Here is a 144,179-nt window from a genome sequence, read left to right on the forward strand (position 1 = left end):
TGCTCTTGATAGTCTTCTCCATTTGAATTCAATTGGTTAATCACATTGGAGGTCCTTGAACTAAAGTCTGTAACTGATTCATTTTCCTTCATCTAAAGGTTCTCAAACTCCCTCCTTATATTCTATAGCTTTATAGTGTGGACTTTATCAGTCCCCTTGAAGTTCATTTCAAGGATATCCCACGCTTCCTTTGCATAATTTGTTGCTGCAATCTTTGGGAATACTCTCTCTGTCATTGCTGCTTCAATCAAACTTAATGCCTTAGTAGCCTTCCTCTTTGACTCTTTCAAATGAGTCTTCTGTGCATCTGTGAGGGTAGCATACTAAGTTGGATCAGTCACATCATTGAATCCATTGACCACAAACTCCCACATTTATAAGCATTATAGTCTTCATCTTCTTTGCCCATGTATCATAATTTTGCCCATTAAAGGATGGTGGCTGCTACCATATCTTTCCTGCATCTCTTGCTATGTCAAATATCCCAAGAAAACAAATGCCCTAACTCACTATGGATGTGGGGCCTCAAAGCTCTGATACCATGTGAGAAATATATTAAATTAAATTTAACACTCACAACTCTAAACCTAAAATTTTTCTCGGCACTTAAAAACTGCTCAGCACATGAAGGTGTTGAGTCACAGATTGCTCGACACTTGATGGTGTCGAGTGACAGGCAACAGGTGCCAAGTTGGCTCGGCACAAGAAGAGCTCAGCACACAAAAAAAATGCTCAGCACCAATGGATGTCGAGTGAGCTCAGCTCACAAAGGAAATGCTCGGCACTTACAACAAAGTGAAGAGGATGCCAAGAGTTTTGGTCCAAACCTAAAAATTATAACTTAGAGGAATTCAATGTGAATGCTTTCACCATTAAAACTAGAAAGTCAAAGCTTTAACCTTTCAATCAAGTTTCTCAAATACAATGAATAGAAGAGGAAGAACAATAGATTCAAGTATGCTTGCTTGCTTTTCTATTCAACTAAGATTTAAACTATTACAAAATCTAGGAGCATTCGGCTTCAACCAGAAAAACCCTAAAATAACTCTAAACTAGTAAAACTTCAAACAACTTTAAAACTTTAAAAACTTTAAGCCTACAACTCTAATGGCTACATACAAAGGTGCCTGGAGCAATCACTACTTCAATAGGACAAAACCGAACAACAATAAACTCACAGAGTGAACAGGGGAAGTACGTGCAACTGCAGGCACAAACTTGTTTCCTTCTTCCTTCACTTCTTTGCTCTACAACTATTGATTTGCTTCATTTGCTAGAACTCTGAATGAATGAATAAAATATTCCTTTTGTCACTTTCCATTTTCCCCCTCTTTTCAAAATTTGAAAACCTCTTTTCAAAATTTGAAAACCTCACCTACCCGTATTAATTTTTTTTCTCTGTTCTAGATGTCAGGGGGGTAGGTGAGTGTTTGGCTCTAGGGGCAAACGTCAACTGCTACATTAAATATTCCAAAAAGTACTACCTTCATGAGGAAGATATAGATATATATATATATATATATATATATAGAGAGAGAGAGAGAGAGAGAGAGAGAGAGAGAGAGAGAGAGAGAGAGATTGTTTCAATGTTCTTATATATATATGCCAATGTCTATATGATGTCATCAAAATGGCACGCCAATTTACTTTTCTCGATAATTAAATTAAAAATCATTTTAAAACTGTATGTTAATTTTAAATTTAATAAAAAAAAATTTGTTTTGATGCTGGCATAGACATCGCCTATATACATACACAGAGAGATTAGGATTTATGAAGTACAAAGTCTGATGGTCTACAAATTTTTTTTAAGCTATGAGAAGACAATGAAATTGAAGGTTTCAAGTCATCTCGAAGAAAATGACGAGGGAGGGCAGTGCACCTATGGATTTCCACCAGCAAATTTTGGTAGTAATATTTGCTATTATTCTATTTTCAAATATATGCTACTCAACGCAATATGGTAACAAGGTTCATGTAGGAGCTATCATAGACTTTGATTCTTTTGTGGGGAGAGTGGCCAAAACCCCCATTGATTTAGCCATGGAGGACATCAATAATGATCCACAACTTCTCAATGGCACAATATTCCACTTGCATATCCGAGACAGCCAGGGGGATTCACTCCGCAGTGCATCCGCCAGTATTTCACTTTTCTTTTTCCCTTTTTACTACAAATTTTTAGGATTTTTGTAATGGTTTGTAATTATGGATGGCTGAGTTTACATTTATGCTGTTAATTCTGATCATACAGCCGTTGACCTGCTCAAAAGTGAAGCTGAAACAATTTCCCTGTCCCCATATTTTCCCCAATTTATTAGTTTTACTAAATCCTATGTATGGATGGCTGACAAAATAAACTAATAATTCTACTTATGTAGCTATTGACCTCCTCAAGAATGAAGCAGTTGCGATAATCGGGCCACAAAAGTCTCAAGTTGCAGGATTTGTATCAGATATAGGAGATGTAGTGAATGTATCAATTGTGTCATTTTCTGCTACGAGTCCCCTGCTTTCCAACTCCAGATTTCCATACTTTGTTTGAATGGCACGGAGCGATGCGTCGCAGATGAAGGCTATTGTGGCCCTCGTCAGGTACTATGGCTGGAGAAAAATTGTGGTTGTTTATCTTGATGATGATTTCAATTTTGGCATCGTGAATTCGTTGAACGATGCACTGAGGAACGTGGGATCTGAAAAAGAATATAGATCCTCAATTTCCCCAAGCGTGACTAGGGAGGCCATAAGGGGAGAGCTCTTCAAATTGAATAATATGCAGTCCAGAGTGTTTGTTTCTCACATGGAAGCCAGTCTTGGGATGAAGCTCTTTGCAGAGGCACATGATGTAGAAATGACAAGTCTCGATTATGTCTGGATAATGACGGATGGCTTTACCAGTCTTTTGGATAGTCTACTAAATGCTTCCAATATGGTGTCCATGGAAGGCATTGTTGGAGTGAAGACTTATGTTCCCAATTCAGAAAAACTCATGAACTTTATCAAACGGTTGAAAAAAAAAATTTAGAGCTAAGAACTCGGACGAGGATTACACCCAAACAGAGCTCAACCAATATGGACTATTGGCTTATGACAGCTTACAAATGGTAGCCTGGGCCATTACTAAATTGGCTTCTAGTAATATAAGCTTTATCTTCTCGGAGCCTTCTAGCCCTCCTTTAACACTGGGAAATGCAATGGACTTGACAAGAATCAGGTTGTTTCAGCAGGGCAAATGACTATTGCAACGCATATTGGAAACTAATTTTACAGGGCTAAGTGGGGCTGTAAGTCCTAGCAATGGAGAACTCTCAAGGTCTAGTTATGAAATTGTAAATGCGTTAGGAAAAAGTTACTGTGTGTTCAGTTACTGGACGTCGATGGACGAAACTCAACATCTGTCCAGTGTGTTTCCCCTACCTCCTTACAATAGCATAGAAAGTCTTAAGATAGTGATTTGGCTAGGGGGAAACACGAAAATTCCATGAGGTTGGGTGACACCCACAATCGGCAAAAGGCTTCAAATTGCAGTGCCTGTAAAGTATGGATTCGAGGAGTTCTTAACGGTCAAATATGGTAAAATTTGTAATCAAAGCATTGTTAAGGGATTCTGTAAGGATGTATTTGACACAGCTCTCAGGCAGCTAGACTATGCCATTCAATATGATCTCATTCCTTATGAGTCTCATACCTATGACGATCTTGTCTATCAAGTCTACCTCAATGTCTTCGTCTAATTCTCATGCTACAGTTTTAGTTTCTAAGCATCATTTATGAGGAACTTTTAAATTTAATTTTGAATGTTATTGCTAATGAGGTTTTGTTTGGCAGAATGTCGACACGGTGGTGGGTGATACTACAATTTTAGAAAATCAAAGCAAGTTTGTGAATTGGACACTTCTATTTACAGAAAATGGCATGGCAATGGTGGTACCCCTTATTAATGGCGAGAATGGTCCATGGGCATTTCTACTCCCATTTCCTCACGGATTGTGGTGCGCAACCATTGCATCCGTCATCTTTATAGGAGCGGCGGTGTGCATTCTCGAGCATGGAATAAATGATGTTTTTGGAGGAGATCCCATCACCCATGTGATCACCACTCTATGGTATAAAATGATATTCTCTACTGCATTTTCTTCCCAAATAACTAGCTATATATCTATCTAAATCTTCTTCATTTGTCCCTTGTTCCAGGTTTTCATTCTCGACACTCTTTTTCTCTCACAGTAAGTTATCAAATGATAGAATTGAGATGTTCTCAAAATTCAACGTACCCACAGACATATATGTCTATAAATTTTTCTTTCTACCGTATGGAGTGTCTCGATAAGGAGATTTTTTTTTTTTTTGCAATGTTTGTAGGGGAGGTGATATTGAGAAACAAGAGTTGCATCACCATTATAATTTGGCTTTTTGTAGTTCTGATATTGACAGCGAGCTACACAACCAATCTTACTTCAATCCGCACAGCTCTACAAATGACACCAGCGATTACAAGTGTGGAGTCTGTGAGAAACAAGGGAGTTCAGATAGGATATCAAAGAGGGTCTTTTGTAGGTGAATATCTGCAAGAGCACTTCGGAATATCAAAAAAAAAAAAAAAAAATTCCTATTCAACATCATAAGAATATGGGGAAGCTCTGACAAGGGGTCCATATAATGGTGATGTTGCTGCTATATTTGATGAAATCCCCTACCTTCAACTTTTTCTGTCTAAGCACTGCGGATATAAAATCATCGGGCCTACCTACAGAACTAGTGGTCTAGGATTTGTGAGTTCCCTTCAATTCTATTTTATCTAATACTTGTGTTTTTCATTTGTAAGAACCAATTCTTAGCTATGGTTCTGGTGCAGATGTTTTTGAAAGGTTCTCCTTTACTCTCAAACATTTCAAGGGCCCTTTTGTCAATCTCTGAGAGTGAAGAAATGTAGAAAATTGAAGCCACGTATTTCAATTATACCTTGTGCGACAGTCCTAATGACACTAAAGATTTAAACAGGTTTAGGTTGAGCATGTATAGCTTTTGGGGTCTATTTTTAATCACCAGATCTGTATCACTAATAGCTCTTACAATATTCCTCTACCATCTCCTCTATGAAAAACTTCCTTTGATATCTTATCACTTGTTGACTAAATATTCAGTGTAATGAAAGACATAGCTAGACAGCTATTAGTGAATATTTGACATAGCTCTCAAGCGGCTAGACTATGCCATTCAATATGATCTCATTCCTTATGAGTCTCATACCTATGACGATCTTGTCTATCAAGTCTACCTCAATGTCTCTGTCTCATTCTCATGCTACAATTTTAGTTTCTAAGCATCATTTATGAGGAACTTTTAAATTTAATTTCGAATGTTATTGCTGATGAGGTTTTGTTTGGCAGAATGTTGACATGGTGGTTGGCGATACTACAATTTTAGAAAATTTAAGCAAGTTTGTGGATTGGACACTTCCATTTATAGAAAATGGCATGGCAATGGTGGTACCCCTTATTAATGGCGAGAATGGTCCATGGGCATTTCTACTCCCATTTACTCGCAGATTGTGGTGTGCAACCATTGCATTCGTCATCTTTATAGGAGCGGTGGTGTGCATTCTCGAGCATGGAATAAATGATGTTTTTGGAGGAGATCCCATCACCCAAGTGATCACCACTCTATGGTATAAAATGATATTCTCTACTGCATTTTCTTCTCAGATAACTAGCTATATATCTATCTAAATCTTCTTCATTTGTCCCTTGTTCTAGGTTTTCATTCTCGACACTCTTTTTCTCTCACATTAAGTTATCAAATGATAGAATTGAGATGTTCTCAAAATTCAACATACCCATAGACATATACGTTTATAAATTTTTCTTTCTACCGTATGGAGTGTCTCAGTAAGAAGATTTTTTTTTGCAATGTTTGTAGGGGAGGTGATATTGAGAAACAAGAGTCGAATCACCATTATAATTTGGCTTTTTTGTAGTTTTGATATTGACAGTGAGCTAGACAGCCAATCTTACTTCAATCCGCACAACTCTACAAATGACACCAGCGATTAAAAGTGTGGAGTCTGTGAGAAACAAGGGAGTTCAGGTAGGATATCAAAGAGGGTCTTTTGTAGGTGAATATCTACAAGAGCACTTCGAAACATCAAAAAAAAAAAATTCCTATTCAACATCGTAAGAATATGGGGAAGCTCTGACAAGGGGTCCGTATAATGGTGGTGTTGCTACTATATTTGATGAAATCCCCTACCTTCACCTTTTTCTGTCTAAGCACTGCGGATATAAAATCATCGGGCCTACCTACAGAACTGGTGGTCTAGGATTTGTGAGTTCCCTTCAATTCTATTTGATCTAATACCTGTGTTTTTCATTTGTAAGAACCAATTCTTAGCTATGGTTCTGGTGCAGATGTTTTCGAAAGGTTCTCCTTTACTCTTAGACATTTCAAGGGCCCTTTTGTCAGTCTCTGAGAGTGAAGAAATGCAGAAAATTGAAGCCACATATTTCAATGATACCTTGTGTGGTAGTCCTAATGACACTAAAGATTTAAACAAGTTCAGGTTGAGCATGTATAGCTTTTGGGGTCTTTTTTTAATCACCAGATCTATATCACTAATAGCTCTTACAATATTCCTCTACCATCTCCTCTATGAAAAACTTCCTTTGATATCTTATCACTTGTTGACTAAATATTCAGTGTAATGAAAGACATCAAAGTTGGAGTTACGGATCCGAACTGAAAAGACATCATTGATTAGTCAAATAACTACATAGTAGTTTGTTTTAAGACAAAAATTTGAGACAAAAATCTTATTTTGTTTTTTCCTTTGTTCCTTTTTTATTTAATTTTTAATTAATTAATTTTTATATTTACTTTCGTGTCCATATGACAAGATAAAAGAGTCATAAAATAAGCGGGAAGAAAAGTCCATTGCTTGATGAAAGTACTGATAGAAGGTTGACGTTTGATTCTTTAGCCATCCCTTAGGAATAATGATAGAAGTCTTAGGGTTTTTCTTCCTTGTACTACAAACATCTTTTACTCTCAATATTAGCCATACCCGATTTCGTCCTCAAATTGCAGAGGTTGGTGATGGTTGTATGTATGCAGATGCCATTTCTTTCAATGAAAGCCTCAATTCCATTTTCTCTTTTCTTTCCATAAACATTTTTCAATTTGGTTTGCTATGGATTCATCCAGAAAATAGCTACATGGGTTTTATTGATTCGCCTAATGCATAAAGAATTTATCAATGGATTGTAGTAGCACTTTACAGTGGCAAAAGTTTGAATTCTTAGATAGTAGGCCATCGGGAGTGGGGCTGCTTGAAGGAGATGATTTCTTTCAATTAAATCATTTTGAAGAATCATGCAATTGATGAAGTGGGCTGCAAATATGATATTTGGTGAATCAATTACCTGTGATACTAATGTTTAAGTTCTGAAAAATCTTGCAAAATTCAAAAGAGTTGTATGCAAATCAAACATCATCTTATTCATTGAGATTGGAAGAATATATACAATGATGGAATATCAACAGCCACCATAACCATGAACTCAAAATGTTTATGTGGCTAAAATAAAATAAACAACAAACTAAACTAATCTATTCAAAACTAGGTGTCTAATTACCCCAACTTGTTGGGGTCATAACTTTTCACCCATAGCTGGGAATTCAAAACCGCTTACACCCTTGGAAAGAAGAGCTAAAAATCTAGTTTAGTCCCTAAAACAGTGAGCCTATGGCTACCCAATTATTAAAAATAAATATGAAAAATACTATAAAAAAGATTAGATCTATATAATTTGGATCATGTAGGTGCCCATGTAAAATTGATTTGCATATTTAATAACTGAAACTAAATTGATTGTAGTACTTAGGTCTTAGAAATAATAGTTTTTCAACTAAATTGATTGTAGTAGTTTGATCTTAGAAATAAGCACTAATCAATTATAACTCTGATTCTATTTGGATCTATAGTTGTTTAATCAGTAAAAATAAATCATAACTAATAATCATGGATAGTTGACAACTCTATTAGGAGTTTGATTTGTAATTGATCTTTGATTTCTATGTGATGTATGAAAGGTATTGTAATCAGGTTTTACAATCAATCAATAAAATCCCCTTTCTCTGTAGCAACTTTTCTTATTGTGTTTATTCGTTATTTTTGTTCTTTCAAGGCATGCATGATTTTTAACAGATATTTTAAGCATTATGATCAAGAACAAAACTTTCTTCAATCAAGTTGTGGATGTTGGAAACTCTAATGTGTGCATTTCTAGCTATTACCACCTTCCTAAAAAATTTAATCAAATAATGCAGAATTTTCTCATAGACAATAAATTCATGGCCCTCAAAAATAGGGTCTTGCTAGCAATGCTAGTGCCAAGGGTTTAGTAATGACCATTTATGATCTGGTTATGTGCAAGGAGACACTAACAACTAAAAGATGCGACAAATGCCTTAAACATACTATGAAGCTTGTAGAATGGCACTTTTCACTAGAGAATGGAAAGTGTTTTGAGCCTTTTCTCGTTTTGTTACTCCATCTTCTTCTTGTAACTTAGGAAAAAAAATGTGTATTTATAAGTATTTTTGTGACATTCCAAATGATCTATTCAAAAATTCAATTGCTAGACGATTGGTTATTTCATTTTAGTACTAATTTGTAGCCCATTCTTCTTAAATTTAAGTTAATAATGCATTAACTTTCAAAAGTAGTTTGTTGTTCATATTCAAAACTACAACTGCAACTCGAGTTTAGGCAACGCAATTAATATTTTGTCAACTTAAAGCTCAAAATCACTTTTTGTTTAATATTTGTAAGGATTGGACTCTATTGTTTCTATAGCTAGCCATTCAAAGACTATGATCATCTTGGCTAGAACCCCACCAGGTGCAACTATCATTGCCTTACCCAAAAAAGTTAGGATGAAGAAATTTGTGAAGTAATGTTGTTTTCACTTGAATTGATAAAATTAAAAGGAATGTTATTTTCACTTGAATTGATAAAATTAAAAGAAATGTTGTGTTGGATACAATTGTTCAATTGTGTATTGTCTTTGATGTTACACAAATTTCATATTACTTATCAAATAGAGTCTACCAAGCTCAATTGGTTAGAAAAGAAAAATACAGAGTCTACCAAGTTCAAAAGGTTAGCAAAGTGAATTACAGAGTCTATCGAGCATTTCTGGAAGTTACACTATGAAGACAGTTTCTACCAAGCTCACTTGGGCGCTAAAAGATTCTATGGTAGAAATCAATTTCTACCAAGCTCACAAGGTCAGTGAAGGAAAGTTAGTGTTACAGAGTTCACTTAGTCTCCAAAGGATTTTGTAGAGTTCGTAGTGTTCACCAAGCTTCACTTGGTTAACACTAGAAATCATTTCTAGAGTAGTGTTTACTAAGCAGGGTTGGCCAATGAAGGATTTCATTGTTTTGAAAAATAATTTTTAATTGTTTCATGTAATTACTGTAGTTGAATGATGTATTATTTATTGGTAATATAACTTGTAAATGAGCCAACTTGACAATTTGTAAGGTATAAATAAAAGGTCAAGTTGTGAATTCTAAAGTATCAATGGATGTATGAATGAGCGAGCATGCAAGTGAGTTGATTATGTAAAGAGGAAATGTGAGAAAATTTTAAAGAAGGATTAGATATCCTTGAGGAGCAGAAAAGGTGTATTCAATCAGTAAGGATCTAGTGAAGCAGAACAAAGATTTGTATTAACAAAGATTAGTTGCATCTCATTTAGGTCACTCATTGTTACTTTCTCACAATTGTAGCATTGAATTTTAAATCTCTTAACAGATTTGGTTTAGCAACCATTTTTGTGAATCCTCTAACAAGGTGGATAGTTCTACTAAATTGTTCTAAAGTCCTCTAAAAAGGACACTCATAGCAAGGTGATTAAATCCTCTAATAAGGTCATACCTAACAGTGTGTTTTGTAACCTTTAATAGGGTTGCCTCCTACTAGGGCTCACTTCAGAAGAGTGAAAATTAGTAGCTAGTTACTTGGTGGTTTTTCCCATATTGTGTTTCCACATTAAATTAGGTGTCTCTTGTGTTCATGTTATTTCTTTTTGCATGCATGTTAATAATTGTGAATACTTAATTATCAATAATAAGTTAATACACAGTTCATCTACCGAGTTACAACATTTTTCTATGTGGCTACTAAGTGACAATAGTAACTAGTTATTTAAGACATCTAAGGGATCTGTGGATTTTTTTTTGTGGCAATTGATTCACCCCCCATTCTTAGTTACTCCATCTATATTTCCAACAATTGGTATAAGAGAAATTGGTGCTTGCAAGAAGAATTTCAAGGATCTAAGCTAAAGATCAGGATGTCCTACAAGAGGGAAATTCCAAGGCTTAAGAGGTATAACTTTTCAACATGGCAAGGTCTCATGAGACTCCATCTAGCTTCCATTGTAGATACAAGATTGAAATATCTAGATGAAGCATATGTAACTCCTTCTGGTACATTATCTACAAATGACATTGCTAAGAAAAAGACTCATAACACCATGATGATAAATATTGCATCTACCCTAAGCTATGAAGAATTTGATGATGTCAAGGACTACAAAATAGCCTTTGAAATGTAGAACAAGCTGAAAGAAATCTATGGAGGTGATGATAATGTGAGAAGAGCAAAAGCAAAAAATCTAAGAGGACAATTTGACCAGATGAGGATGAGAGAGGATAAAAACATTGTCAAATATGTTGAAAGAGTTAAAGTAGTTGTCAGTGCTATCAAGGCTTCTAGAGGAGATATTGAGGAGGAAACAGTTGTAAGTAAAGTTTTTAGAACATTACTTCCCATTTATGCAATTAGAGTTTCTACAATTCAAGAAAGAAGATGTGAAGCAAATCATAAGATAAATTTTGAAGCCAAAGTAGGAAGATTGATTGCATTTGAGCTAGATAACTATGATAAATATGTTCTAGCTTCCAAGAACATTGAGTTAGCATTTGAAGCCAAACTTTCACTCAAGGAAAAAGGTAAGAAGATAAATGATTCTCAGTTAGAAAGTGAAGAAGAATTAGAATAGAGTTTAGAAAATGATCTTGAGGTAGTTGAAGCTCTGCTTGCAAGAAAACGTTCTAGAGGCAGAGGGAAATACAAAGGTAAGGTTCCTCTAATATGTTTTTCATGTGAGGAAATTGGTCATATTGTTGCTAGGTGCTCAAACAAGAAAAACAAGGATAAGAAGAAAGGTCACAAGTGCATTGGCAAGAAAGATTTCAAATCATTCAAGGACAAAGGTAAGAAAACATTTTTCATGACTAAGGATTCTAATGATTCTGATGAAGAAGAAGAAGAAATTGTTTACATTGTTGTGAAAGATGAATCTGATAATGATGAGGAAATGACACTTATCTCTCATGTAAGAAAGAATGATACATGGATCATAGATAGTGGTTGCTCTCATCATATGACTGGTGATAAAACTAAGTTTGAACAATTTGAAGACTATGATAGTGGTAGTGTGAGGTTTGGTAATAATGAACCTTGTTGTATAAAATGAAGAGGAAGAATTTTACTAACCAAGGAGCTTGTATGTGATAATGCATATTGGGTAGAAGGTCTAAAACACAATCTGTTGAGTGTGGCACAACTACTCAATAATGGATTCAAAGTGGAATTCATGCATGGAAAAGCAAGACTACTAGATGACAAAGGAAAGCTAATTGTATTAGGCATACAGACAAAAGGTAACTTGTATAACTTGAACTTGGTGAATGTTCATGTTTTATTGCTCAAGTTGAAGAAAGTTGGTTATGGCATAGAAGGTTGTGTCATGTGAACTTTAATAACTTGGTGAAAATAAGCAAATTTAGAAAAGTAAGAGGCATTCCTAGTATAAAGAAACCTAATGTTGGTCTATGCAAGAATTGTTAGATTGGTAAGATGGGAAAAATTAGTTTTAAAGGTAAGAACTATCAGTCTAAATAAGTTTTCAAAATTGTGCATATTGATTTGTGTGGACCTATTGGAATTGAAAGCTATACTAGAGAAAAATTCTCCATTCTTTTTGTTGATGATTACTCTAGAATGATGATTGTTATGTACTTGAGAGAGAAATCAAAAGCTTTTGAAAAGTTCAAGTGGTATTTGGCTAAAGCAGAAAAGGAAATAGGCAAAAGACTAAAATGCTTGAGGTCAGACAAAAGTGGTGAATTCATCTCCCATGAGTTCAATAAATTTTGCATTGAAAGGGGAGTCAAAAGACAGGTATTAGCTCCTGGCACTCCTAAGAAAAATGGAATAGCTGAAAGGAGGAACAAATCTATCATGGACTATGCAAGAACTTTAATGATTGAAAAGAACATTGCTATCAAATGCTGGAAGGAAGCTATCAGCATTGCAGTTCATACCTTGAACCGAGTACAATTGAAGAAGGACTCATTCAAAAACCCCCTATAAGTTATGGTATGGCTATAAACGCAATGTAAGTTACCTAAAAGTATTTGGAAGTAAATGTTACATTTTGAAAGAATCTAGAAAAGGTAAATTTGATGTGAAAGGTGATGAAGGAATATTTTTGAGATATTCTTGCAAAAGCACAGCATATAGATGTTTGAATTTGTCTACTCACAAAGTCATAGAAAGTGCACATGTGAAAGTTGATGAGTTTACAAAAAGGACTGAAGAAAAAAGCAAAAAGGAACCAAAAGATTATAGGAGATTTTTTTTCATTGAACCTAATATGGTGCCAGATACATCTGCCAATCAAGAATCTTTTACTCCCAAGTCTTCGGTAACTGAGTTGTAGGAAGTTCAAACTGAGTTGAAAGAAACCAAGTTACAATCAGATGCTACCAAGCCAATACCTATCAAGTCTGAAGGACCTGAGTAGTAGACAGAATAGCCAGAACCTAAAGTTGAAGTGCAAGAGGATGACAGTGTAATTCGTTCAAAAGGAAAGGAACCTATTTTAGCTAAGTATGTAAGGAGACATCATGCACTAGATCAGATCATTGGAGACAAATCTAAAGGTACTATGACAAGAAGTTAGCTAAAAAGTACTTGTTTACTTGCTGATTTTGAACCTAGAAGTGTCAAAGACGCATTAGAAAATGAAAGTTGGATTGAGGCTATGAATGGAGAGATACAACAAATTGAGAAAAACAAAACATGGACTCTTGTATCTAGGCTAAAAGATAAAAATGTGATTGGAACTAAGTGGGTACTCATAAATAAGTTGAATAAAGATGGTAAGGTGTCAAGGAACAAAGTTAGACTAGAATGCAAAGGATACTCTCAAGAAGAAGGAATAGGCTATGGAGAGACTTTTTCTCCTATTGGAAGATTAGAAGGTGTTAGGACCCTACTTGCATATGTTGCATACAAAGGATTTAAGGTTTATCAAATGGATGTCAAGTCAACATTTCTCAATGGTATATTGGATGAAGAATTCTACATTGAATGGCCTAAAGGTTTTGTTGATCCAAACAAGAAGGACATGGTCTGCAAATTAAAAGAAATGTTGCTTTCACTTGAATTGATGAAATTAAAAGAACTTTACTATAGGAGTTGCTGAAGCTAATTGAAAATTTCTTGATTTTACTTCAAACTTATTTCTCCTTTAGATTCTTTTACAAATGAATGATGTTGTAGGAGATATTCTTCGTCACATTTTTCATAAACTAATAAAATCAAATCATTTTACTGCACTAGTTTTTTAACCCCTGAAATATTTGCAAATCATTTGTTTTTTTAGAATCATATTTGAAATTTACTTATTTTGGATCACATTTTAAAAATTTTCATGAAGAAGATAAGTGTTTAGATTACACTTATAATATATATGTTAAGAATTAAACAAAGAACTTCTCTAACTCTTTCATCTTTATGATAAAATTCAATTTAATTGTTGGAAAAGAAACTGTTGATTATTTGATTTGAAACATTGATTTTGAAAATAAATTTAGATAATTTAATCAATAAATGTTATACTTAGTTAGGCTTGTATTGTAAAATGGTTCAAATTAAACTATTGATGAAATGAACCTTTTTTTCCTAGAAATTGATGAAGTGTCAATAGTAAGATCTATAATTTTAAATACACTCCACATGTTATTTAAGTCTTCCCTAAATCTAGTTGTGGTATTGTTTTTCCTTTTAATGAATTGCAAAAGCCCTCTTCATGAGTATAGGGTTAAAGTTATTTTAATGTGCATAAAGGTCTACTTTGGTCTAAGAAAAGGTATAGTTTTTTATAGAGGAAGGTATTCGTTTAACTACAATTTCCTTCTGTTGCAGCTAATAACTTTGATCAAAGTACAAGACTCAGTGAAGGAGGGTTTTTACAGTTTATAAGGTATGATAGTTACCAATTTTTTCAAAATAAATTACATTGACTAATAGTTAACAATCTAATTTTGTGATCTCTTGTGGCAGGGAATATTTAGTAATGGCCAAAATGTTAGTTTTGTTTAGCTTGGATAGTTATTCATCCATATGTTATTTTTTAGTGCTCAATTAATTATTTTATTAACAAATTAATTAGAGTTGGGACAAATATTTATTAATTAATTGACTCCTTTTAGAAGAAATTGGAATCCAACTTGATTAGGGTTGTTAAGTTGTTTTAATTTTGACTGTCAATTGAGAATCAATCTTGGTCATTGGTTTTCCAACAGGAGTAATATATAAGGGGATCAAGGGGGCATTTGGAGAACACAAGTTGTAGAAGAATTTGCAGTGATAGAAAATAGTCTTGTAGTGTTAGCAAAAGGCACAGTAATAGTGTTGGAGATAGCAATGGAGGAATATCAACATGAGAAATTAGGAGGTTGTCAAAGCTCTACTAGTGAGAGGAAAGGAATTTTTTATCTCTTGATTTGTTGAACTATAAATATAATTTCTCATCTATAGAACTATTTTTCCCTTAGGTAGTTGGAATTACAATAGGAAAGGTAAACTTGTAGGTGGGGTGGGGGGGAGTGAATCAATAGTTTAAACTTTGACCCATGAAAACATTGACCACACATCCATCTCATACATTCACTAAGTAAACTGAAATATCATATAAAGCATGTACATCTAAATCCTATAAACAAGTAAATATTTACACATATATGACACTAGATATGATTACCCAAAAACCCTCCAATGAGAAGGTAAAACTATGGTAGGGATGACACCCACAAATCTTCACTACTATAGTACTAAAGTGTATCCAATGAAGGTTACAATGTTTTGATCATGAAACATGATCTACCCTATGAAAAGTTTTCCCTGTTAAAGGCTTACAAAGACTGTTAGGTCTCACCCTATTAAAAGATTTCAACACCCTATTAGAAGTGTGCCTTGTTAAAGGAATTCAACTTACAATTAAGTAAGCACCTTGTTAGAAGATTTTAATATAGAATGTTAGGACTACTCTATTAAGAGATTTAACTGATTCAACTATTAGAATGTCTCAACATTGATCCTGTGGTTAGCACTTTGTTGCTTGATTATAGATCACCTCTAAACTGATGTATTCTTGATCATATGTCTCTTTGTTGTGTACTATTTTCTTCCTTTGTTCTCCTTTAACTGATTTTGCATTGCAATTTTAATTCACAATTCCTTAGCCACCATGAATGCTCTATTTTTGCATGCAAACTTCTCTCTTCACTCCTTCCACATACCATAGAAATTTTAGGGTTTGTCCTCCTTAAGAAGATTTAGGTGACTTAGGGTTAGGTATGATTCAATGGTTGTGATTCATCCATTTTTTCGCTTAAACCTTCCCCTTATCTAATTCGATGAATGTACTTCATAGGGATTCCAACTTAAAATTCATCCTTATCTCCAAAATATCATAATTTAATCTATAAGTCAGCTCAAAAATGGTTTACATGGTAGTTTGTGTCAATACAAACAACTATGACAAAACTGTATTACTCGACTCTTGAAGTCTCTGATGCTTGACATATACTAATTTATACACTGTGACTCAAAATCTGAATGAATCGACATACATTGCTTACTCGACATCTAATCACTTAGCTTGCATTGTCTACTTGACACTTGACTGACTCAACACTCACTGTGGACTCGGCATGCTCTATCTTATACATGTGCTCGACATATACTACTTGTTCAGCATGAACTAAGTAAATGACTTAAGTGTATAGACACTCACTTGTCAAAACCAATCTAAGAAACATTTTTCTAGGGATAATTTGTCCAAAAATATTGTGTTTATTGTGTTGCTAATTTATTTCTTTATTTTTATAAGTGAATTTTTTGTTATTTTATATTTTGATATTACTTGTGAGTTCATTTTTTACAGTTTAATAATTATCTAAGATAGGAGATTAATAATCAGTGACTATAATAAGAATATTCACATGGTATTAGAGCATTGTTGAGGGTAGAGAAGTTTTTCCAAAAGAAACAAATTAAGGTTTTATAAAACTTAGGTTTATCTCTTTAGATTTATTATTACTTTTATCCCTTGAGACGGCTTCAGCTAGTTTGAGAGATTAGGACAAATTGGATGGTTCCTCGAATTTTGGTGTTTGAAAGGCCAAACTTTCTTTATTGTTGAAAGAAAATACTATTAAGGTTTGTGTTACCACTATTTTAGTTGTACATACAAATGTGACACATCTTTCAGCATACAAGAAGGATGATGGCAAGGTGAGGAGGACAATCCTTGATGGTGTCAAGGATCATATTGTTCTACATATCTCAGAGCTAGATACAATAAAGAAGATGTGGGATGCCATTCTAAATCTATACCAAAATGTGACCACCAATAGGAGGATGATACTTAGAGAGAAGTTGAAGAATACTCAGATGAACTAGAGAGAAGATGTCACAAGTTACCTCACCAGGTTTAGACTTGTCAAGGACAAGATAGAAGCTATTAGAGATAGCCCTAGAGATGAAAAGCTAGTGAGAATAGCCCTAAATGATTTTACTAAGAAATGGGGTGTCTTTATTCAAGTTGTCAGTGGATGAGATACCTTACCTAGTTGGGATTGAGTACAGACTAATTTCATTCAGGAGGAGTTTAGACTAAGTCTTGTCAATCAGGCCAACAAGAATCAAAATAGTGAAGTGGAACAAGAGAACATTTCCATAGTGGGAAAAGGGAAAGAAAAGAAGGGGTCTAGAAAATGATCAAATTAAAAAAGTGAGAAGAAGAAGAAGAAGAAGAAATTTTCTAAGGTCAAGTGATTTGGTTGTCACGAGTATGGTAACTAGGTCAGTGTTTTCCTAGAAAGAAAGAAGGTAAAGAAGCAGGTGGAAACTTCAACAAGTACAAAAGAAGTCTCCAGTAGAATGGAAGATGAGTTTTCACTCATAGATTGTATGGTTAGCTAAACCTCTCAATGTGTTTGGTATATAGATAATGGGGTGTCATTTCATATGACAAGAGTTAGAGAGTACTTCTCTAGTTATAAGTTAGAGAACACCAATATGCAAATTTCTATTGAAAACTTGTCTAGAAACTCAACCTAATTGGGAAAGGGGACTATTTAGTTTCAAAGGAAGAATGGAAAGATAATTCCACTTCATGATGTATTTCATGTGCTAGGATTAAGAATAAATTTTATTTCTATATTTGTTCTTCAAGATAGGTGGTATAATGTACTCTTTAGAGGGACACATGTGTTGGTTAAGCTTAAGGATTGGAAATTACCCATAACTATTGGAGTTAGGAATGGTCACCTTTATAGGTTACAGTTTGATACTTCTAAGGAACTCATGAAAAGTAGTAATCCTAAAGATCTTGCAGATATATGGCATAGGAGGATTGGTCATATTCATCATGGAGCACTTAAATTGCTTCGTGAGATGGTGACATGTGTTTCAAGGGTGAGCACTGAGCATGATGATGTATACAAGGGATGTGTGTTGAGGAAGTTTATGAAAGAATATTTTTCAAGGAATGACACCAGATCTAAAGGTGTTTTTGATCTAGGACATTTAGTTGTATGTGGAGTAATGTTGACAAAGTCTCTCAGAGGATATGAGTACTATGTTACTTTTATCAACGATTTCTCTAGGAAGACTTGGATATTCTTCTTGAAGACCAATGATGAGGTTTTCACTCAATTCTAAGAGTTCAAGGCTCTTGTAAAGAAATCATTATGAAGGAAGATCAAGATTCTTTAGCCAAACAATCAAGGATAGTACAAAGGAAATAATTTCTAGGAGTTTTATAAGTTACCAGGGAAGGAATCGAGAGAGAGTGGATTGTTCCTTACAATCTAAATAGGGTAAAAATGGATCTTTAACAATGCCTCTAACATTCACCAAGTGCTATTCATATACTATTTTAGAGTTGATATGGGATACATAATCGAAATGCTTGAAATTAGATATGATATATACCTCATGATGGAACATTTCTTGAAATACCTATTTTCTAATGCCTAGGCACAATTTTTGGAAATTCTACAACCTTCTCTCTTTTGGAAATTATGAGATGGAGAAAACATAGAAAACTTTAATCCTTCTGAGCATAGGTTGACCTTGACCTAGATAGTGGGGCACAATCTTACTCTAGGGCACAATTGTGCCCCAAAAATTCAACCTTAACTTGTACTACTCTGATGAACATTCTATTCACTAATCTCAGAAGGTTTTTGAAAAGGGAATCCAAATTTGTACTCCAATTCTCAAAACAACACCTGCATATATCTAAAAATAGGGTTTTGGGGTGGCTATATAGGGTTTTTCCTTAGTCAAACCCACATTTTGGTGATTTCCACCTCAAAAAATACCCAAATATAATAGAATATATGTGTGTATTGAATGTGTAATTCCAAGATCTAATCGACTAGATTGAAACCCTAGCAAGAATATATATTAGAAAATAATGCATAGACATGAATAAGGTAAGATAGCATACCAAGCCCCCAGGGCTAAAGTACTCCTACCAAACTCATAATCTGTAATTGTTATGCCATGACTATATCTTTGAATGCTTGAATATTGACAATGGTGGATCAAGGAAGATTGGATCTCTCTTGCTCCGAATAGATGTTCACAATGGTATATTCATAACAATGCATGATATCCACAATAGCTTGATCTTATATATTATGGCCTTGCAATCTTGCATGTTTATAGCATCATCTTATTCTCCTGTTATCTCTTGATTCTAGTTGTAAATGGATGAAAATGAGAATCTTTATATAGCGGTTTCAAGATGAGGCTTATAGAGTAATGTGAGGACCCATAATTCAAATTTCAGCTTGAATTATGGTATAATAATAATAACCACTTAAGGAGGGAAAATAATTAAATGAATATCAAATTAAAACCCTTCTGCATTCAGATCAAAAAGCTTGACATTGATTTCAGAGCCCTTTAGGACAAAATTTGAAAAGGTTGATCAAATCCTAAAAATTGTGAATGATGCCCTCGACCCTAACCTAGGTTAGGGATGACTTTGACCTTGCCCTAGGTTAGGGTCAACCTAGTCAAACTTTACATAGGTCAAGGTCAACCTAGGGGTCCATATCCAACTAGTGTAGAAAATAGGAGGTCCTGAGGATTCCCAGAAACCTAGAAATGATATTAGAATAGTACTAAGTGCCAAGAATAGGCACAAAATCCTATGATGAACATGATGAGGTCTAGAAGGACCTATTCTTAAGTCCTACCTAGATAATAGATCCATAAAGGAGGGAAATTAAGGATAATCTTCGAGATCCTAACCCTAATTTCACCTAGAACAAAGGAATCAAGTGCAAAATGTGTCCTAAATGCAAGTCTATCATAATAAATGTACTAAAAGAGGGTACTAAACATACTAAGATGGACGTCATTCCATTTTAAGATGATACATTTAGCCCACACTTTAGCTTAGATATGACACTACTTGAATATGTAAGCTAAATTAAGAAAACATCATAGTAAATAAAAAGGATATATCCAAGTCCTCAATATAGAGATCCTGCAAAAAAACTGATAGAACCTACAATACACAAGGTTAATGAAAATACATAAATCATCTAAAGCTTACTGAATGATACTTGAGAAGTGCATAAAGCCCCTTATGCCTATTGTTTCATCTTTCTATTTTTGAAGGGTGAAATAGGGTGATAAGGATAACTCTATATATTGGATATGCAATTTTTTGAAAATATCTTTCTTAAACTAATTAGAAGGATTCTTTCTCTTTCTAAACTAATTCAAGGAGTCAGGTATCGAAATCATGATTCCAATGCCATTGACAATACTAAAAATGGAGTTACCAAACTCAAGTTATAATGAAAAGAGAGGATGTCTATCTAAATCCATAAAAAGGAGAATCTGAGTTTACCATGGCTAAACCTTAAAAAAAACACTAAATTTAACTATAAATAATGAAAAGGAAGTCATACTTACTCATTCTTACCTTTTTTAGATTTGAACAAAGGAAGCACGATGTCGAGGAGAAAAAAACTTTGAGTGACACACATGGAACTTTTAAGTCAATGCTTAGCTAACAAACGATGATTTCTCGAGGTGAGTTTGTTGTTTATTTTTGCACTTTACAAATATTAGATTTTTGTAGGCAAGGTTGACCTTGACCCTTAAAGGTTGACCCTAACCCAGTAATGTCAACCTTGACCCAAGAAGGTCAATATAAATTGGAAGATCTCCACCTATTCTGAGATGAGGTCATCATTGACCCAAAAGGGTTGACCCTGACCCAGAAAGGTCAACCTTGACCCTGGCCTAAGTGAGATCAACCTTGACCTAGTCAAGTTGAATTTTCATATTTGATGACGTAGAAGACTAATATGTGTATACACTAATATGTTAGCAAGAAACACTAAACTTTTTTTAAAAACAAAGCATTAACTAACATGATCAATATAACATTAATGAGAGACTAAAGAGGAACCCCTAATTAGGAATGTGAGCCAAATAAATGGAATCTCCCAATACGAATTAGCTCTTTGCTTTGTAGATGAGTCTAAGTAAAAGATTAGTATGTATGTTGAAAGGGCTTCAATTTTGCTTCAATGGTGGGGATGGGTAATGGCAATTTGGTAGCTTTGTGAGCTCTCAATTTGACATTATAAGGGTATGGTTAAGGGCTTTAGCTTCTCAAACTAGCATTATAACTTTAACTCAAGGATTGTGATGAAATGGCTTGGGAGGGGATCCAATTTATAGGCAAGAGGCTTGAGGAATGGAGGGCTAAGATGGAAGGAAAGGAGAAAGCTTATGGAGGGCTTAGATTGAATGAGAGGAGAGCACATGGATTGTGCTTTCTTCTAGCCAATCAGGGAGTGACACATGTCACAGGGTGAGAGGATGGAGGAAAGGACAAGGATGAGTCAACAAAGGAGGCTCAAGGGATACTATCTTCATAAAGACCCTTCATAATGGTTTGGAAGAGCAATGAATGTGTTTGTAAGAGTCTTTATGGCTTTGTAAGAGCATTGAAGGCTTAGTGATTGGGATATTTTGGAGGGAGTTGAGATTGTTGACTTTTCTTGGCTTAGGAAAGTCTTAAGCTTTCTTAGGGAATGTGACAAGGTTAGGGGGGGGAGGGGGATTAGAGGTGATTTAGGATTAGACTAAGCTTGTTAGAGATATGCAAGTGGATGACATTTAATGAGGGTGGGTGAGTTAGTGGTTAAGCTTGGTTAGTATTGGTGGATGGGGTGGATTGAGCTAAATTGAGGATTAGAGATAGGCTTAGGATGAGGATGAAGACCTTCTAGAAGAGTCTAGAGCTTCCTAGGATGAGGATAAAAGGTTTTTTAGGAAATAAATAAAGTTTAATTTATTTCATGGGTTTGGGTTGAGGAGATATTCATTAAAACATTTTTAATAAACATGAGGATTAATATTTAGCCTTAATTAAATATTTTGAGTTGGGATTAAGGGTAGAAAATGATGGGATTAGCCTTTAATTGAAATTAAAGAAGGATTAGAAGATTTTGGAAGAGGTTAGTGATCTTAAGGAAATTGTCCAAGTTTTGGGCAAAAAATAAATTAAATATTTATTTTGGGATTTTTGGTCGATTTATTAATTAAATAATTAATAAATAAGGAAATAATGTTTAAATAAGATTTCAACATTTTGGGAGGGATTCCTTAATTATATATTTTTAATTAAGACAAGGGGATTTAATGGCATACAAATAAATTAATTAATTAAATAAATAATTAATTAATAAATGATGATGTCATCAGGGACTTTTTCAAAAAATAAAAATACTTTATTTTCTAAGGGATTTTAGGTGTCTACATTTTGCCCCTCTTTGATGTGATGCCGCAAGTGGCATGACATCAAAGATAAGAAAATAAGATGCCCAAGGCTAAAGCAAAAGAGGAGAGAATGGACTGCAAGATGCCCCCTCAAGAAGGTGGTGGGGAGAGAAAGCGAGGCGTGACAGCTTCTTAAAAAAATACAAGAATCTGAGATGAGCAAGGAGACTCAGATTAGCAAAGAGAAGGGGCTGAATTAGCTCAATCTCTCACTATGGGAGAATGATAAAGGGAGGTTAGAGGCACAAGAGGAAGCAAGCTTAAGACTTCAAAGAAAGTGGAGGATGAAGGAGCAGAGCGCTATAAAAAGGAATCCAAGATAGGGAGATGGATGAGGAGATTATAAAGCTGATGCAACAGGATTTCAAAGAGTCAGATTGGCAAAAGATGGGTTTCAGAGATCCCTAGGATTAGGATTGTGGATCTCGAAAGGTGAGGCTTGGTGGATTGATTGGATTGGTGGATCCCTAAGACTAGGATTGTGGATCCCTAAAGCTAAAAGTGAAGATTGATTCAAAGAGATACTGATGCATAAGTTGGGGTAGGAGAGATGGATGCTGGATATGGATGGGGGATAATGGAGATGAAGGGAATCTATTGAAGCTTTTTTAAGCAGGGGGATACTTCAAAGAGAAGTACCACCATGTAGTTGAGCACTAGATTTGCTATAGGACTATTGGTTAATTGCCAAGGTTACCAAGAACATCAAGGCCTTTTCACCAATTGTTTGGAGGACTGACAAACTAACTCAAAACAAGCACGCAAGGATTGCCCCAACATCACACATGATTCCCAAAGGAATCAGCATGGAATCAGCACTGGGTAACCCACAAGAAAAAAAGAAAAACAAACAAAAGACATGATCAATACCTTACGCTCAAATTTCTCCATTTGCAGTATAGCATGATATGGAAGATCATGTCAACCTTGAGGAGGGAACAAAAGGATTGCTTGGAAAAGATAATTCAAGACTCAAAAGGGAAGATTCCAAATCAAAAGAAAGAAAAAACAAGATTGGTGGGACGAGGTACTAACGAACCAAGATCAAACAGGAGGAAAGCTATATCCTACAAGGATCTATCGAAGAGCACCTAAGCTGATGGATCTGGATGACTGATGCATTTGGCAAGTTGAACTGAGAAGGAGAACACTTTGGTGATAGGATATTTAGCTAAAGGATGCATTGGAATAGCTAACCAAGGGTTGTGCAATGTGTGCAAGATGTTGATCAAGGAGGAATTGAAACGAAAGTTGGATAGATACAATGGTACTAAGCTAAAGAGGATATACAAGCTGACAGACCAAGATATGTTACAAATGTAAAAGGTTGTTCATGTTTTTTTTTTTTTGAGATGGAAATGTTCGTGAAGGGTGGGATGTCTATAATAGTTGATAGGCGAATAGGTAGATGGTTTGTGAAAAGCTTAAGGAAAATTGGATTCTTTGTGTGCATGTGATAGGATACAAGCTAAGATACAAGATTATTTACAAGCTGGAATATGGTACAAGCTTTGGACAAGATTTGTATATACAAGCTATGATACAAGGGATGATACAAGATTTACAAGTTGGGGTACAAGATTTACAAGCCGAGGTACAAGATTTAAAAGCTGTACAGGAGGTATTTACAAGCTTCATCAGATTTTGGATATTTGGTTGGAACACCAATGGAACAAGCAGGTGTGTTATGGGATGGTGGGTGAATGGATGAGGGATAGAATAGTGATAGATAATGGATTAGTCTTAGTACACAAGGCACCTAAATTACCAAGTTTTCACCAAGGTACCTATCCAAGGCACTTGAATTGCCAAGTTTTCACCATCGGACACTTATTTCTCTTTACTATTTTTTTGTATTTTTCAAAAGCTGGGTATACCAAAGATCTTCAAGCATAGAACTTCTTGAGATGAATGATGTTAGTAGGATCATTCAAGAGTTCTCCTTTTGGTGTAGATAGCTGATAGGCTCTGGAGCCAAAGGAGGCAATGACAACATAAGGACCAAGCTAGGTAGGTTCAAACTTGCCTTTTTTTTTGTGATCAGCTTGGACTTTCATATTTTCTTTGAGGACCATGTCGCCTGGCTGAAAGTGTCATGGGAGCACCTTCTTGTTGAAATTCCTTTTGAGACAAGTTTGATAGACTGTGAGATGATCATAGGCTTGTTGTCACTTCTCATCTAAGAGATCTAGCTGGGTGAGTTGAGCTACTCTGTATTCTTCATCTGATATTTGTCCCAGCAAAGATATGTGCAAGGAGGGAAGTTGAACCTCTATGGGTAGTACTACTTCGGCACCATAGACTAAGGAGTATCGAGTTGTGCTTGTGGATGTACGGAAGGAAGTTCAATAGGCCCATAGGGCTGGATTTATTTGTAGGTGCCAATCACAACCAGAATCATTGACAACTTTCTTTAGGATTTTGAGGAGGGTTTTGTTAATTTCCTCTACCTAGTAGTTACCTTATGGGAAATATGGGCTAGAAAAGTAGTGATGGATGCAGAGAGAAGTGCATAATTCTTCCATGTTGAGATTTTCAAAGTTACCTCCATGGTTGGTGAAGATGGTGGATGGGATACCAAAGTGGCAAACAATGTGGTACATGATGAACTTGGAGACCTGAACTCCTGTAGCTGAGACTAGGGGGACTGCTTCCACCCATTTAGTGAAATAGTCTGTAGCTATTATTATCTATTTATGTCCATAAAATGAGAGAAGTGTGATAGTTCCAACTATATCGAGGCCCCAACAAGCGAAAGACCAAGGTGGTGCAATAGGCTGTAGATCCTAAACTAGAGCGTGCACAAGATTTGTGTGCTGCTAACATGGGAGACACTTTTTGACAAAGTCATAGGAGTCTTCTTCAATGGTAGGCCAATAGTAGCCTTCTCTAAGGATTTGTCGCATGAGGACAATACCACTCATGTGGGCACCGCAAATTCTAGAGTGTACTTCTTTTTACTCCATCGTGGCCTCATTTTTATCTAAACATCGAGAGAGAGTATTGTGATAACCCCAACGATATAGGGTATTGGCTATGATAACATAGCGAGATGATTTTTAGATGAGGTTCTGGCATTGGGTATTCGTGAGGTGAGGGGATATGATACCATCGTTAAGGTAAGCATAAATCTCATGGTACCAAGGGGATTGGGGACCAACCAAGATACAAACACGATTTGAGTCATCATTTGCATAGGTAGGTGTGAGGAGCTGCTCGACTAAAAACTGATACTATGTAGCTACTTGGGGAATTTCCAAGAGTGAGCCGATAGTAGCCATAGCATCTACTGCTTTGTTCTGCATTCGAGGCACTTGTGTAAATTGAAGCTTTGTAAAATGCTGGGTTAGCTAATCAACTAGCTCTTCGTAGGGTAATAGCTTTTCATCTTTGGTTTGATATTCATTGAGGACTTGCTTGATGATGAGCTGAGAATTGCTAAAGATTTGTAACTCAGTAATGTTCCATTCTGCGGCTATCTTTAATCTTGCTATGAGAGCCTCATATTCAGCTATATTGTTGGTGCTAGGGAATTATAGCTTGAAAGATTTTGGAATGTAATCTCCTTGAGGTGTGACTAACAATATTCCTGCCCCTGATCCATGAGATGTGTATGAGCCATCAAAGTAAAGTTTCCATGGGGGTTGTTCTTCAATTAGACAGATATGCTCATCTGGAAACTCTGTGATCAAAGGATATGCATCTATTAGAGGTGCATCAGCTAGGTGATCTGCTATAGCTTACCTTTTGATTTCCTTTCTATCCACATATTGGATGTCAAATTTGCTAAGGACCATAACCCATTTGGCCAAATGACCTGTAAGTGTTTTTCTGGAGAGCATATACTTGAGAGGGTCGATCTTGGAGACTAGTTAGATGGTATGACTTAGCATGTAGTTGCAAAGCTTTTGAGTTGAGAAAAAAACTACCAAACAAGCTTTTTCCATAGGAGTATAATTGGTTTCATAACCAACTAGGGTTCTACTAATGTATTAGATGGCTCTTTCTCTATCGTAGTCATCAAGCTATGCTAGAAGTGCCCCTAGAGCAGTAGGCATTATTGAGATGTACAAGATCAAGGGACGACCAGGAACTGGTGGAACCAAGATAGGGGGATTGCTGAGAAACTTCTTGAGATGATCGAAGTTGCGGTGACATAAAGGATCCCACTTGAAGTTCTCATCCTTCTTTAGTAAATGTGCAAATGGTGTACACTTATCTACAAGCTAGGAGATGAAGCGCTGAATGGATTGAAGCTTTCCCTGAAGAGAGTGAAGTTATCACAGTGTCTGGGGAGGAGGCATGTCTAAGATAGCCTTGACCTTCTTGGGGTCGATCTCTATACCTCATTTAGAAACTATAAAGCCTAGAAGCTTACCAGATGTGACCCCAAAGACACACTTCTTGGGATTTAGCATGAGATGATATTTGGCTAACCTATCAAAGACTTTCTCTAGGTCAGCAAGATGATCCATGAAGGTGTGAGATTTAACCAAGATATCATCCACATAATCCTCCAAAATTCTATGGATGAGATCATGAAAAATGGCTATCATAGCTCTTTGATAGGTAGCCCCAGCATTCTTTAGGCCAAAAGGCATCATGTTGTAACACAAGGTTCCCCAAGGGGTAGTGAATGTTGTCTTATGCTGATCCTCTTCTACAATCTTGATTTGATTGTACCCAAAAAATCCATCCATGAGGGACAAAATTTCATGTCCAGCTATAAGATCTACAATCATATCTATGTTGGGCAAGGGAAAATCATCTTTTGGACAAGCTTTGTTAAGATCTTTGAAATCAGTGTAGATTCTGAAGTCTCTGAAAGGTTTAGTCACGAGGACCATGTTGGAGATCCACTCTAAGTAGTCGATAGGTCAGATAACCTTAGCAGCTAACATTCTTTCTAATTCAGCTTTGACCAGTAATGCCACCTTGGGGTGCATTTTTCTAAGCTTTTGTCTGACAGGCTTGATCTTTGGATCAACTACAAGATGATGAACTACAAGCTTTAGATCAAGTCCTAGCATGTCTTGATATGACCATGCAAATCGACCAATGTTCTCTCTTAAGACCTCAAAGAGGAGGTCGGCTTGGTCTTGTGATAGGGATGCAGCAATGTGAACAAGTCTAGGGATCTCTAAAGAACCGATGTTGACTTCTCTAGTATCCTCAATTAGAATAGAAGACACCTTTGGTCGATTATCTTGAGGAGGTAATGCTAAATCCTCATTTTCTACTTGTGACTTTGGATTTTCTTGCTGAGGGGTTCTCTTTGCTGCCTTAGCTAGTCTCGGATTCACTTTAGTTCCAATTTTGAGTGTATCAAAACTAGGTTGGGGATTTTCTCCAAAATAACCCTTGGGATCTAGTTTATAGATATAGGCAAAATTTGGCTTTTTTTTCTTGTGAGGTGTTTTAGCTCCCATGAATCTCAGAAGCGCTTCCTTTGATGTGAACTCATCAATGTGTATGACACTTGGTTGGTCCCAATCTATGAGTTGTCGATGGGTGAGTGGTAGGTCAATGAAATGGATGGATAGTTCTTAGAGAATAGAGTCTCTAAGGAAGATTTGGTCTAGGATATCATCATAGGCTCTCTTTTTAACTTCCTCAGGAATGTCTTCAATTTTGACAAGGTTGCGGTGAATGTTCAAAAAAGTGTGACCATTCATATTGGTGCCCCCAATTGTGGGTATGCCAAAGCCAAGACCTGACTTCGATTCCCACTTGTGTGCATTGATGGGGCACTACATGCCTCTTTCTTCTGGTCCTAGACCACCACCTTCATAGTTCCATTTGTCAGTGATGAGCTTATGTTCTTGGGGATACTTTTGGCTAAAGTGATCAAGGCATGCTTGATTTCTTTGAGGTGCATCCTTATGTAACCAATTGTTGATATCTGGAGTGAGCTCCTCATAAAGAGGGATTTTCAAGGATACAAAGATTGTTGGACCAAACTGTTTGTATCGAGGACGTGGAATCTCCTTAGCTTTGTGATATGTCAGTCGTCCATAGGCATGTGGGTCAAGTGGGAGTGCCCCGACAACAAGTGCATCTAATCGACTATACTCTCCACAACCTTTGTTATTGATCTTCACGATAGATAGGGTGGAGGCGAGGATGGTTTTTGGGTCATTACAAGTGTGAGATGAGCTGGCGATGGCTGTACCGATATCAATTCTAGGGCAATGGCTTGCATATGAATCTTCAACCGCATTACAATAAGCAAAGGGTTCTGGATCGGCATGGATGGTTACCTCAGTGCCTTGATGCAAAAATTTGATGCACTGATGGTAAGTGGATGGAATAGCTTTCATGGCATGAATCCATGGGTAACCGAGGAGGATGTTGAATGGTAGGTTTAGATCAATAACATGGCAAAGTGTTTCTTGGATGACTGGCCCAACCTTGATTGGCAGAAAAATAGTTCCTTCTGCGGTTCTTTCCAAATTGTCATAAGCTTTGATGGTGATAACCTCACTAATGATATCTGCCTCAGTATACCCAGCTTGTTTTATGAATTTTAGGGTGCAAATATTCAAGGCTGATCCATTATCTATCATTACTCTTTTTACGAAAAAATTGGATACCATGATGGCTATGCGAAGTGGAAGGGTGTGATCTGGCTCGACCATGAGTATGTCGATGGGTTTGAAAGATAGGGCACATGAGGAGGATAGGTGTCCAATGAGATTATGAAAATTAGTAGTGTTGATATTTAAAGGGACATGAGATTCTATGAGAGCACTATCAAAGATGTTTTTGTACACAGGACTAGTACGGAGAAGGTCTAAAATGGAGATTTGGGTTGGCATGTTCCTGAGGTGTTCCAAGATATTGTACTGGCTTTTTGATAGAGCTGATGGTGAAATGGTTTTGAGAAGGACCAACAATATTCACATGTCTGGTGTCAGTGACGCCATCTGTTGCAACGTGCTTATTTTTGTTCCAATACCTAGACTTGTCATTTGAATGTGTTTGATTTTGGTTGGCTTCTTTGTAAATGTTGACCACACCATCTTTAATGAGTCCTTTCTCAAGGATCATTCCTTTCTCTTTGATGTCTTTATAGGTCTGCAAATAGTTCATGGTCATGTGGTGAGCCAAGCTAGGATGGGAATTATCAATAAACATTTTCACCAAATGGTGCTCAGGCAAGGTGCAAGATATGTGGGTGGTAAGGATTTGCCATCTTTGTAGATATTTGGGAAGGCTTTCTCCACCTTTTTGCTTAGTGTGGACAAGATCAACTACTGATAGCTCTATTTCAACAAGATGGGCATATTCGGTTACAAATGCCTCAGATAATTTAGCAAAAATTTTAATTGTGCCATAGGGGATTCTATAAAACCATTCAAGAGCTGGTCTGGCCAAGCTTTTGGGAAAGAGACGCAAGAGAAAGATGTCATCATATGCCACTTTTTGGCAATGCATGTAAAATTCTTTGATATGTGTGACAGGGTCTCCTTTTCCTCTGAATTTGTCAAACTTGGGTGTCTCAAAGTGTTTGGAAAATGATGTCATGGTAATGGCTCTGTCAAACGGGTAAGGACACACATTCTCAAATTCAAAGGTTTTTGGATCATTTCCCTCCTGGATGTTCTTCAAAGCTGTCTTCATGGCTTCCCATTTTGAATTAATGGGTGATGGTTGGGGTGCCCCAATGTAGGAGCTCCCTAAGGTAGGTATGTGCTAGATGGGGCAATGGAATATGGATGGCTTTGAGGTATGGGCTTGTAGGGATTGTACATGGCTTGGGTAACTGAATGGTGGATGATGGGTTGTTGAGGTGGAGGGGGCACATATTGTTGCATGTGTTGTGAGGCTTGCTACTGATATTGGATTTGAGGTTGGGATCGAGGAACATAAGCTGGCTATCGAATAAATGGATTGCTTTGTGGAGGTAAGGTATAAGATGGGTGTGAAGCTTGGGGAAAGGATCGGGGAGCTTGTGGAACTTGTCTTTGGATTTGAGGAGTTTGACCAATATATCTGAGTTATGCCCCCATCTAGGAAGGTGTCTGCATGGCAAAAGAGGCCAAGTAATTGGTGGTTAGTGGTGGTGGATTTTCTCCTAGAATTGGCATAGAAAAATAGTTGGTAATAGGAGATAATGGATTAGTTGGTGGTGGAGGTGGTGGGAATTCAAAGCTTGGGAATGGAACTGATGGGGTTTGATAGCTTGGTGGCTAGATTTGAAAGCTTGGTAGAGTGGTGGCAGGTGCTTGGGTCACTTGAGAGCATGGCAGAACATTGGTAGTAGCTTGTGGGGTTTGATAGCTTTGTGGAGTGAGGGTAGTAGCTTGTGGATTTGTGGCTGATGGCACTGAGCTCCAAGGACCTAGTGGAAATGATGGAATTGTGTTCTGAGCTGAGGTAAACAAGCTGGGGGTGATGAAAGGTTGATTACTTGGCCCCATGGGTGGCATCTTGGTTGTATATTGTTGAGGTTGGCCAAAGATGCTAGCACTGATTTGGGAGATGGGTGGATTTGGAAGGCTGGGTTGGGGAGCAGTAGTAGCAATAGTGAAGGGAGTGAATGATGAGGTGTTTTGGGCAAGGGGGGTTTGGGATGGAGTGGTATGGACCAATGGTGGAGTGGTGGTGGCTGAATTGGCTTGTGGAAGGGAGATTTCAACTTGAGTGGAGGCTGGTATGTTTGGGTCTATTGGATCATATGGGGTGGGTTGAGGCTCTTCTTTTGGCACATATTGAGGATAATTCAAATTATAAGAGCCTATGGGTGGTGGGAGTTGTCTAAACAATGGGTGAGATAGCTCTGATAGGGGAGGAGGTCTTCCAGAGTTGAAGGCTCCTGTGTTGTCCCTTCGAAAATTAGCCATGATTATTTCTTTATTTTTGTCTATAATGGCATTCACCAATACTACATTTCCTGGTTGGTTCATCAAAGCTTCCATGTCAGTAGGTGATGGTATAGTGTTCTTTGGGCTGAAGGATGGTTGACTACTCAAGGGGAACGATGCTGTTTGATCCAAATGATAGGGTTCCATTGTTTCCTTCTTCTTTGCTAAGCGAGTGATAGGTGGCATGAAAATACAAAATATTTCCTAGGGATGAGATACAACAATGTTGATGGATGCAAAAGGGGAAGGCTTTTCTATTCAAATGATTTCCTAGGTTGAGGCAAAGCTATATGACAAAACCTAAGGAGGATTGGGTTGGGGATTCTAACTTCAAAGATATGTTGCCAAAGCATGAAAGGTCTTCTTTCCTATGTGCAAGCTTGGTGGTGACTATGTCAACTTAAGGATAGACTAATGATCCTTTAGGAAGAACACAAGATTGACCACTTGTGGATCCCAACCTTTAGCTCAAGCTAATGAGGGATAACAAGTGACAAAGCTAGATTAACCTATACAAAGCTCTGTCAAAGGGATAACCTTGGTGAGATTGGTGGATTTGGAAGATGTTAGGAATGGCAAACTTTTGGCAAGGTGACAACAATTTTGAAGGCTTGGATGTGAAATTTTTTTTTGATTGCTGGCTAGATGGTTTAGAACTAAATGAGATGAATGAGCTAAAATGCTGAAGGGGAGGACTAAAGATGGCTGGCTTTCCTACAAAGATGACTCTAAAGTGGAGCTTACACAAGAAGATGTGGAGAAACAAGGGGGTCTAATCATAGAAATCATGCCTAGTTGGTAAGACATAAGAAGGGTTAACTCTTGGATGTTGGTTAATTTGGATAGTGCGATCTAACCAGGCATCTTGAAGGGCTTCGTCGGCAGCTTTGTCCTCTACTTTATGGAGTTTTCCAATTTGAGAGCTTGGTGTTATTTCCTTTCTCTTGGCTGAAAGTTCTTGGTATGCCTGAGATGGCTTGAGTTTGGCTTTGTGAAACTTTTTTTTTGGTTTGGGTTGTTCTGACATGAATTCCTGAATCTTCTTGGCTTTGAGAGATCTCAGTTGTTTTGCTTCGACTTGTTCAACTCTTGAAATAGGTAGTGACTATGCTAAGTATGCCCTAAGCTAGGATTGACCAAGTTTGGCAAACATTCATTCAACAAATAAGAAATCAAGCAATAGATAGGAACAACCAAATAGAAAATTTTGATTCTCAGAATGTGATACTTGCACCAAGGAGTGTGTATGTTTTACAAATGTTTCGATCAGTCACTTCAAACACATTACCCTAGATGGTTGTCTGCGAGGCTGACAGTTGCTTTAGCTAAGGAGTCCTTGATATACCCAAGGTATGTGAGGCCCAAATCCGTAGATGAAACCAAAAAGATGTGACACACCCGAGAGGAGCAGTAACCCACTTCTCCTCTTTCACATCTCAAGGGTATAAAGTTCCTTAAGGCTTAGCCTGAGTGACAAAATCTTGATTCCAAGAGAGGTGTCTTTAGATTCACCTCCCGATCTTTATACTCCACCAAAATGCTAGAGTTGAGGTCGTCCAAGGGGTGATGAATTCTCCAAGCAGGCCTCCTAAAACTTAAAAAAGATTTTGGATCCTAAGCTTATGCACCCAAGATAGCCTCGAAAGATGACAAGGGGAGAGAAGACTTGGATGATCTTGGGCTAAAAAAACACGTTTGTTCTTTTACCAACTGACTCTTATGTGTGCTGATCTAGACTTTGCAAGCACTCATGTTTAAGATGCAAATGTTCAATTCCAACTTTGAAATGTGCCAACTTAGAAAAATTGATCGAAGAATGCAAACAAGAGGAAGAGTTAGGGTCAACAAAAAAGTAAACCCACATGCCTGGAGGCCCTCCACGTCAAGTATCAATTAATTTCCTTTAAGGCATTCAAGAGTTGGTGTGATTTTGTTTTAAGCTAAAAAAGAAAGATGTGTGAAACTAGATTGTCAAGCGCATGCCCGGAGGCCCTCCACGTCAAGAGTTATTTAATTTTTATGCCCAAATGAAGTGTTAGTGAGACTAATGTGTATTTAAAAAATTTTCTAACTTAGAAAAACTAATAAAAACCCAAGTAAGTGGAGTTTGATTTTTGTGGAGCACTTAACACCCTCTTAGATGGACTCATCCCCCTAGATAGCACTAAGATTGCAACCAATGGTTAAAATGATGGGTGATTAAAGAGGGTGAGTCTAACTACATACTTACTCCAAGAATTTTTATTAGTTTTTATAAATTAGAAGATTATAAAAATGTGGATTTAGGTTCTTTTTATGCACAAAAATTGAAGTGTGAAATATTGCAATGGTGAATTGATCCTTTGCATTCAAGATTGAGTTTGTTCGTTTTAAGCATGCATTCCAAAAAAGATTGATTTTAATCCATGGCATTCGAGATTATGTTTGAGCAACATTCATTCAAAAGAAAAATGTTTAAACATTCAAGTTCATTTTAGCAACATGCATTCAGAGACAAGTGTTTAAACATTCAAGTTCATTTTTCAAGAGCATTAAACCATGTAAGGAGAACCTGCAAGAAACATGGTTAGTGATTTCAGATATGCTCCAACCTGCAATAGTTACAAAAGTCAATTTGATTAGTAACCCAAAAATCTCAAAAATTTGAAGCTTAACTATGGGGAAAATAAAATCAACTTTTTTTGTTCTTTTTCCTAGGCGTAAAAATGCTTAGAAAAACCTCTACTCTATGGAACCACCAAAAGTTAAAATTTGATTTTTTTTTTTTTTTTAAAAGTGCAGGAACAGAGATGCTAAAACAAAAATACAACAAAAATAGGTGGAGATGACAGTTCATCAGGCGGAGATGCCAAACTGTAGAGACGTTGAACTGCAGAGATGCTGAGTTGTGGAGATGCTAATCTGCAAAGACGACAGAGAAAGAGGTGAAGATGATAGTTCAGTTCGACAGTGCAAAAAATAGGAAACAAGTGAAGACACTGAACTATGGAGATGACAGTTTATTTTGGCAGTGGCGAAGACAATAGAGTATCTGGTGGAGATGCTAAACTGTGGAGACGATAGTTTAGGTTGCAGAGATGACAATTCCCCAGGCACAGATGCCAATCTGCAAAGATGATGGTTGAGGTTGTGGAGATGACAATTTACCAGGTGCAGATGACAGTTCACCAGGCGCAGACGCCAATCTATGGAGACGCTGAACTATAGAGATGACACTATGCTAACAGAACTGAAATGAGCAAGTTTTTTCAAAAAAAATTATTTTTTAAAATTATTTTCGAGTTTTAGAGGGTATGTCTTCTTCCTAAGTGCACCCTTCAACCTACAAAAATAAGAAAAACACCCTACAAACTCACTCAAACAACAACAAACATTAGATGGTTAGTTTATAAGAATAAAACATAGGGTGAAATAGATGAATGAATGACCCATAGTGGGGTTCCACTAGGCGTGCCAAAATGTATACACTAATATGTTAACAAGAAACACTAATTTATTTTAAAAAATAAAGCATTAACTAACAAAATCAATATAATATATATGAGAGACTAAAGAGGAACCCCTAATTAGGAATGTGAGCCAAATGAATGGACTCTCCAAATAGGAATTAGCTCTTTGCTTTGTAGATAAGTCTAAGTAAAAGATTAGTATATATGCTCAAAAGGCTTCAATTTTTCTTCAATGGTGGGGATGGGTAATGGCAATTTGGTAGCTTTGTGAGCTCTCAATTTGGCATTATAAGGGTATGGTTAAGGACTTTGGCTTCTCAAACTAGCATTATAACTTTAACTCAAGAATTGTGATGAAATGGCTTGGGAGGGGATCCAATTTTTAGGCTAGAGGATTGAGGGATGGAGGGCTAAGATGGAAGGAAAGGAGAAAGCTTATGGAGGGCTCAGATTGAATGAGAGGATAGCACATAGATTGTACTTCTTTATAGCCAATCAAAGAGTGACACATGTCACAGGGTGAGAGGATGGAGGAAAGGGCAAGGATGAGTCAACAAATGAGGCTCAAGGGATAATATCTTCATAAAGACCATTCATAATGATTTGTAAGAGCAATGAATGTGTTTGTAAGAGTCTTTATGGCTTTGTAAGAGCATTTAAGGCTTAGTGGTTGGGATATTTTGGAGGGAGTTGAGATTGTTGACTTTGCTTGGCTTAGGAAAGTCTTAAGCTTGCTTAGGGAATGTGACAAGGTTAGGGGGGGGATTAGAGGTAATTTAGGATTAGACTAAGCTTGTTAGAGATATGCAAGTGGATGACATTTAATGAGGGTGGGTGATGGAGTGGTTATGCTTGGTTAGTATGGGTGGATGGGGTGGATTGAGGTAAATGGAGGATTAGAGATAGGCTTAGGATGACGATGAAGACTTTCTAGAAGAATCTAGAACTTCCTAGGATGAGGATGAAAGGTTTTTTAAGAAATAAATAAAGTTTTATTTATTTCATGGGTTTGGGTTGAGGAGATATTCATTAAAACATTTTTAATAAACATGAGGATTAATATTTAACCTTAATAAAATATTTTGAGTTGGGATTAAGGGTAGAAAATGATGAGATTAGCCTTTAATCGAAATTAAAGAAGGATTAGAAGATTTTGGAAGAGGTTAGTGATCTTAAAGAAATTGGCCAAGTTTTGGAAAAAAAATAAATTAAATATTTATTTTGAAATTTTTGGTCAATTTATTAATTAAATAATTAATAAATAAAGAAATAATGTTTAAATAAGATTTAAACATTTTTAGGAGGGATTCTTTAATTATATATTTTTAATTAAGACAAGGGGATTTAATGACATAAAAATAAATAAAATAATTAATTAATAAATGATGATGTCATCAGGAACTTTTTCAGAAAATAAAATACTTTATTTTCTAAGGGATTTTAGGTGTCTACAATATGATTTTTTTTTGTGCTTATAGGACATGGTCTATCTCCAAGAGCATCCCTTTGGAGAGTTGCTTGTGATCATCAGAGAGAGATTGTATGAGCTTGATGAGGAGGAGGTATAGCTACTAAGAGATGTATGACTATACTCGGTAGTATTCCTACCATAGATCAAGCTACACTGAGCCATGCTATCGACTTTGATAGAGAGGTGGGATGAGGATACATGCTCCTTCCATCTTCTCTCAAGAGAGATTACAGTGACATTAGAGGATGTCTACAAGATCTTACGGCTTCCAATCTGAGGCGAGACCATTAGACCTAGAACATAGTGGGTCTATGAGGAGATCCTTGTAGAGAATAAGTATTGATTGGGATGGGTTCCACCGATGCAAACCTAATTAGATCATGTCCTTCTATCATCTATACTATCATGTCCTACATGTTTGGTTTGAAGAGCGATGCTAGATATAGTATCCTTGGTTGTGTTACCCAATTCAAAGTATATAATCAACCCAAGATAATGTCTATTTCATGTTCTTCCTATCTTTTCAAATCTTCATACCAAGGATTTGTTTTGCTGCCCCCAAATCCTTCATAACAAATGCATGTGCTAACTGGCATTTCAGCCTCTTAATGTGATCCATGTTAGACCCAACTACAAGCATATCATCAACATATAAAGATAAAATAATGTAGTTTTCATCATCTAACCTCTTAAAATAAACACAATGATCTGAATGAAAACTACTATATGCATGCTCATGCATAAAACTGTCAAATTTGAGATACCATTATTGAGGTGCTTGCGTCAAGCCATATTAACTTTTTTTTAATCTGCACACTAAGTTCTCCTTACCTTTGACCTCAAATCCCTATGGCTAAGCCATATAGATCTCTTAATCCAAACTACCATAAAGAAAGATAGTTTTAACATCAAGCTGCTCCAAATGAAAATCTTCATTATCCATAATACTAAAAATAGTGCAAATAGAAGTCATTTTCACAACAGGAGAAAATATCTCATAAAAAAAAATGCCCTTTTTCTGTGCAAATCCTTTTACAACTAACCTTGCTTTAAATCTTTTCTTAACTCCATCCTCTTCTTTCAACCTGTAAACCCTTTTTTTTTGTAAAGCCTATTTACCTCCAGGCAACATGCATAAATCTCAAATCTTATTTGTCAAAAAAGAGTTCATTTCATCTTTCATTGCAGACTCTAACTAAATCTTAATATCCACCTACACAACATCATAACATTTAAGTTCACCAACATCAATATGTAAAATAGCATACAAAGAAGGAAAAAATATTTCTTGAGGTCTACTTAACCTTGTTGACCATCTAATAGTCACTGGGGTGTGTGTTATTTGTTGTTACAATTGTTGCACATCATGAGGAATTGCTTGAGCATCATCTTTTGGAGTATCATCAAACACTACATAATCATCTTCTTTCTTCTCATGTTGCTGCAATAGATCTTTGTACAACACTTTGTCATTGAATATGACATCCCTACTTTTTACAACTTTCTGATTTTCAAAATCCCAAAGCCTATAACCAAATTCATCAATATCATATCCAACAAATACACATTTCTTTGACTTAGCTTCCAACTTGGTTCTATTATTAGAATCTATATGAGAAAATGCTTCACAACCAAAGGTTTTGAGAAAAGAACAACTCACCTTCTTACCAATCCATGCTTCCTTTTGAATACCATAGCCCAAAGGGGTAGAGGGACCTCTATTAATCAAATATACAGTAGTATTGACAACCTCTGCCCAAATGTGTAAGTTCAACCCTGCATGCAACCTCATGCTCCTTGCACGCTCCATTATTGTCCTATTCATGTGTTCAGCCACGCCATTTTCCTATGGATTCCTTGGAACAATTTTCTATCTATAGATACAATTAGTGTTGAAATAATATTCAAATTCATGATTGCAATATTCACCACCATTATTAGATTTGAGACATTTTAATTTCTTACCAGTCTCATTTTCAACCAAGCATTTTCATTTCTTAAAAATTTGAAATACATTACATTTATGTGTAAGGAAATAAACCCATACTTTTCTAGTTGCATCATGAATAACTATAACATAATAATGAGAACGACCAAGGGCAGATACCTAAGCAGGTCCCCATACATCTGTATGCATGAGCTCTAATCTCTCACTTTTCTTTTCTTTCCCAGTCTTCACAAAACTTACTCTTTTTTCTTTTCGATATGCACAACTTTCACTGAAATCGATATTAACACATTTCAAACCTAGTTAAACTTTCTTTGAATGATGTACTTTCATAACCTTTTCACTTATCTACCCAATTCTATTGTGCCATAGCATTATATTAGAATCTACAACATTTGTTTCTTCTCCCTACTCAACAACAATTGTTCCTGGACATTCATTTTTCTCTAAAATAATCAAAGTAGAAGGAACAATATGACTTGTACAAAGATATAAAGTGCCTATTTTAAAACTTTTTCCTACTACAAGGGAACCTTTTGAAACCTTCCAACTTTTATCATTAAAAGTAACTACATAACCCTCATCACTGAGTTGCCCTGCTAAAATCAAATTCGTATTTAGCCTTGGAACATGCCTTACCTCATGTAGTAGTCAATGATTCTCATTTTGCAATTTAATCTTAACTTTTCCCCTTACAAAAATTTGATAGGGTTCATTATCCCTCAAATAAACAAGCATAAAATCCCCTTAGAAATAATCAATAAAATAACCTCTATGAGTTGTAGCATGAAATGAAGCACCAAAATTTAAAACCCATGAATCATCAATACTTTCTAAAAAAAGAAGCAAAGCATCCTCTTTGAATTTGTTACTTACCACATTTTCCTCCTTGTTCCCTTCTTGTTTATCTCTTTCATTGTTCTTTCAAGTCCAACAATCTTTCTTCTTATGCCCTAGTTTTCCATAGTACCAACAATCATTTGGTCCTCTTAGTTGAGATCGCTTCCCCTTTAGCTTTCCTCTTGTTTTCCCACAATTTCTAGAGTTATTTCCTCTCTCAAGTATTCTACCTCTACTTTGTGCTTTCGAAGAACTTCTTGATGTAGATCCACCTAAGGTTTTCCTATGAGTTTCCTCCCTCAAAATAACATTGATCACATCATCATATTTTAGGGTATTAGATCCAGAAATAAAATTACTCACAGCCATTACCAAGTTGTTCTAGCTTTCAGGCAAGGAACACAAAATTAAGAGAGCACTAATTTCTTCATCAAAATTAATACCCACATAAAATAACTAACTAGTAACAATATTTAACTCATTTAAATGACCAGCAATAGATCCACCTTCTATAATCTTCATATTAAATAAACGCTTCATGAGAAATACCTTGTTTGAAGTGGAGGGCTTTTCATATAATTTCACTAGGTTTTCCATCAACTCTTCCATTGTCTTCACTTTTGTAATGTTAAATGTCACCAATGGTTCTAGGCATAATCAAATGCTTCCAAGTGTCTTTCTATCTAAAATCTCTCAGTCCTCATTTTTCATAGTTCCCTGATTCTTGGCTTTTCCTTCCAACGACTTCCATAAATCATTATGATAAAGATAGTCATCCATTTGCATCTTCCATAACTAAATTTTTTTCCCATTAAATTTTTCAACTCTCATCTTACCCTCGTCTGCCATCACTCCCACTCAATCAAGAGACCATCCTACAAAGGATTGCCAAAAAAAACAAAAAAAAATGACAATGGTCTGGCTAAAAGAAAATTACAAAAGTCTTGGCCAAAAAAAATCACAACCATATGGCTCCAATACCACTTGTTGGGATTAATCTTAGACAAAAATAATAGTTACATGCAAATATAACCAATACCAAAAAATAGTAGATCGCACAAAAGAGAACACAAGGCACCAAGATTGAACATGGTTCACCCAATCCCTAGGCTATGTCCACCAAACAAAAAAGTCTAATATTATTACGATCTAGTGATTATAGCTTGATTATAATCTATAATCCCTTATAGCTCAATACTATCACAAGAAGCAATTTTTGTATCACCCACACTGAAACAATCTCTAACCATAAGCCATTTTATACAAGTATTTTTTCACTTTAGGGTTAAAATTAGTTACAACATATCAGCCATTAAATGCCAATATAGTAGCCCCAAAAACAATTCTTGGGGGCTCCGCCCCCAAACCTCTGGCAACCCTAGCTATATTAAGGGCTACTACCCCCAAACCCCTGCTTGGGGCTCGGCTCAGCCCTAAACCCCTTCGAGGTATTATGGAGTATGTATAGTAATTCCTTGATCAGTCACCACAATCTAACAAGGACCAAGCCTCAAGTAAAGCATTTACATTTCATTGATTCTTATATAGAACTAAATCATCAACCCAAAATTTTCGTTCAACTACCTTATGATTATATTGCTTCTATAGAGATTTATGATAAGATTTTATATGTTATAATGCACGTATTCATTGTTCATCCAACATTTTTAGCTCTTGCAATAATTGTTCCGAAAAAGTATCTTCGTCAATTATCCCATGAAATAAAATACACAAAGAAGGTAATTATCCCATCAATTATCCAAATCACTTATACTATCATTATAATTAGATAACCCACCTGACTTCTTCGAGGGGTAAAGTGGCAAGCTGAAGTCACCACCCAACAAAAAGCTATCTAAAGGGATTGTCAGCATGCAATTCTTAATTCCCTCCCAAAGGCTGTTTATGGTCACCCTTGAGTTAGAAGCATAGATATTAGACAAGTTCCAATAATTATGGTCCTTAACAAAAGAAACCACAAGGTAGTCATGAGAGAAGGAAAAAGGAGAACCCTTCACACATGTAGGGTTCCAGAGGGTGGAAATTACCTCTAGAGACCCCAATAGATTTAGAGTAGGAAAACAAATCCCTTGATCAGAGGGTGTTCACCAAAGTAGAAAAATTGTTACATAGACATTTTGACTTCTTTAAAGTAGTAGGATATCCACTTTATGTTTAAATATATAATGTCTAATAGAATATTGTTTGCTCCATCTATTGAGTGCCCATATATTCTATGGAAGAAACATAATTTCTTACCTCTCTAGTTAGTATCTAGGGTGAGTTGCCTTCTTGCATCAATCTCCCTAGCAATAACTTTCTGTCTTCAAACTCTCTTTGTCAGTCTGCCAACTATTGAACAAAGTCCCACGTTTTATGTCTTAGGTTTCTTTATTTAGTTATTTTTCTTTTGAGTTTGTCATTTCCCCCCATCAACCACAACCATAACATCAAATTTTGGTTTGGTCACACTAATTTTATTACCCTATCGCATTATTGGGTAACCCTTCTCTCTAGGGGTTGAGAGTAATATACCCCGAGATGTCTTCAAGACAAACTAGGTACTTTGTGTTGTTTACCATAACTTTTGGGCCTCCCATACTGCACTCAATAAAAGGAGGTTGTTGGGCTATATCTTCTTTAGTATTTGGGCTAGCCACCTCAAAAATTATAGCAAAGGGAAGTTATGGTATCTCTCCATCCTCTAGTGTCATGTCCTTAGCCACATTGAGATCAACCTCACTCAAGGTGAGAGTATTATCAACCCTAGGTTGAGATCTATTATTTGAGCATTCACTAATGGTGGCAATAGAAACCATGGGAAAGGTTATTTTCTCCTTGTCTTTTTGTTCCTTATCCATGTTAAGCTTGCAAGTATTACTTGTGTGGCCTTTGGTCCTGCACTATTGATAGTACATAGTAGCAATCTCATATGTTAGGACTTGAGTGTATTTATGAAATCTAAGTTTGAGAATGACAAAGTTGGGAATGGTTTTGTTAATGGCCACATTAACACAAAACCTTGCAAAAACTAGTCTAGTCTTGGAGAGGGTAACAAGGTCTTCGACTATGTAGTTACAAAATGAATCTAAAATCCATCAATAGATCTACTCATCTTGACATTAAATGTGGAGCCCCTATAGGTTGACCCAAATTGGCACCATGTGTGTTAGGTCATTAGCAAGTTCAAATCTAGCTTTCTCTTTGGCCAATGTGAAGAGTTGTTTTCCATACAACCAGGAGCTTGAAAAATCCATAGAGAGGTCTTTAGGTGTTTTTAGGAGGAATAAGAAGAGTCACCTAACATTGCCAATGCAAAAACATTACCCTTCAGCTTCCATTGGCCAGAGATCCATTTTCTCACCATATCCACTAAGGGTCTGAAGTACATAAATCTTCTAACAAGGGCAAGATTGAGGTCCACCATAATTCTATTAGCTATGGAGTTTGGAAGGCCAATCTTTGTTCCTTCTTTCATTTTGGTAATGTTCACCAGGATGGATTCAAGAATATTCTTAAAGGCCCACACAGGCCCTAACTTCTAGCCATTTTTTGTGGGAGATTGTTTGGATGCTCTATCCTTAGTCAATCCTTCAATGAATTATTCTTTCTAAATTATATCAAGTCTATATTTACTTTCTAAAATTATTATTTTTCTAATTATAAAAAAAAGGTTAAAATGTACTTTTTTTGTTTCTTCTTTTCCAAAAGTCACAACCTTTCATAATACAAATCATTTGAAAACTCACAACACTTAATGATTATAATCCTTTAGAAAAGTCACAACACTTTATAACTAAAATCATTTGGAAAAGTCCCAATACTTTATGATTACAATATTTTTGAAAAGTCACAACTATTCATAATTATGATCCTTTTGAAGGTTCACATCCTTTCAATATCATTGATACCTTTTTAGAAAGTCACTTGCCTATTTTCCTCACATTACTTTCCTCTTCCAATTTTCCTTTTTGAACTCCTACTTATCTTCTTTTTCCCATCTTTAAAATAAACTCTCCTCCCTTTTATTTATTAATTTTAAGGAGTCATGCCTATTTATTAAATATCTCTTGACTTTTCATTATATTTAGTTATTTTATATTATTCTATATTATATTATTTATTTACTTAGTTATTTTTGTTTATTATTATTTATTGTTAAATTCTATTTAGAAAGTTAACATACAAGTTCTACAATATTGTCTCTTATATTTAATTTTATTTGTTTATTCATTCATCGTAATATTATTATTATTTTATTTAAAATACTAAATATTATTTCATTGATAATATAGATTGAAAATTGATTTCTTATTTTTATATTTTAGCATTAGTTTTAATTTAACTTTATTATCATTATTTATTTAATAACATTGTATTATCTAATTATTATTAAAATTCTATCTTAAACGAGGATATGACAATTTAGTTAGTTATTTAGTTTAGATACTTAATATGTTCTACAATGAAAGGTTTACATTTTATTTAGTAAATAATTTATTATGGATTATCAAAATAATCATTTAGTCGACTACTTATTTTGAATAGAGTTTCATCTATTTGTGATTTTAATGTTAAATCTCAATTCTAGAGGGGGATATTGCATAAATACTTATATTTCAAGTAAGAAACTATAAATGTAATAAAATAATTAGATGAATCTATTAATTGATATATATATATATATATATATATATATATATATATGTATATATATATATATATATATATATATATGTATATATATATATATATATATATATATATATGTATATATATATATATATATATATATATATATATATATATATATATATATGTATATATATATATATACATATATATATATATATATATATATATATATATACATATATATGTATATATATATATATATATATATATATATATATATATATATATATATCATTAGTATATATAACACCAATGTTATAAATAACTAATCAAATATATCTCATGTCATCTTGACATGGACTGACACAACCCTTGATTGGTCGATTCATATATTTAATATGAGACTTCAAGGATAGGAAGGCATTATGGAGAAGAAAATAAATAAAATGCAAATAAATCAGACAAGTAGTAGGGTCCACCATGAGTTTAATAGATACCTCACCATTTAATAATTTATATAGGTCATGCCTTTCCATGGAGGATCAGCCATATATAAACCTTAGGCACCCGATTAGAAACTCACCAAAGAAAGGTCTATGAATATCCTCCTCCACCTTCCAAAACATAGTCCACATTGATTTTTGATTGATCAAACAAAAAATATGTATCAAAATGGTGAAGGAACGATCACCAAGAAAAGGGAAGGAATATGAAAGAATTTTAAAACTAGCAATCACACCTTAAGATGAAATAGGTATGCTGAGGATAATATTATAGGTGAATTAGAGGAAAGCATTGGTTTAATATTTTGCATATTTCTATACAAATTTAATTAAAACCTCTGCCTTTATTCTTATTAGAAACATTAAATCAAAATAATAATATGATCATAATCCTACAAGAGTTTCATAACTCAAATTGTAAACACAATCCTAACACTAATCAATACATAAACCTAAACTATTATCCGAACTCTAACAATAGTCAAGATCTCAACTCTAACTATAAACTAGCATAAACTTGTAAGCTTAATGCTTATCCTAACCATGGTAGTAACAATGACCTAACCTTGTACATTAACCATAATTTTTATGGTAAACCCCATTGAAAATCCTAACAATAATAGTAACTGCAACCCTAATGCCAACCAAAACACAAAACCCTAATTTTAAATAAGATCATAGACTGAGATTTAAACAAAATCATAACCCTACCAATAGTATAGAGTTTAAGCTACCTCAATATAAATCTTAACTAGATTCTAATTATAATGTAAAGCTTAATGCTAACCGTGTTTACAATTATAATTATAACAATAAATCCTAAGACATAATGGTAATCATATCCATGAACTCTCACCCTAGTGAAACCTAACTCTAATCATGAATAATCTTATGAAACTAATAAACAAAAAAAAATTATAATTTATATTCATTTTTATTAACTTTAATTATTATTTACATTTTAATATAAAGATATTAAAATTTACACCTAATTGAAGAAAAATACTTAAATTATGAAATAATGTTAATGGTTATATATTATCAATGTACCTCATCAATCTATTAGTTAATTAATATACTTCCTTTTCCTAGACGTGGATTTATCTGGTTTAAATTTTTTGTACTATAATTTAAATATTCAACTTTTACTTTCATGTTATTAATTGATTAAATATAATATAATATTTTAAATTTATTTATAAATAAAATAGTTGGTTTCACTTATATTAATTTAAATACAATATTTTTTTTTACCATAATTAAACAAACATATATTTAAATATAAATAAATAAATAGAATAATTACTTTAATATATTCAAAATTATAGCATGTCATAAAAAATATATTTAATTAAATATATTGTACTATCATAAAATTTTATTTTATTTTGTTTAGTTATCTATCTAAGTAATTGGTAATTGAATCGAAAATATACATCAAAAAGTCAAATAAAAGTGATAAATTTTATACATATCTAATTAGAATCCTTTCTAGATTACTCTATTTAATGATGGATTGGTTTAGCGGATGTTACAGAGTTGCTCTCTTCTATAATGAGACACTTATGTGTGTTATTGGACTTAAAGTTAGAGTGCCAAATTAATAAATTATTTCATTAGCCTCCATGATTGAAATTCAATAAAGGGAAAACGATGGGCTCTTGTGTGCATGTGTGGGCAGGCACACAGGTTGCCATATTCTAGTTATAACACTATAGAGAATGCCACAATAGAGGCGAGACATGCCCATTCACTGGGAGAGGCAGAGCTCAATGTACGATATTATATTTCCTCTAAAAACAAGTAATTGAAAGTTAGGATTGAATGGCTAGGCTCTATCTTTTCATTTATAGAAATTACATTAAAAACAAAAGGAAAGACAATGAGGCAACAAACAAAAATTGCCGATTCATGGAATTTCATCTTCAAGAATTGTCTTTTATAAATAAAAATGTATGTAAATTCTACATTCACTCTATCTTAGTTGGTGCCCTTCAAATGCACCATAAGCACACCCACACACACCCAAATAGGAATCCCCAAGGTAAGGTACATCCTTTTGTCAAAAAAAAATTTCCTACAACAAATGTGTAAATGATTGAAGTGAGAATTCTTAAACTTGAAGTTCACTAAAATATATTTTTTACTACTACAAGACATATTTCACATAAAAAGTTTTGTTTGATGGTAATGAAGAGCTTAAAAAAAAAAAAACTAAAATTTTGAAACTAATAACTTATGGGTGAAATCCTATAAATTAAATCAGAAAAACTAAAACATTTCCTACTCCAAATCTAAGAAATTGATGACAAAAATGTAATCTTGAAACAAAAAACTTACTGCTCGAACCCAAGAAATTGAAGGGATTTTCAAGGAATTAAATAACCAGAAAAATGGTTGAACATGCATTAAATATTAAATAAAATGATTGACAATGAAATTCTTAGAGTTTAGAAATCACTTTAGATTGATTCCCACAATGACCACTGGAGTTGACACTTTGAAACAGTGGGGAGATCCTAACAAATTTGAGTGGGAAACAATAAGAATGTACTAAATTTCTAAACCTGAGTTGATGGTGATGATTCGTCCACCTAGTATGCACCCTAATTTGGTGTCTACTTTGAAAATGTTGATAGACGTAGATGCATTTGAGACTGGGAAGTGTGATGGTAGGATGGAACAGGATTTGAACCAGGGACTTGAAGGAGAGGAGGATGTAGTGATTGTTTTGGTGGATCTAATTTAGAACCACTAGCCTTTTAAATGCTTGTATGGTAGGTGCAATAAGACTTTCAAGAACCTGCAGACACTCAAAATGCATCACAAGAGCCATCAGGGTGAGGATCCAGTAGATTGTAGAGGGTCTATTGTGGTGGTGGAGGTCAGGTGGGGCATAATTATAAAATACCATCATGATGTCCCATCTATAGATGTAATTTTTTAGGGCTTTATGAGCTAAGGAGACATTTTGGGTGAAAGCACTTAGAAGGTGAGAAAATGCATGTGTTTAGAAAATACAAAGAGTGGTTTTATATCAAAGTTGATCTTTGAGATCATCTTAAGCTCTGTGGCAAGCCTATTCAGTATTGCGGTGGTATGAATTTTTCTTTTAAGTGTAATCTTGTTGCTCATAGAAAGGCGCATCTGGAGTGTTTGGAACATTCTTCGTCCACCATTAATGATCATGAAAAGATCATTGTGCTTTGTAGTGGTTTTGTTAAGAGTATTGGCTAGCCTTTTGCTTTTGTTACTTTGTTGTCCCACTTGGTGAGGAATTCTCTCAGATGTCCTTTCATTCTGGCATGGTTAAGGTAGAAGATATTAACTATACTCATAGCTTTAATCTTGTTTGTTCCTAACTAATTGCTAAGTGTCACATATGCCATGACACAACATTAAATATAGAAAGAAAGTCTTCTCCAACTATGCCTTCACCAGTGACATAAGTAGCTAATTAAAATGTATGGAAATAAATGGTTCAAATTAATGCTATCATCTTGCATTGTCTATAATGAGATAGGAATCATTGATTGGAAAGTAAGCCGAAACATCTTAGTATAGTACACCTTCGAAATAATAAATAAAGGAAACTCCACTCATCAAGTAGGAATGATGGATCCAACCATTAACATAAATAAAGTATTAAAAGGATAGTAGTCATTATTACCCTTTTGCTAGACAGCTGGGGAAAGGCAAGTCTGGTATTACATGCGTAATAAATTGGGCCTTTTTTATCCCAATACCAACCGCCATTAGGATAGTGGGGTTTGGCACACTTGGTCCAACTTTTGAGCTAGCTTTGACCGCATATTAAAATGTCTTGATCATGCTATGATCATTACACAATCTTTTTTCTCTTTTCCTAAGGATCAAGATTTGCCTGTCATTCTCCTGCCAGATGTGACGTTATGTGACCACTCCCCCATATTTTTTGTCATTTCTTGGAAAAATGTTGTCCCCAAGGTGGCCCACTCTCAGTTCTTCCTCAACACATTTGTTTTGTTTTCCTACTTCCACCCTCTCACACATCCAACATGTTTAGAATTTGGAGCCACATCTGCATTCCCCAAGGGGAAGGATTCAATGGTGGAATGATGCCATTATCAGAACTACTCAGTTCTTACACATCTATGGGCATTAGCTGGCTATATTCAAAAAACATTCTTATGAGGCCAACACCCTTGCCCTCATAAAAACCTCTGAGGCTTTCACCGTCAACCCCTTTGATGTGGATCTGTAAATTCAACTTGCCAAGCTTCACCATGACAAGAAAATTGCTAACAACTATGCTACCCAAGGAACCCAAATCAAGGCCCATCTCTAGTAGTTGGAGGTTGGTGATAAGGCCTCTAAGGAGTTCTTTCAGGCTCTTTGAGCCTGTCATACCAATATTGGGATTAAAAAGATCAAACAGGGAGTGGTTGTTCTATCTAGTCTCCCTAACATCCTGCAAGCATTCATTCATCACTATGAGAACATCTTTGCTTCGCAGGGAACTTTGGTTGTTCAAGAGGAAGCTCTCAAAATGTCTATCTTTGTTACTCCAAACCACTTAGTAGTTGAGAAACATGCTTTCTATGAGCAACTTCTTTCCCTCAATGACCTTAAAGAGGTAGTTTACTCCATGGCGGATGACAAATCCCCTGGGTGTGATGGATTTCCTTATGAATTTTACAAACACCTCTAGGAGCAAATAGGTCCTGATTTGCACAAAGTCTATCTTGAAGCATGTCATTCTAAAAGCTTAGGAGTAATTATAAATAAAGAGAATATCAAATTCATACCTAAAGATGGTGATCCTGAGGACATATGCAATTAGAGGCCCATTACCCTTCTAAATGTGTCTTAGAAGATCATTGCAAAGGCACTCTCTCTCAAAGTCAAGCACATGTTTCCTTTAATTGTGCGGCCTGAGAAAACTAGCTTCATCAAGTCTAGATATATTCTTGACAACATCATTGTTGTCTGGGAAGGTATGGAATGGGCATGCAAGTCCAAGCAGTAGGCTATCTTTTTAAATATAGATTTTGCTAAAGCCTATGATTGCATTGAATGGCCCTTTATCTTGGCTATGCTTTAGGCTTTTGGTTTTGCTCCTAATTTCCTTCAATCTATGGAGATGCTCTTTGGTGATGCTAATTCTTGCATTACCATCAATAATTCACAATCTGAGGCTCTTGGACTTTTTTGTTCAATCAAGCAAGGTTTCCCTTTAGCTCCAATGCTTTATGTCCTTGTTGCTGAAGGTTTTGGCTATTTGCTAGCTAATTCTGTGTCTTCAGGGATGGTTCATGGCATCTCCTTGCCTGGATCTTCCTCCTAGTTAGTCAATGGTCATTTTTCTGATGATTCCTTTCTTACTCTTCTTGAGGATGAAGAAAATATCCAAAATGCTTTAAATTATCTGGACACCTTTTGTCAAGCCTTTGGCTCTACCATTCAATAACATAAGATGCTCTACTACCGGCAGTCATTCTTGCCAACACCACCTTGGCTCAACCAGTTTCAATGAAAATGGGTTTCTCGCGAGGAAATCTTCCACTTTCTTAGCATTCCCTTTGCCTTCTAGGCTTCTCTTGTGGAGCTTTGGAATGTTGTGCTTGCCAAGATTAGCAAAAAGATCAAATATTGGATCACCAAGCCACTTTCTCTTGCTAGTAAATTTAGATTTGTTCGAAGATTTTGGCAGCCACTCATGTCTACTATTCTTCCTATTGGGCTCCCTCCAAAGCTTCCTATCTTAAGCTGGAACATTTTCTCTAAGACTTTCTTTGGGCTTCTGGTTCTGATCATCACGGTTTTCACAGAGTTGCTTGGGATTTTTGTTGTCTCCCAAGAGAGTCTGGTGGTCTTGGCCTGCTCTCCACTTAAATATAGGGCCTTGCTCTCTATGCTAAATGGATTATCTAAGCTATTTCTAGAGATGAAGCCTGGAAGATTCTGGTTCGGCACTGCATTTCTTCCAGCTTCCCTATTGACAGGTCTACATGGAAGGGGATTGGTTTTCAAACCCTTCTCATCATGTGTGAAACCATGGTCATACAGGGCTCATTTGTTATTAAGAGCATCTAGAAAGCCTAGGAAGCTATTAAACCTTGGCTTTGTTGGGCTGGAGATGAGTTTCACAATGGACTTTCCTTGAATCAAAAGAACATTTGGTGGTCTCCCCTATTTTCCATTCAGGGTACTCCTCTCACCAAGACTCAAGGTGCTAGTGCTTTGCATTTTTTCAAATGTGGCATCTGAACTCCTAAGGATCTCTTCTCAAGAGTCACCATATTTTTAGGTCATGGGAAGATTTTCAAGTCCAATACCACCTTGTCCGTATAGATCGATTGACTTTTGACCTCCTATTTTCTTCCATCCCTATGCACTTAGTTCTTAAAGGGGGGATTCAGATCATTCATCCTTGGTGGCATGATTGGAAGTGGTATCTTGCCACTCCATTTTCCAATTACAAGCCCAATATGGGATACAGATGGCTTTTGCCCCATCTTCCAATGGTGGACATGCTTAACCAGTGCTAGCATTTGCAATCTTCACTTTCTCAATGGAGAAAATGTTTTGACACCATTGGGAGTGCTATTATAGTACCCAAGATTGCCCATTTTTCTTAGTGCCTTGCCTTCCAAGGTCTTCCCATGGGGCCTTGGCTCAAGCACATTGGGGTTCCTGATCCTAGATGCCCTTTCTGTGGTGAACTAAAGTCCTTTTTGCATATATTCTAGTTTTGTAAGCATGCTCAAAATTATTGGTATTGGATTCATGATTTTTTCAAGCCTTTTAGGCTCGAACAATTTTCATGGCACATGATCCTATTGGCTAATTCTCCCAGAATTTCGTGGAAGTTCACTTAGATTTGGCATACCTTCAAGATGGAAATTTTGTTTTCTCTGTGGAAAGATAGGAATGTTGTTCTATTCACTCACATTTTTTTAGATGTTAACATTTCTATGTACACTAAGGCATGCATTTGTAACAATGTTATTATGCAAATCCAGGTGCAAGCTAACAAGGTTTCCCTAGAAGTTGCTCACCTACAGGAGTTGTTCAATTACTGGGGCAATGCTCCCTACACTATTGCCAGAGTGCCTCTTGATGCTTCGACTAATGTCTCGATTCCTCATGGCTACCATTCTTGGCACAAGTCCTCAAGCCACCACTCACACATGCTGCACTCTTAGGCTTCTCACCACTGCTCTCCCAGTGGTGGTGATGGCGGATGGAGGCACTACTTTGCTTCCCCACCCCGTGGGGGTTTTTGTTGGTTCCTGGCTCCTCCTCCTTGTCCTCGATGGGCGCATTCTAGAAAGTATCCTCTCCTGGCTTTGGCAATTTCTCCTCTACAGCCCAAGGTTATAGATGTGGAGACTACCACTGATCCTATTGTTGCTAATGGCATCTGGTCTTTTCTCAACCCACCCCACAATCCAACTAATGCATGGGGTTTTCCTAATAAATATGACCCTCCTCCCTTGGCTGGCACTGCTTTGGCAGACTGAGGATGCTTATTATGTTTTTTTTTTCATGAATAGTTGTTGTTCTGACTGAGGCCATGTTTTTAAGTTTGACTTCAGCTGTGTGAACTCTTTCGCAGGGTGATCTTGTATCCCCCAGCCCCTTTTTTGTGAATTGTATTCTTAGTATATTTTTATTAATAGAAAATGACTATTCATCAAAAATTTATTACCCACTATGTAAAATTGGTAATATTTTATCAATGTACTATCTATTATAATTTTAGAAATAAATACATATTGGTATTGGCCACCCAAAACTCAAGGGTTAATAGAATGACTTTTTATGAATACAATATATATGTAGTATTGGGTAAAATATAAATAATGCTATTTAATGAAGATCAATGTTGTTCCTTAGAGGGCAAGAACCAATCCTTAGTAGTATTAGAATCTAACAATAATGTTATCTATATCTTTTGGTCCTAAATTCAAACAATAATAATACCATTATTTGGTAACTAAAATGACTATTATTAATATTACAATTCAATTAAATATAATCAATGATAGTGGACCCATAATGGGACATTACAAAACCCTAGTTTCAAAAAATGGCATCCACTACATTTGTATCTGGGAAGGAAATGTTGAAAGAAAGAAAGAAATGCACAGATTGTGAGGAATGATCAATGTCCTCCACCAAAATTTATAGTGCACCCTAACACTGTGATGACAAGAGATGCATCTGGTACCCTATCATCGATTCCACCAAGAGTGTTAATGGTTTATGATGTTCGATCATGCTATATGTGTAAAACTATAGAAATTGGAGATTATGAATTGTGAGCATCTTATTATAAGTTATGTGATAATGGAATTCTGAAGGATGAGAACAAGATAGTTGTCGAGAAAGGGCTTACTCATGCACTATATTTTCTAAAAGTATTCAAGGTAGAATGGAATGAGATTGTACTTAGCCAACTTCACAACATGAAAATATGGTTGGAAGGTGGACTAGTAAAGATTAATTAAGAAATCATTACTTATCCCACCTTGGATAGTCTGAAGACAATGAGATGTGTCATAAAAGATGTTGTTGAACAACAAATGAATGCCAAGTGGAACAATCGAGGAATACCAATTGATGGGATTGAAGATCCAGATATTGAGTTTGTAGTGTATGTAATTCCACACAAATTTTATCACTAAAGCTAACTAGATAGTGTTTCTTGTGTGGTAGTCAACCTAGGTTATAAGATAATGAAGAAAGATCATAGTTATGACCTGGCCAAGCTACAGCTACAACAACTATTAGAAAATATTGGAGCAATTAATAATGTGAAGAACACTTCTTGTAATTTTGGATCATTGTTAGATTTTCTAATTTTCTATGTACAAAATTCATTCCATACTATTTGCATAGATGCATGGGATAGTAATAGATGGGATACTAAACAAATAAATGATCTTATTGAACAATTGGGATAAAATTTTGAAGCTATTATGGATAAATATTTTGATGAGTTCAAGAAAAAAATGAAGAACATGATGAGAATACCAAAATCAATGGTAAATCATTATTTTGATGATATATACTTTATGGTAGACACAAATTATACATATGCCCAGCGAGTGTTACCAAGGGTTGCATGGCTAAGGCCAATGTCATATAAAGTCAATGAAGATGAAACCATAATAATACTTGACATCATTGTTATCTAAGGAGATAGAAAAGAGTGTTGAGCCCTTTGATAATTATGAGTCTACCAAGATAAAGATGCTCATGTAAACAAAAGTTCCCAAGATGGAGAAAAAACAAAAGAAAATGATAGGATATTTTGAGGGAAAGTCTGGCATAGGAAAACTTTTGATAACCAAAGGAAAAGGTGAGGATGAAGAATATTGTGAAGAAGTAGAAGACAAAGAATCAAAAGGAAAAGAACTAGGTGTTGACAAGCCCAAGGCAACTAAACAAAAGAAAGTAATCATTGTTGATCCTAAGGTAAATGAGGATCTAAAGAGAAATGTGAACAAGGTTGTCACACCTCCTGAACCTAAGAAAAAGAGGAGGATAATTACCAGAACCAAGGCAACTCAATCCATAGCTACTAAGATAGAGAATCCCAACAAAGAGGAAATAGGACAAAGAAGCCAAGAAATACCTACCTAAGAGGCGGAGAAGAAAATTGGTTGTGATACCTAATAAGGAGGAAGAAGATGAAGAAGAAATCAAGTTTGATGATCTCAAAAAACTTCATATTGTAACCAGACTACCTCCAATGACCATTGATCAGGTATGTGAGAAAATCAGAGACTTGGCTAGCATAGAAGGCTTTAAGAAGATTAATTATGATTCTTTAAATTAAGATGATCTAGAAAATATTAAGAAGGAAATATTGGATATGATGATAAAATTCAGATGCACACCTTTAGAGTTAGGTGAAGGTATTCCTAAAGATTTGTATAATAAATTAGATGCTAAATGAAAGTGGGCATTACCCACTCAGAGACAAATAAGAGAGACAACATTAACACAAAAAATCTCTGATTTAGGGAAGAAGCATATGTCTATAGCCCTAAAAAAAATTGTAAATAAATTTGTACCTAAAGAGGGCTTAAAAAATTTTGAAAAATAAAGTTCATGAAGTTGAGAAGGAGAGCATTGTGATATGGAAGAAAGCATTTGGATTGCTAGTTCCATCAGAAGAAGAAGAAGAAGAGAGAAGAGATGATGTAGAATTGGAAGGTCAAGATGATGAATATGAACTTGAAATAATTGAAGCAGAAGTGAAGAAGTTAGAAGAGAGTGAACAACATGATGTTATCACTATAGAGGATATTCTTGATTCATCACCACCGAATCATAATATATTAACTGAGGAAGATTTTAAAAATGTTGAATCAAACACCTCAAACACCTCTCTTCCATGCCCCAATCTAGTTTTATTATAGTTACAAGACTATCCACATATTGACAATGCACAAATTGATGGTTTTCAAGTTACTAGTTACAATTATTCTTGACATGAGTATCGAGCAGTAGGGGAAGGTAATTATTGTGCTTCCACAATTTACTCATGTCACAAATTGTAATGCCCTACCAAGCGATCCAGAATAATTAACCTAAAGTTTTATTAAGTTTTCCAAAAAAAAAATTAAAGAAAGAATAACATATACATTAATCATAAAGTAGCGAAAGCAATAATATACAATCATATATGTAACATAAGCAAACATAATATATTACATTCCTTAAGGATCCCAAGACATCGAGTCACATTTAAATTTAATAAATACTAAGTCTGACAAATACCACATCCACATTAAAGAATAATTAAAAGTCAAAAGTCCATTTAAATAATATACAATTGTTTCAAATGTCATTTGGAAATAAAATTTGGAATGCTCAATCATCCACTATACATGTCACAGGGTATGAAAGGCTAAAAGAATATAAATTTATAAAAGTAGGTTACATCATCCCTTTTGGATCCATGAAACAAAGTACAATATAATAAGTGAAACCATCCATCATAAAGACACAACCATCCATTATGATGCACAAAAATAGAATGAAAGGAAATGTCGACAAGGAATTTTAGCCACAACATCAATGGATGGATCTCAATGGTAAGAGTAAAAAAGAACTACCACTTGACCACGTGGAACCTAAATAGCCCACTCCCACCATGATGAGGAGATAATCTCAAGTCCCAAATAGGATATCAAACCAAATATCAAAAGTAATCTCTAAGTCGAGGAAACCCTAAAAGAAATCTAACTCAAAGGTTCCAAGATAAATTGACATATAGACCCAGAGGTACACAAAGACATGTACGAAATCTATATTTTTAGTGGGCAAGTGTCATTACACAAATCAATGCTAGGGTTACTTGGCTAGTCTTTTAATCCTCCGGCCCCCTAGTGACCCTATGTGGCACTAGTATCCTTTCCTACTGACAAGGCATACTAACAAGTCAACTCTAAGGTTACTTGGCTAGTCTTCTAATCCTTCAGCCCCTTAATGACTTTTTCTAGTACCAATATCTTATTAATTCATTTTAAACTCATTTAAGGAAATGTTATCACTTATTAAACTGCTTACAATGGGTTATCCTGGCAGCCACTTTGGGCCTCGGCCTCCATTGCAAGCCACTTCCCAACTTAACATAAAAATTACCTACCCTAGGCTCATAAAAGTATAAATAAAAGAATCACTAATTTCACTTTAGCCCTATACAAGTGACTAGAAAGCATCAAAAGATAATCACAATAACACATCAGTTCTCTACGAGCAACTGAAAAGCATCCTGAATAATACTGATCGAAGATTCAAAATGGTTAAGTCAAATATGTGATAACATTCACCTTAGTTTCACACAAGAATACTAGAAAGCAATAACAATCAATAGATCAACACACATTATACAGCATACCAGACACATTACCATGGTTGAGTATAAAAGATCAAAATCAATTCAGCATAACATCACAATCACAAAACTCCCAAGCCTCTGGTAACATCCTACAACTGGTCAACACTCTAGCCAACCCAAACCCAAAACATAAACAACATACAGATAACAAAGTGTAGGTCTCATAGTTTGGTTTGATTTTGAAGACACATGGTTGAGTTAAAAGTAGGGTTTCAATTTTTGTTCAATGTAAGTTTTAATTATATAAAATTCATAGTTACCTTTACAAATAAACCCGTTCTTATATTTAAATAATTTTACAATTACCCAAATTCAATTTTTAAATCCATTGATCCAAATGACCTAAGGTTAATTATTTATTTAGAATATTAAAATTAATCCCCATTGATTTTAAATAAAAATAATTAATCAATTTCATTAAAATCAAATTTAGTGATAATAATTAAATAAATCTAAGACCCCCTTGAACATCTTATTAATTATAAAATATTAATAATTAATAACGCTATACTAAATTCATTTAATAATTAAAACTTATTAATAAAAATGATTAAATGATAATAAAATTAATATTAAAACTTATTTAAAAAATTATTAATAAATATTATTAAATAATAATAAAATAATAATAAAAGTTATAATTTAAAATTTTTATTTAAAACAAAACACCCTACGAATTTATAATGTCATTGGCTTTTACTACCGTGTGGCCGTAGACCTGGCTGCTACCACCGGCAGTAGTAATAACTGTTGCCTAACGACAATGTAAAAAAGGGGGGTGTGTGGGGATTTCACATCCCCTTCCCAATTATTGTTTATTATATATATATTTTTTAAAATTGTTATATAATTATTTTTATAAAATCGTTTACCAAAAACAAGACCCCCCCACAGGTATAATTTTTAAATGTATTTTTTTATAAACATTTATAATTTTAGTCAGATAGAAAAAATATGATTAACCATTCAAATTTCAAATTTCAAATTTTCTTTTCTTTCAAAACCCCTCCCAAATTAATTTCCAAAATTTTAATTCCACGGAAGCAAGATTATTTTGAGATTTTAATCTTCTCATATACAGTCAAAAATAATATGCATACCAGAAATTCCAAATTACAATATTGAAAGATTTGTCATAGTTTAACACAGATAATCAATTCACAGTCACAGAGAAGATAGGGAAAGAAATAGCACAATCAACTACACGAATAAATCACAAGAATCTACCTAGATTCTGATGCTAATAACACAACACCCAAGAAGATTTGTGAGAGAAATTTCTCCTCTCAAAACCTTCTCTCTTCTGAAATTTCCTTCTTCCAAAATTCACGATCCTTCCTTAAAACTTTTGTCCCTTGAAAATGAACCCTCAATTGTGATAAGGAGTTCTCTCCTAAAATTGGGGCACTAATTGTGTGATCACCCGAGAGGACTTCTTGCTCGCCAAACTTTAACTCTTTACTATCTTTTCTTTATCTTTTTCATGTACATTTATGAATTATAAAATAACTTTTTTTAATTCACTTGACTCCTCTTTTTAATTAATTTATTAAATTTTAATTTCATGGACACTTTATGCAATCTTTAAACTTTTAATAAATTAATATTTTTTCCACTTTTTAATTTATTTGTTATATTTTAATCTCATGCATACTTTATGCAATTTTAAAACTCTTAATAAATTAATATATTTTCATGCTTTAATTTATTTGCAAAACATTAATTGATAAAATATTTATTAATTTAAATAATAATAGTATTTAGTATTTATTTAAAAATAAACTCTAAATATTATTATTATTAAATTAAATAAATATTATCACGTTCTTAAATTTAAACTTATTACTTTTATCTTTATATTTAATTCTTTATATTTAATTAATTTTCTAATTAATTAAATATAATTAAATATTAAAAATATCATAATAATTTTCCATTAAATTAAATGATTAATTTAATCATTTAATTTCACTTAATTAATGGAAAAATCACCAAGGACTAACAGGACAAAATACAAAAACCCATCATAGAAAAACACATACAAGATCAAACTAAAGGGTTATAATCACGAATTTATGTCATACAACACATTGAGAAGGTAGTCAACTCAGATACTTATCCTAATTTTCTAAGACAAATCGGTTTAGGGGTTAGGATTTGGACTTAGGAATTTATCTTCCCTCTCTTACCATGGAGATAATGTGATAGAGTACACTCATCCTAGCAATTTAGGGAATGTCATGTCCATTTTCAAATAATTAAAAATAATAAACTTTGCTAAGGCAGGCAGGCTCCAAAAAGGTGAAGTTTCGGCAAAAGGGGCTAATCTTTGGAAACCAATGGACTAATAAATAAAAATTATTATTAAATTATATTTTATTAACCCCTCTTGGACATGAATTAGGGTTATGCCCTCTTTTAAGGGGGTTTGGAGGCATTTTGGGCTCATTCCAGAACTTGATTTTTGCTCATTTCTTTGTTGTTCTTCAGATGCTGCCAAACCTGTGGAGAAGGAGACCCAAGAATGGGAGTTTGTAGGTTTCCAAGAAGGCTAAGGATGGGAGTTTGAAGCCATTCCATGTGCATGCTCATACAGAGTTTGCCTTTGTGTTGAACAGTGCAGATTTGTGGGTTTTCAGGTGTGTTTTTGTAAGATTTTGGTGTTTTCAATTGAGTATTTCATATCAATTTGGGTTGCTGATGTATATCAGACATTTAGATGTTAAAATAGAGTTGAATATATTTATTTGGTCATGATTATAATTCTATGATAGATTATCAGTGCTTTGGTGGTGTTTTCGGCTATTTTGTGTTATTTTTGGGAGCTCGATGAGCATTATTTTTGTCCTCCGTTTGGGAGTTGTTGTGTAAATGTTATATAGATCTGGAAATGTCATTTTTTAGGCTGTTACACTGCTGAAATTTCTATAAAAAATTTCCACTTTCAGATTTATTAATAATATGTGAAGCTGTGAAATTTTTGGCACTATTTTCGGCATACCCGATTTGGGATTTATTGAGAAATTGGTGGATCTTGAAATATTTGTTGTTTGATCTTAAATATCTGATTAGAGGCTTGAAATATTATATAAAATCAGTAAAAGGACATTTCAGTGGTATCAGAGCTATGATCTTGCCAGCCTGAGGGTTTGTAGAAGTTTGCATGTCAGTTTTGACAACTACCCAAATCTTGCATGTCATAATTTATGGTTGCATGTTGCTTCTAATCAGCTACATGTCAAAATTTATTGTTTCATGCTACTTCTAATCATTTGCATGTTAGTTCTTGGTGAATTTGGTGGTTGCATGTTGCTTCTAATTAGCTGCATGTCAAAATTTATGGTTGCATGAAACTAAGTGAAAGAGAAAAAAGATATTTGCAGCGAGAAATGAATAAAGAAATTTTGATCAAACCTCCAATTGAAAGTAAAAGTAAAAAATCCAAGGAAGGAAAAATTATGGCTGATCTAGATGAAATGGCAAAGAAATTCTTCCAAGACATCCAAAATACTTAGAAGTAAATAGTGGATAGTTTGGCAGAAACTAGAGAGGCTTTGTGAATATTGACAGAAAAACTGCAAGGAGTTGCATCTATTAATGAGAAAGGGAGCACTTCAGAGGAGCCAAGAAATCTGAAATCCACACCATCTAAATCAACCAAAACTATATTCTTGCCTACAGATGAGAAACCAGTACCGAATCCAACCCTTAATCCCGTGGAAGAGGTTACAGGTAACTTGATTGCATTAAGAGCTACATACAATGGCTTAGATGATGATTTTTGCAGTTTGGTTCCTTTTAGAGAATATGTGGATATGATAAACACTTTGATGCCCAAGAAAGAGAACAGGAGGGAGCATGAAATAAGTGGAAGGGAGCTCAAAAATAAAATAAGCAAGTTTATAGCACCTACTTTTGATGGAACAAATAAAATTTCAGCTAGAGCACGGCTACAAAAATTACAGACTTTCTTCACACTTAACCCCATGAAGGAGAGTGATGTTGTTCAATTTGCAAGTCAACACTTGGAAGATGCAGCCTATGATTGGTGGTATCATGGAATGACTACTCAAGGTCATGATCAGGTAACTACATTTGATGATTTCAGTCAAAGAGTGATAGATAGATTTGACCTCAAGGATGATGAAGAGTACTTTAAAGAATTGTCAAAGTTGAAGCAAACCAAATCAGTTAATGAGTATATAGAAGAGTTTCAAAAAGTGGTTGTTATGGTACCTGATATGAGTGAAAAGAGAATTTTTTTATCTTTTTATTGATGGTTTAGAAGATTCTGTTAAGGGTTTGGTTAAGGCTTTCTCACCCTCAACCTTACAGGAAGTTATCAAAAGAAGCTACCAACTTGAAACTTGCATGCCTATGAAACCAGACACTAATCAAAAACCCCCAAATCTTTGGCAACATAAGGGAAATTTTTAGAAAAAGACTTTCCCAACACTACCACCAAAAGATGTGATAAATGTGGCAAAAAAGAAGGTAGATGAAGAGACTAGGAGTGAATTACGAAGGAAAAAGCTTTTTTTTACTTGTAGAGAACCATGGGTTCCAGGACACAGATGTTTGGGGAAAGGTCAAGTGCACTATATTGAAGTTGCTTCAAAATCTAATTCAGATGAGCATGAGGAATTTCATGACACTAAGGAGGAGGTAGAAGAAGAAAAAGAAAAAGAAATTAGCAAGGATGGCACTTTAGCAACATTATCATGAGTCCCAAGATACCATCCCTTTCGAATTCGAGGGGTATTAGCAGGGCAAAGGTTGATAGTTCTTCTTGATAGTGGGGCAACTGACAATTTTATTGATGAGGGATTTGTCATGAAAAGAGGGCTTAAAGCAGAAGATTTTGAGGGATTCAATGTTACTGTAGCTAATGGATTCACTATGCCTTGCACACAGGTGGTGAAACAACTCAAGATGACCTTAGGAGATTATGAGTTATGTGATGACTTCTATGTGGTTGGTATTGGGGAGACATATCTTGTATTGGGTGTTCAATGGTTGCACTCTATTGGAGGCTATTAAATGAACCATCAAACCGTGGAGTTTAAATTTCATTCCAATGGGAAAGAAGTCATATTGAGAGGCTTATCGAATGGAGCACCTAAGGCGGTTTTTGCAAAGAGGATGGAGAGGACTTTTCAAAGAGGTCAAGTAGCATGGGCAACAGGAGTCATAATCCATCCCACAAGCTCTCCAAAGAATCAAATTAATTTCTATTTTGAAATTCAAAATATTCTTGATAAGTATAGTATAGTTTTCAATGACTTGCCTCCAGTTTACCACCAGATAGAGGTTTTGAGCATGTTATAGAGTTAGAATGGGGTGCCAAACCAGTTATAAAAACCCCATACTGCCATCCAAGAGGTTATAAGGAAGAAATTGAAAAAACTATTAAAGAACTCTTGGACATGGGTTTCATAAGGCCTAGCTCTAGTCCATTTGCATCATCTGTGGTACTTGTCAAAAAAAAGGATGGTACAATGAGAATGTGTATAGACTACAGGGCTCTAAACAAGAAGACCATAAAAAATAGGTATCCCATACCACGTATAGATGAGCTCATTGATGAGTTACATAGTGTTGTATACTTCTCAAAAATTGACTTAAGATCAGGGTACCATCAAATCCGAATGAAGAATGAAGATGTGGAAAAGACTGCTTTCAGATGTCACTATGGGCACTTTGAATTTCTTTTTATGCCATTTGGCCTCACTAATGCACCTGCAACATTTCAATCTTGTATGAATAATGTATTCAGCCAGCATCTTCAAAAATTTGTTTTGGTATTTTTTGATGATATCTTGATTTACAGTAAAATATGGGAAGAGCATCTAAAGCACATAGACACTATTTTTGGAATCTTGAAGCAGCAATCCTTTTATGCTAAGCTATCTAAATGTGAGTTTGGTTTGACAGAGATCCTATATTTGGGACATATTATAAGTTCTAAAGGAGTACAGGTTGATCAACAAAAAATTCAAGCAATTTTGGATTGGCCTCCACCCACTAATCTTACACAGTTGAGAGGTTTCTTCGGGTTGTGTAGCTACTATAGGAGATTTGCCAAGGGATTTTCTTAGCTTGCTGCCCCCTTGACTGATTTGACAAAGAAAGGAGCTTTTTTTTGGATAGAAGAGGCACAAAAAACTTTTGATAAGCTTAAGGAAGTAATGAGTTCATGCCCTATGCTTGCAATTTTAGATTTCTCTTTACCTTTTGTTGTTGAATGTGATGCTTCTAGAGAAGGTATAGGGGCTGTCCTAACTCAAAGGGGACATCTAATAGCATTTGAGAGTAGAAAATTAAATCAATCAGAGAAAGGTTACTTCATCTATGATAAGGAAATGTTGGCAATCATGCATGCACTTCATAAGTTTAGACAATATTTGGTATGTGGGAGATTCATTGTAAAGACAGACCATAATAGCCTCAAGTTCTTCTTGAACCAAAGGGATTTGAATGATCATCAACAAAAATGGGTAAGTAAATTGCAAGCTTATGATTTTAATATTGAATACATGAAAGGAAAGAATAATGTGGTTGTTGATGCTCTCTCAAGAAAGCCCACTTTGTGTTCCTTAACATCTATCTCTGCTAATTGGAAAGTCTCCATAATTTCAAAGTATGCTAAATATTCTTTTGCCACCAAGATTTTGGATAAGTTAGTGGATGATAATAGGTACAGGATTGTTGATGAATTGATTTATTACAAGAACAGGATCTTCTTAGTGCCAGGATCAAAAACTAAGGAGATGATATTGAGGGCCTTTCATGACACACCTTTGACTGGTCATCAGGGATACTTCAAGACATACAAGAAAATTTGAGAGGTTTTTTCATGGAAGGGTATGAAGGAGGATGTCCTTAAACACATTAAGGAATGTATGGTATGCCAACACAGCAAGAGTGAGCAAATTTTTCCTACAGTGTTGTTGCAGCCACTTCCTATTCCTGAACAAAAATGAGAAAGTATTTCCATGGACTTCATCACTGGGTTGCCCAAGGTTCAAGGCAAGGATTGAATATATGTGGTGGTAGATAGACTAACTAAGTATGCACATTTCTTTCCTATCACATCTGATTTCAAGGCATCACAAGCGGCCGAATTGTTCTTCAAAGAAACTTTTAGATTACATGGCTTGCCTAGAAACATTGTTAGTGACCGGGATAGTAGACTCCTCAGCTCTTTTTGAAAGGAGCTCTTTCATTTGGTAGGAACTAAACTCACTCCTAGTACTAGCTATCACCCTCAAATAGATGGACAAATAGAGATAGTTAATAAATGGATAGAGGGATATTTGAGGAACTATGTTTCAAATCAACAACATGCTTGGGTGAAATGGTTACACCTAGGGGAGTATTGTTACAATACATCTCATCACATGTCTATTGGTATGCCTCCTTTTTGTGCTCTTTATGGTTATGATTCCCTTTCCTTTGTTGCTCTAATACTTTTCGATAGCAGAGTACCTACAGCAAGTGATTTCATCAAGCAAAGCCAAGACATAATAAGGTCCCTCAAGGATAATCTACAACATGCACAGAACCAACAAAAGTTATATGCTGATAGGAAAAGGATTGAAAGATATTTTGAGGTGGGAAATTTAGTATTTGCTATTTTGCAGCCATATATGCAAAGCACCTTGAAGAGGAGTGGGGCAGAGAAACTCAAGCCAAGGTTCTATGGGCCTTCTAAGATCATCAAGAAGGTAGGAGAGGTAGCTTATGAATTGGAGCTCCCACCAAACAGCAAAATACATAATATTTTTTATGTATCTTGCCTAAAGAAGGTTTTAGGCCAGCAATCCATAGTATCTATAGAATTACCACCTCTTGATGATGAAGGGGAATTAGTTTTGATACCAGAAGAGATTTTGGATATAAGAGAGAAAAGATTGAGAAACAGGAGCGTCATAGAGCATTTGGTCAAATGAAAAGGATTACCACTAGAGGATGCAACTTGGGAAGGAGCACATATTCTTGAGAATTCCAACCTTCATTTCTTGAGGACAAGCAATATTTGGGAGGGGAGGACTTGTCATGTTCCTTTTCAAATAATTAAAAATAATAAACTTTGCTAAGGCAAGCAGGCTCCAAAAAGGTGAAGTTTCGGCAAAAGGGGCTAATCTTTGGAAACCAATGGACTAATAAATAAAAATTATTATTAAATTATATTTTATTAACCCTTTTGGATGTGAGTTAGGGTTATGCCCTCTTTTAAGGAGGTTTGGAGGCATTTTGGGCTCATTCCATAACCTCATTTTTGCTCATTTCTTTGTTGTTCTTCAGTGGTTGCCAAACCTATGGAGAAGGAGACCCAAGAATGAGAGTTTTTAGGTTTCTATGAAGGCTAAGGATAGGATTTGAAGCCATTCCATGTGCATGCTCATACAGAGTTTTCCTTTGTGCTAAACAGTGCAGATTTGTGAGTTTTCGGGTGTGTTTTTGTAAGATTTTGGTATTTTCAGTTGAGTATTTCATATTAGTTTGGGTTGCTACTGTATATCAGAAATTTAGATGTTAAAATAGAGCTGAATATATTTATTTTGTCATGATTATACTTCTATGATAGATTATCAGTGCTTTGGTGGTGTTTTCGGCTATTTTGTGTTGTTTTCGGGAGCTCGATGAGCAATATTTTTGTCCTCTGTTTGGGAGCTATTGTGTAAATGTTATATAGATCTAGAAATATCATTTTGTAGGCTATTATGATGCTGAAATTTTTATAAAAAATTTCCACTTTCAGATTTATTAATAATATGTGAAGCTGTGAAGTTTTTGGCACTATTTTCGGCATACCCGATTTGGGGTTTATTGAGAAATTGGTGGATCTTGAAATATTGGTTGTTTGATCTTAAATATCTGATTAGAGGCTTGAAATATCATATAAAATCAGTAAAGGGACATTTTAGGGAAGTTGATACCTGGTACCTCCAATCTCCATAAAATCCATGCATATACAAATGCAATATTCTAAACTAAATAGGCAATGGCATGAAGTGGTGCATCATGTAGATCTCAACTAGCAAGTGACTATGACTCCCTTCCTTAACCACATCAAAAATTCCATACATAAAGAAAAACATACATGCACACCATACACATGCAGTATGAGGTAAGTATCCATAAGAAAACACATGGCAATCCATCTAACTAATCATCATCATGCATATATGAAGTATAGAGCACCAAGTAATCTCATCACATAATCAACTAAATGTGAAACAATGTCTAATAATCTCAAAACAATACTACTAATAATCAAGCATAACATTGGCCTAAAAGAGTTCAGCAATTAAAAAAAAAAATGCAAACTAGGGGTAGGCACTACATCCACCCCCCCTAGACTTAGGCTTACTCCTAGAAGCCTACGAGAATGGGAAAACTAAAGAACTCACTATGTGGGTCCCATTGGACCCTTTACCCCTGTAGGATGATTTGACTCTATTGAGATCACTACAACAATAATATCTGAGATAACAAGGTGCTATAATAACCATAAAACATATTACTGTAAAGCATATACAAAAGACACAAGTTTTGAAAATAGTATAAGTTCAATTTTCATTTTTTCCTATTTTTAGGTTTACATATAATTTAGTTTTGAAGTTTAAATGTTCAGGTTTGAATATATACAACTAAAAGTTTACGTTTTGTTTTAGTTCAATTAGTTTAAGTTTCAGTTTGAAATAGATATCCATAACAGTTTAAATTTTATTTTAGTTTCAACTAGTTAACAACTAGTGGTGTTCCAATATACCCAGAGCTCCCAACGTAGAATCTTGGGCTCTGATACTAGATGTAACACCCCACCAAGGGATCCAAAATAATTAACCTAAAGTTTTATTAAGTTTGCCAAATATTTAAAAAAAAAAAAAAAAAAACATACACATTAATCATAAAGTAGCAGAAGCAATAACATACAATCATACATAAGAAAACATAACAGATTACATTCCTTAAGGATCCCAAGATGTTAAGTCACATTTAAATTTAATTAATACTAAGTCTAACAAATATCACATCCACATGGGTAAGTGCACTAAGTTGTGGTGCCAAAAGGGGGGTATAAGTGGACACCTTTTTCTTGAAATATGCAATTTTTGAACTTCAACAAGAATTTGAAGATAGCTACGCTCAAAATTTTAAGATATGACAAAAATAAAAGTCATAGTCCTTTAAATCTAGTTTCTAAACTACTAATTTTTTTTTTCAAAATGGTTTTGTTTTAGGTCCTCAAAAAAGGGGGCCACAAAAAGTGGTACTATTTATTCTAAAAAAGCATAACATAGTACAAAGTGTGGCCCCCCTAAAATTTTAACTTTTTTTTGAAATTCTTTAATTGCTCTGGTCAAAAGTTACTTAACACTATGTAGTTTATCCCAAATTTTTTGGGTAATTTTATAATGTGTATTTTTTTAATGAATTTTTTAATATGACACATCCCAAAAATGTGAAATATCCATGTGCTCCCCCTAGAAATAATTGAAAACTAATCTAAAATCAAAACTTTTTTTTTCAAAGTGTGTAGAATGGAGTCTAGTTTCTAAAAAACTAAATTGCTGCAAAATTTGATGAATGGACTAAAATCTATAGCCCAATTAGTACATGGTGGTTTTTGACAAAAAAATGAACATACATTCAAAATAAATTATAGATGAAAGTCTTGAAATAGTTCAAATTAAAAATGAATTATATGGTTAGATAGCTAACACAGAGACCTATAATGCTATGTAACCTGATCTTATCGATACCCAACCACAAGGAATCTTGAAGGGGAGCAAACAAGAAAAATCAATCTTTTTTGTTATGTTTTCTAGAAAACACGTCTTAGCCCTGTTTATAAACTCCAAACCTTTGGGTTGGATCTCCAAGGCAAAACCAAGCCTTAGGCTTGGTTTCGATACAATGCTTTCAATAGTGTGTGTGCCCTATAGCACACACATGCTATTACAAGAATTTAAATTCTCAATAGCCCATACGCACTATAGTGCACACACACTATTGAGGACTTAATTGCAAACCAAGCACAAGAGAGAGTTGGGGGGGGGGCGAGGGAATGGCTATGTGTGTGTGTGAGAGAGATAAAGAGATAGAGAGAAAGTAGGGGATGGGAGAGGGGAGAGAGTACAAGATGGGAGAGAGGAAGTGAGAAAGAGTAGGGGTGGTAGAGAGAGTACAGGATGGGAGAGTAGGGGTGGCAGAGAGAGTACAAGATGATAGAGAGAGGAAGTGTGAGAGAGAGTAGGGGTGGCAAAAAGAGAGTACGAGATGGGGGAGAGAGATTGAAAGTAGGGGATGGGAGAGAGAGGAAGTGTGTGAGAGAGAGTACAGGTTGGGAGAGAGAGATTGGGAGTAGGGGATAGGGGAGAGAGAGAGAGAGAGTAGGTGGTAGGAGATAGAGTGGGAGAGGAAGAGAGAGAGAGAGGAGGAGGATGGGAGTACATGTGTGTGAAAGAGAGAGAGTAGGGAATGGGAAAGGGGGAAGACAAAGTAGGTCAAGAGAGAGTAGGGGATGGAAGAGAGAGTAGGTGATGGGAGAGGGAGAGAGGGGGGATGGAAATGTGTGTAAGATAGAGAGAGAGAGAGAGAGAGAGAGAGAGAGAGAGAGAGAGAGAGAGAGAGAGAGAGAGAGAGACAATAGGGGATAGGAGATAGTGTGAAAATGTGAGAGAGAGTAGGGGGCAGTGAGAGAGAGAGAAAGTGTGAGAGTGAGAGTGAGAGAGAGTGTGAGAGTGAGAGTGAGAGTGAGAGTGAGAGTGAGAGTGAGAGAGAGTGAGAGTGAGAGTGAGAGAGAGAGAGAGTAGGTAGTGGGAGAGGGAGAGAGAGTGAGAGACAAAGTAGGGGATGGGAGAGGAGAGAGGGGGGATGGGTGTGTGTGTGAAAGAGAGAGAGTAGGGAATGAGAGAGGGGAGAGAGAGAAAGAGAGAATAGGGAATGGGAGACAAAGAGAGTAGGCAATGGCAAAGGGAGTGGAAGAGGGAGAGAGAGGGGGGATGGGAGTGTGTGTAAGATAGAAAGTAGGGGATAGGAGAGAGTGTGAGAGTGTAAGAGAGAGTAGGGGTGGTAGAGAGAGAGTGAGAGTAGGGGATGGGAGAGAGAGGGAGAGAGTGAGTGATATATATATATATATATAGTGGGCGGTGGGAGAGGGAGTGGGAGGGAGAGAGAGGGGGAATGGAAGTGTGTAAGAGAGATAGAGTAGGGGGTGGAAAAGAGAGCTCGTACATAGAGAGAGAGAAGGGGATGAGAGAGAGAGTGAGAGAGAGTAGGGGATGGAAGAGAGAGAGTGAGAGTATGGGATGGGAGAGAGAAAGTAGAGAGGGAGAGAGAATACTTGAGAGAGAGAGATAGTAGGTGGCACAAGAGGGAGTGGGAAGGAGAGAGAGGGGGATGGGAGTGTGTGACAAATCTAGAGAGTAGGGGATGGAAGAGGAGAGAGAGAGGGGGGATGGGAGTGTGTGTTTCTATGAAAGAGAGAGAGAGAGAGAGAAAGTAGGGGATGGGGGAGAGAGTAGGAAATGGGAGAGGGAGTGGGAGAGGGAGAGAGAGGGGGCGAATGGGAATTTGTGTAAGAGAGATAGAGTAGGGGATGGGAGAGAGTGTTAGAGTGTGAGAGAGAGTATGTGGTGGCAAAGAGAGCTTGTATGAGATGGGAGAGAGAGAGAGAGTGAGAGTAGGGGATGGGAGAGTGTGAGAGAGAGTAGGGGATCAGAGAGAGAGAGATTGAGAGTAAGGGATGGGAGAGAGAGAGAGAAAGAGTAGAGAGGGAGAGAGAGAGAGAGAGAGAGAGAGAGAGAGAGAGAGAGAGAGAGAGAGTAGGTAGTAGGAGATGGAGTGGGAGAGGGAGAAGGAGAGAGATGGGGGGATGGGAGTGTGTGTGATAGATCTAGAGAATAGGGAATGGGAGAGAAAAGAGTGGGGAGATAAGAGTGTGTGTGTCTATGAAAGAGAGAGAGTAGGGGATGGGAGAGGGGAGAGAGAGAGTAGGGGATGGAAGATAGAGAGTAGGCGGTGGGAGAGGGAGAGAGTGAGAGTAAAGGATAAGAGAGTGTGTGAGAGAGAGTAGGGGATGGGAGAAAGTGTGAGAGAGTAGGGAGAGGGAGATAGAGAGAGGGGTATGGGAGTGTGTGTGAAAAATCTAGAGAGTAGGGGAGGGGAGAGAAGAGAGAGAGGGTGACAGGAGTGTGTGTGTGTGTTTGTGAAAGAGAGAGAGTGTGATAGTGTGAGAGAGAGTAGGGGGTGGCAGAGAGAGAGTATGAGATGGGAGAGACAGAGTGAAAGGATGGGAGAGAGTGAGAGAGAGAGAGTAGGGGTGGTAGAGAGATAGTATAGGATGGGAGAGACAGAGTGAAAGGATGGGAGAGAGAGTGTGAGAGAGAGTAGAGGATGGGAGAGAGTGTGAAAGAGAGTTGTAAATGGAAGAGAGAGAGAGTAAGAGTAGGGGATGGGAGAGAGAGAGAGAGTAGAGAGGGAGAGAGAGAACTTGAGAGAGAGAGAGAGAGATAGTAGGTGGTGGGAGAGGGAGTGGGAGAGGAGAAGAGAGAGGGATGGGAGTGTGTGTGAGAGATCTAGAGAGTAAGGGATGGGAGAGGGGAGAGAGAGAGGGGGATGGGAGTGTGTATCTACAAAAGAGAGAGTTTAGGGGATGGGAGATGGGGGGAGAGAGAGAGAGAGTATCCCGAGAGAGAGAGAGAGAGAGAGAGTAACAGATGGAAGAGAGAGACTAGGTGGTGGGAGAGGGAGAGAAGAGCATATGGGAGTGTGTGTAAGAGAGAGTAGGGGATGGGAGAGAGTGTGAGAGAGAGTAGGAGGTGGCAGAGAGAGAGAATAGGATGGGAGAGAGAGAGAGTGAGAGTAGGGGATGGGAGAGAGTGTGAGAGTGTGAGAGAGAGTAGGGGGTGGCAAAGAGATAGAGAGTATGGGATGGGAGAGATAGAGTGAATAGATGGGAAAGAGTGTGAGAGAGAGTAGGGGATGGGAGATAGTGTGAGAGAGAGTTGGGGATTGGAGAGAGAGAGTAAGAGTAGGGGATGGGGGGGGGGAGAGAGTAGAGAGGGAGATAGTAGGCAATGGGAGAGGGAGTGGGCGAGGGGGAGAGAGAGGGGGTACGGGAGTGTGTATCTATAAAAGAGATAGTTTAGGGGATGGGAGAGGGGGGAGAGAGAGATTAGTAGATGTGAGAGAGAGTAGGGGATGGGAGAGAGTAGGGGGATGGGGGAGAGAGAGATAGTCAGAAGTGGGAGAGGGAGGATGGGAGTGTGTGTGAGAGATCTAAAGATTAGGGGATGGGAGAGGAGAGAGGGTGAGAGAGGTAGAGAGAGTAGGAAGTGGGAGAGGAAGAGAGAGAGAGAGAGAGAGAGAGAGAGAGAGAGAGAGAGAGAGAGAGAAAGAGGAGGGGATGGGAGAGGGAGGAGAGAGAGTGTATGGGATGGGAGAGAGAGTAGGGAGAATAAAGAGTAGGGAGGATGGAGAGTGATGTGTTTTCACATAGTGCGTACATGCTTTATAGTGCGTACACACTATATGAAATCACCTAAAAATGATCAAAAAGCAACTTTGGGACCCATTTCATCCATTCTCTATTTTTGGTATGTTGTGCACTCTATTATTCTGACAAAAATATGGGTTTCAACATCACAAACACTAGTTCAACACTTTTTGAAGCTAGCAAACATTAAATTCAATCATTGGATATGCAATTTGAAGACTTTTTGAATATTCCTTTTATAGAAAAGGTTAGTGCAATCCATTTTAAATATTTTTTGTTGATATATAGATACAAATTTGATTATAATTTGACATGTTGTTTAATATATAGTGAATTCATTGAAAATTGTATGTTTGAATTAAATGTTAGTTTGAAATGGTTATAAATTTGACAAGTCATTTGATATATATTGTGTATTCATTCAAATAATAATAATTTGTATATGTATTTGAATAATTTTTAATTTACACATTTTAAGTAATTTAGATGTTTGAATAATTTGACATATAGAAATCATCATCATGCCAAGGAAGAAACCAAAAACTCAAACAAATGAAGATAGGGAGAGAGATTTGGCAATTAAAAGTGATAAAATGAAATTACTACATGAACAAAGAAAATTGCAAAGTAATAATAAAGAATTGACTTTCGAAGAGGATCAAGAACCACCAGTACAAAGAAACAAAGAGGAAGAATTAGAAAGACAAAGAGAATGAATGAGACTGTTACACTCAAGAAGACAATTGAATTGTGAAGCTACACCATCTTCCAATATTGGAGTCATATCGTCCACTACACCATCTTCCAATATTGAAGTCATATCGTCCTCTCATGTTCAAGAGACACTGATTTGTAGATCCGACGATATACACACTCCATCCTGTCATGTTGAAAGCACAACATCAACACATCAAGTAGGTGATATTTCATCTTTTACATCTTATTGCCAAGGCACATCATCTTTAGTTCAAGGTACACAATACACTTAACATTATATTGATGTTCAAAATGTTGAGAGAATTGAAGAGATTAGATCATCTTCTAAAATTTATTTTAGAAGACCAAAATATTTGATTGATATTGATACTAACATTTTGAAATCAATGCCTGACAAGATTAGCAAGCGTACTTGTCAAAGAAAAGTTAATTGTATGTGGAGATTATTTTTTGAAGAATTAAATATTATAGGTCAATGTCAATTATTTTTTGAAATGATGAAGAATGTGAAATTTAGACCTATCATGAAGATTCTTGGGCTAAGAATGATGGACGATTCAAATGAAAAAAGTATTGTAAAAAATTTAATTTGTGCTTATGACAAAGTGGGTTCTAAATCACACACCAAAGATAGTAATATCACAAGATGAGTACTTACATCAACAATAGTAAGTAGCCAAATGAAGAAAGCTAGACTTATGAGAAAGAAAAGAAAAACATTAAAAATTGGTAGAGGTACTCTAAGGAGAGCCATGCTAAGGCGTGAGAGATTGGAAGATCCAACAAAAAATGAGTTATGAACATCTAGCAGTAGACTACCATGAAAGGATAAAGAAATTAGTGAAGCCTTGAAATCATTGATCAAAGATTTTTGGAAAAATAATACACGTGTTTTCCCTAATCAAAGAGATGTTGTAAGAAGAAGGATTGGTGGCCAAAATCGCCACCTACATGCGAAACATTTTTTGGACTCAACTCAGACACAATTTTTTGCAAAATTTATTGGTATGTATCCTCAAATTCAAATAACTCAAAGATATTTTGAGATGGGTAAACCTTTTTATGTGAAGATAAATCACATATGCACAACTTCTTGTTATAGGATACATATTGAATTTTCCAACCATTTTGATGTTTTTAGGCATATATGTGTATTTTTGCATTCTCAGTTTATTTTGCAAGATTGTGACATGAATGAGCCACCAAGATCTTCAAGGGAATTCATATCCAAAATTTTATGTGAAATAGGGGACGGCCAACAATTTTACAAGATATCATGCTTGGATGGTACATGCTTATTTTGTGGTTCTTTGTAACTTTTATCAACTTGTCAACATATGGATAGTACACATGCAATCGAAAATGAAATAGTAGATTACAAAAAATTTAAGACAGTGACATATGCTCTAAAAGATGGGAAACATCGTAAAAGTTGTGATTTAGTCATTGAAAAGATTCTAGTGTATGAGTTCATGAAGATTTTTCATGAAAAGATTATTTACGAGTATACAAGGCATACCCATAGAGCTCGATGGCTAGATTTGCAATTCACGTTGTGCAAGGATACGTTTCCCCTAGATACCATTGTTTTGGTTGTAGATTTTGTAGAGAACTACACACTACAACCACAAAATGAGGTGCAAGAAAAGTATAATACTTCTCAATAGGTTTCCATATTTTTTCACATAACATTAATGCATTCACTTACAAGTACAGAGGATGACAGGAAGATTTTGACGGAGTACCATTTTTACATCAGTGATGATCGATCACATTCTATGGAGTTTGTACATGGTTCTTTTCAACTATTTTATGGAGATTTGGCTAATAAGGGCATAACATATCGTCAGCACATTATTTGGTCAGATAATTGCACATCTCAATTCAAGAATGTGAGGATGTTCTATTGGTTGAGCAGGATGCACAGGTTGTGTAGAATTAAATATATGTGGAATTTCATAGAGGCTAGTCATGGTAAGGGAGAGCACGATGGTGCAGACACATGCATTAAAAGAGCCTTGGCTTGTGAAGAACTAAAGTACAAAGATGGAGTGATATTGATAGATGAAAAATCCATCATCCAATGGTGTAATGCTACAATGGGTATAGGTAAGGAAGGTGAGTCTATGGTTCATATATTTTTTTGGTTGATAGATAATACTAACATTGCATCATAACAAGATTGTTGCACACTAATAGGATCTAGTGAGTTACACTCTTTTAGAATCTCTAATGTAGGTTCATAAAGTATCCACACACGAAAAATGACATGCTATTGTCCATCATGTGCAGAGAAAAATTGGGATGACTATGAGTCAACTGAATGGGTGGACAAATGGGATATACAGGTTTTGAACCCAATTAACACCTATCATCCCCCACAAGCACTAGAAATGGTAGAGATGGATTCATCTATTGACTTTGACCACTTGTCAGATCTAGTGCAACCTGGTAATATATATATTTATATATCTTTGTAATTTCAATATGTAACTCTATAACTTTTACCTAGGTTTTTTTGAATTAATGACTGCATTTTGTACATTTGTCACTACAAGCCATGTTTTTGTTGTTATTGCACTTGAAGACAATGAAGAAGGGATAGATTATTATTTATTATTTGTGTCATTGTGTTGAAGCCAAACAAGAATTGGATCACTCAGTTATAAATGGTGAAGGTTTAGAGTACTATGTTAGTGCGGTGGTTGTAACCAACACATGGCTTAGACGATATTCTATGAAGAACCCTAACTTTTGGTTATTTGAAGAATGGAAAACAAAGAGGAAGATTCTTCATTATTCAAACCTTGTTGTTGCATCAAATGTCCACTTGATAAAATATGGTGGAAAACCACATAATAAGATTCTTTGAAAAGTTCACGAGTCAGACCATCAGGCAATACTTGAGACATTAAAATGTCGAGTAGATCCATTTGGCTCATTAGATTGAATAGGGATAGAGGGAGAGAGAGAAAGAGTGATCAATTGGATTCAAATACAACATTGCAACCTCTTCCCTAAGACTGTCCACAGGACTAAGGTGGACCATATTGCTATGATGTGTAAGTGATGAGATTTAGTTTAAGGGTGAGACACCAAAATCATTTGCAAAATGGTATTATCAATTCACATCCTCAATATTTATTAGTGATTTTTGTTAAGTAGCATTTTGTGTTAATCATCTTATGCCTAGAATTACAGAGTATCATAATCATCAAAAAGTAACAAGGAAAATGGGTCTTGATCTGATAATAGGTTTATAATATTTGAAGATTTAATTTTGTGGATTTTTCCCTCATATTGTACATTATAGGTTTTCTCAAGTGACATATGATGAGGTTTTCTACAATGTAATGATTGAGTTGAAGTGATTTATGAAGGAAAGGGATATTTAATCTATCTATGATCAATCTATGATCAAAACAAGATCACATGTCCATGATTAAAATCATTACAAGTTTTAATGACCTTAGAAGGTCATTTGTCTTCCAATCCACCCAAGGATCCATCAATGTCCCAATTTCTCATCTTTCTCTTGCTTGTGACCTTGGTGCTCCTACACCAGTGTTGGCCAACAATTGGAAAATTTGTGTTATTGATTGAGCTACTAGATCTTGTCATTTTCATTTTTTGCCTTCAACAAATTCTTACACTTAGCATAGATACTATCTTTCAAAAGTTCTTCCTTATCCTTATAAATATTGGATTTGAGTGTAGTTTCAATATTTGGTAGCTTATTACCAAGAGTAGTCATCTCATAGAAAAAAAGTCTTCCAGCCTAATCTTCTCTTGAAACTTGTTTTATAGTTCTTAATTTTAAAATAGATATGACTTTTTCATTGTAACATGTAGGCACAGATCTCATAATTTTACTCATGTTCATAATCATTGCTTAATGGTGTAGGGGCACCAAGGTCATTCTATGAAGATACATTCATTGAAGACACCAAGGACTAAGGATCCAATGGACTTCTAATACAGAGAGACTCTACCTTGCAAGTGGACTCCAGTTTACAAGTCCAACCCTCAAACTTAAGGTATACAAAGGCAAATACTTATTAAATGGTTTCAGCACTCAACTTTTCAGATGGAAATGGTTATTATAGACTCAAACCAACAAGAAAAATCCCAAACTTGAGGCTTCTCAACACTCAACAATTAAATTTCAAAACTGTTACCAACACTTCCTACTAGGACAATTTCTAGTTTTAACAGTAAAACTCCCAAACCATACAAAGGATCCCCAGTTTCTTTTGCATTTTTAAACACTCTTCAACATCCCCTAAGAGATTCCAAAAGATTAACCACCAACTCGGCTCCAACATCAAGTTATGCCCACTTTGTGTCATAGTCCTAAATGGCCAGTTTAGGCTGGGTTACAAGAAAAACATAAAAAAATGGGTTCAAACACTTGGTTTAACCCCTTGGATCTCTGATATACATCAAAATTTTCCTTCTACACCCTTCACATAGGTAAGATTAATCAGTTTGAGAGTGTGATCCTTCTTTTTCCTTCAAATCTAGACTAGACATAAGATTATGTTCATTTTAGGGCTTGCTGGTAAAAATAGATGCCATGCTCCTACAGCCCTAAATATTTTCCATCTCAAAAAACCCTCTCCTAACTTGCATTCCACAAAGAGGCATTGAAATCCCACTATGGGCTTGCAAGTTAGGATTCCATCTTGCTGAAACTCTTAAATTTGGTGTAAATCTGACCTACCTGCACTAAAACTAATATAACTTTTTTTGCATAAAAGATAAAGACCTCAAACCAATTGTAATAGAATCTTGACTCAAGCCTCTATCCAACCATATAAGACTTGTACCACCACCAATCTGTAGAAGCTGTATAGAATTGAAAAAATAGTGAAAAAGACATAAAATTTGAGTTTTTTATTCACGAATGTTGTCCACGGTCTGTACAATGACCTTTCCCACATGTGGGGATCTTAAGTACATGCCTTCCAAAAGTTATAACTTCCATTTGGATGGTTGGAAAATCATAAAACCTCATTTTCAATTTGACAACTATTATTTGCAAAAATTTCTCTTTAGCAACTTTTTGTATTTTGCAATTTTTTGCACTTTTTTGCAATTTTCACAAACCTTAAACCCCATGGTGTCTTAATGTCTTAATGGTTTCTTAGTGTGGTCCTTGTAAAAGTGAGTCAAGCCTTGAGTGATCTTGTCTAGTATAGATGGTTTGGATGCTAGTTTGAGTTGCTTGGTGATTCAAAGGTGCATTGGAGTTGTTTGGTGCTTCCAAAGTGTTGACTCTGCATCAACTGACCTCTACACCACTTAAGGTGCCATCTCTACTATCTCATACTTTTCCTAGGATCTCCCATAATTTCTTGAGTATCCCTATGCCTTTTTTTAACCTCATGGTTTCTATTTTCAACTACAAAGGATGGAATATCAACCTCTATATCCACTTGATGCATTTCATGTTGCACCAACTTTTCCATGTTTTGTGAATCCTCACCACATGATCCTACTTTTTTCTAGTAACTATAATTAAGATTTGATGCCTTTGACTTGGTCAACTTATCTTTGTAGCTTTTATTAGCTACTCACTTTGATCATCTAGTGGAAAATATTTATACCTTCTACTATATATTATAAGGAATATTTCAATCTCTTTTAATTCCTTCCCTGGTATTCCCTTTGTAATAGATCAAGAAAAACCTCAAATCTAGTGTCACTCATTAGAAAAGATGCTTTTTCACTTCTTAAAGATTCCAAAAGATCAAACTCCAACTCTGTTCCAGCACCAACTAACACCCACTTTGAGTCATAGACGTAATTGGCCAGATTAGGCTAGGTTACAAAGGAAGTATGAGTACCACCAATCCATACATACCAACCATACCAAAATTTCACTACTACCAATCCATATAGGCTGTACAAAATTGAAACAATAGAGAAAAGGGAAAAAATTCTAAGTTTTATTCAATGTTTGTAGCTCATTGGTCAAGTTGATCACATATAAGCATGGATATCTGGTATAATTGGATAACTTTGTGAATTTTCTTTCTATTGCACTTGGAATGAGGTTCTAATTCACTCTACAACTCAAGATATTCCCATTTTACTAACTATTGTCCCCATTTTGTGCCATTACCTAGGGTTTCATCTATTTTCCCTCATATCTTGAGATTACAACATGGGAAATTAATGAACCTTGGTGGAATTTGAGTTAGGAAAAAAAAATTATGTTCCTTTTGGTTTTAGGTCAAAAGAATGAGGCTGGAGAGAAAAACTTGATGCCCTAGGCATGCAAGATCCATGTGCTTGCTAGAAATTCGTAGCAACATCTTCTATAACTCACTACAGAGAAGGTTTCAAGGCTTGAAAATTAGTATGTGAACATCTTACATGATCCGACTCATGTTCCAATTTTTGGTTTGAATTTTTGGTCAAGGGGTAGGGTACTTCCTTTGTTAATGGATGCTTAATTACCTACATTCCTAAGTGAGCCTTAAAAAACTTAGTTGTTGCATACTTCTCTTGAGATCCCAAGACTTTAGTATGTTGTATAAAACCCAAAAGGGTATCCAAATCCATGATTATTTTCTTTGGGTTGTGAGGAGATGTTTGCGATTTTCCATGTTCAAGGCTACAAGCCTAGTCTTGAGTTTGTGAAGCAACTAGCCAATGAAAGTTGCATAGTTTGAATCTAATTTAGGATTCATGTTATTTTTAACCTAAATAGACCCTTTCCATGCTTGGAAGTCACCCTTGCTCATTGGTTGTATTTTTGGGGTTTTGTGTCAAATATGCCTATGGGCCACATTTTAGGCATAAAAATGAGCAATATAAGTGATTTTTCAAGGAAAAAAAGAATTTTATGTTTCTTAGAAGGTTATAAATGTCTTTAGGGTCATTAGGTTAAGTTTTAGGCATCTAGGAGTTAAGATGTCAAAAATTGCAAAAAATTGCAAAACTTGTCAAAGCAAAATTGCAAAAATGCTGACAACTTTGTAGGAGTTTTAGAATTGGTAAAGGGATGAGCATTTGAAAATAAGTTATTTTATCGTTTCTAAACCTTTTCTAACTCACAGAATTGGAATCAAGTGAAAAATGTAAAAATTGCACTTTTTGTGCAAAGTTGCATTGTTGGAAGTTGTAAAAGTTGCTCAAATTTGCAACTTAGTGGAAAAAGGGTCGTGAGATCAAACTGTCTGCTCCATTAGCTCGGAGTGGCTGGGTAAACCCTATTCCCAACTTTATCCTATCCCCTTTAGTGCTCAAACATTCTCAGGCACGTTGAACAAGAATGTCCCTAAGGCTCACTAAATGCCATATGATTGCAATCTTTGACGGGGCATATCTCAAAGCTCGTGCGAGGTATGGATGTGATTCCAATTCCTATAGGACTATGTTGTGGAGACCTATAATAACCTATATCACTTTTTGGAGATCACACTCTATTTTTATTTTATGATGCCATCTCGGGTGATGTTGAAACTTGCAGTGTTGGCCAGTATAAAGTTGCCAGCTACCAAATCTCTCTCACCTTTCATCGTGGGATCGAACTGTCTACTTCGTTAGCTCTAGGTAGCCAGGTAAACCCTATCCCCAACCTTGTCCTATCCCCTTCAGTGCTCAAAAATTCTTGGGCACGCCGAACTAGAACATCCCTAAGGGTCACTAAATGCCATAGGGCTGCAATCTTTGACAAGGCATATCTCAAAGCTCATGTGAGGTATGGATGCGATTCTAGTTCCTAAAGGAACATGTTGTGGAGACCTACAATAACTTCTCTCTCTTCTTGGAGATCATACTCCATTTTTCATTTTAGGATGCCATCTCGAGTGATGCTGAAACTTGCAATGTTGGCCAGTACAAAGTTGACAACTGCCAAATCTCTCTCACCTTTCATCGTGGGATCAAACTCTCTACTCTGTTAGCTCCAAGTGGCTAGGTAAACTCTATCCCCAACCTCATCCTATCCACTTCAGTGCTCGAACATTCTCGGGCATGCCAAACTGGAATGTTCCAAAGGGTCACTAAATGCCATAGGGCTGCAATCTTTGACGGGGCATATCTCCCAGCTCATGTAAGGTATGGATTTGATTCTAGTTCCTATAGGATCATTTACAAAGACCTACAATAACCTCTCTCACTTTTTGGAGATCACACTCCATTTTCATTTTATGATGCCATCTCAAGTGATGCTGAAACTTGTAGTGTTGGCCAGTACAAAGTTGCCAACTACCAAATCTCTCTCACCTTTCATTGTGGGATCAAACTATCTACTCTGTTAGCTCTAGGTGGTTGGGTAAACCCTATCCCCAACCTTGTCCTATCCCCTTCATTGCTTGAACATTCTCGAGCATGCCAAACTGGAACATCCCTAAGGGTCACTAAATGCCATAGGGCTACGATCTTTAACAAGGCATATCTCGAAGCTTGTGCAAAGTATGGATTCAATTCTAGTTCCTATAAGACCATGTTGCAGAGGCTTATAATAACATCTCTCAATTTTTGGACATCACACTCCATTTTCATTTTACTATGCTATCTCGGGTGATGCTAAAACTTGAAGTGTTGGCCAGTACAAAGTTGTCAACTGCCAAATCTCTCTCACCTTTCATCATGGGATCAAAATATACACTTTTTTAGCTCTAGGTGGCTAGGTAAACCCTATCCCCAACCTCATCCTATCCCCTTTAGTGCTCAAACATTCTTGGGCATGCCGAACCGGAATGTTTCTAAGGGTCATTAAATACCATAGGGCTGCGATCATTGACGAGGCATACCTCAGAGCTCATGTGAGGTATGGATGCAATTCTAATTCCTATAGGACCATATTTCAGAGACCTACAATAAACTCTCTCACTTTTTGGAGATCACACTCCATTTTCATTTTACGATGCCATCTCGAGTGATGTTGAAACTTGTAGTGTTGGCCAGTACAAAGTTGCCAACTGCCAAATCTCTCTCACCTTTCATCGTGGGATTGAACTATCTACTCCATTAGCTCCAAGTGGTTGGGTAAACCCTATCCCCAACCTCATCCTATCCCCTTCAGCACTTGAACATTCTTGGGCACGCTGAACCAAAATGTTCCTAAGGGTCACTAAATGCCATAGGGCTATGATATTTGATGGGGCATATCTCAGAGCTCATGTGAGGTATGGATGTGATTCTGATTCCTACAGGACTATGTTGTAGAGGCCTATAATAATTTCTCTCACTTTTTAGAGATCACACTCTGTTTTCATTTTACAATGCCATCTCGGGCGATGTTGAAACTTGGAGTGTTGACTAGTACAAAGTTGCCAACTGCCAAATCTCTCTCACCTTTCATCTTGGGATCAAAATGTCTGCTTCGTTAGCTTTAGGTGGCCAAGTAAACCTGTCCCCAACCTCATCCTATCCCCTTCAACACTCGAACATTCTCAAGCATGCTGAACCAAAATGTCCCTAAGGGTCACTAAATGCCATAGGGCTATGATCTTTGATGGGGCATATCTTGGAGCTCGTGTGAGGTATGGATGCAATTCTAGTTCCTATAGAATCATGTTGTGGAGGGATACAATAAAATATCTCACTTTTTGGAGATCACACTCCATTTTTATTTTACGATACCATCTCAGGTGATGCTTAAACTTGCAGTGTTGGCTAGTACAAAGTTATCGACTACCAAATCTCTCTCACCTTTAATCATGGGATCGATCTGTCTGCTTTGTTAGCTCTGGGTGGCTGGGTAAACCCTATCCCTAGCCTTGTCCTATCCCCTTTTGATGCAGAGAAAAGTATGATGAGCCCTTTAAACAACCTAAAATGAGCATAAGTGTAGAAGTGTTTTAAGAGACCCTTCTAGGTCTTGATGGGCAAAATCTACAAATAGTCAACTCTAGGAGGTTTCAAGGCATCAATAAGTTTTTTTTGGCATATCTAACATGTTCCATTCAATACTTTCTAAGCCAAAATGCTCAACGTACCCAAATGTTGTGAATTCAAGTTTTTCCAATTCTATGATAGCAACAAGACAAATTGATCAATAACTTTTGTTTTTCCCAAAAGACTCCTTGAAAAAATGGATGTTTTTGATACCCTTTATCCTTGTACAAAACATATATAAAACTTAAATACCCATCCTTTTGAAAATATCAGAGATCCTTCACACTACCCCTGTTTCCAACAATGTAAGAATGATGCAATTACAAAGCAACTGATAGGAAGACTTAAGATCTGGTTTCTAAATTTTGTGCAGTCTCTTAAAATGTCTTTAATTAGGAGATTCCACACTCAATTTCAATCTAATGGTTCCCTAACCCCAAAATCCCCAATTCACCCTTTCAGAACCCTTGTTCCTAGGGCTTGGTCAATCCCACACGTGACAACACTTTTTTGACCAATTAAAGATGCAAACATCAATGTTTTTTCATCACAAGCATGTTCCCAAACTCAAACACTATCCTTATTAAGACAAATCTCCTTCTATAGGTCTATCCCCTCAACTTTAACCCTTGTTTTCACAACTTTCTTGCTTGGTGGCCACCAATTCTTCAAATTAAATGCTCATTACAAGGTTGTTAAGCATGGTAGATGTTAGAGAAGTGTCTTAGGGAGTATGGTTTTAGTTGTGTGATCATATCTGTAGTGATTCTTACAAACGAAGTTGATTTTTTGAAGATCCTTTGTGTTATTGTGATATTTTAAATTGGTTTGAGATAGTTTAATTTTGATTTAAATTGTTTAAGGCAAGTTTTCTAGAAACAATCTAGGAAAAGGCTTGTTAAGAGCTCATTCCACAAATGAAGCCCTAACTTGTATTTGAACCAGTGAAATTCTCTAAGATTCTAGAAATTTCAAGTAAAGAGGGTATAATTATAGATTTCTAGGGCTCAAGAAGTGTCTCGATGAAAAAACCATGTTTGCATTAGTCCCTAAGTTGAATAGCTTAGTGTATTCAGGTAGGATTGAGACCAAAAAGATTTTAAAATGTTGAATTGAATTGATGTTTAGTTTAATGGTGGATTTGAGTTATTTTTGGTTAGTAGAGGAGATCTGAGGCCATGCACCAATTATCTAGTAATTACTTTGAAAACCAAACCTAGTGTGACCTTATTAGGTCTATGTACTTTACATGGATTAGGTGTTATAGGAATGGAATTGGGAATCTAGGCTTTGGAGTCTTAAATAAATTCCAAAAGGGTGTCTGAATCTACCCATAGAATAGTTAGATTTTAACCTAAGAGGAATTTAAGTCTAGAATATCCAAGTAGGAGACCTACAAGGAATTCTATGATAGTCAACATTTTGTACTATATTACAATTGGAGGGTTAAACCAAGAGTTGATTCTCAATTAGTTCAACATAAGGAAGGTGTCACAATAGAAACTTGGGGTTAGTGAAGCCATTGGTGAAGAGTTATAGTTATTGGCTTGGAATAGGGCTAGTGTCCCTAAAACAAAAAGGTGCAAGATCTTGATTGGAGAAGTACTCACCTTGGAGTTCACAAATGACCCTATCACTTTGAATAGGCCACAAAAATGATATCCTAAAGGATTAAGATATTAGGAAGGCCACAAGTTTAGTTTGGTAGATTAGGAAGAAGAAAGTGCTTAAACCTCACTTCTTGTTCAACATCTCTGCATTAGTGAGGGGGAGATAAAGAGGATAGATGGCTACATAGATATGGAAAAAATAGAAATATAAAGAGGGGGGGAATAAGAGAGAGTGAGATACAAGGATAGAGTGAGATACAAGGATAACATGAGCCAAAACTACCAAATTGCCAAATTGCAGTGCTTGAATCCTTCATTAGAAAATCAACACCCAAATTTGAATACGAATCTAAAAAACAACATGTTCCTTCCACTTTTCATACTCTTTTATTTCCTTTTAAAGATGCTCTATGATTTTCCATAACATGCATTGTAAATTCATTAACAAGTATAGCTCCCTCTTACAAGTATCTTATGTGTCATTTTAGATTTGTCCCCCTCTCATGTAAGATATCTCTCTTTCCTATACATAATAACTATTTATTAAACTTTTATTTTTACCTTAATCTAGTTACTATAGAATAATAACAACACATTCCAATCAACTGGTGATTATGTTACAATCATTAATGTATGAAAACACATAAAACTATCAGTGATTATGTTACATCTATGATTTTTTAAATGACTTTTTTTTGCAAATAATCCATCTTTTCTCTACTATCTCTAACATTTTTTAATTGATGATAAATAATGGTGGTTATGTATTGAAGCTCAACAAGCTAATTGTGTTTTTTCTTCTTGTCTATATTCTTTTTGTAACAATGATTTTTTCTTCTACACAAACTTTGTGACCACTTGTGATCAAATTTTTTACATAAATGTTTAGAGAACTTTTGATCTAATTTTGTTGGATAGAGTAATTCAAACAAAGATAATTGTCAATAGGCCATTGGTCTATTGATGAAGTTGAAATTTCTTTAAGCGTCCAACAAATATCAATTTTACTAAATGTAAGAAAACAATTTAAATGAAAAATCTTCCATCAAAAAATTATTTTCATAAAAGACTAAAACTATATTATAACTAAATTATTTAATATTTATAAAGATTATAAAAATAAGTACTAGAGAAGAGCCACAAGTGACCATGAAGATTCATATTGTAAAAATGGTATAATTAAGCCTATAATGAAGAAATATTTAGAGCAAAGTTGTATCTATTAAAATATTTAATAATAAATTAAATCAAAATCAATACAATTTATTACTTAAAGATATTCATAGTTCCATCTAACCACCTCTCAAATCAAAATATCATGGAGCTGAGATTGCAATCAAGGGACAAAAATAGACTTATTCAAAATAGCATCTGCATATTGATTGTCATACATCATAAGAATGCAATGAGCTCTACCTTGGACAACCTCCATGAAAATGTGCTGATCATTAGGATAATCATAATAAAATGCCCACTTATCAACCATTAAATCATCTTCAACTTCCAACTCATAGTATGCCCTTATTTTTACCTTCTCACCTCCCTTTGCAAAATAAGTATGTTTCTTAACACTATCCTTATAAATCCAATGCTTGCTAAACATGGACAAGATGCATAGAGATAAAGGGAAATAAAAGAAGGTGTAGGTAGACATGAAGATTAAAGGAAATAAAAACATAGTGATAGATGAATAGAGATATAAGAAGAGGATGAATGTGAGATAAAATAGAGAGAGTTAAGGAGACACAGAGAGACATATAGATGGTGATATAGATTCATAGAGATCATCATATTAATACTTAGTTTTCTCTAATTCAAAAAATACTGAAGATATCATGCTAGAACTCTCTTATTGATTTTGTCTTGACTTCATACTTAATGTGTCTTCTTTAGGTCATCCTTTTTAGGTTTAAGTGTATGTGCATACATTAGTGATCATTAGCAATTGTAAAACTTGATCTTCTTCTTATGTAACAATATTTCTATGCTTAGATGAATACACTATTTATTTGATTATATATCTATAAAATTGGTCTATACAATGAAGGCCAGCTGTCTACAATCCAAGGTTTTAATTCAGCTAACAAATGGAGAGCTTCTCAAGCTACTGATTTCTTTCATGGAGTTCCTAATAAATCTCAAGGTTCTCATTTAGGTGACCAATTGCCAGGAGGTCCACGAATATTGCCTAATAAATTTTATTACCAAGAGGTCCTAATCAATCTTGACTAATAAAGTTTATTTCCAATCCATATTGTATCAAAAATTCAAAATATTAGGTATTGAATTAAACTTGATAAACAAATGATAGAGAAGGAAAACTTTAAACATGAATAAGATCATAAATCATATGACAATGACATATTGCAAATGATTAACTTATTCTTAAACAATGATAAAGTTGATTGTTAATCAATATTCTATCAAAGTTTTGAACAAATTAGGTATTGAATTTAATGTCATATATGCACATATCTAATTTAATGTCATACATGAACATATCTAATTTAATGTCATACATGAAGAAACATATAATATAAAATGATAACCAATAATATCATGTACATTAACAAACAAATAATATATTATGATAACCAATAATGTAGTATATGAACAAACATATCATATATTAACCAATAATGTCATAAGTCGAATAATTTCATACATCAAATAAATGCCATACATCTAATTTAAAATGTCATATACATCAAATGTGTATAAAATATGTCCACTAATGCCTATATATATATACATGTCCAGATCAACTATATCTTTTCCTTCCCACAAAAGGAAGGAAACAAATCTCTCGATGTCTTCTGTCATCATGTGGAGGGAGATGGTAGAGATGATGGGGTCCTCCTAACACACTCACTCATTCTCTTGTTGAGGCTCTTCTCTAACTCAAGTTGATACAAACAAAGTATATATGAATCAATATTTATTATACATTGAAATCAAATATATGTACACACAAAATTAATTATTTTCTTACCACCATCAGATAGTCTCTCTGTAAGTCCACCTCGAAGGCTCCTGGATGATCAGGCGTGATGAGACCCTACAATAATTAAATAAATATAATCACTTATAAATAAAATTATAAATTTTGATACTAACTATTATAAACAACAACTAAAACCAAGAAAATTCTTTCATACCTCAGTCAATGGCTATGAGCTAGCCATAGCTACGGCCACTCCATGATCGATGAATTGTAAGAGATGAGGAGAAGTGTCTGACGTCATGAGCTACATGTCATACAATACAAGTTACATCTAACATGAAACATGAAACAAATATAATCAAATGAATTAAATTAACATTAAAAAAATGTACCTGTACATAGCTCGTATGATGTCTATGCTTCGAGTCCATAGTAAAGGTTGACGATCCAGTAGAGAACTAAAGCACATGCATAATTTTTTGTCAATCCTTAATATGATTACTTATTAAATATATGTATTAATTTAAATGATTAAATCGATACATACCTATAGACTCATGGAGTGGACAAAAAATGGGGCTGGAGGATCGCTGCTAGGCTCGGCAACACTCTGACCCTAAATTTTGAACAATGTCAATAGATGCTAATTAATTAATCATTCACTATACATATGAAATGTGATCAAATTAGTAAATTATAATTGTAATTTACTTACGTGCCAATGCCAAATGTATTGTTCAAGAACTAATCAATGACAAGCCCGTCATCCACACCATCTCCAGCATGAGTGCCAAATGTGCATAGGGATCCCCATGAAGTGCACATGTGATCACAATGCATAGATGGATCCCCCTCAACTAATAGGCTCATGGAATGGATGAGGGTATACATCAAAGCATTAATGGTATCTAGAGTGCTGGCCTCTACATGTTCCTAAACAATTGAAGAAATAGTTACATGCTCACACTATGGCTTGACCACAGGTGCCCTAACTACATTAGGGTCACAATGTGCTCCTAGCCTCTCAAATGATGACCCCCCATCTCTACCTTGGGAGTCTACTATATCATTGGGGATCTCCCCAAGGAAAAACTCACAATATAATTTCTTCAAAAAATACATGGGGACCTTGTGATTGTTGCAAGGATGGGCATTAAAAACCATCCACCATCTATCCCAAAAATTATTTCTAATAGCATAGTGTATGCCCCAATGGATGGGGAACCATTTAGTACCCTCTCTAATAGTATTTTGCTCACTAGGTTTTCTAAATAATGCACATATTCTACCTTTTTTAACATCTTCATATGACAATTTATTTGCATAAAATCTTTTTTGTTCATCCCTCTTAACCCACCAAATATCTAACTAACCACTAATTGAGGCTATCTAGGTCTTAATGGATTTGAGGGATGATGCCAATTGAGCCCTCATTGCATTGGTTTGTCCAAATTCTTTCAACTGAGCAATGAGTCCTAATTCAGTTTTGCCTCTCTCTATTTCATTTATTATATTTTCTTGTGTGCCTAGTGAAGGTCTTGCAATTGGTTCGGGTTGTGGAATTTTTCGTTCTTCTTGCGGAGGGTTTTGGTTTTGAGGTTCTTATGGATTTTTTGGTTGATTATGGACATTTCCTAATAAAAAATCAATTGAAATCCAAATAAATAAATAAATCTAAATAAAAATTGTAAAAACCCTACAAAACAATATAAAAAACCTACAAAACAATATGAAAAACATATCAAACAATGCAAAATGAAGTCTAGATCACATACGGCGTGGGCATGGGTGCGCTTGTGATCTCAGATTTTGCCGACGAGGAGGCATATTGGCAAGGGAGATGGTGAAAACCTTTGTTTCTTCAACCCATGTACACGTTGCTAGTGTAGGAATGCAAAAAAATTGAGATGAAAACGATGGGCTATGGGTATGTAGCCCATCTATAAAAATTCACTTTTTTAATAGCGCATACACACTATTCAAAATAAGAAAAAAATAAAGAGTTGTCACCTTTTTGGCACCACAACTCAGTGCATATACCCCATGAAAGAATAATTAAAAGTCCAAAGTCCATTTAAGTAATATACATTTGTTCCAAATCCCACTTGGAAATAAAATTTGGAATGCTCAATCATCCACCATACATGTCACAAGGTATGAAAGGCTAAAAGAATATACATTTATAAAAGTAGGTTATGTCATCCCTTTTGGATCCATGAAACAAAGTACAATACAATAAGTGAAACCATCCATCATAAAGACATAACTATCCATCATAAAGATACAACCATCCATTATAATGCACAAAGATAGAATGAATGGAAATGTAGACAAGGAACTCTAGCCATGACATCAACGGATGAATCTCAATGGTAAGAGTTAAAAAGTACTACCACCCGACCACGTGGAACCTAAATGGCCCACTCCCACCATGCTAAGGAGATAGTCTCAAGTCCCAAATAGGATATCAAACCAAATCTTAAAAGTAGTCTCTAAGTCTAGGAAACCCTAAAACAATCTAACTCAAAGGTTCCAAGATAAATCAACATCTAGACCAAAAGGCACACAAAGACACATAGGAAATTTATACTATTGGTGGCCAAGTTTCATCACACGAATCAACACTAGGGTTACCCAGCTAGTCTTTTAATCCTCTAGCCCCCTAGTGACCCTATGCAGCACTAGTATCCTTCCGTACTAATAAGGCATACTAATGAGTCAACTCTAAGGCTACCCGACTAGTCTTTTAATCCTCCAGCCCCTTGGTAACTTTTTCTAGTACTAATTGTAGACACCTAAAGATCCTTTAAAAAATAAAGTATTTTTATTTTTTGAAAAAGTCCTGATGACATCATCATTTATTAATTAATTATTTAATTAATTTTTATGCCATTAAATCCCTTTATCTTAATTAAAAATATTTAATTAAGAAATCCCTCCCAAAAATGTTTAAATCTTATTTAAACATTATTTCCTTATTTATTAATTATTTAATTAATAAATTGACCAAAAATCCTAAAATAAATAAAAAATTATTTTTTGCCCAAAACTTGGCCAATTTCCTTATGACCAATAACCTCTTCCAAAATCTTCTAATCCTTCTTTAATTTTGATTAAAGGCTAATCCCATCATTTCCTACCCCTAATCCCAACTCAAAATATTTAATTAAGATTAAATATTAATCCTCATGTTTATTAAAAAAGTTTTAATAAATATCTCCTCAACCCAAACCCTTGAAATAAATAAAACTTTATTTATTTCCTAAAAATCTAATTTATCCTCATCCTAAGAAGTTCTAGACTCTTCTAGAAAGTCTTCATCCTCATCTTAGAAAATTCTAGACTATTCTAGAAAGTCTTTATCCTCATCCAAAGTCTAGACTCTTCTAGAAGATGTCTTTAAACCTAATCCTAAGCCCCTCCTAACCTTGTCACATTCCCTAAACATGGGTTAAAACCTCCTAACCCAAGCCAAAGTTAACAAATATCTCCTCCTTCACCCACCCTCATTAAATGCCATCCACTTGCCTATCCCTAAGCTAATCCTAAACCATCCTAATCAATCCTCTAATCATTTGCACAATCCTAAGCAAGCTTAAAACCCTCCTAATCAAGCCCAAGTCGAAATTGCTCTCATCTCTCTCAAAATATCTCAACCATAAAACTTTATGAAGTCCACTAGGTCATAAATGACTCTTACAAGCCCTTTTATTTCTCTTACAAGTCATTATGAGGGTCTTTATGAAGATTTTATCCCTTGAGCCTCCTTTGTTGACTCATCCTTCCCCTTTCCTCCATCCTCTCACCATGTGACATGTGTCACTCCTTGATTGGCTATAAGGAAGCACAATCCATGTGCTCTCTTCTCATGCAATCTGAGCCCTCCATGAGCTTTTTCCCATCCTTGCATCTTAGCCCTCAATCCCTCAAGCCTCTTGCCTATAAATTGGATCCTTCCCCTTTGAAAAATAACACAATCCATGAAGTAAAGTTATAATGCTATTTTGAGAGCCAAATCCATACTAAAGCCATCTATCCACACCAAAAATCCACAATCATGCATTGAAGCCTTTGGAAGCATATTGAGCATACATCGTATCCATTTAGATAAAGCCACTCAACAAGAGAGCTTCTCATTGAGAGAGCCCATTAATGGCTCATATTTGCAATTGAGAGCTCATCTTAGTCTATCTTGAAGTTTATGAATTTTGTTTAGTTTGTAGAAGCTTTATTTAAATTTGGTTTCTATTAGCATACTAACATTGCTCATATACATTTTGGCACGCCCGGTGGGACCCTGCATGGGTCATCTTCATTAGCTTTTTTAGTCAAGTTTTGTATGTCATTTTCTGATTTTGGCTAATTTTACTTGTTTTTGTGATTGGTAAGATTGTATAAATTGGTTTTGTAGGTCCACATGAGCATGAAGAAGACAAAGGAACTCATAGTCTATCTCATAGTATTTGCAGATTTTTCAAGCTTATAGGTGGACAAAGCACTTGAAATTATTCTTCCTCTTCTTGTCTATATTCTTCTTATTCCATCTACTTCTTCTTCTTCTTCTTGTGGGATATCTTGGCCATTTTTTTTTTAAGGAAGCAAAATCATACACACTTCTTTTTAGTGCTTAAAATGAACTCCCAAATCATACTTAAATCCATTAAAAAATTAAAAATTTGCAAAAAAGAAAAAATATTTTAACAAGTGAAACTAAACCAATCTAATCATTTGCATCCTTGCAACATCAAGGTTTTAGATGCATTCATGCAAAGTTAGGAACACTTCATTTTTGGGAATTTAAAAAGAACTTCAAGTTTCCATTTCAAAAGGTTCAAAATCAACACTAAGTGCACACTAAAATCTAAATCAAACTCAAAGCATCAATCAAGGATAAAATGAACCTCATTTGAAAATATTTTAAAGTTCTTTTAAAAATCTCATGAAAACTAAGAGTCCTAAAACTTTTGTTATTTGTTCCAAATAAATGTCTTGTTGCAAAATCTTGAATGAAAAGCAAAGTCCAAAGAGTCATTTTCACTTTTAAGTCCAAAACAATCTTGAATGATCTAAGGTTAAAACAAAGCACTTCAAAGTTCTTAAAACAACACACAAAATCTCAATCTTGAATGCTCAAAGGAAAAAACTTGAATGTTTAATCACTTGTCTTTGAATGCATGTTGCTAAACACACTCTTGAATGCCATGGATTAAAATCAAATTTTTCTTGAATGCATGATTAAAACAACAAATCCAATCTTGAATGCCAAGGATCAATTAACCATTGCAATATCAAACACTTCATTTGGAGCTTCTAAAATTGAACAAAACAAATCTCTTTTCCACATGCAATTTAGGTAAAGTTTGATTTTTGGATATTTAAGAGACTTTGTTAAGTTAAATACAAATTTACAAAAATCAATTTGAGTAGTTCCTTGGACTCACCTCTTTTCTAATCACCCATCAATTAAACCATTGGTTGCAATCTCAGCACCATTTATGGGGATGGGTCTACTTGAAAAAGGTGTTAAATATTCCACAATCTAACTCACTCACTTGGTTTTTGAACGTTTGCTTTAACTTTATCAAAAAATTTAAATGACCAAAACTCTAGATTAAATCGATCACACTTCAATTTTGGACACTAAAATTGAACAACTATTGATATGGAGGGCCTCCGGGCGCGCACTTGAAATCGAATCTCACACACCTTTGTTTTGGGCTTAAAATAAACTCACACTCAATCTTGAATGCCTTAAAGAAAAATCAATCGATACTTGACGTGGAGGGCCTTCGGGCGCACGGGTTTACCTTCTTGTTGACCCTAACTCTTCTTCTTGTTTGCATTCTTCGATCAATTTTATTTTTGTCGACACTTCAAAGTTGGAATAAACATTGTATCTTAAACATGAGTGCTTGCAAAGTCTAGATCAGAAAACTTAAGCGTCAGTTGGTAAAAGAACAAGCGTGTTTTTTAGACCAAGATCATCCAAGTCTTCTCTCCCCTTGTCATCTTTCGAGGCCATCTTAGGTGCATAAGATTAGGATCCAAAATCTTTTCTTAGTTTTTAGGAGGCCTGCTTGGGGATTTCATCACCCCTTGGGACGACCTCAACTCCAGCGTTTCGGCGGAGTATAAAGATCGGGAGGTGAATCCAAAGACACCTCTCTTGGGATCAAAATTTTGTCACTCGGGCTAAGCCTCAAGGAACTTTATACCCTTGAGAAGTGAAAGAGGAGAAGTGGGTTACCGCTCCTCTCGGCTGTGTGACATATTTTTGGTTTCATCTACGGATTTGGGCCTCCGTACCTTGCGTATATCGAGGACTCCCTAGCTATAACAAATTTCATCCTTGTAGAAAGCTTCCTAGGATGTTGGTGTGTTTGACGTGCTTGCCCAAAACTTTTGTCTGCTTATTTGTTCATAGCTTTTGAATGAATGTTTGCCAACTTTGGTCAAAATCCCAAAAAAGCAAAAATCTCCCAGCTCAAGGCATACTTAGCGTAGTCACTGCCTCATCAAAAAATCATCCAAGCTCTCCTGCTGCAACCAAATCTATCTAGTTCCTTGCTTTAAAACAATCTCAAATCCAAAGTCTCTCCAAATCATCCCCCCCAGCCAGCTAGCAACCCAATCCAAAATCACCCAAGCCTTTAAAGAGTTGTTGTTACTCTGCTAGAGTTTTCTATCCAATCAATCCTACCAATCAACCAATCTCACCAAGGTTATCCCTCTGACAGAGCATTGTCTAGGGTAATCTAGCTTTTGTCACTTGCATCCCTCATCACCTTGAGCTAAAGGTTGGGATCCACAAGTGGTCAATCTTGTGTCATGCCCATAGGATCATTAGTCTATCCTCAAGTTGACACAGCCACCACCAAATCAAGCACATAGGAAAGCAAAACTCTCACTTTTTGATAGCATACCCTTGAAGTCTTCCACCCACAAGAAAGCCAAAAATCTCCAGCCAATCCTCCTTAGGTCTGTCATGCAACTTTGACTCTCCCTAGGAAATCTTTCATCAGCCAATCCAAAATATGTGCTTAACCTAAATCCAACCATGAGCTTCTGTGTTCATCCATACGCAAGACCCCATCCCCATCAAACTCATCATCAAAGCATGAAGTACCAATCCTATCATGATGTGTTTGGTCGCATTGTCCTTGCTCCCACCACCTCCTATTCCAATGATGATGAAAATCTTGTTGACTATGACGGGTATATTGAAAGCCTTAGAAACATTCCCTCAAGCATCCCCCAAAATCCAAGAGTTATTCCAAACTATCTAGTCATGCCATCTGATACTCCAGCTTCCCCTCCACCACCCCATCAACCAAGCTTCCAATCTTCCACCCCCATCACACTAGCTATTCCTGTCAATCCACCTCCACCTTCAACACACGAGTCTCCAAGGAATCTCCTAGAGGAAATACAAGAAAAGTTGCCTCCAACAGTCGATAAGCCATGTCATCCAATCCAACCATGTGAAGTAGTCAGTGATGAAGCTTCCCCATCTATAATATCACCTCCATCTCCCATAGCTATCATCCCCATACCATCCATCAAATTGCTTAAAATCCCACCACCTATCAAATCTCTCCAAATCCTATCCACATCACCTCCAAGCATTTCCCAAATCTCTCGTAATGACCCTTATGCATCCATCTTCTACTCACCCATCTCCACTACTGAATCTCCCATCTATCCATCCGTTGCCTTTGAAGAATCCATCCCTTCACCTCCTATCGCACCATCCACTCCAAACCAATCCTATCAAGATCCTGCCCAAAAGCGTGTTGACATCCCCCAAAGCATAAATGAAGATATCATCATACCATGTCTTCCATCCATAGTGCAGTCACCATCTCCTCCATCTCCAAAACCTCAAGCCATATCTCCTCCACTACAAGATATCTTGTCATCCCACCAGCTACATCAAGATCCTATCCTTCCATCTCCCCCGCTCCATGCTTCCATCTTACCACCTATCCAAGCTATTCCACCATCTATAATCTACCCTCTTGGTTCACTTACATTCATCCACGGTGGCCCTCTCTTAGCAGAAGAATTAAGAATAGTATCTCCCCATTGCAATACACCTAATAAATCACTTCTACCATTTTTTGCAAGTAAAAAGTTTCCTCAGCTTGTTCAAATGCTCAATCGATGGCATTATCAAGGTCAAGGTTTAGGACCACAAGAGCAAGGAATCAGAGAGCCTATTATTGCACAAAAAAATCTAGGATTTCATGGTCTTGGATATGTATCCAAAGGCTCACCATCTAAAGGTGTTGGTACACCACACCCCCAAACCAAGCCTATCTCTAAGCCCACCATGCCAGCCTCCCATCACTCCTTCAAGAAATCTTATGTCATCCCCCCTCCACCATCTTTGCAACCCAAAACAACCTACCATATCCCCCCTTCATCCGCTAAATCCATTTTGGGTCCCTATGTCCCAAAATATACCATCCTCCATCCTCCTATCAGCCATCATAAAAATCCTATTCCATCCATTTCTATGCAAGATCAACAAAGGCACATATCAGGGCACATCATCCATCATCATCCCCCTACATGCTCTTTCATATCCTCTCCATCTCACAAAGCTTCTCCTAACCATCTTCCCAAAGCTTACCACAGCAATGTGAATGCCAACTTCAAAATGCATAAAGCTAAAAATCCACATCCTAGGCAATCATATGTCTATTCTAAAAGACATACTCCAAAAAGGCAAAATCCAATCAAAGAATGCAAAACAATGCAAAAGCCTATGAAAAGAAAATCCAAAACCATGTGGATCCCCAAGAAAAAAGTTGAAACCCAATGCATAATGGCATCCACCATTTCTAATCCCCCATCTAGTGACTCATGTCCCCCATCTCCTAACTCCATCTTGGGTGCCTATATCCCCAAGCACGCTTCGACAAATCCTCCATCACGCCCGCATCTACCATCTATCCCCCATATGCTCTTTTCACACCCATTCCAACATGTGCCAATGTTGCTCTTGCAAGCATCCCCATCTCATGCTCCTTTCCAACATTTTCATCCCTCCATCTCCTACCATCAATCCCATCTAATCCAATCTATTGCATAAATCACACATCCGGTGTACCAACAGCTAGCAACAAAATTGAACATTCCAACAGCTAGTGAAAAATCCCAAAAAAGCCAAAATAGCTGAAGAAAGCCAAAATCATTCCAGCTAAGTCCAAAGTCAAAAAGTCAAAAAAGAAAAAGAAAAAGAAAGCGTCCACTGGTGAAAACTTGGCAATTCAAGTGCCTTGGACAAGTACCATGATGAAAACTTGGCAAACAAGCATCATGCGTAATCCTGCCATCCCCAGCTTAGCCTATCACCCTCATGCTTTTGGTCATCTCTTGACATCCACCTCCATCTTCCAATCTATCCACCTATCCTCCACCCTCCATCTTCCATCTCACACCATCCACTAATCTCCTGCAACTTCAACCAATCATCCCGGCTATCATCCATCTCCCTAGCCCCTTCAGCTTTTTCCATCCTAGCTTCAATCCTATCACATCCATCATAAGACCTCCTTCTGCATTTTATCTTTTGATTGGGGGCACTATATTCCTTGGAGATCTTGTCTTGTCCATCCTCCCTTATCATTGGTATCTAGCTCTAGGCTATCCTCATGCAAACCCAATGTCATCTCTTTATATCCATCATAATCCTAGCTATCTACCATCCTATCCAGCCATCTTATCCTACTCCTCTAGCTATCCTTGGTCACAAAATCTCTCATCATCATTGGATGCATCCTGCCAAATCCATATCTTTTTCTATCACCCCACCCTTAGCTTTCACATCTTGCACAACATCGAACCATCCCGCTATCCTATCATCCTGAGCTTTTGCCTGCTTGTAACTATCTTGGTCAGCTTTAGCTTGTAAATATCTTGGTCCGTTAGCTTGTACATCCTCTTTAGCTTAGTACCATTGTATCTATCCAGATTTTGTGTTAGTTCCTCCTTGATCAGCATCTTGCACCCATCGCACATCTTGGTTAGCTATTCCAACGCATCCTTTAGCTAGATTTCCTATCACCAAAGTGTTATCTTTCTTAGTTCATCTTGCCAGACGCATCACTCATCCAAATCCACCAGCTTCGGTGCTCTCCGATAGGTCCTTGCAGGATATAGCTTTCCTCATGTCTGATCTTGGTCCGTTAGTACCTTGTCCTACCCATCTCGTTGGCAAATGACTCTCTTTTGGATTTTCACTTTCTTTTGATTTGGGATCTTCCCTTTTGGGTCTTGAAGTATCTTTTCCAAGCAATCTCCTTGTTCCCTCCTCAAGGTTGCCACGATCTTCCATATCATGGTATGCTACGAATGGGGCAATCTGAGCATAAGGTCTTGATCAAGTCTTTTGTTTATTTTTACTTTTCTACTTGTGGGTTACCTAGTGTCAGTTCCACACTGCTTCCTCTTGGACTCATGTGTGATGCTGGGGCAATCCTTGCATGTTTTTTTTGAGTCAGTCCGTCAGTCCTCTGGACAGTTGGTGAAAAGGCCTTGATGTTCTTGGTAACCTTGGCAATTAACCAACAGTCCTATAGCAAATCTAGTGCTCAACTACATGGTGGTACTTCTCTTTCAAGTATCCCCCCCGCTCAAAAAGCTTTAATGGTTTTCCTTCATCTCCATTATCCCCCATCCATATCCAGCATTCGTCTCTCCTACCCCAGCTGATGCATCAGTATCTCTTTGAATCACTCATCACTCTTAGCTTTAGGGATCCACAATCCTAGTCTCAGGGATCCACCAATCCAAATCAATCCACCAAGCCTCATCTTTCGAGATCCACAATCCTAGTCCTAGGGATCTCCGAAACCCATCTTCCACCAATCTAACTCTTTGAAATCCTATTGCATTAGCTTTATAAACCCCTCATCCATCTCCCTATCCTGGATTCTTTTTTATAGCACTTCGCGCCTTCATCCTCTGCAATCCTTGAGATCTTAAGCTTGCTTCCTCTTGTGCCTCTGATTCTCCCTTTATCATTCTCCCATAGTAAGAGTTTGAGCTAACTAAACCTCTTCTCTTAATCCAATCTGAGTCTCCTTGCTCATCCTAGATTCTTGTATTTTTCAAGAAGCCACCGAGCCTCGCTTTCTCTCCCCGCTGCCTTCTTGAGGGGGCATCTCACAGTCCATTCTCTCCTCTTCTGCTCTAGCCTTGGGCATCTTATTTTCTTATCTTTGATGCCATGCCACTTGCGGCATCACATCAAAGAGGGGCAAAATGTAGACACCTAAAGATCCTTTAAAAAATAAAGTATTTTTATTTTTTGAAAAAGTCCTGATGACATCATCATTTATTAATTAATTATTTAATTAATTTTTATGCCATTAAATCCCTTTATCTTAATTAAAAATATTTAATTAAGAAATCCCTCCCAAAAATGTTTAAATCTTATTTAAACATTCTTTCCTTATTTATTAATTATTTAATTAATAAATTGACCAAAAATCCTAAAATAAATAAAAAAATTATTTTTTGCCCAAAACTTGGCCAATTTCCTTATGACCAATAACCTCTTCCAAAATCTTCTAATCCTTCTTTAATTTTGATTAAAGGCTAATCCCATCATTTCCTACCCCTAATCCCAACTCAAAATATTTAATTAAGATTAAATATTAATCCTCATGTTTATTAAAAAAGTTTTAATAAATATCTCCTCAACCCAAACCCTTGAAATAAATAAAACTTTATTTATTTCCTAAAAATCTAATTTATCCTCATCCTAAGAAGTTCTAGACTCTTCTAGAAAGTCTTCATCCTCATCCTAGAAAATTCTAGACTATTCTAGAAAGTCTTTATCCTCATCCAAAGTCTAGACTCTTCTAGAAGATGTCTTTAAACCTAATCCTAATCCCCTCCTAACCTTGTCACATTCCCTAAACATGGGTTAAAACCTCCTAACCCAAGCCAAAGTTAACAAATATCTCCTCCTTCACCCACCCTCATTAAATGCCATCCACTTGCCTATCCCTAAGCTAATCCTAAACCATCCTAATCAATCCTCTAATCATTTGCACAATCCTAAGCAAGATTAAAACCCTCCTAATCAAGCCCAAGTCGAAATTGCTCTCATCTCTCTCAAAATATCTCAACCATAAAACTTTATGAAGTCCACTAGGTCATAAATGACTCTTACAAGCCCTTTTATTGCTCTTACAAGTCATTATGAGGGTCTTTATGAAGATTTTATCCCTTGAGCCTCTTTTGTTGACTCATCCTTCCCCTTTCCTCCATCCTCTCACCATGTGACATGTGTCACTCCTTGATTGGCTATAAGGAAGCACAATCCATGTGCTCTCTTCTCATGCAATCTGAGCCCTCCATGAGCTTTTTCCCATCCTTGCATCTTAGCCCTCAATCCCTCAAGCCTCTTGCCTATAAATTGGATCCTTCCCCTTTGAAAAATAACACAATCCATGAAGTAAAGTTATAATGCTATTTTGAGAGCCAAATCCATACTAAAGCCATCTATCCACACCAAAAATCCACAATCATCCATTGAAGCCTTTGGAAGCATATTGAGCATACATCGTATCCATTTAGATAAAGCCACTCAATAAGAGAGCTTCTCATTGAGAGAGCCCATTAATGGCTCATATTTTCAATTGAGAGCTCATCTTAGTCTATCTTGAAGTTTATGAATTTTGTTTAGTTTGTAGAAGTTTTATTTAAATTTGGTTTCTATTAGCATACTAACATTGCTCATATACACTAATATCTTATTAATTCATTTTAAACCCATTTAATGAAATGTTATCACTTATTAAACTACTTACAATGGGTTACCCTGGTAGTCACTTTGGGCCCCAGCCTCCATTGCAAGCCACTTCCCAACTCTACATACAAATTACCTACCCTAGGCTCATAAAAGTATAAATCAAAGAATCACAAATTTCACCTCAACCCTATACAATTGACTAGAAAGCATCAAAAGATAATCACAATAACACATCAATTCTCTATGAGCAACTAAAAAGAATCCCCAAAAATATTGATCGAAGACTTCAAATGGTTAAGTCCATTATGTCATAACATTCACCTCAGTTTCACACAAGAATACTGGAAAGCAATAAAAATCAATAGATCAACACACATCATAGAGTATACCAAACACATTGCCATGGTAGAGTATAAAAGATCAAAATCAATTCAACATAACATCACAATCACAAAACTCCCAAGCCTCTAGTAACATCCTACAACTAGTCAACACTCTAGCCAACCCAAACTGAAAACATAAACAACATACATACAATAAAGTGTAGGTTTCATAGTTTGGTTTGATTTTGAGACACATTGTTGAGTTAAAAGTAGGGTTCTAGTTTTCGTTCAATGTAAGTTTTAAGCAGATAAAATTCATAGTTTACCCTTACAAATACATCCATTCTTATATTTAAATAATTGTACAATTACCCAAATTTGATTTTTAAATCCATTGATCCAAATGATCTAAGGTTAATTACTTATTTAGAATATTAAAAATAATCCCCATTGATTTTAAATAAAAATAATTAATCAATTTCATTAAATTTAGATTTAATGATAATAATTAAATAAATCTAAGACCCCCTTGAACATCTTATTAATTATAAAATATTAATAATTAAAACTTATTAATAAAAATTAATAAATAATAATAAAATTAATATTAAAACTTATTAAAAAATTATTATATAATAATAAAAAATAATATTAAAAACTTATTAATAAATATTATTAAATAATAATAAAATTTATAATTAAAAAATTTAATTTAAAATAAAACACCCTAAGAATTTATAAAGTCGTCGGCTTTTACTACCGTGCAGTTGTAGGCCTGGCTACGACTGTTGGCAGCAGTAATAACTACTACCACGTATAGCACAAGGTTTGCATATGCACATAGCCCAATGACAAGGTAAATCCCCCCCCCCCTTCCCAATTAATATTTATTATATGTATATATATTTTTAATTTTTTTTTATATAATTTTTTTAATAAAATCGTTTACCAAAAACAAACCCCCCCCCCCCCCCCCCCCCTTGGGTATAATTTTTAAATGTATTTTTTTAATAAACATTTACAATTTTAGTCTGATAGGAAAAATACGATTAACCATTCAAATTTCTAATTTGAAACTTTCTTTTCAGGAGCTCTAGGTTTTTCCACTCTACTAGGGTTTCTTGCTTCATGCGAACTTTCAATTTTCTTGAGTATAACTCTTCGTCTGAGCTTTTCTTCTATAGGCACCACTTGTCAAAACACATTTATTGTGGGAGCTTTTAGGTTAGGATATAATGGCTTCGGCCAGTGGAGAACAAGTTGTTTATGGTATATTTGACGCTACTACTTCAGACTGCCATGGTACCACCTCAAAACAAATACTCGCGCAAGTTTGTCTCGAAGGTCTTTCATGAGATAATCTTGACATTATCCTTCCTTTGCAAGAATTTGATGCTGCTTGTGATTGGTAAGAGCAACATACCTTGATAGGTTATTTTGTTGGTAGGACTCCTCTTGAAGCTATGCTTCGAGACTAGGTTAAAAAATGTTGGACTCCTCATGGAGTCCGCCTTGATGCTGTGCAAAACCTTTCCAAAGGTTTTTTTTATTTCACTTCACTAACTCATCACAAGTAGACATTGTCTTTAACAAGGGACCTTATTCTGTGCATTCCTCTCTACTTGTTTTCCAAAAATGGTCCTGAGACTTCACAGTCTTGGATGATAAAAAGCTTAGAGTTCTTATGAGGGTCAAGTTTCTAGGTCTTCCCTTGCCATGTTTGCCTTTCATTGAGTCCATTGCCAAAGCCCTTGGCAAAGTTGTCACCAAGGAGCCTGAGAAATTTTTTAATGCTCGCCCATAGCAATGCATTTGCATCAAAGTTGATCTTTCCAAGGATCTCAAGGATTTTGTGAAAATCCAGATTGGAGCTCAAACCTTCTCCTAGAAGGTGCTTTACTTGAATCTACCTAACACCTATTATAGGTGCCAGTCCACGAAATACAAGATCAATTATTTCCCTTTGGCTATGCCTAGGGTCAAGCCCACGCCTAAAGAAGCGCCTACCAAATAGGCTAAAGGAAAAAAGGAAGAATGGGTTATCGTTGGGTGCAAGGGCAAGGTTCCCTTGAATCCCTTGTCCCCCAAGCAATCTTATGCAACAATCATTGTGGTTCCTCCTATTCCCATAGGAGCGTCTACACCAGCTAGCATGGGGACACAAGTGGCTTCCACAATGCCTATTCTAGGGGTTTCATAGGTTCCAAACCCTACTAGTACACACGGGATTAAGGCAGCCACCAAGGTTTCTGCCTTGGCTGGGGTTCATGCTCCTCTTGTAGTTTCTTCCATCATGCCATCAGCAACAAGTCATTCTTGTAGTCCTCCTGGACATGTGGAGATACTAGAAGTGAAATGGTAGGCTGTAAGGTCAGAGGATTTCCCATCTAACTTCCACCTAGTTTCTACATTCTTACAGAATAACTACTCCTCTCTTGAGGACGAGGATGATATATAAGAGTTCTCATGAACTTCCTCTCCTGGAATGTTTGAGGCCTTTCAAACCTCCCCAAAAAATTCTATGTCTAGGACACCCGTCATAGACTTGGTAATTTAGATTTTCTCTACCTAGAAGAAGTTAAGATTTTTGGTTTCATGCTTTCTACTGCATGCCGCATCATTTGGAAGGATGGCGTTATGTTTTCCTCTCAGCATGAAGCTGGCTGAGGTGGTGTAGTTACTCTCCTGTCACCTCGCCTTCATTTCGCTATTATTTTGCACAGTTCTAACCCCACACATAGAATTATCTGGCTTTTTCTTTCCATTCACAATCATTCTTTTGGAGTCTTTAATGTTTGTGAATCTAATGATGTTGTGGAAAGGTCCCAGATGTGGGTTTTGCTAGCTGACAACTCGCCTCTTGCTACTTGGGTCATGTGTGGGGACTTTAATATGGTTGAAGTGGCATCTGACAAAGATGGCATTATGCCCCTTCGATGGACAGCTGGGGAAAGAGAAGCCTGGTACTACATGTGAAATAAATTGGGCCTTTTTTATCCTAATACAAACTACCACCAGGGTAGTGGGGTTTGGCACACTTGGTCCAACTTTTGAGCTGGCTCTGACCAGATTTTAAAACATCTCGATCGTGCTATGATCTCTATGCAATCTTTTTTCTCTTTTTTTGAAGATTGAGATCTGCCTGTCATTCCCTTGATAGATGTGATGTTATTCGTCCACTATCCCATCTATTTTTTCATTTCTTGGCAAATAGCTATCCCCAAGGTGGCCAAGTCTCAGTTCTTCCTCAACACATTTGTGTTGTTGCATGCTTCCACCATATCAAACATTTGTGTTGTTGCATGCTCAACACATTTGTGATGTTGTGGAAAGGTCCCAGATGTGGGTTTTGCTAGCTGACAACTTGCCTCCTACTACTTGGGTCATGTGTGGGAACTTTAATATGGTTGAAGTGGCATCTGAAAAAGATGGCATTATGCCCCTTCGATGGACAGTTGGGGAAAGAGAAGCCTAGTACTACATGTGAAATAAATTAGGCATTTTTTATCCTAATACAAACTACCACCAGGGTAGTGGTGTTTGGCACACTTGGTCCAACTTTTGAGCTGGCTCTGACTAGTTTTTAAAACATCTTGATCGTGCTATGATCTCTGCGCAATCTTTTTTCTCTTTTTTTGAAGATTGAGATCTACCTATCATTCCCCTGATAGATGTGATGTTATTCATCCACTATCCAATCTATTTTGTCATTTCTTGGCAAATAGCTATCCCCAAGGTGGCCAAGTCTTAGTTCTTCCTCAACAAATTTGTGTTGCTGCATGCTTCCACCATATCACACATCCAACATGTTTGGAATTTGGATCCACGTCCACCATCCTAGCAGGGATGGATTCAATGGTGGAATGATGCCATTACTAGAACTAGTCAGTTTCTATGCATCTATGGGTGCCAGCTGGAAATTTTTAGGAAACGCTCTTATGAAGCCAACACCCTCGCCCTAAAAAAAGCCTCTAAGGCTCTCACATTCAACCCCTTTGATGTGGATTTTCAAATTCACCTTGCCAAGCTTCCCCATGACAAGCAAATTGTTGAAAACTATGCTGCCTGTGGAGCTCAAATCAAGGCCTGTTTCCAATGGTTGGAGGTTGGTGATAAAGCCTTGAAGGAGTTCTTTTAGGCTCTCCAAGCTTGTCATACCAATGTTGGGACTAAAAAGATCAAACAGGGAATGGCTATTCTATCCAGTCTCCCTGACATCCTGCAAGCATTCGTTCCTCATTATGAGAACGTCTTTGCTTCATAGGGAAACTTGGTTGCTTAGGAGGAAGCTCTCAGAAAGTGTATCTCTATTACTCCAAACCATCTTGCAGTTGAGCAACATGCTTTCTGTGAGCAACTTCTTTCCCTCAGAGACCTTAAAGAGGCAGTTTACTCCATGGCGGATGACAAGTCTCCTAGGTGTGATGGCTTTCCATGTGAATTTTACAAACACCTCTGGGAACAAATAGGTCTTGGCCTGCACAAAGTCTATCTCGAAGCATATCATACTAAAAGAATAGGAGAGATAATAAATAAAGGGAATATAAAATTCATACCTAAAGCTAGTGCAATGAGGACATATGCAATTGGAGGCCCATTACCCTTCTGAACGTGTCTTATAAGATCATTGCCAAGGTGCTCTCTCTCAAAATCAAGGACATGTTGCCTTTAATTGTGCGGCCTGAGCAAATTGGCTTCATCAAGTCTAGATATATTCTTGACAACATCATTGCTATTTGGGAAGGTATGTAATGGGCTTGCAAGTCCAAGCAGGAGGCTATCTTTTTAAAGATAGATTTTGTTAAAGCCTATCATCGCATTGAATGGCCCTTCATCTTGGCTATGCTTCAAGCTTTGGGTTTTGGTTCCAATTTTCTTTAGTCTATGGAGATGCTCTTTGGTGATGCTAATGCTTGCATTATCATCAATAATTCACAATCTGAGGCTTTTAGACTTTTTCGTTCAATCAGGCAAGGTTGCCCTCTAGCTCCAGTGCTTTATGTCCTTGCTATTGAAGGTTTTGGCTATTTTCTAGCTCATTTTATGTCTTCAGGGCTAATTTGTGGCATTTCCTTGCCTGAATCTTCCTCCCAATTAGTCAATGGTCATTTTTCTAATGATTCCTTTCTTACACTTCTTGAGCATGAAGAAAATATCAAAAATTCTTTAAACTGTCTGGACACCTTTTGTCAAGCCTCTGGCTCTGCCATCCAATGGCATAAAATTCTCTGCTACCACCAGTCTTTTTTGCTAGCTCCACCTTGGCTTAGCCAGTTTGAGTGGAAATGGGTTACTCGTGGGGAAATCTTTCACTTTCTTGGCATTCCCTTTTCCTTCCAGGCCTCTCCTGTGGAGCTTTGGAATGCTATGCTTGCCAAGATTAACAAAAAGCTTGACTATTGGATCACCAAGCTACTTTCTCTTGCTAGTAAATTCCAGATTTGTTCTAATATTTTGGCCACCACTCATTTGTACTTTTCTTCCTATTGGGCACCCTCCAAAGCTTCCTATCTCAAGCTGGAACATTTGCTCAGAGATTTTCTTTGGGCTTCTAGTTTTGACCATCATGGTTTTCATAGAGTTTCTTGGGATTTTTGTTGTCTACCAAGGGAGTCTAGTGGTCTTGGCCTACTTTCCACTCAGAAATAGGGCCTTTCTCTTTGTGAAAAATGGATTATCCGAGCTATTTCTGGGGACAAAGCCTAGAAGATTTTGGTAAGGCACTGCATTTCTTTCCCCTTCCCTATTAATAGGCCTACATGGAAGGGGATTGGTTTTCAAACCCTTCTCATCATGCATGAACCAGTGGCCATTTCGGGCTCATTTCTTATTAAGAGTATCTAGAAATCCTAGGAAGCTCTTAAGCCATGGCTTCATTGGGCTGGAGTGGAATTTCGCGATGGACTCTCCTTAAATCAACAGAGCATTTGGTGATCTCCCCTATTTGCAATTCAGGGTACTCCTCTCACCAAGATTCAAGGTGCCAATGCTCTTCATTTTTTCAAACATAGCATTCAAACTCTTAAGGATCTCTTTTCAAGAGTCACCATGAGTTTCAAGTCATGGGAAGATATGCAAGTTCAGTACCACCTTGTCTATATGGATCAAAAGACTTTTGACCTTCTATTGTCTTCCATCCCTATGCACCTAGTTCATAAGGGTGGGATTCAGTCTATTCGGCCTTGGTGGCATGATTGGAACTGGTATCCTACCACTCCATTTGCCAATTATAAGCCCAATATGCAGTACAAATGGCTCTTGCCCCATCTTCTGATGGTTGACATGCTTAACTAGTGGTGGGATTTGCAATCTTCACTTTCTCAATGGAGAAAACATTTTGACACCATTTGGAATGCTATTATAGAACCCAAGATTGCCCACTTTTCTTGGTGTCTTGCCTTACAAGGTCTTCCCCTGGGGCCTCAGCTCAAGCACAATGGGGATTCCTGATCCCAAATGCCCCTTTTGTGGTCAACCTGAGTCCTTTTTGCATATTTTTTGGTTTTGTAAGCATGCTCAAAATTATTGGCACTGGATTCATGATTTTTTCAAGCCTTTCAGGCCTGAACCATATTCATGGCACATGATCCTATTGGGTGATTCCACCAGAATTCTTCAAAAATTCACTTAGATTTGGCATATCTTCAGGATGGAAATTTTGTTTTCTCTGTGGAAAGATAGGAATTTTGTTCTATTCACTCATAATTTTTTGGATGTTAACATTGCTATGTAAACTAAGGCATGCATTTGTAACAATGTGATTATGTAGATCCAGGTGCAAGCTAATAAAGTTTTCCTAGAAGTTGCTCACTTATAGGAATTGTTAAATCACTAGGGCAATGTTCCTTGTACCATTTCCAGAGTTCCTTTGAATGCCTCAGCTGATGCCTCTACCCTCGTGGCCGTTGTTCTCGTCGCCAGTCCTCAAGCTGTCACTCGCACAAACCACGCTCCCAAGCTTCTCGCCACCACTCTCTTAGTGGTGGTGATGGCAGATGGAGGCACCACTCTGCTTCCCCACCCCATGGTGGTTCTAGCTGGTCCTCAGCTCCTCCTCCTGGGCCTCAACGGGCACATTTTGGGAAATTTCCTCGCTTGGCTTTGGCGATTTCTCCTCTGCGGCTAGAGGTTAAGGATGTGGAGGCTACCCCTAATCCTACTGCTATTGATGATGGCTGAAATGTTCCCAGTCTGCCCCACAATCCCACTAATACGTGGGGATTTATTGATAAAGATGATCCTCCTCCCTCGGCTGGCACTACCTGGGCAGCCTGAGGTTGTTTATTCTGTTATTTTTTTGATGAATAGTTGTTGTTTCTGACTGAGGCCGTTTTTTTAAGTTTGGCTTTGACTGCGTGAACTCTTTCATGAGGTGATCTTGTATCCCCTGGCTCCTTTTTTGTGAATTGTATTCTTAGTATATTTTATTAATAGAAAATGACTATTCATCAAAAAGAAAAAACTTTCTTTTCTTTCAAAACTCCTCCCAAATTAATTTCCAAAATTTTAATTCCATGGAAGGAGGATTGTTCTAAGATTTTAATCTTCTCATATATAGACGAAAATAATATGCATACAATAAATTCCAAATTACAAGATTGAAATATTCTTTGCAATAAAACACAGACAATCAATTCACAGTCATGAAAAGATAGGGAAAGAAATAGCGTAATCAACTGCATGAATAAATCACAAGGATCTACCTAGATTTTGATGCTAATAACACAATGCCCAAGAAGATTTGTGAGAGAAATTTCTCCTCTCAAAACCTTCTCTCTTTTGAAATTTCTTTCTTCCAAAATTCATGATCCTTCCCCAAAACTTTGGTCCCTTGATAATGAACTCTCAATTGGTGATAAGGAGTTCTCTCTTAAAATCAAGGCACTAATTATGATCACTTGAGAGGACTCCTTGGTCACCAGACTTTAACTCTTTACTATCTTTTCTTTATCTTTTTCATGTATGTTTATGAATTATAAAATAACTTTATTTAATTCACTTGACTCCAAAATTTTAATCTCATGCACACTTTATGCAATCTTTAAACTTTTTATAAATTAATATTTTTTCCCCTTTTTAATTTAGTTTTTATATTTTATCCTCATGCATAATTTTTGCAATTTTAAAACTCTTAATAAATTAATATCTTTTCATGCTTTAATTTATTTTTGAAACATTAATTAATAAAATAATTATTAACTTAAATAATAATAGTATTTAGCATTTATTTAAAAATGAACTCTAAATGTTATTATTAAATTAAATAAATACTATCATGTTCTAAAATTTAAACTTATAACTTTTATCTTTATATTTAATTCTTTTTATTTAATTAAATTTCCAATTAATTAAATATAATTAAATATTAAAAATATCATAATAATTTTCCATTAAATTTAATCATTTAATTTGACTTAATTAATAGAAAAATCAGCAAAGACTAAGAGGACAAAATACGAAAACCCATCATAGAAAAACACATACAAGATCAAACTAAAGGGTTATAATCATGAATTTATGTCATACGATGCATTCAGAAGGTAGTCAACTCAAATACTTGTCCTAATTTTCTAGGACAAATGGGTTTAAGGGTTAGGATTTAGACTTAAGAATTTATCTCCCCTCTCTTACCATTGCGATAATGCAATAGGGTATACTTATCCTAGAAATTCAAGGAAGTCAATACTCGATATCTGCAATCTACATAAAATCCATGCATGTACAAACACAATATTCTAAACTAAATAGACAATGGTAGGAAGTGGTGCATCGTGTAGATCCTGACTAGCAGGTGACTACAACTCTCTTCCTTAAGCACATCAAAAATGTCATACATAAAGAAAACATACATGCATGCCATACACATGCAGTATGGGGTAAGTATCCATAAGAAAACACATGATAATCCATCTAACTAATCATCATCAATAACTAAAATCACTATAATAATCATCATGCATACATGAAGTATAGAGTACCAAGTAATCTCATCACATAATCAATTGAATGTGAAACAATATCTGATAATCTCAAAAGAATACTACTAATAATCAAGCATAATAATGGCCTAAAAGAGGTCGGCAATAATAACAAAATGTAAACTAGGGCAGGTACACAAATGGAAAAATTGATGATAAAGAGGAAGAAAAGAAGAAAGAGTTAGCTAGGGTTTACATTAGTGGCAAATGTTTTCCAAATGGTGAATCTCACTTAGCAGGGACACTAAATTTGGCAATTTGTTTTGCACTTTTGGGGTGGCAATGTCGCTCACAATTTATGAAAACTGGGTCCCATGCTCAAACCAATTGTCAATACTGATACATGTAGTCATTTTTATTTTGACAATGACATCACCGATGGATTATCTAATATTTCCACATGGTAAATTAAATATTTCCACCCACAATTTCTGAGGTATGTCTTAATAGACGGTCACATTTGCAAATCTATAGTAAAACTTTAAGTCAGGTTATATGTAAAGTACATAAATTTGACAAGTGTCTCTATTCCAAAGACTTTCTAAGAAAATTTTTATCCTTCTAATCTTTGGCCCGAAATAGATTATATTGTGGACAAGTGTCATTACTTAAAAAACAAGTCTCATTATTTCAAAAACTTTCTCTGAAACTTGCTATACTTTAGCTTTTTAGCCCAAAATAAGATTTATACCATTGATTTAGGATCATCTAATTGCCATTAAAAAGGTTTATTGAATCTTTCATGAAACAAATTTATGGTTTCTTTTCATACAATGGAAAAAAATTGCCGATACAAATTTATTTTTTGCCCCTAAAATAATTTTGGATTCACCACAATCTTATACATTTTTCCAAAGGGGGGTTTCTTAAAGTTATCTCTAGAGTCAGTAGAGTTTGAGAAACTTAAAGAGCAAGAGGCTATTCATGCTCTTATTCAACTATTGAGTGTCATCTCAACTGAAGTATTAACTGTTAGACTTGTTCAATAGGTTCTATAAACTCAACAAGAGACAACACATGGACCAACTATAAAGTGGAAAAAATTATAGATATCACTATCCAGTGATAGTACCTATTGGTCATAGTTAGTGGCACACAAGGTTGATACACCATAGGATACAATTAGTTTAGACAAGGTCATCCAACTGCCTAAATATGACCTTAACAATATGACCCTAGAATAAATGAAAAATTTGCAAACTTTGTTGAGTCGTAAGACAAATAAAGAGAAAATCAAAAGGGAGTTGAGACAAAAGAAGATATTACATGACAGTAAGGATATTTTTGTTGATACTTTTGATATTAAGGATATAAATGTGCAACATCCAATTGTGGATAATTAGTGTATATAGTTGATAAAGTAAAAAGTAAAGATATAGAGACCAGTGAAAAAATTGCTAAGATGGTTTGAGAAGGGAATTGAGCACAAAGTTTTGGAGAATGTTTCGACTAAACTTGAAATAAGGGGGGTTGATATTTCAAGACTTACCACTAGTTTGGAAGAAATTTTGATAGTAATTCATTCTTTGTACATGAAGCTTTGTGATGTTGATTTCTTCACATTGGAGAATCAACACTCTATTGATCAAATATAGGAAGATATGAAGGCTTGTACCATTTCATTGGGCAATAATGCAAGTTCAAGCTCACATTCATACAAGTGACATTTGATCAGGGAAGATTAGCTGAGTTGATGGCTAGAGATAGTAGGATCAAGAATAAACTAATTCTATTCAATTCATGCTACTACCCCATTTATAAATAATTTAGGGAGAGCTATTTGTAGCATAGAATCTAATCATGAGAAATCCACACCTCTCAAAATAGAAAGCTTAATTGATCTAGCTACTTAGCTAGAAATTCAGATTTAGGTTCTTGAGTCAATTAGAACAAGATGGAATAAAGGACTAGAGATGATTTTGGATAATCACAAAACATTTTTTGATAAATACAAATTAACCCATGTAATCCCCAAGCCATAGAGTGACTAAAAGAAGGGGTAAATCATCAGGACAAAAGGAAATCAAGGGGGAAATTATCATGACAAAAAAGGGGAGATCATTTAGAAAGTGGGAACTCACTTATGCATAGGAGGCATTAGAAGATTAGATCAGAAGTAGAGTTATTAGAGAAGCTAGTATCAGAGTTTACAAACATGTATATATTTTGTATAGAAAAGTAATTGAAGACCAAGTCACAGTCTAAGGGGGAGTGCTATGTTTGATATTTTTGTAATTTTGAACAAATAACTAAATCATGATAGATTGTATTTTGCCACTAATGTCAAAGGAAGAGATTGTTGATCTCTAAGAGTTGTTGTCTATTAGTGTTTAACACTTAGTCATTCTCTAGGTAGTGTTGGTCCATCATCACTATGAATGAGCCATCCAGAGAAGGCCAAGCTACATGGATTTTCTTATATTTCATTACATGTCAAGCAAGTCAAAGGCTTTTGAGCACCCTAGTAGAGATTGAGCTACAATACATGAAGAGTAAAAACTCATGTGGAGACCTAGCAATGTACAGTTAACTAATTCTAAGTGAGTCAATATATGTTGAGCCTATAGAAACTAAGAGATAGCATGAATGTTATTTCTGACCAAGCGTCAGAACATTCAATTGTCGAGTGAACCAATTTTGACATATGTGTTTGTAATGGCATAAACAGTTATGTAAACCATTTTGGACAACTTCTACATGATATTTAAGGATTTTAGAGAAAATCAAGGAGAAAAATATGCATTTTGTCAAAAGGCATTAATCCCAAGAAAGGTAAATTAACCAATTAGAAAATTAGAAGGGTAAAATAGAAAAAGGAAGAATTGTGGATTGTTGATTATGATCTAGAATCTTCCATGATTATATATTTAAGAAGTGATCTGACACCAAATCATTATAAAGTGTAATGGAAGTGAGATGAAAGCATGAAGGAGAAAATGAGCCAAGGATAGAGAAAGGAAGGTTAAGTTTGATAAGAAGATCAAATAGAGAAACCTAGTAGTGAAGAGAAGAATAAAGAAAATCAGATTTAGATATTGAAGAGAGAATTTTTGTAATCAACTTTGATAGAGAAAAATGAAGGATTGGGCACTTAGACATTCTAACCAGTGAATCAAGAAAAATCTCTTAATAGAGTGGTTTTAACAAACCTTGTTAAATCTCCTAAAAAATTTCTTACTTTATTATAAGTTTAAATTCTTTAATCAAGGTAGACCTAATAGTCTTGTAATGCTTTTAACCGAGCAGACCCCTCATGGGGTAGATCATCAGAAGTGATCAAATTGTAACCCTACTAAGGGAGCTTTTTTGTTGCAACAACAAATATTTGTGGGTGTCATCCCCACCCCAATTTTACCTTCACTTTGGAGGGTTCCTAGGTTACCAAAATCTTTGTGTTATGAGTTTATATTTTCATGGTTGATGGATGCTATGCTCAGATAAATTTAATTCCACTTTTATAGTTTACAAATATATGAAATGAGATAGATTAGGAGTGAATGCAACTAATCTATTGTTTAGTACAAGAAGTAATTTTTTTATAAATCTTGATTCACACCGCCCCCCCCCCCCTCCCCCCCCCCCCCGCCCCCCTCATTATCTTGATTTCAAATAAGGCTTCCAACAAAAATGTCTAAAGGAAACAAATGGAGGGAAAATAGTCTCCCAAGCCTTTGGGTTATTTCCCTAGGCTATTAAAGGCCATAACTTGATTGGGTTTCTAGAATTTAAATAACATAACCAAGTTATGAAACTTATAAAATACATTCAAAAGTAGACTAAGTTTTGAAGAAGTAAAAATGGGCTATAATGTGAAGGCCATAACTTTCACATACAGAGTCTGATTGAATCCGTTCAAAATGTGTTCCAAGAAATATATTGACACACACACAAACACTCACTAACTCACTAAATAAATCGTAATATGTATCTCTTACTAACCCCTACGCTCTTGTGTTCTCTCACTAACTCATAACCCCTCTCTCTCTCAAACACACACACACAAACACTCACTAACCCACTAAATATATCCTAATATATCTCTCTTACTAATCCCTAACCTCTTGCATTCTCTCACTAACTCCTAACCTCTCTCTCTCTCTCTCTCTCTCTCTCTCTCTCTCTCTCTCTCTCTCTCTCTCTCTCTCTCTCACACACACACACACACACACACACACACATGTTACCCTCAAACTCAATCTCTCTCTAAATAACCCCTAACTCTCTCTTGATGTGCAAGATTGTTGAATTGTCACCTTGAATAATTTAGTTTCAATTTGCATCATTTAGTTTATCAATCTAGGATGGTGTCCAAGGCTATATGCAAAGGATAATTAAGAAAACTTTCTTGACAATTTATTCTATACTACACTTGCATGAAATCAAATATTTTATAGAGAGCTTGGATGAAAAGGAATACACTTGTAGGAATTGAAAAAGGATAAACTAAAGAATTTTTTTGGAAATGAAATTGTTTGAATTGAATTTACTCTACGAATTTCAAATTACAATGTTGTTGGAAAATAAAACCAAATTATCCTATTTCCTCAAACTAAAACAACCTTCCTAATCTACCCCTCTTCATCACCATGTCTCTACTGAAATGATTGCGAAGTATTTATAGAGTACATATCCTATAATTACCCAACCAATCTATGAAAAATTTCAATCCAAGATCCTATTTTTATGGGGTCATTAACACAAGTTTGAGAAAATTGAATCTGTTGTCCACAATTATGTCACTTCATGTTCAGTCAACTTAAGTCATGTGCTTCATCTTTATTTTCAAATTCATGAATCATGAAAAAACCTTAGAGTTTTTTGTATCCCTTTTTTTATACTTTCTAGATCATTTTGAATTTATCAATTTTATTAAGAAATGAGAGACTTATGGTCATTTTGCTGACATCTTGCAAATCTCAATCTCATTAAGAAATGAGTGATATGCGACAATTTTAGTGGTACTGCCTTTTTGACTATTTCTAGGAACTTGATTTTAGGATAACTTTAAGTTCTCAACATGAATCAAGCAACTTCTCATCAATCAATTTGACCTGATCATTGATCTTGATCATAAATATTAGATTACAATCATGAAAAAAAATTTAAATACTTTCCAACATGAATTATCTTTCTTGAAGAAAGATAACACAATGTAATGTAGAACTTCAACTTGTAAAAAACAAATATTTTGTCCACTAATTTAGGAATGATTGATTGTCCATGATTGTTGGAATGTGTTTCTTGATTGAAAGAGTATTCTACTTATTTTGATGATTTCTTCAAAGCCTTCAATGTGTCTAGATTTCTCTGATGTTTTTGTCTAGAGCTCTTTGTAGACAATGCTTTTGTAACATTCATCTTGTCATGAGTTAATTAATAAACTATAAAAGATACATTTGTAGTATCTTGCACACTCATAAAGACATATTAGATATAATTTTTATGTCGTTCACTTACAAAAAACTAATCAAATATCTACTTTTGGTTCTACCTTAAACAACTAAAGAACCTTCCATTATTCCTCAAATCCACTTTGTCATCAATATTTTAAGAAGAAATATATGATATGATTGGGTTAATTATGAGACCATTATGATATCATCATTTCCCCCGCACCTAAAATGTTGCAGGTCCCTCTGCAACTCATGATGAGCCCTCTAATTCAAAAAAATATATTTTTTCATCTTTTTTTAGAAGGCTCCAAGTAGATTTGGGTAGTTTTGAGTAAAATTAAAATTCAACTCCCTCCCTCCCTCCAAAACCAAAAAAACTCTTTTAAAAATCCTTATAGAAGACAACTTTGTACGCACTCTAGTCAAAAATTGATTAAATTAAATGATACAAATTGACAAATCAACGATATTGCAGATCATTTTTGGCACCGTTTCTAAGGAAATGTATGGTTTGAGGAACTTGTTCCATAAAAATTGTATGTGTTTATAAGGGTCTTGAGTTTTGAATATTGATGAGACAAAATATATGACCTAGAGATCAATTTGGATTATACCTTCCTATTAGACATAATCTAAGGGAGGAAAACATTTAGTATTTGAGTGAGAAATATCATGAAGAAGATATCCATGATAATTATAGTGGGGAATAGACTGACAAGGAAATTGAAGAACAACACGAAACAATAATGAGGTGCATGAAAACCACAATGAGGACAATATCAGTGATCATAATGGAGATGATCAACCACTTGATATAAAATTTCAATATCACATTGATATAAATAGATGAGAGGATGAACCACCAATGAAAAATATTTCTCTAGCTAGTCTCCCAATTTTTTGAGGAAAAACTTTGGAAGATCCTAATCAATTCCTTTTTGAGTTTATGGTTATGTGTCAAACCTATGATTACACCACTGACAACCAGAAGTTGAAACTTTTTCCTCCAACTTTGATGAATTTTCTTTTAGATGGTTTATGGGTCTCTGACATAAATCTATCACAACTTGGGATGAAATGGAAAGTGTATTCCTAGATAACTAGGAAGACTGTCAAGTCAAAGGTAGAAAAGAGGAATTGTTATGAATGAGGAAAATGGAGGATAAAAGTTTGTAAGATTATGCTGATAGGTTCCAGTTTTTTCATTGGAGGTGTTGGAATTGTTTAACTAAGGATATTACCAAGAAAACCTTTTTGAAAGGTATTGATGAGGATTCAAGATATTCTCTAAATCTTATGGGAAAGGGGATATCAAAAAATTGAATTTATATGAGATAATTGATATCTATCAGAATTATGCTTGCACTAGACATGGTATAAGGAGTTCTAGAAGAAAGGGAGGTCAATTTGATGTAACCTAGGTAATGGATGAGATCAAAAATCTTAAGATAAATATTCTTTTACATTTGAATAGTCAAACAAACAAGAAAAATTTTGAGCCATTGGCTATTTACTATGCAAAGTGCAAGAGAAAACATCTATCGAGGCAATGTCCATTAAATAATATTGATATTTATGTACCATATGTTATGGATCCCATAATACTAAAACCTATAAACTATTATAAAAAAATTAAAGGACAAATAAAGAAAATAATGGACACAAAGTAGGATTTGAATTATGTAGGTCAAAGGGGACAAAATCAAAGACAACTCATAAATAGGAACAATTGGAACAATCATAATGCATGAAATAATCAGAATTCTTATAATAATTCTAGTTGGAGCAACCCAAAAGGCTACCTCTAAATCTACCTTGGGGTGCCTCTCCATGGAAACAGAACCCATGACAACAAACTCAATGGAAACAAAATCTACCCCCTTGGAAGAATCAATATAATCAATGGCAACCTAATCAAAACCAAAACCAACCATGGCGACATAATTAGAACTTCAACAAACAATGGGGACCAAATCATAACATGTCATATCAACCAACTAAGTAGGTGAATAAATGTATGTTACCTATAGAACCGATTCCTAATCCAACAAATAGGAAAACTAATGTTTTTGATACTAGCCTTGTTGGTCTTAACTTTATTGAGGTTAATGACATTCATTTAAGGAATATGATTATTCCTTCTTCTACTCTTGTCAAACCTCAAGAAGGGGAACAACCTTAGGGATTGGGAAATCCTATGATGATTAAACGCTCGATAGAGAAAATAGAATCAAAGAAAGTGCCATATCTTGAAAGATTTAACAAGGGTCAAGAAGCTCTAGATAACTCCAAGGAAGATCATAAGGATATAATGGATTCTCAAATTTTGAAGGAATTGAAGAAGATCAATGTAGAAACTCCATTTTTACATGCTATTAAATATATTTTTGAAATTAACAATCTAATCAAAACACATTGAATTAAAACTCTTGGAAGGAACAAGAAAATACCTCCTATCATCTAGATGGGAGCTAAGATTAAAGATGTGTTGGTTGGAAGATTGTTACTATAAGAATTTGGCTTAGGCCAGAATTCACCCAAGACCAAGGAACTCAAACACAAGCACATAGTAGACCAAAATAGAGAGAGTATGATTAGAATGATGATATTCATTCAGTATGCCAGCTTGAGAGTACACTAGGAGTACTTGTGTATACAGGCCTCAAGAGAGCTTCTAGAATGCATAGAAGTTAGCAACATGATAAGTCATACAACTAGGCACATGTCCACTAGATATGGGTTATCCTCCATTAAGCACATAATTAAGTGTGATGATGTGAGGATAAGCCTACAATGGTGTAGCATGCAAATCAATGGTGTAGACAACATGTGCTAACTGAGGAGTGTGGATAACTATGTTTTCAACATGAAAAATCAGTGAATGAAGTGAACTCATGTGTTGTATACACCATGTCCATAATTAGAGTTGCATAACTCATGAGAGTACACAAACTCCTAAGTGTCTCACCTAAAATAAATAATAAAATAATACAAAATAATTAAATAATGCATTAACCTAAGTAAACTTAAGTAAGTGTAATAAGTGAATACTTATTTATACCAACACCCCCTATTAAGTGCAACTTAGGGGAATGCCCTTAATCTTACAAAATATAGGATGCAATGCAGGATGGGTCCCGGCTACTAGGACATGTTAGGTACCCATGTACATAATGATATGCAATCTCTCATAAAGTGAAGAAAGAGGGAAAACCTCATGGAAAAATCCTCCCCCAAAAAGAGAGATGAATAGGGATGCATGGATGGATAGAGTAATCAAGACCCCCCCATTACAACATACATCCAATATATACATAATAGAATGATGAGAAGAGGAAGAGAGACAAGATAGGCTCCCCCCCCCCCCAAAAGAAGGATGTCAAATAGTGACTACTCTAATGAAGAAGCTGATCCAACACTACACAATGCCAAAGGTACAAATGAGATGCTTCTATTGTGCATGGAAATAATTGCATGGATAAGTGATGTCTCTGGAACCTACTCAACTAGCTAAAGAACCTGTCTCAAAGAACTATCTGTCTCTGGAACTGATGAAGAACTCGCTGCAAATACTAATCATAAGTATCCACAATCACTTCAACTTGTGAGGATTGATCATGTAGATAATGAACAAGAGAGTTGGATGGAGCCCTCATGACAACTAAAGAAGGTGTTTTTGCATCAAGAAGAAGAGGTAGATCATCAATATTGTCCCCCAAATCTATCATTGAACCTATACTTGGAAGACTAGATGTACCCTACTATTCTAAACTATCACTGTAGCTATGTATGCATGCAAACTGGACTAATAAAGTGACCTCTTGCTACAACTATCAACAGAACCCCACATGTTTGAATCTATTGAAGCACTATTGTTGGTGTCACCATTAGTTTCCACACAATATGATGTGCGAAGACGAGTAGAGGACAAGCTGGGTGCACTTTCCTCAAAGCAAACATCCTTCTCCACAAAAATCTAATGTGTCTTTGGATCTAGAAAACTATATACCTTCACACTATCTTCATAACCAATTAAAGTACAGGGCTGAGATGACTGTACCTTGCATCCCCTAAAAGATCTATTTGCCCATGCAGGACAATCAAAGACTCTAAGTGTGTCAAAATAAGTTTTCTACCACACCATGTCTCAAAAAGAGTCTTTCCATCTAAGGCTAGATGAGGAGAATGATTAAGAATGGGAGTGGCAGTATTGATTGCTTCAACTTCTAATGATAGTTCTAGAGACTTGGCTTGTATCATGCAACTTGCCATAGACTTAAGAGTGTGGATCCTCAATGCTACAACATCTGTCTTATGCAGACTGAATGCTGAAGGAGTCTGAACATCAATTCCCTCGAGTATGCAAAAGTCCTTAAGACTTCTATTCACATACATGCTTCCATTATCCATTCAGAGTACTTTGATGGCCTTTTTGGATTTTCATTCTACGTGAGTCTTGAAGTCTAGAAACTTTTCCAACACTTCATTCTTACTATGAAGAAATTAGACCCAAGTGAACCTTGAAAAGTCATCAATGACAATTACTATATAGCAACCCTGGCTGAATGCAAAAGAACCTGCTAATACCATGTCAACCATCTGTAGAACACTTGGTGCTCTTGAACACTTCCCTCTCTTTAACTTCGCCTTTGGACACATATCCACTGAATCTGTTGAATATTCACCCTTAGAAAAGTTGATTTGAGGTAGACCTTTGACCATTTAGTATGTGCAAAGTTGATAAAGGTAGCAGAAGTCAAGATGACCATACTGTTGATGCCATAATTGCATGTTTAAATTTGATTGTGAAAACAAAGCCTTTGAAGAAGACTTGGGCACAAAATGGAAGAAAGAGTACAACCTCTTGTTATGATTCACTTTCCCCACTACAACCAATGAGTCATCTTTAAGACTATGCACCTTTACTAAGTCTAGAAGGAACTCAACTCTATGTCCATCTCCAAGGTAAGTGATTTGGTAGATTGATAGGAGATTTGAACTTAGGTTTGGAACATATAGAACATCTTGAAACTCTCCATTTTCCATCTCCACATTTCCTTTTCCTTCAACTTCCATTTTGCTATCATCTCCCATGAAGATGTACAGTACCTTTGATTGCTTCATTGAAGAGAAATCCTCCTTTGAAGAACCCATATGATAAGAGGCACCTGAGTCAAATATCCATTCCTTTGAAGAGTTTGAATTTTGCCATGAGTGCTTGACCTTTTACCTTTGAATATGTAGAAGACCCTTTATCCTTGTAAGCATTAGGCAATGGAACATTATATTTCTTCATGATGTTGGTCAACTCATCAATCTTTTTTAGATAACACTCATGCTCTTCATGACCCATTTTTTTGCAATAAGCACACTTCCTCTTCTCCTTATTGTTGTCCCCCTTCTTGTTGGAATTTGAGGACTTGCCTTGTTGATCGGATTGTGGTGTTGTCTTTTTTGCATCCTCTGATTTGTTTTTTCACTTTTTCTTATCCTTTCCTTTGTTTTAGATTATGTAGCTAAATTTTGAGAACTCTCATTGTTGGCCATCAATGCTTTAGACTAAGGTGATTTGAGAATCCCCATTGATTTCAACTTCTTTTCTTCATCATCCAACAATTTAGCATATTCATCAAAAGTGACTTTCTTGTAGGAAAACCCTAAGGTAGTCTTTGAGGTGTTAAAAGAAGCTACAAATGTGGAATAGTCCAATGGCATCTTGTTATGTATGAGATAGATCATTCTGTCATCTTCGATAGAACTCCCATAATCAGTAAGCTTTGTCCTTAGTTCATTCACCTTGATGTTGAAATCTTGTATTGAGTCATATGACTCAGGATCTAAGGAGACAAGCTTATCTTCAATTTTGAAAACATCCTCTTTAGACACTTTACCATATAGGCTTTCGAGGGTATCCCAAGCTTCCTTGTATGTAGAACACTTCTTGACTTTTAACATGATCTTATCATCTACCCCCAAACATAAATCACATAGGGCTTTCCTATGCATTGCTACCCAAGCTGAAATATCACTTGCTGATACATTATGACCTGTTAGTTTAGGAAGAGTACCATCTACATATTGTGAAACTTCATTATGTATTAAGTGATACCACATTTTTATGGACCATGTAGCATAGTTATGAGGAGTTAATTAAGGAAACTTAAAATTTCCCATAATGAAAAAAATGAAAGAAAAGTGCAGAAAAGAGAGAACACAACACCAAGAACACCCCCCCTTTTCACTAAATCAAGAAACCCCCCCAAAATAGATGCTTTGGGCACTTTATCAGTAGTGTGATTACAATGGGCCACTTGCCAATTTTGGCCTTCATGGACTTTTGATTTTGCTTGTTACAACCTCTTAATAGATTACAGATCTAGAACTTTACAATGTACTACAATTTTGAAGCATTACAAAGCAAAGAAAGGTCCTATTGCTGAAAGTGACACTTTTGTCCACATAACCCTACAATTTGACTGAGGATCTGGAAACAAAAAATAATACATTTTCAAAAAAAATGGAACCTATTTTGGACTCCAGATGTTCCCATACAGAGTGTTTGAAGTTGCAAAATGCAAGATTATGCAGGTACAATTGCAATTTTTGACAAATTCATGCACCAAAACTAGAAAAACACTACTCCATTGAAAGGTTTAGGAAATTTTACCCAATTTCAAAAAAAATTGCACCTAATTTTGAATTTGGATGTCTGAGTTATGGGCTCCCAAATTTAGACCACAAAATCAAAAATCAATTTGGAGAGGGGTTGCATCAGCGAATGATGGGGTTAAATTTGACAGTTATATAGCTATCATAGTAGTTTAAATGTAGCTAGGAATGATGGTCAAACAACTATCAATTTTAAGCCAATAGAAAGATGATGTCAGCAGACTCCCACCCTGTGATGATGTTAGCATGATGTCATATATACAAAAATTGTTTGGACTATACAAATTGTACAAAAATTGATGACATGGCAGAGTACTCAGATGCTAACTAGACTTCTATCGTATGTCTATGTGGCTTGCTAACTGGGCTAAATTTGCTGACTTAGCTAGTGACATAGTGCCACGTGGAGTGCTAAGGCTAGTGCTTACATAGTGGTTGACTGGGATGTGACAATGTAGCAGATATGACACCGTGGGCGAATCCACAATGGCCATGTGTCCTGGCAGAGACTATACTTAGCGATCCATGTGGGTGGCTAAAATATCACTACATGGCAAAGCTGGATTGGGCACCAGTTGCTGCAAATTTTAACTATGGATGAGAGATAGCGACCATCGAGTTTGTATTTTGATCACCGAAAAAGATTATAACGTCGTTGGTGTTGCATGTTGTTGGGGTTTGCTAGATACCTTTTCATGGCTGCCAAAGCATTTCAAATGTCACCAGATTATTGGTAATAGTCCCACATTCATGAGTTAAGAGGTTGAGATGTATTATAAATACATCGGCGCTCGCATACAATGCAAAGAAGAAGCTAATATGGGTGTTGGTCGGTGCTTGAGTGATGGGGTCCTCACCAATATTTGATTGATACCCATTGAAGTTTTGTTCTACTACTTGATGTGGTGTGGCTTGGGGAATGTTCAAGCTTAGATTTGGTTGAGCAAGTATTTGTAGAGGTGTACGGGCTGAATTTGATGAAGCCACCCACAGTAAAATAAATAAACCTTGTGAAATAAATAATAATATCCCACCAAAATTACAGAGCTGAGCTAGGGTGTCATTGCCCAATTTGGCTAAAAAAAATTCTCTTCCTATGCTAATAAATTCGAAAATCTAAAAATACCAGTTCAGAAATAAATTTTAGAGAAATAAAATAATTGTAGATCTGAAAAACCAATTAATTAGATCTGAAATTAGATCATACCCAAGCTGCAAATCAGGGCCTCTGAGTTCCAATTTGTAAAAAAAAACTCCTCACGATCAACTTTCACCCAGCATAGGAAAATTTATAGTTGATCTTCACTGAATCAACACTTCGGATGCAATGGCAAGGTCAAATCTAGCTCCAAATGCTCACAATTTCTACGGATCCTCCAAATTCATGTCGAGGTGTTGAAGCATGAACAGTCTTGAACAGTTATGTTTAGAGAGTCTCCCTCAACTCTGATACCTTGTAAGAATTTGGCTTAGGAAAAAATTCACCCAAGACCAAGGAACTCAAACACAAGCACATAGTAGACCAAAATAGAGAGAGTATGATCAGAATGATGTATTCATTAAATATGCCAATTTGAGAGTACACTAGGAGTGCTTGTATATAAAGGCCTCAGGAGAGCTTCTAGAATGTATAGAAGTCAGCAACATGATAAGTCATACAAACAAGCACATGTCCACTAGATATGGGTTATCCTGCATTAAGCATGGAATTAAGTGTGATGATGTGAGGATAAGCCTACAATGGTGTAGCATGCAAATCAATGGTGTAGACAACATGTGCTAAATGAGGAGTGCAGATAATTGTGTTGTCAACATGACAACTTAGTGAATGAAGTGAACTCCTATGTTGTAGACACCATGTGCATAATTAGAGTTGCATAAATCATGAGAGTACACAAACTCCTAAGTGTCTCACCTAAAATAAATAAATAAATAATGCAAAATAATTAAATAATGCATTAACCTAAGTAAACTTAAGTAAGTGTAATAAATGAATACTTATTTACACCAACAAATATCACAAAAGTACAATGATCCAGGAACTCCTGTGATTACTTTAAAAATTGGAAAAGGGGAAATTCCTAATGTTTTGATTGATCTAGAACCTTCGATCAATATTATTACAATGGATACTATAGAAGCATTGGGGTTTCAAAATATGCAACCAACATCAACTGCATTATTGTTGGCTGATAATTCTACTACCAAAATGGAAGGAAGCCTAGAAAATGCAACTATGACTATTGAGAATTGGGATTATCCTATTGATTTATTGGTCTTAAAAGCTAGAAAGAGAGATGTAGGCTATCCTATCATTTTTGGAAGATCTTGGCTTACAACTGCAACAACCTTGATAGATTGTAGATATGGTAGTATGAAAATTTCAAATGGGCTGAAACAAAAAGAATTGTCATTATTTCTAGTAGCTAAGACAACTTTAATAGAAAATTCACCTTTTTGGGTAGACAATGAAATGGAATCTAAATGAAATGGAGTAGTCCATTTGTCAATGATAGCATTGAAGGAACATTTAAAGTAATTTTAAGAGTTTGTGCAAAGTGATTTGGAAAGAGAGGAAGAAAATAATAAACAATAACAATGTGAAAATGAGGAGAATAAACATGCAATAACATCTCTTCACCACACCCACAATGATAGTTGTCCTTTAAAATCACTTATGAAAGAAGTCCAAGATGATATTATATTGATGTCATGTCATAGAGATAGAAAAGAATCCAAGGAAGAGATTTTTACAAGAGCAAGAGGGAGAGTTGATCCAAATAGAGTTTAAAGATAAGACGTCAGAGGGAGAATGAAGAATTAGAATCAAACTAAGGATATTATAAAATCTTTTGAATCATTCTATGGCTCTAAATTTTCTTTTCATAATGACATGATGTATTGCCATCAATGCCAAAGAGGGAGATTGTTGAAAATAATTATTCAATTGTATATTGTCATTGATGTTACACAAATGTCACACTTTAACCAAGAACAACTAGTGTTAACTGAATTCAGTCAACCACCAAAGGATATTCCAGTATCAGTGGAATTGAATTCAAAAGAAACCAAGTTCAGTTGGTCATCGAAGAAAGTCAATATAAACCAAGTTAGGCCAGTCAATGAAGGATTTTTGTATTAACCGAGTCAGGTCGGTTACCAAAGGAATTCTTATATTAACCAAGTGACTTATCTCAATGTTATTCGATTGTCAACAAAATGCTTTTGTTAATTTAATGGTCAATACAAGAATACTTAGTGGATGTTAAATGTTTGTTTGAAAAGATATTCAAGCTGACCTGATATTGGGTTTCATATATATGAAAGGCCAAGTTGTTGAAGAATAACAATAAGAAAGATGTGAAATAAGAAGAATATCTAATTAAAGGCATGAGCTGCAAAGAATATTCTGATCAAGAAATATCAAGAAGATAAACCAAAATAGTGATATGAATCTACAAAGTTAGTTGCTTCATCAATCAGGTCAATCATTGTTACTCTCTAATAATTGTAGAAGTGCCTAAAGACCTCTAACAAGGCCATTCCTAACAGGGTGATTCAAATCCTCTAATAGGGTCACACCTAACTGTGTGTTTTGTAACCTTAACAAGGTTGGCTCCTGACAAGGCTCACTTCAAAAGAGTGAAAATTTGTAACTAGTTGCATTGGTTGTATTCCCCAAATTGGATTTCCATGTTAAATCCTTTTGTCTCATGTGTTCATGTTTTTTATTAGATAAATAGGTTTTACACAGACCTTGAAACCCAAGAGTTAAAACATTAACAAGGCTGATAATAAGTGTGGAAAGCCCAGCCAAAAAAGTTCTAGTTCAAAGGTTGAAAATAAGCACAAGGCCTAGCCGACAGACAAAAACCAAAGAGAAGACCAGGAATAGAAACAACAAGAAATGACCAGGGCAAAAGCCCTTACAAAAAGCCAAAAAAAGGCTCATATAGAAACAAAAGAATAGGCAGAGGATTAGTCCTCATTCTTTCTCTCCAGGTCTTGCATGACCTGATCTGCCTCATAGGCCATCTTGTTCTCCTCAGCCTCTTGCTAGTGCACCCTTTGATCCTCCTAGTCCTGACCATTGTTGATGTTGTCCTTTGCAGTGTTGACCCCCATTTTGGCTTCTTCCATGTCTTTACCATCCTCATCATCCTTCATAACTCTGTCTTTGATCCAGCTCGTTAAAGATATGATGTTGCTGTTAATGGAGCTTAGCATCGAAATCATTTGATTCAAGAGATTATGATTGTAGATTTCGAGGGTGTTAATCCTTCTCTCTGCCAAACTAAGCATCTTACCATTGTCATCTCTTTTATCAGAGTTTGCTCCATTCCTATTATCCTCCATATGACCCACCTACTCTTTGACCTCCTCCAGCTCATGGAAAAGCCACTTGATTGATCTAAAGTTATCAATCATGCTATTGTGGGCATTGTTCAAGAGATTCAAACTGGTTTCCCTAGATTTGTCCAAAATAGCCACAATCGTCGAGTCTATGAGTTCTTCAAGCCTTGTCTCTTCTTGGTTATCCACAAGGACCTGTGGGATCATGGCCTCTCTAAAAATGCCCATTTTTGAGGTCCTAACTTTAAAGTTTTTCCAAGCTTTCCTCCTATTATTTACCTACACCTCCCCACCCTCGGTCTTAGAATCCAAATTTTATTCCTCAAGTTGTGCATGAATATGGATAGGTGAAAGAGGTAGCAAAGACATATCCCATTCTTGCTACATTATCTCATCCTCCAAACCCTCCCTCTTGCATTTCTTCCCTCCCTGATCATCCTTAATTTCCTCCTATGTCTCCATTTCCTCCTCTTTCATCTCCACATCCTCCTCCTCATCGTTGTCATCCTTTACATCTTTCACAGCATGCTTCTGCCCATGATCCCTAGGACTTTTTCTGCTGGGGGTGATGGAGGAAGGTGAGTTCTTGACCTGATGAGTGGCTTTTTTATCAGCGAAAGAAATCACGTCATCCTCAAAGCTAAAAATCTGAATGTCATCTGAGTCTAAAGAGAAGCTGGAGCTTCCAAAGGTCACATTCTTAGCTTGAGGGGGAGCCTTGCTTATAGTCTGAGCCTTAAAATGCTCATAAATAAGCAATAGCAGCCCCTCATGCAACATGGGGTTATGAGTAGGCTTCTTTTTGAAGCTAACCACCACCTTGATCAAAGAAGTTAACAAGTAAAAAGGAAAAGAAATTTTATGGCTGCGCCAAAAATGATTCAAAAGAACAAAGTGGTGGGTATGAGCCCTATCAAACCTAGGGTCCAAAGTAATATACTCTATAATAACTCTCAGAACATACCTCCGTAGTTTCTTCATGGTGTCAAGGACATAGTACATGTCAATCTTCTTTAGGGCTTTCAGTTCCTTCTCATCCTTAACAAAATCCCACACAACATTAGCCGAAAGCTTCTTGTCCCTGAAAAACTTAAAACCCTCAATCGGGATTTTAGAAACGGTCGAAATCACCTCCTCAGTGATCATGAAAGAAACCTCATTCACCTTCACTTTGCAATCCTTCCATGAACCAATCATTCTATTGGTCACCTCCTAATCAAAGCCATGTGATTTTGTAATGTATCTGATAATCCTGCCCTGATCTAGCTATTCCCAAACTTTTTCCTTGCTCTTCCATTTCTCAATTTTTCCCACTAGCTCCTTTCTACACCTTTCGCCAACCATATCTACACTCTGCACACCCTCAATTCTCATATGCACCTCACACTGCAATAGATTGGAACCTCTGTGAATAAGTAGAATGTAGAAAGAATTAACCCTTCTGTTTCTCCTATTGTAAATGTAATAAATGACCCACAAAGTGTGTCGACTAGTTTGTAATAAATTGCAGCAATTACAATTTCCCATGCTAACTTTTTGGGAAGTACCCTTTCCCCTTGATCCATTCATACTCATAATTGAAAATTGATTTTCTTTGTACTTCCTTGGATCTTGTCCAGTTCGATCCTGCTTTTAACATCTACCAAAAAAGTATTTTTGGGATGCCATGTCATAATTTGGCTTGCACGAACCCCAATATTTGCAAACTTGTCAGCAATTGAGTTAGCTTCCCAAAAAATATGAGTGACGTGGACTCTACTAAATTTGGCAAGAGTCTCACGAGTCTCATTAATAAGATTCACAATTGACCATGATGGCTAAGAGTTTCCATTAATACATTTTATAATGTTGTTCAAATCCCTTTCAAGCCAAAGATTAGTAAATCCAATTTCAAAAGCCAGTTTGACAGCATTACATGCAACATTCGCTTCCACAGAGTGATTGGTTTGACAACCCAATGGGTGGGAAGAAGCTGCAATACCATCTCCATTTTCATTCCTTATTATGCCTCCACTTCCTAAGGAGCCATGATTTCCCTTGGATGCTCTGTCGAAGTTGGCTTTATGCCAACCTTCCAAGGGGAGAAGCCATTTGGCTTCCTGCCTTTTCATCTTTCTGTCTTTTGCCTTCTCCTTATTTCTGCCACCTAATTCTATTTCTCCACCTTTCCTTACTGAATATTTTTCCTTTATGTTAGCAAATAGTTTTCCAAGCTTTAACCATCCTTTTAACATTGCTAAGTTTTCTTGCTACCCTATACATAGATGTGCCTTCCACATCAATACTCCACCAGAGCTTAATTTTGTCTAAAAGGTTACGGTGGGAGGTCCACATTTTTTCAAAATGAAAAGGGGGAGGCCTTTTGGGACCTATAGGAACAACCGAAAGGGAAATAGGGGAGTGGTTAGAACCCATTCTATGCAAAATAGCTAATTGGAAAGAGGAGGTCTTCAGCCAATCGGGATCGATAAGAGCTCTATCCAAACTGACCTGAATACAATCCTGACCAATGCATTTATTTGACCACTAATGAAGTTTGCAAGGTCAGTTTTGCTTTCCCAGTCTGGAGGCAGACCTCCCTTCTTCTCCTCATCCAACAACGGAGTGTTGAAGTCACCCATAATAATCCCTTTCTTTAAATTACTACTCTACAATAGACTTCAAACTCTAGTCCAGTAATTATTTCTTTCTCTCTTATTGTTAGGAGCATATAAGCTCATCAGGAACTAACATTCATTGGAAGGGAAATAAAAAACTTTGCACAAAAGAATATTACCATCATTGTAGACCACTTCAATTCTAAAAATTTTGGTATTAAAAAGGGTCAGCAGACCCCCAGAGGCACCATTAGAGTTCGAAGCCTCCCCACTCATCAAGTTGCTAAACTTAATCTTCCCCAAAAAATCCTTTTTCATCTTAGTTTCCTGGATCATCAAGATGTCTGTTCTCTGATCTCTGATCAAATTCCTTATAATTTCTTGTTTATGGGCTCCATTAAGGCCCCTAATATTCCATGATATGATCTTCATGATTAATTCTTGGAACACTTGTGAAGAGTTCTTTGACATCCATTTCCCAAGCTTCTTCTGGTCTCCTCCTCTCTGGCTTCCTTCTCAGAATTTTTACCTCTTTTGGCCACTGAGCCCACATCCACTTTGCAGCTACTTCTAGTCTTCACCGGAGAGGCCTAAGAAGGTTCTCTAACATTTTTCTTCCTAGGCTTTGGGGAAAGAATAACTTCACCCTTCATGCCAAAATTCAACAACTTGGAAGCCTTGAGGGTAGTCTTTGGGTTGGTTGGAAGAAACTCTCACTGGTCCAGTTCGTTAACCAAAACATCCAACTTTCCTATGCTAGTCCCTCCAACTAAAGAGGAAACAAGATTTTCCTCTGGGTCTTGATAGATGATAATATCCCTATTAACTCTATCATTCTCCACCTCTATGGGAGCTAGGGCCAGCCTACCCTCAAAAAGTGGAGACCTTAACAGCACCACCACCTGAGCAACCTACTATGGAGCTTCCTTGCCTTCCTCAACTCAAGAATCCAACCTTCCCTCTACTAGAACACCCTCAGTCAGTTGGGGTTGAATGATAGTATGCTTCTTCCTAATGACAAGAGAGGAGATTAGGGTAGTCTTCGATAGCTCAGCCTGAGGACCTGTCTTATCATTTGTGCCCTGAGGAAAAGTTGATTTAGAAGGTTGCATTTGATTTACCTTCTTTAAATCTTCTGCCACCTTAATATTCACCAAAAGCGAACCCTTCTAGTCTTGGATTGTGGTCTTTTTTCTCCAGACTTTCTTGACCCTAACAAGAGAAGCCACAGAGGGATTCTTCTTCTTAACTAACTTTTCTTTTGGGCATTGAAAAGCTTTATGGCCTGTCTTATGACTTGTCTCATGTGTTCATGTTATGTTCTTAATGCTTTATGTTTTTGCAACTAAGTTACTAAAGGTTAATACACATTAATATCTTAAGATTGCTTTTTTAACTGAGTTTTAGTGAATATTCAGTTCTAATCGAGCAATGCAAGTTTGTGTTGACATCTAAGGGACTTTGATTTTTTTTTTTGTGGTAATTGATTCACCCCTCCCCTCTTAGTTACTCCTCTTACATTTCCAACACCATGGAACACTAAAAATGCCTTGAAACATCCTTGGAATACAAGATTGCACATACACAATTCATAAAATTGGGCAAAATTTGCACTTTTAGGAAAGTTCCTTCTAGGGTGCTTCATTGATTAGAGTTGCACTTATAGAGGTGATGTTCTAATAGAGTAACATTTCATCACTTTTAGCTTTGAGGGACCTCATAAATGACTTTTTTTTGTTCCAAACCCTCTTAGAAACCTTAAAATGTGAACCCTATCCATTGGCTTCATAGAATATTCCTAGCTTCATAATTGCAAAAAATGGTGGAGTTAGCTTCCTAGTGCACTTGAAATAGCCCCTTTCTGACAATGTCCAACACTTCACTTTTTCTTTATCTTGAGAAGCTTTGGGCACTTGATATTCATTGAGAAAGATGATATGGAATCCCCTTTAGCATCTTCTTCACATCTTATCACCAAAAATGTATCCATCTCCCTCTATTGGAAAAGTGGATTCTGGGCTACTCCTACTACGGGGGAGCAGTCGAACAAGTGTAAACTTGACATGGTCTTAAGACTAAGTTATTCTTCATTTCTAGGATAGATTAGGGAATCATTTTTCCTTAAACATGTTGCTCTAAATTCTTCCACTTCATATCTCTTCAAGCTTAAGATTCAGGAGGCCATCTTCTTCGTGTGTCAAAAACTCACTAAATGAGCTTCACTTCTAGCATAAGAGTAGCTAAATAGGTGAAACTTTGAAAGGAGCATACTTATGCAACTTTGATTAACCAATTTGATTTTTTATCTTTCTTCTCACCAGAGGAAGACACTTTACAATAATCCCACCCAATCCTAAGACCTCTAAAGGTGGAGTAGGGAATTCCTAAGATTCTACACTAGACAAGCTTAAGGTTAATTGATAAGAAGAGAGCCACCTAAGGGGAAAACCTAGACTTAGATTTACACATTTGCATTAAATTGACTCCAAGCTAGAAGCTTAAAAGGGGGAGACTAAAAGTCTAGCAACACCCTCTAAAGTTTCCTACCAAAAATTGGAGCATCTCCTTAGGGTTTTTCTTTAGGCAATAGACTCTGAGCATCATGGATTTCATAGAGTGGCATGGGATTATTGTTGTCTCCCTAAAGAGTCTAGAGGCCTTAGCCTCTTGCCCACCCAAAAGCAAGGCATTTTCATGTGCGTCTAATGATTCATTCATGATCTCACTAGCAATGAATCTTGGAAGATTCTCCTTATGTATTATATATCTTCAAGTTATCCAATCAACAGATTGCCTTGGAAGGAGATTGGTTTTCAAACCCTTATCACAATTGACTTATTTTTAGGAGCATATAAGCTGACTTATTTTTCTAGGCTTAATTTATTCGTTAGTATTAAATTTTTAGGATTAATTTATTCCTTATGTATTAAGCATATAAACTAACTTATTTTTAGGAGCATATAAGCTGACTTATTTTTAGGAGCATACAAGTGTTCATACTCACTTGCAATGTATCCATAAAATCTAAATCAATAATATCAGCATTTTATATTTTAGCTCTTTCATTTGGTATTAGACACACAAGAAATGGAGAGTTAACTACGAGATGAAAATGTGTTGTGCCTAGCAGTGACGACAATGTTTGTATGCAACAGTGAAGTTTTTAAATAGTACTCACAGGTATTGCATTCATTATAGACGCAAGAGGAATAATTCTGTTTGGTAGAAAGAATATATGTTTCTAATGATCAGAGGAGTCCAAGAAGACAAATTCCCTATCAACGCATTCAAAAAATGGATTGAGGAATGGAATCATTGCCAAAGAACACTATCTGTTACCATCAGATTACTATGTGAAAGTGAAGGGAGAAGCATCATTAAATTTAGTTATTTTTCTCTTTTGTAATAAGATCACGAGCAATGCTAGCATATGTCTATCTAGTATTCTGTGAGATCATCAATTTGGAGAGTATGCGATGTTTCTATGACAAAGAGTTTGCTTGGCCTTTCATAATTTGCAAATTGCTTTGGTTCATATGCTAGTCAACTTGGAGAACCATTTCTTGCAGTGTTGGATGCATTTCCATTTGAAAATTTGTAAAGAGTGTTCACTTTTCTATTGTGCATTTTATTTAAGTTGCTTGATTTTCTTTCAAAGCAATCAAGAAGAAAATAGATAAAATGTCTACTATTGCTAAGTTTGAAGGCTTTGAATTTTACACATGGCAAATTAAGATACAGTTGCTTTTGATTGAAAAAAAATCTATGGGATATTGTATGTGAGTTGGTGAAAAAGCAACAAGATTTTTGCTATAAAGAATAGAAGTAAATAGGAGGCTGGAGGCAATGGAGGTTGAAGGATTTTTATCATCTCGAGCTAGCTTCTCACTCAAAAATGATTATTGCATGGGAATCAAATATTTGTGCTCTTGTAAAGTCAAGGCTTGATAGATTTGTGTCCCTGAAGAAAAGAGGGGGCTTGCCTGTGTGATTGTCCTTCTATGGAGTGGGGGGGGCAAGATTTGAAGAATGGCATTAGAAACACTCGGAGAAGATGTCAACTTTCGGAGGAAAGGAATTCATATTTGAAGAATGGCCTTAGAGACACTTGGAGGAGATGTCGACTTTCAGAGGAAAGGCATCCATGTGCAGACATATTAGTGGTGATTGTTTCTATAGCACTTGAGAAAGTGTTAGACACACTTGGAGGAGATGTGGACTTTCGAAGGAAAGGCGTCTCATGTGCAGCACCAAAGGAGGCATTAGACACACTTCATGGAGATGTGAAATTTTGGAGAAACTATGTCTTCTTTCTAATAAGGGGGAATGTTAGATTTATTACATTAATTAGGTTAGTTTCTAAGTTTAGTTTAAATAAATAAATTAGTCAGATAATTAATGTAATAAGGGGGGAATGTTAGATTTATTACATTAATTAGGTTAGTTTCTAAGTTTAGTTTAACTAAATAAATTAGTTAGACATATAGGTTCTCGTAAGTAGTTTTTGTAAGAGAAAATAAGGTTATATAAAGTTATTCACATATCAATGTGAAATAATTCAGTATCAATTCTATATGTATCTGAATCAATAAAATTAGCATTTTATATTTTAACTCTTTCATTTGGTATCAGCTTAATGATAATCCCAACATCTATAATTGTTCAAAGTTTGTTATTTTCATTAAACTTGTGTGTGGCTTCTTCCAATGCCTTCCTTTGAGCTTCTGATGAAGATAATCTCAAATTGATATGACAACTTTGCTCATACAACTCTATCCTCTATAGTTTTTAAGAGCCAATAAATAATAATACAATTCTATGTGTCTGTTACATCTTTTTGAACTGGCCAGTTATGAGAGTCATCTATTGTATCATCAAGCATCTTTCTCCATTCTTTAATGTGTATCTACAATTAACCTTCCTTCAACAATAATATCTTTTTGAACTGGGAATCAGAAACTATCTTCAGATATGTTTCCTCATTTTTTAATGTGAGTAACTAGCAAGTAACAAAATCATAAATTGCACATCATCAGATATCTTTCCTCATTCTTCAATGTGTGTTAGCCATTGCTCTTGATTTGCTCTTAATATTATTTCAACATCAAATTGTTTGATATCATTTCTTTTGTTTTGCCAACATTTTAAGTGTTTCCTAGCATGAACAACTACTTCATTTCTACCATTCCAAATAAGCCAGAGAACTTAAAGACAAAATGACAAACCATAAACATCTTGTCAGATAAAATATAATTACTAGGATTAATTCAGTGTCGTGTCTACCTTAACATAACTTACATTAGAATGGTGATGCCTATATCCTCAATTTCATAGGATATAGTTGCTTCTTGAAGATTTGTTAAGGGAAGATTGTCATTCCCTTCAAGTACTTATCTAAACTCAAAGATTTTCTTCGGGAGGAGATGTTATCTCATCCAAATTTTCTAAAGTTTTATAACCAAGCTCAAGCTTTAGCTGGGTCAACTCCTCACTTGAACTTGGTACAGTGTTCAAGTCTTCAAGCAATTTTTCCAAAATCCTACGACCTAACTCAAGTTGTATTTCAGTCAAATTTCTTCTAGCCTCCTCTTTAGGTGTTGTAAAAATTGATGTAGAGGGGCCCTCATTTATGTTAGGATCGTATCATACAGAAATTATGTGGAACTCTCACTGCAGGGAATAAAGGATCATAGCATGTCATATCTCCAGTTTATTGTAATATCTAATTAAATTGGAAACTAAACAAATTCCTAAATTATTTTTTTATATAAAAGAAACTATATTATAATAAACTATATTTATTGACATGTCTAGTTTCAGATTTCATTTCAATCATAGTAATACTACACCTTGCATTGGGACATGGATTGCAAAGTAGCTTTAGGATTATGGAACTAGCTACATAATGTTTACAACTTATTTAATGTGATAAACATATTTATAAGCTCTCCAAATTTGATAATTCAATTTTGGTTCACTCTGTGTTTTTCTTTTTCTATCTTAACTAATGTAAATTGCATCTCCAGATTTTTTCTATTTTGGTTCACTTCGTATTTCTATTTTTCTATCTTAACTGATGTAAATTACATGCATTTTATTTTACGTATCTACTGAAAAGTGATGTTGTGGCCAGAAATAGATTGTTAACAATGATTCTGATGGATTCCAAAGCTACGATTTGTTGTTTAGAAATCTAAATTTTCATGGTGTTGCTAATGGGGAGTAATGTCTAATTGCTTTAAAGGAACAAAGACATAATCTCTAAAAAATTCATAGCAAAATCATTGAAACCACTTTAAATTGTATTAACAAACAATTAATGAAAAATTAGCCTGGTTCGATAACCTCTAGAATTGATAGAATCTTCATCTTTTTCACTTTATTATTTTTAGAAGGCTCTACTCAAAATCCATTGATTGATTCTATTCCATTGCCTTTATTTCTTCAATCTCATGATCACCACCTTCACCTTCACTTTGTTGCATGTTAATTGATTTGTTGTTGCTAGAAATTAAAGATAGTTTATTGTCAGAATCTATTATTATCTCTTCAAGGCTTTATTGAAACTCAATTTTTTTATTGTGCTTGGTTGTTTCTCTTTCTTCAACATTATCATCACCTTCACTTTTTTCATACATTGTGAAGGATTACATAGAAGTTCCTTGTTAATGGGAAGCAATCGTTTCATTTCAAATGCTCTAATAATTCACAATATAATTTTTGAAATATTGATATTAAGAAAAAAAAATGTTGTTATAAAATGCTCTTAGGGTTTTCGGACTTTGTCTTTATTTTGGTTGGTTGTATATTCATCTTTCAACTTTGTGATAACTGAATCTAAGGGTTTGTAAGCTTTTCTTTTAGAAGTCTATAGTCATTCTTATACACATTTCTTTAATCAGTATTGTTGAAAACAATTGATTAATTATGTATTGTCTTTGATGTTACACAAAATGTCATATCATTTCCAGTCAATGTATGCTGAGCTCACTCAGGTGATGAAGACAGTTTCCTTGTCTGTCAAGCATTCCAAAGTTTTCCTAGTTCAAAAGACAATGTCAACCGAGTTCACTCGGTCTGTCAAAGGGAAGTTTGTAGAAGTTGAGTGTTAACCGAGCTCACTTTGTTAATGAAGAAAATGTTGGATGGAACCAGTGTTAACCAAGCTCACTTAGTTACCAAAGGAACTTTGTAAATATGCAGTATTAATCGAGTTCACTTAGATAACATAGGAAAATTATTTCTAAGTTAGTGTCTACCGAGCATGGTCAGCTAATGAAGGATTTTCTTATTTTGCAATATTCAGTTCAATTGATTTAGTTGTTGGTTCTAGCCAACTGAGGAGTTGAAATTAAGTATTCTAATTTGTATTCAAGCTAACTTGACAACATGAGTAAGATATAAATATAAGGTCAAGTTGAGGATTAAATGTGTGAAAAAATAAAATATTTGATGATGCTCATAAGAAGCGAATTAGAAGGATAAGCATAATATCCTTGTTGAGTTGTAAAGATACATTCGACTAGGAAAGATCAAGTATACAAGCCAAAATTGAGATCTATAATCAACAATTTAGTTGCATCAGAAATCAGTTCATCTCATTGTTACTCTCTAACCATTGTAGCAGTGATCTAAATTTCTTAACTGAGTTGGCTTAACAACTATTTGTAAATCCTCTAACAAGGTAGCATTTCTATTTGAAGTGTTTAAAGACCTCTAACAAGGTCACTCCTAACAGAGTGATTAAATCCTCTAACAAGGTCACACCTAACAGTGTATTTTGTAACCTTTAACAGGATTGGCTCCTAAGAGGGCTCACTTTTGAATAGTGAAAACTAGTAACTAGTTGTAATTGGTGGTTTTTTCCAAATTGGGTTCCCATGTTTTGGTGTCACTTGTGTTCATGCTATTTCTTTTATGTGTATGCAACTAAGTTAATCTTAAGATGAGTCAGAAAAAAAAAAATATTATGTTTAGCACTTGCCGAGTTATTATTGTTATTTTAGTTATTGCCAAGTTACAATATTTTCTAGAGTAAACTCAGTGCATGTGTGTTTGTCGAGTTACAACCGAATACAATTTAATCAAAGTGTTGATTTGTATTGACATCTAAGGGATCTAGGATATATTTTTCTAGTAACTAATGCATCCCTCCCCTCTCAGTTACTCCTCTTATATTTCCAACAAGTATCTACATTTTCAAGAATTAAAATTGTAACGGTATTTAAAATGAATATTGCTTGGGATCCATAAAGGAACTTTTGTGAAATCCTCTTAATAAGGTCAATGTTACAAGAACCATCTTCCGGTCATCCAACAACATGATTTTGCTCATATGCATACATGCATATGTACATACAAGAAGGGTTGTGTGATGCATCAACTTCTGGGAGTCATAACTTTTGACTTGGATGTGGGTTTTGGTTGAAATTTTACAGGCAATTTCCTGAGGAGGAGCTATTAATATTGTTGATAGAGCTCATCTTGATTGGTGGCCATTTTGACTTTTCTTTTGGGAGCCTGAAATATCATCTTGGCCTCCAAAATTGCATTTTTGTGTTTTTTCCAATTTTTTAGAAAGTTGTTTTTGTAATAAATCCAAAATCATATTCTTGATTTCATAGATCAGAAGGCAATTCATCTTGTCTTAGTTGGGGGATTTTCTTGAGAAAAATCAAGATTCATACGACGGGTTTCAAAAATTACCAAAAATGGAAAAATTTATTTTTCCTGAAAAATATTCCAAATATGGTAATTTTCAAAATTGTAATAAGTAGTTGATTTTCTTTCATTATAGGGTCAAAGTAGAGTTGGAGAATTTTAATGAAGAATCTGGCATTTTGAACATCTATGTTGTGTAATTTTATGAGTTATTATTTTTGAAGGGTTTAGGCTACATCATTTGGTATCAGAGCGGGAAGATGGTTGGGAGAGGGAGAGGAAGAGGAAGAGGAGGTCTCACTCCAATGCATATATTTATGATGGATATGCAGAGGTAGATTGAACGGATGAATGAATGAATGAATAATCAAGGAATACTAGTAGTACAAGGAGAGAACGAATCAGATGAAGAGGCAAATCAAAGAGGTGCTAATCAAAATGAAGAACACTTGGAAGAGTTGAGGTATGAAGATAGAGTGCTTTAGGCTTTAGAAGGTAAAAATGAAGGGATCAAGATCAAAGTTTTAGACTATGTTGATAGTCTTAAGCTAGAAGAGTTGATAGACTGGCTAAATGAGATGGGGAAATGTTTTGAATGGAAACCTATGGTAGAGGAAAAGAAAATGAAGTTTGCATGCACAAAATTAAAAGGACACGCAATGATATGGTGGGATCACCTCCAAAAGGAACAAACTAGAAAACAAAACGAAAAGATCAAAACATGGAGCAAGATGGAGAAAAAGCTTTGGGAAAAGTTCTTACCCTTAGATTACTCAAAAAATTTCTTTCATAAGTTCTAGAATTTGAAGCAGAATTTGTTCCCTATACAAGAGTACACAAATGAGTTCTATAAGTTATCCATGAGAATAGAGCATCAAGAAGATGATGAGCAGATGACTGCTAGGTACATAAATGGCCTAAAAAAATTTATCTAAGATGAATTGAGCATGCATCCTATTAGAAGTATGGAAGAGGCCTCCCAACTGGCCCTAAAAGGTAAAGAAAAATAGAATCAACAATACAATCAAAGGAATAGAGGAGGAAGAAGGGGTCGCTCAACACCATTTTGATGAGATACTAATTACGGTCGAGGAGAATCCTCCCAAGGATTTAAAATAAATATAGATTACAGACAAGATCCTACAAAATAGGAAAGTGGAAAGGGATTTTAGTGAGGATGAGGTTATGTTAGTGGAAGAGGATGGGAAAACCATAGAGGCCCTTTACCTATTTCACATGTGGAGAAGAAGGACATAGAGCCTTTGAATGCTCAAATTATAACATGCCAAAAATAAATCAAGGAAGACAACCTAGGGTGAACTTGGTTCAGCCAAAAGAAGAGGAGCAAGAAGTTTCACCAGATGTGAGAGAAATGCTCATGATAAGGAGATCAATGATCGTTCAAGAAAAAAACATGAAGTTCTTGCAAAGAATTCCTATAATTCATGGCTCTGAATCAACATTTTCAAAACTAGATGCACTTCTAGTGGAAATGTATGTCAAGTTATTATTGATGGGGGTAGTTGTGAGAATATGATATCTAGGGAAATGGTACATAAATTAAATTTACAATGTGAAAAGCGTCCTCATCCTTATCATATTGCATTGTTTAAGAAAGAAAATGAATTAACAAGTGATAAAAGATGTTTAGTTTGATTTACCATAGGAAAAATTTACAAGGATGAAATATGGTGTGATGTTATCCCTATGGATTCTTACCATATGCTTTTGGGAAGACCATGATAGTATGATAGGAAGGTCATACATGATGGGGAGGAAAATACTTACAAATTTTGGAAGGATGGGTCTAAAGTGATTCTATTGCCGCTTAAGGATGAAAAGAAGAATGAAACCATGTTATCTGCAAAAGAAATTGTCAAAGAAATGAAATTAACAAGTTTGTTGTTATGCACTACTACTAAAAAGAGGAGAAGAAAAAGAAAACTTGGTGCCACCCAAGGCAATGAAGGTGCTAGAGGATTTTGTTGATGTTGCTTTTGATTAGCTACAAGATGGTCTCCCACCCAAAAGAGATATTCAACATCATATTGATCTTATTCCTAGAGAAACTCTACCTAATCAAGCAACCCATCGGTTGAATCCAACATAACATGCAAAGTTGAATAAACAAGTGTATAACTAATTCAAAAGGGTCTAGTTAGGGAAAGCATGAGTCTTTGTGGAGTACCCATAGTGTTGACTCCAAAGAAGGATGACACATCGAGGATGTGCATTGACAAAAAAAAAATCAATAATATTACCATTAAGTACTTGCTTCCTATTCCTTGTATATAAGACATGATGGATAAATTAGTGGGGGCTAAGTACTTTAGCAAGATTGATCTCTGAAGTGGCTACCACCAAATTCGTATTTGAGAGGGAGATGAATTGAAGACAACATTTAAGACAAGAGAAGGTTTGTACAAATGGATGGTTATGCCTTTTGGGCTTTTGAACACACCTAGCACATTTACGTAGTTGATGAATACAATATTGTGGCCTTATATTGGTAAGTTTGTTGTAGTTTACTTTGATGATATTTTGATCTATAGTAAAAGAAAGAAAGAACACTTACAACACTTGATGATCATCTTGAATGTCTTAAGAAAGGAGAAACTCTTTGCAAACTTGCAGAAGTGTAGATTCATGCAAACTAGATTGAACTTTATAGGCTTTTTCATTTCTCAACCTAGTGTTCAAATGGATCCAGAAAAAGGTAAAAGCAATCCTAGAATGGCCCAATCCTTCTAGTATAACAAGGGTAAAAAGTTTTCATGGGTTGGCAACTTTCTATTGAAAGTTTATCCAAAATTTTAGCAGTAACATACTGTACCAAAGGAAGAGAGTTCACATGGACAAGAAATGTTGAAGAGAGTTTTAAATTCTTGAAGAAAAAGGTAACTAAAGCTCTTATATTGACACTTCCAAGTTTTCACAAAGTTTTTGAAGTAAAGTGTGATGCTTCACATTTTGGGATAGGCATAGTTCTTAGCCAAGTAGGTAAACCTATAGCCTTCATTAACAAGAAATTGAATGAAGTAAGAAAGAATTATTCTACCTATGATCTGGAGTTTTATGCAATTGTTCAAGGTTTAAATTCTCTTTGTTGATCTCAAACCAATGATCATGATTAAAAGATAACAATGCTCTTTTATTTTTTCCTCATGGCTTCTTGTTATTCATACGATATCTTCTTCCGATGTGACAATGCAATCGATTGATTTTCATTATTTCATTGCCACATTGGATGCACTATCTGGTCCCACATGATTTTGTGCTATTTATTGATCATATTGCTCTGAAATATCTCAAAACAGAAAAGAAGTTGAATAGTCAACATGCCAAGTGGGTATCGTTCTTACATGGATATACCTTTGTTCTAAAACATAAGTCTCAAAAAAAAATTTAGGTTGTTGATGCCTTGAGCAGGTGCACCCCACTATTAACCACAATGGAAACTAAGGTCACTAATTTTGATGCTATTAAGACCTTGTATGAAACTAATGATGATTTCTTGGAAACTGTAGAACAACTAAAGGCTTCATCTTTTGGTAAGTTGGAACATGTGAAAGGTGACTATTTTATGTGGGATGGTTACCTCTTTAAGGGTAAACAATATATATACCAGGCAGATCCATGAGGGAAACCATTATCAACCAATTTCATAGTGTTGGACTAGCTAGACACTTAGAAAGGAAAAAATAATAAACTTGGTGTAAGATAAGTATTATTGGCCCAAGATAAAGAGGGACATCAGTAAATATGTGTCAAGGTGCAAAATCTATCGAGTGGCTAAAGGACATTCATAGAATACATGATTATACATGCCTTTACTAGTACCCAACGAACCCTGGATTGACTTGAGTATGGGTTTTGTAGTGGGTCTCCCGCAAGGTAATGATTATATTTTTGTGGTTGTTGATCAATTTTTAAAAATGGTCCACTTTATTTCTTGTAAAAAGACCAACAATGCAACTAGAATAGTAGAACTATTCTTCTCAGAAGTTGTTCATTTACATGGCCTTCCAAAGACCGTTACATCTGATAGAGACACTAAGTTCTTAAGTCTTTTTTGGAGAAATTTTTGGAGAAAACTAGGAACAACTTTGCAGTTTAGTAGTGCCTATCATCCTCAAACTGATGGAAAAATAGAGGTAGTCAATCAGAGTTTGGGAAATCCGTTACGCTAAATTGAGGGTGAGAAGCCTAAATAGTGGGACTTGGAGTTGCCCTAGGTAGAATTTACCTATAATAGTTTTGTCAATAGATCTACCAAAAAATCTCTATTTCAAATTTACTAAGGTCAAAACCCTAAAGGTGTTCTAGATCTTGTGTCACTTCCCTTAGGAGATAGAATTAGTGATGATGGAGTTGTCTTTGTTGAACACCTTCACCAGCTCCAACAAGATGTCAGAAAAAAGTTACAAGATAGTAATGCGAGTTACAAGATTGTTGGAGATGCTACTCAGACACAAAAAAAATATTTTTTGTAGGTGACTTAGTGCTGTTTTATTGGAGGTGTGAACAATTTCCTATAGGAACCTATCAAAATTGAAGTATAAAAAGTTTGGTCCTTGCATAATCATCAAAAAGATTAATGATAATGCTTATGAGGTTAGCTTACCAGCAAATCTTGACATCTGCCTTGTTTTTAATGTTTTTGATTTATACACATTCCATGGAGATGTTCCAAGTGCAGATGATGTCTAGGGAGTGGATTGGCAACATCACCTTCCCAATAAGAAGGAGAAGATTGCCCAAATTCTTTGACAAGCAGACTACCTCCACAAGGCATGAACAACATTATAGATACCTAATATAGTAGGATGGGTTACTTGAAATAAAGAGTACATGGTTATCTAAGTGTGTAGTAATGCAGTTAGATCCAATAAAATTGCAACAAGTCATAGGCAGCCACTTGTAGGAATTGCATTTCTTGCAAGAAGGGGAGAATGATGCATCAACTTTCGGGAGTCAAAAGTTTTGACTCATTGTGGGTTTTGGCTGAAATGTTACCAAAAATTGCATGAGTAGGGGCTATTTGGATTGTCGATAGAGCTCAGATTGATTGGTGACCATTTTGACATTTTTTTGGAAGCCTAAAATATTATCTTGACCTCCGAAATTGGATCTTTGTGTTTTTTTCTAGTTTTCTAGAAAGTTGTTTTTGCAATAAATTTGAAATCATATTCTTGATTTTGTAGGTTAGTTGGCAATTCATCTTGCCTTAGTAGAGAGATTTTCTTGGGAAAAATTAGGATTTGTAGGATGGTTTTGAAAATTACCAGAAATGGAAAAATTTATTTTCCCAAAAAAATTTCAAATATGGTAATTTTCAAAATTGTAATAATTAGTTATTTTTCTTTCATTGTATGGGCATTGTAGAGTTGGAGAAGTTTAATGAAGAATCTGACATTCTTAACTTTTGTGTTGTGTAATTTTCTAAGTTATTGATTTGAAGGGTTTGGGCTACATCATTTGGTATTAGAGCATGAAGATGGCTAGGAGAGGAAGAGGAAGAGGAAGAGGAGGTATCACTCCAATGCAAAGATTTATGTTGGATATGTAGACGCAAATTGAATGGTTGAATGAGTGAATGGATAATCAAGGAATACAAGTAGTACAAGGAGACAATGAATTAGATGAAGAGGGAAATCGAAAAGGTGCTAATCAAAATGAAGAAAATGAAGAAGAACACTTGGAAGAGTTGAGGTATGAAGATAGAGTGCTTCGGGCTTTAGAATGTAAAAATGAAGGGATCAAGTTCAAAGTTTCAAACTATGTTGGTAGTCTTAAGCCAAAAGAGTTGATAGACTAGCTAAATGAGATGGGGAAATTTTTTTAATGGAAGCCTATGACGGAGGAAAACAAGATGAATTTTGCATGCATAAAATTAAAAGGATATGCAATGATATGGTGGAATCACCTCTAGAAGGAAAAAAACTAGAAACTAAAAGGAAAAGATCAAAACATGGAGCAAGATGGAGAAAAAAATTAGGGAAAAGTTCTTACCCTTGGATTACACACAAACCTTGTTTCATAAGTTCTAGAATTTGAAGCAGAATTTCTTCCCTATACAAGAGTACACAAATGAGTTCTATAAGTTATCCATGAGAGTAGAGCATCAAGAAGATGATGAGCAGATGGCTGCTAGGTACATAAATGGTTTAAAATTTTCTATCCAAGATGAGTTGGGCATGCATTGTATTAGTAGTATGGAAGAGGCCTACCAATTGTCTCTAAAGGCTGAAGAAACATAATCAATAGTATAATCAGAGGAATAGAGGAGGAAGAAGGGGACCCTGAACACTATTTCAAGGAGGTTCTAATTAGGTTGAGGAGAATCCTCCTAAGGATTCAAAATAAATAAAAATTCTAGACAAGATCTTGCAAAATAGGAAAGAGGAAGGGGATTTTGGCGAGGACAAGGTTATGGTAGTGGAAGAGGGTGGGAAAACCAACAGAGGCCATTTACCTATTTCACATGTGGAGAAGAACATAGAGACTTTGAATGCTCAAATTATAGCATACCATAAATATGTCAAGGAAGACAACCTAGGGTGAACCTTCTTTAGACAGAAGAGGAGGAGCAAGAAATTTCACCAGATGTGTACAAACCCTCATGATGAGGAGATCAATCATCATTCCAAAAAAAAAGATGAAATTCTTGCAAAGAACTCTAATGATACATGGCTCTGGACCAACATTTTCAGAATTAGATGCACTTTTGCTAGAAATGTATGTCAAGTTATTATTGATGGGGGTAGTTGTGAGAATATGGTATCTAGAGAAATGGTAGAGAAATTAAATTTACAATATGAAAATCATCCTCGTCCTTATCATATTGCATGGTTTAAGAAAGGAAATGAAGTAACGGTTGATAAAAGATGTTTAGTCAGATTTACCATAGAAAAAATTTACAAGAATGAAATATGGTGTGATGTTATCCCTATGGATGCTTTCCATATGTTGTTGGGAAGACCATGGTAGTGTAATAGGAAAATCATACATGATGGGGAGAAAAATACTTACGCATTTTGGAAGGATGGCTCTAAAGTGGTTCTATTGCCACTTAAGGATGAAAAGAAGAATGAAACCATGTTGTCTACAAAAGAAGTTGTCAAAGAAATGAAAGTAACAAGTTTGTTGTTATGCACTAGTACTAAAAAGAGGGAAAGAACAAGAAAACTTGGTGCCACCTGAGGCAATGAAGGTACTGGAGGAGTTTGTTGAGGTTTCTCCTAATGGCCTCCCACCCAAAAGAGATATTCAACATCGTATTGATCTTATTCGTGGAGAAACTCTACCTAATCAAGAAGCCTATCGGTTAAATCCAACACAACATGCAGAGTTGAATAACCAAGTGACAAAACTGATGTAAAAACGTCTTGTCAGGGAAAGCATGAGTCTGCATGCAATACCCACATTTTTGAATTCAAAGAAGGATTACACATGGAGGACGTGCACTAATAGCAGAACAATCAATAAGATTGCCATTAAGTACTGGTTTCCTATTCCTCAGATAGAGGACATGATGGATGAATTAGTGGGGGCTAAGTACTTCAACAAGATTGATCTCTTAAGTGGCTACCACTAGATCCACATTTGAAAGGGAGATGAATGGAAGACCACATTTAAGACAAGAGATGGTTTGTATGAATGGATGGTTATGCCTTTTGGGCTTTCAAACACACCTAGCACATTTATGCAATTGATGAATACAATGCTATGACCTTAAATTGGTAATTTTGTTGTAGTTTACTTTGATGATATTCTGATCTATAGTAGAAGCAAGAAAGAACACTTACAACACTTGAGGATCATCTTGAGTGTCTTAAGGAAGGAGAATCTCTTTGTAAACTTGAAGAAGTGTAGATTCATGCAAACTAGTTTAACCTTTCTAGGCTTTGTCATTTCTCAAGCTAGTGTTCAAATGGATCCAAAAAAGGTAAAAGCAATCCTAGAATGGCTCAGTCTTTCTAGTATAACAGGAGTATGAATTTTTCATGGGTTGGAAACTCTCTATTGAAATTTTATCCAAAATTTTAGCAGTATTGTAGCACCCATAACATATTGTACCAAAGGGAGTTCACATGGACAACAGATGTTGAAGTGAGTTTTAAATTCTTGAAGAAAAAGGTAACTGAAGCTCCTATATTGACACTTCCAAATTTTGACAAAGTTTTTTAAGTAGAGTGTGATGCTTCACATGTTGGGATAGGTATTGTTCTTAGCCAAACAGGTATGTTGAATAGTCGACATGCCAAGTGGGTATCTTTCTTACAGCGATATACCTTTGTTCTAAAACATAAGTCTGGAAAACAAAATTAGGTTGTTGATGCCTTGAGTAGGCACACCGCACTATTAATCACAATGGAAATAGACGTCACTAGTTTTGATGCTATTAAACCCTTGTATGAAATTGATGATGATTTTTGCGAAATTGTAGAATAACTAAAGGCTTCATCTTTTGGTAAGTTGGATCATGTGAAAGGTGACTATTTTATGTAGGATGGTTACCTCTTTAAGGGTAAACACTATGTATACTAGGTGGATCCATGTAGGAAAACATTATCAGGGAATTTCACAGTGGTGGACTAGATGGATACTTTGGAAAGAACAAAACAATAAACTTGGTTAAAGATAAGTATTATTGGTCCAAGATAAAGAGGGACATCACTAAATATGTGGCAAGGTGCAGAATCTATCAAGTGGCTAAAGGACATTCAAAAAATATAGGATTATACATGCCTTTACTAATACCCACCAAACCATGGACTGACATGAGTATGGATTTTGTAGTGGGTCTCTCGCACACTCAACGAGGTAATGATTCTATTTTTGTGGTTGATGATTGATTTTAAAAAATGGTCCACTTTATTGCTTTTGAAAATACAAACAATGCAACTAGAGTAGCATAACTATTCTTCTTAGAAGTTG

General features: G+C 35.7%; 1 pseudogene; it reads left to right on the forward strand.

Annotated features, from left to right (window-relative positions):
* The first annotated feature begins 1,860 nt into the window (after window positions 1-1,860).
* Window positions 1,861-105,714, forward strand: LOC149537288 (glutamate receptor 2.5-like; annotated as a pseudogene).
* The last annotated feature ends 38,465 nt before the right edge of the window (window positions 105,715-144,179 follow it).

Source organism: Cupressus sempervirens, chromosome 10 (assembly GCF_028749045.1).
Source record: "Cupressus sempervirens isolate cs-2001-9-10 chromosome 10, ASM2874904v1, whole genome shotgun sequence".
Taxonomy (NCBI): domain Eukaryota; kingdom Viridiplantae; phylum Streptophyta; class Pinopsida; order Cupressales; family Cupressaceae; genus Cupressus; species Cupressus sempervirens.